We start from the raw sequence: 120,932 nt of genomic DNA on the forward strand, positions 1-120,932 counted from the left end.
TTCAGATGAGTCTTTCAGCCTTCTTGGGATTAGCAAGTCGTGATGTAATCCTTTCACACATGTGAGCACAGCATGATGAGTATTTGCTGGTGGCTAGTTGAATGAGTTTTGAGTCTAAGCTATCATTGGATGCTTTCTGTTGAAGAGCTGATGAATCTTTCCAGGAAGTTCCTGGAGTGAACCATAAAGTTATTTGCAGCATTTGTCTTGCAGGACAAGAATCTCCTGGGCATAGTGAAGTGATATTGATGAAGGCAGCTGTGTGTTTATCAAGTCATCTTACAGTAGACAAGCTGAGGGGATGGCTTTGATTCTCCAAGGAAACGAGAAGCAGGTGGGTCCCAACGACCAGGTTTGTGAACGACGAGGCTCTGGAAAGAGAGAGACTGAGTTCCAACTATGGCTCCATTGTTTATTATACTTGATCTTGGCCACAAGGCCGAGAAGTGGACTCCATCTTTTATTTATTTATTATTTTTTTTTTTTTTGGAGACGGAGTCTTGCTCTGTTGCCCAGGATGGAGTGCAACGGTGTGATCTTGGCCTACTGCAACCTTCACCTCCTGGGTTCAAGCAATTCTCCTGCCCCAGCCTTCCATGTAACTGAGACTACAGGCACATGCTACCATGCACAGCTAATTTTTGTATTTTTAGTAGAGATGGGGTTTTGCCATGTTGGCCAGGCTGGTCTTGAACTCCTGACCTCAGGTGATCCACCTGCCTCAGCCTCCCAAAGTGCTAGGATTACAGGCATGAGCTGCTGTACCTGGCCCATTATTTATCCTTGTATTACTCTGAGAAAATGTTGACCTCACTCAGCCACAGGTTCATCTAAAATGGGGTGATATTGAGGCTTAAATGAAATCTAGTGCTTCTAAAGCTGCCTTTGCAAAAATTATGACAGTGAGAGAAATCCAACATTGTTGATTCTGTCTTGCTTCTAAGCTCCAGGCTGTCCTTGGTCATTCCTGAGTATGGGCCAAGCTAACTTTGGGAGAAATTTAGTTTAGAGTTTAACCTTAAAGCAAGGATGATAATAGCCCTTCTCAAAACTAAACCACCTTTGTAAAACTAATGAAAGTCCACAAGGTTAGGATTATGAGAGGGGCCTGAATTCTGCTAAGATGTAGGCATAGGTAAATGACTACCAGCCATTGTTCCAGAGGTCACAAGACTTATAACCTCCCCAATTACTCCCGTAAGTAACATCACTATTGTAGAACCTAAGATTTGCTTTTTGAGATGTCTCAGACTTGTATTTCTGATGATGGCTAACTCTACCTGGACTCATGACTCAACCCATCCTGTGGCCCCACCCAGAGGAGGACTCAGCACTGTAAGACTTAAAGAAAGAAGAAAGAAACACAAAATGTGGCTTGACAGTTAAGGACAGGTTTATTTTAGAAAAAACAAACCTGAGAGGGGCTTCCGGCTGAGTTAGGTCAGAGAGCCCTTCTCTCTTACAGACTAAGGATATTTAAGGGTTTTTTGGAAGGTGGGTGAGCTTATTGTAGGTTCAGAATGTTTCTATGTGAGGGAAAATTTATTGCGGGGTTAGAATGTCTCTGGTCAGAGGGGAGGCTGTCTTGGGGTTGGCATGTTTCTGGTCAGAGAGGGGTTTATCTTAGCATTGGAATGTTTCCAGTTATGCTAATATTGGCCATTAGGCTGATGTTTTGGGGCTGGATTTAGGCGGTTTTTCATCCATCAACGGGAACGTAGGATGGCGGTGTTTGTTCAAGATGGCAATGTTCCTGCTCTGTCAACCAGTCCCTATAGTTATAAAAAGGATGAGGGGCGGCGTGTTCTTTCTGGCTACTTCCTGCTGAGGGCTGGGGGGCAGAGGGCGGAGAGTTCTTTGGTTTCGGATTAATTATAGGAGTAACTCCATTGTAGATGTTTTTGGGTAATTGGTTGTCAGATGGCCATGATCCTGTTGGTTAAAAAGCTTTGAAAATGGTTAATTAAGCAGGGTAAGAACATTAGTCCTAGGCATATTATTAGGAGAGGGCCCAGGAATGGGATGACCCATGTTAGGATTTTGTGTTTAAACCAAGAATTTACTTGGTTGTCTTGGTATTCTCTTAGCTTTTTAGTCCTTTCTTTAAGTTTTTTTAGCAGCATCTCTTACTAGGCCCTATTGGTTGAGACAGAAGCAACATTCTTCACCCAGTGAGAGGCAGAGGCTCCAGTTTTCAGCCGTTATAAGATTTAACCCTTGTCTATTTTGGAGGACTACTTCAGCCAAGGAGTCTAATTGGTCTTGGACTCATATAAGGCTTTGGGCCATATCTTCTAATGAATCCTGCAGTTCTGTTGACAGAGCTTTAAAGTATGTTAAGGAGGTGGGTAATCCTCCTGCTCCCAACCCAGTCCCAGAGGTTATACCTAAGGTGGCCATTAAAGGAATGACTTGGATGGCCCTCCTTTTTCTAACATACTGGACGCATGGGATGGGTAAAGGCTGATTAGGAGGAACTAAGCCAATGGTGGGAGACAGAAAAACTAGGGTACAGGTTCCGGTCCAGTTGGTGGGGAGAAAAAGATATGTGTTGGTGCCACACAAAAAGAATAAGCCTTTGTCGTAAATATAGGCAGAGATATGGAAAGAAAATAAGTGAATTAAAGATGGGATATTTTTCCTTTCCTGTGGTTCATTACTCCAGGTGGACAAGGAGGAGGCCAAGGAGACACACCTACTATAGTAGAGATATAGGAGGAGTATAGGAGGAGGGTTTTTTGTTTGTTTTTTGTTTTTTCAGACAGAGTTTCCCTCTTGTTGCCCAGACTGGAGGGCAATGGCGCGATCTCGGCTCACCACAACCTCTGCCTCCTGGGTTCAAGCGATTCTCCTGTCTCAGCCTCCAGAGTAGCTGGGATTACAGGCACACGCCATCACGCCCAGCTAATTTTGTATTTTAGTAGAGACGGGGTTTCTCCATGTTGGTCAGACTGGTCTTGAACTCCCAATCTCAGGTGATCCGCCCGCCTAAGCCTCCCAAAGTGCTGGGAATACAGGCGTGAGCCACCGTGCCCATCTGGAGGAGTTTTTTTTACACATCTAATGTGGTCAGATGTTGCGCCACTGATATTGAGCCACGGAAAAAGGTGGGCACTAGGGGAAGCAGAGGTTAGGCCAGGGGGAGGGGCAGTAAAAGGAGCCGTTGCAGGAATGCTCCGTTCGCTTCAGGCAATACTTGGTAGTCAACCGGGTGAGTGTGATGGTCAGAGGGGTGCTTAACAATGATAGTGTGGCTGCATTAGTTAGAAGTTTAGAACCCTACAGGGAAACTTCCCCCAGAGGCTGAAAAGCAAATTGAGGCTTGTTGTAAAAGGGGCGTGTGTTTAGTTATGGGCCCTTCAATGGGAGGGCCTTGGGGCTTAAGGTGTTCTAGGGAGTTGTAATCGGTTTGAAATAATTTGTTGGCCTGATCTGCCCTGGAAATGGGATAATTGCCGACCAGCATGTCAGCTTTTTCCAAAAACAAAGCTCCTTTTTGGAGTTGATAGATTAGGGTTATGTTTCCTGTTAAAAGGTCATGAAGGGGTGCAGGAAGGGCTGTGTAAGCTGAGGAAGACAGCGGTAAGCACATCCAGGACTCCGAAAAAAAGGAACAGTTAGCTTGCCACAAGAGAGATTGTGTAAGGTTTATAGAGCGTTCTAGTTTGAGCAGTAAGGAGTGGTTGTATTGGTGAGGTTGATGTGATTAGGGAATTTATATTGAAAGAAACAAGCAAAAAGAGAAAAAAGTTATTTGGGTAAGAGTAAAGTCCTGGAAAGCTCCTTGAAGCCATAGGTCCCATAGAATAGTGAGGAGCTGATCAGGATGTACAGTGGGAGTTTCATAAGCATACCACTGAAGGTCTGTAGTAAGGTTGGTTAGGAAGTGATGAAAGTTTGGGAGACAAAGAGACATAAGCGGCTTATGTGCACTCCTCCTCCTTTTCCTCCAGGATTTGGGTGAGGCGAAGGGAAGTTGGTCCTGTGGAGATGTAACAGAAGGCTGAAGGGGTTTTAGATTTGGTTGTTTGGGTATGTGGTGAAGGGAAGTCTGTTTTCTTGAGAGAAAAATGATGAAACCAGCTGGGGAGTCCCTGGAGTTTTGCTGCTGTGGGTATAGTAACGATGATCTGGTAAGGTCCCTTCCACTTAGGTGTGAGGTGGGGATTGGGGGTAGGGCTGAGGTCTTTTACTAGAACCCAGTCTCCTGGCTGTAGGAAGGGATTAAAGGAGTTGGCGATGGGTTGTGGCAAGTATTTGTCAGCGTATTCCCAAATGACATGGCGGATGGTATGCAGAAGAGGGGAAACGAGAGGGGTTTGTAGAGGTGGGGCTTGACCCTGAGGTGCAGCAAAAAGGGGCGAGTGGTCTCCTATACATGAGTACAAAGGGTCTGAGCATTAGAGGCTTACGTGGGAGCGCCCAAATTTTTGGAAGGGCTAAAGGCAAAAGGGTAACCCAGTCTTTATGTGTCTGGAGTGAGTACCTGGTGAGGGTGTTTTTTAAAATGCCATTCATTTTCTCAACCTTTCCTGAAGACTGAGGTTGATAGGGGGTGCATAGCTTCCAGGCGATTTGTAGGGCTCCTGCAAGTGTTTGAGTAATTTGAGAAATGGATTCAGGACCATTATCAGATTGAAAAGAAAGAGGCACCCTGAACCTGGGGATAATTTCTGTTATTAATTTGGAGGCGACAGTAGAAGCTCGTTTGTTTGTTGTGGGAAAGGCCTCAACCCCTCCCGAAAAGGTATCAACCAGAACTAAAAGAAATTGAACCCTTTTTACTGGGGGCATATGGGTAAAATCAATTTGCAAATCCTGTTTTGGAAGGTGTCCTCTGGCTTGGTGGGTTGGGAAAGAAGGGGGTATTGGAGTGGGGTGAAGCTTTTTGGCAAATAGAGCATTGATGGGAAATGGCTTTTAACTCTTCCTTTATATCTGGGGTTAAGTGTATATGGAAACTTCAGAAATGGTGTAGAGGGAAATGGCTAGTGTGGAAGAGGTTGTGAATGTCCCATAGAAGAGTTGTTTATTCAGGGTCAGGTAGGACTAATTTGTTTTGTATGAACCAGTATGTAGGGTTTGAATTGTGCCCCAACTGTGGTTAGTTGTTGTGTTTGGTGTTCTGGATAAAAAGAGGGGATATGTTGTATGAGGGGAAATAGATATTGGGGAATTGGGTGATTGGTTGAGGCATGTTTTACCCAAGTCAGCCTCATAGTTCCCTAAAGAAATGTGGCTTTTGTCCGATTGATGTACATTGCAATGGATAACTGCAACCTTTTCTGGAAGTAGAACTGCCGTTAATAGATGGTGGATGGGTTTTTCATTAATGATAGGGGTTCCCTGAGCCGTGAGATAGCCCCACTCACTCCAAATTTGAGCACTGGAATGAATAATGTTATAGGCATATTTAGAATTGGTGTATATATTAAAGTGTGTGTGTTTTTGCTAGAGCTAGTGCTCTTATCAGGGCAACTAGTTCTGCTTGTCAGGAGGGTGTGCCCAAAGGCAAGGGAGCAGCCTCTATGACTTTTCTAGGTGGGAGAAAGTGGATATTATCATGATACCCTTCATTGATGGCATATCCTGCTTTGAGGGGAGGGTTTTTTGATGCGCTCCCATCTATAAGCCAATCTGGGACTCCTTTTATGTGAGTGGAAGTAAGGTGGTAAAACATGGTGAGAGAACTTTCAATTAGATTAGGGCATGAGTGTTGGTCAGGGTTTAAAATTGGCGTTGAAGGTAAGAGTGGTAGGATTAACAGGGGGCATCATGAAGAGAGGTAGAGGGTTGAGAGAGTTGAATATAGGGCTTGCACATGAGAGGATGAGATGGAGATGAGCACCTTATGGCTGACCATATCTTGTAGACTGCGAGAAGGAAATACTTGAAGAGGTTCATAGAACGTGAGCTTTTGTGTGTAATTATTGAAGCTGTGGCCAAAAATTTTAAGCAAAGAGGCCAGCTTTTATAAACGGGGTCCAGTTGTTTGGAAAAATATGCCACTGGTTGGAGGGAGTTTCCCATGAGTTGGGCTAGAAGTCTAAGGGCCTGATTATGAGAACTACGTAAATATAGATGAAAAGGTCTTAGCGGGTTTGGAAGGCCTAAAGCGGAGTCCTGTAATAAGGCATGTTTTAGGTGCAAGAAAGCATGATAGAAGGTCTGGGATGGGAGTGAGTAGTTGGTCAAGATTCCCTTTAGTGTGTTAATAAAGGAGTTTAGCAATAATGGCAAAATTTGCTATCCATATTCAGAAATATCCCACTAATCCGAGGAAGGAAAGTAAGTCCCTTTTTATTTTAGGAAATGGGATTTGTTGGACACGTTGCTTTTGTGCTGACAGAATATCCTGGATATTCGGAGTTATGATTAATCCTAGGTATGAAACTTTTGGAGATGTTAATTGGGCCTTTCTTTTGGATGCCTAGTACCCATTCAGCCAAAAAATTTAAAAGCTTGGTGGTGTGTTGAATACAATATTTTAGGGAAGGGCTGCAAAGGAGTAAATTGTCCACATATTGAAGCAAAATGCTAGGTTGTAGAGGTAGTTGGGAGAGGTCTAATTGAAGTGCCTGACAGAAATAGTGAGGGCTGTCCCTAAACCCCTGGGGGAGGACAGTCAGGTGAGTTGTTGGGAGCAGCCTGTGTCAGGATCAGTCCAAGTGAGAGCAAAAAGATTTTGAGAGGAGGGATGTAGAGGGATAGTAAAAAAGGCATCTTTAAGGCTTAATACAGAGAAGTTGCTAGTGTTGGGAGGAATTCATGACAGGAGGGTATAGGGGTTTGGGACAACAGGATAAACAGGAACAAGAGCGGAGTTGATTTGTCGCAAATCCTGAACCAGTCTATAGGAGCCATCCCGTTTTTTAATTGGGAGAATAGGATTATTGTGGGAAGAATGGGTGGGGATTAAAATATTGGCAGCCAAAAGTTGGGAGATGATGGGCTTGAGTCCCGGTAATCCATTCAGGATTGAGGGGATATTGTAGGACCACTATATAGTGCTTAGGATTCTTCAGTGAAATTTGGATTGGAGAATGGTGGGTAGCTATTATGCAGAAGTCAGTGTTCCATACTATGGGGTTTACTTGGCTGAGGAATTTGGGATTTAAGTCTGTTTGATGTTGAATGTCTGAGGAGGGGTCTGTTCTTGACATAATAATACATAAGAGTGGCTTTGGTTTAGGGCCAATAAATGAATGGTTCCCCCTAGTTTGTGTAGAATGTCCCTTCTTAATAAAGGAGTGGGACAGTGAGGAATGACCAAAAAAGAGTGAGTGAGGGTGATTCCCTGAAATGAGCAGTATAGTGGCAGTGTTTGGTTTCTTATATGCCCTTCACGCCAACAGAAACGGATGAATGTTCTAATGGGCCTTCATATTCAGTTAATACTGATAGGCTCGCCCCAGTATCCAAAAGAAAGGAAGTAATATTAATGGATACTGTCCAAGTTACCCTGGGTTCCATGGACTCACTAGATGTGGGGGTGAAGAATCCCAGGGACCCTCATTCCTCCATGGGCAGCGCCAGCTGTGAAGAGATTTCCTCCTGTGATGGTCAGGGGGCTTCATTATGAGTGGCACCCAAACGGGGAAGGTGTTCCCATTGGGGGCAGTCCATTTTCCAGTGTTCCCAAAGACTGCAAGTTGGGCACAGTTTGGTGGGCAGCCAGGGGTTAGGCCAAGCCTTTGGCCAGCGTCCAGGGTTGCCACATCAGAAACAGACTCCCAGAGAGGTGGGGGAGTTTCCTTTTGGGTTGTTGGGAGACTTTTGTGTAATTGACTTTTGGACAGCAGAGGCAAGCATCTGGTATTTTAAACAGAGACGCTTGCCTTTTTGAATTTTTTGTTCCTTGTCTCTGTTGTTAAAGACACAGAAGGCTGTATTTAGGAGGTCCCACTGAGATGTCTGGGGACCCTCCTCTAATTTTTATAATTTTTTCTAGATATCTGGGGCAGATTAGGAAATAAATTGAAGGTGGAGAAAAGTTTGACCTTTTCTAGATTCTGGGTCCAAATTGGTATGATTTAGCATAGCTTCAATGAGGTGTGATAAGAAAAGGGTAGGATTTTCCTGGGGCTCTTGTGTAATTTCTCTAAGTTTTTCATAATTAGCTGCCTTATGGGCATTTTTGTCCATGCCCACAAGGAGACAGGTAATTGTGTGGTCTCTTTATCTGATGCCAGCGTCTCCCTGTTGGTAAGTTCAGTTTGGGTCTCTACGGGGAACTGCATCATTAGCCACTGGATTTTGTATAGGGGCTTGATTATGGAGTTTATCTGCGTGTATTTCAGCTGAACACCAGATGTACTCTTTTTCATCAGGAGTGAGGGTGGAGGTTAGAATTATATGAATGTCATGCCAAGTTAAATTAAAGGATTGAATTATGTGCAGGAATTTCTTGCGATAATGAGAGGAATTTTCAGAGAAAGATCCCAGATGCTGTTTGATTTGTGACAAATCAGAGATGGAGAAAAAGACATGAACGCAAGTGATGCCTTTAATCCCAACCACTTTCCAGAGAGGAAGACTGGCAGGAGTGGCTTGACTGGCTGAAGTAGTTTTTGTTGTTGTTGTTGTTGTTGTTGTTTTTGAGATGGAGTCTTGCTCTATCACCCAGGCTGGAGTGCAGTGGCGCGATCTCGACTTACTGCAACCTCCACCTCCTGAGTTGAAGCAATTCTCCTGCCTCAGCCTCCTGAGTAGCTGGGACTCAGGCACCCGCCACCACGCCTGGCTAATTTTTTTGTATTTTTAGTAGAGACGGGATTTCACCGTGTTAGCCAGGATGGTCTCAATCTCCTGACCTCGTGATCCACCCACCTTGACCTCCCAAAGTGCTGGGATTACAGGCGTGAGCCACTGCACCCAGCTGAAGTAGTTTTTGAGTGGGTAACGGGTGAAGAATGCGGGGGAGAGTGGCAGTTGGCCAGATGCCGAACCACCACCAGGGGTGGTTGGCAAACTGCAGCCACCCAAGGGGCTGGAGTAGTTTTCAAACAGGTAATAGGTGGAGAAGGAGGAGGGAGGTGGTTTGGTGGTAAAGGCTTGGGAGCAGGAGGGGCCAGCTGGGTGGAGGGTTCGGGTGGGTGAGGAGTGGATGCAGAGAGTTGAGAATATGGAGGGGTTTTATCTGCAGGGTCAAAAGGGGTTTCAGAGGAGGGGTTCCAGAGGAAAGAAAAACCCAGGGAGGATTTTCATTAAGAAGAGGGATTTCATGAAGGGTGCAAGCTTGGCATAGGGAGGGTCGGGATCTAAGACAGAAGAAAGCCTGAATACAGGGAATCTCTTGCCTTTTGCTATTCCTGGTTATAAAGTTGTTAAGGTCCCTGAGAATTTGAAAGTCAAAGGTGCCATTTTCAGGCCATCAACTGTCATCGTCTCATTTGCATTGGGGCCAGGCTGTGTTGTAATAAAAAACTAAATGCTTAGGCTTTAGGTTCCCCCATAAGCCAAATGTTGGATGTTCCAGTTGGAATTGGCAAAGGGCCTCCTGGACTGGAGGCACATGAGGAAGAGAGAGAGAGAGAAGAGGAAGGAAGAGGGAGCAAGTGCTAGAGAGCAAAATACCCGTTGTGGGCACTTGGAGGTGGATTCCTGAGACCTGAGGGTTTTGAGAACCCACTGGAGAGTATCCCTGGCCCGAGTCTCACAGTCCCCTTCAGATTAGTTGTCCTCCTCACACAAATCGCTTGAAAAGTGAGATAAGAGAAAAGACAGGGCGGCTGTCCAGAGGCTCTCAGGATCCAGGAGTTAACTCAGGATGAGGGCCACTGCTGCCCACTGCCTCTTGGGTTGCAAGAGAGCCTCTGCCGCCAACACCCATCCCGGGTTTTGGCACCAAATGTAAGACTTAAAGAAAGAAGAAAGAGGCCAGGCGTGGTGGCTCACGCCTGTAATTCCAGCACTTTGGGAGGCCGAGGCGGGAAGATCACAAGGTCGGGAGATTGAGACCATCCTGGCTAACACGGTGAAACCCCATCTCTACTAAAAATACAAAAAATTAGCCAGGCATGGTGGTGGGTGCCTGTAGTCCCAGCTACTTAGGAGGCTGAGGCAGGAGAATGGCGAGAACCCGGGAGGCGGAGCTTGCAGTGAGCCAAGATTGCACCACTGCACTCCAGCCTGGGCGACAGAGCAAGGCTTTGTCTCAAAAAAATAAAAGAAAGAAGCAAGAAACACAAAATGTGGCTTGACAGTTAAGGACAGGTTTATTTTAGAGAAAACAAACCTGAAAGTGGCTTCTGGCCGAGTTAGGTGAGACAGCTCTTCTCTCTTACAGACTAAGGATATTTAAGGGTTTTGAAAGAGGGGACTTATCATAGATTCGGAATGTTTCTATATGAAGGAAAGTTTATTGTGGGGTTGGAATGTCTCTGGTCACAGGGGAGGCTGTCTTGGGGTTGGCATGTATCTGGTCAGAGAGGGATTTATCTTTGGGTTGGAATGTTTCTGGTTATGCTGACATTAGCCATTAGGCCGATGTTTTGGGGGTGGATTTAGGGGTTTTTTAATCAAGTGGAACTTAGGATGGTGGTGTTTGCTCAAGATGGTGATGCTCCTGCTCTGTCAAGCACCAGTACCATTTTCCATACCCTTATGATGGCATTCCACAACCAATCAATAGCACCCATTCCCTAGTCCACTGCTCACCAAACTATCTTTGAAAATCCCTAGCCTCAGCCAGGCGCAGTGGCTCACGCCTGTAATCCCAGCACTTTGGGAGGCCAAGGTGGGTGGATTGCTTGAGATCAGGAGTTCAAGACCAACCTGACCAACTTGGTGAAACACTATCTGTACTAAAAAAATACAAAACTTAGCCAGGCATGGTGGTGCACGCCTGTAATCCTAGCTACTCAGGAGGCTGAGGTAGGAGAATCACTTGAACCTGGGAGGCGGAGGTTGTAGTGAGCTGAGATTGTGCCACTGCACTCCAGCCTGGGCAACAAAGTGAGACTTCATCTCAAAAAAAAAAAAAAAAAAAAAAAAAAAAGAGAGAGAGAGAGAAAGAAAATCCCAGCCTCTGAGCTTTCTGGGAGATTAATTTGAGTGGTAACTCCCTCTCCCTTAGGGCGTGGCTGGCCTCGCAGCAATTAAACTCTTTCTTTACTGCAATGCCATGGTTTCAGTCAATTGACTTTGTCTGTGTAGCGGGCAGAAAGAACCCATCGGGCAATTACACTTCAGGCAATGACTAAGCTGGAGAAAGAGCCCTAGAGAAAGTCCAGCTGTCATTATCCCTGCTAGTTAGCCTTTCTTACATTATCCAAGTGATCATGAAGATTGAACTCCCTGTCCCACTTCATATTAACTAGTTCCCTTCCATTATTCCCAGGGCCCCAGGCCCATCCTCAGCAGTCAACAGAGGACCTGGGAGGGAAGACTTATTCTTGTCGGGCAGTACCTGTTAATGAGGAAAGCATTTCCAGCAATTTCTTAGGACCATGATACCACAGATGGGATCAGACCCTTCCTCCCTTCAGCTTTTCTCCCTGGCAGACAGCAGAACCCAGGATTTGCCTGGGCCCATTGCATCAGGGAAAGCTTTTCAAATACCAGCAGATAAAACCTTTCTGCAGCCAGCACTTGTCTTGGCCTGGAGGGGAGCAAACCTGCCCCGTCCTGCACCACTGCCACCCCAGTGTAAACCAAAAATAAAATTCTAAGCCGCCTTCCCGACACAACCATCTGAATGAACTTCCTCCTCAGTCAGGGCTCTTAAAACTTAACCTGAGAGACTGTTTCAGGCCATAATGGAAGTGGGGTTCGAACATGCCTCATCAAACCTCTCCAGCACCAACAGTGACACAGACTTTAAGGCTGATAAAAAACATTTTGCAACTTATTCTCTCTGAAGCCTGCTAGCTAAAAGCTTCATCTGCATGATAAAACTTTGGTCTCCACAACCTCTTATCTTACAGACATTCCTTTCTGTTTAATCCCAGGTCTTTAGACAAATTCAACCAATTATCAACCAGAAAGTGTTTAAATTTACCTATAGCCTGGAAGAACCCTCCCCCACCTTCGAACTGTCCCGCCTTTCTGGACCAAAACAATGTATTTCTTAACTGTGTTTGATTGATGTCTCATGCCTCCTTAAAATGTAGAAAAGCAAGCTGTACCCTGGGGCACATGTTCTCAGAACCCCCTGAGGGCTGTGTGACAGGCCATAGTCACTCATACTTGGCTCAGAATAAATCTCTAAAAATATTTTACAGTTTGACTCTTTTCATCAACACCAGCACCACATTATCCCAGGAGGAAAAGCAGACGCGTGACAGAGTCGGAGAGCAGGCACAGAGTGCTGTGGCAGTCAGCCAGTGCCCACATCAACACCAAGGAGAGTCCTGCGGGTGCTGTGCAAGGCCGGGGTAAGTCAGTCCTGGTTGGGCACAGAGGCCTTGGGGCCGGGAGGAATCACTGATGCGCCGCATTCAGGAAAATCCTAGAGCAGAGCTTCTCGAACTTAAATGTGAGCTTGAACCACCAGGGATGTGGCCAAAATGCAGGTTCTGATTCAGCAGGTCTGGAGTGAAGTGGATTTTGCATTTTTCTAACCAGCTCCCAGGTGATGGGGCTGTTGCCGGTTTCCAGACCAACGGGGGCTGGAGGATGGTCTGGTTCCAGGGCCACCAAGGGTGTGGCCGATGCTCACATGGTGTGGCTGTCCCCATAGGGCTGCTGGCTTCCAAAGCGTGTTTCTCGAGATCCCGGGTGAGATGCAAGATGTGTTATCTGGATCTGGTGCCTGATGTAGTACCAGAGTCTGTGATGTGCTGGAACATGTTCAACAGGCTGGGATGGTGGGCCCGGGGCTGATTTATAGTGTGAGCTGATTTGTGTAATGTTTCTGATGCCAGTGGGCTAGGGGAGGTCCCCAAACGCCAGTGGGACCTTAACCGCAGGCAGTGTCCAGGCTTTTGACACCTTTGCCAGAAGGAATTCAAGGACAAGTCAGAAAATAGTGAAAGTACAGAGATTTATTGCAAAGCAAAAGGTACACACTCAAGAAAGGAGAGTTCGGGCCTACTCAAGAGAGAGTTGCACCCAGCAGGGTTGGGAGCTTCCACCTTTATGGGTTTCTTTAACCAAGGGGTGGGATATTTATGAAGATTCCTGGAAAAAGGTGAGGGTTTCTCAAAATTGTGGTGTTACCTGTTTTTATGCCAAATATGGATGTCCCAGGAACTGTCATGGCACTGGTGGATGTGGGTTTAGTATATATATATATATATATATATTTTTTTTTTTTTTTTTTTTTTTTTTTTTTTTTGAGACGGAGTCTCGCTGTTGCCCAGGCTGGAGTGCAGTGGCGCCATCTCGGCTCACTGCAAGCTCCGCCTCCCGGGTTCACGCCATTCTCCTGCCTCAGCCTCCCGCGTAGCTGGGACTACAGGCGCCCGCCACCTCGCCCGGCTAATTTTTTGTATTTTTAGTAGAGACGGGGTTTCACCGTGTTAGCCAGGATGGTCTCAATCTCCTGACCTCGTGATCTGCCGGCCTTGGCCTCCCAAAGTGCTGGGATTACAGGCGTGAGCCACCGCGCCCGGCTGGGTTTAGTATGTGTTGTTTGTTTGTTTCTTTGTTTTGAGATGGAGTTTCACTCTTGTTGCCCAGGCTGGAGTGCAATGGTGCAATCTCGGCTCACTGCAACCTCCACCTCCTGGGTTCAAGTGATTCTTCTGCCTCAGCCTCGCGAGTAGCTGGGATTACAGGCATGTGCCACCATGCCCTGCTAATTTTTTTGTATTATTAGCAGAGATGGGGTTTCACCATTTTGGCCAGGCCTGTCTTGAACTCCTGACCTCGGGTGATCTGCCCACCTCAACCTCCCAAAGTGCTGGGATTACAGGCAGGAGCCACCGAACCCCGCAGGGTTTAGTATGTTAATGAGCACATAATGAGGTCCTACTTGAAACCTAGGTCAAATCTAGCGCTATGTTGGTTCCAGTCGGCCTTAGCCAGCTTGGCCCACATCCTGTTTTTCAGGGCCCCTACTTCTGCAGCTATTTCAACAGTTTCCTTTTGCTAGTCATGCAAAACTGCTGCCTGGAATTTTCTATTCTCCTGCGACCACCCTGTATTATTCCTGTCTCATTTTCACCATGGCTGATTTCAAACCACTGTGGAGAAAAATGTGCGCTTTCGTGGAAAATTGCTTTGCTTCAAGCATACTCTTCCCGATTCAGCAGGGCCCTGCCCTTGCATTGCCTTTGAGCTTACAGTTCTGTAAGTTGTAGATAAATGATGTCCCAGCAAAGTAGTTGTCTTTAAAACAATTTTTTTGAGACAGAGTCTTGCGGTGTTACCCAGGCTAGTATTGATTTCTTTTTTTTATTGGGGTGAAATTTACATAACATGAAATTAACAATTTGAAAGTGAACAATTTGGCAGCATTCACAGGGTTGCACAATTAATGAATAACTTCATCTATTTCTTCACCCCAAAAGGAAAAGGTGCCTATTAGCTGTCACTTCTCATTCCTCCTGCCCCCAGCCCCTGGCAGCCACCAATCTGCATTTTTTTTTTTTTTTGTCCTGTTTGCAGTACCATACATGATCATCGAACTGCTGCTAGAATGCCCACAGCTGTTACTGCAAATTCAAAACCCAGGAAAGACTTCTGGGAATTTACTTTAGGTCAGGGTTGGGCTGCCTGGTACAAGATTGCACCCACAACTGGGCAGGTTCAAAAACATAGGAACCTTTCCCCAGACCATCAATCTGCATTCTCTATGGATTTATCTATTCTGTATCTTTCACATAAATGGAATTGTACAATATGCAACCTTTTTCTGTCTGGCTTCTTTCACTCAGCATGTTTTTGAAGCTCATGTAGCACGTATGAGTACTTCTGATTTTTGTTTGTTTGTTTGTTTGTTTAGAGACAGGGTCTCCCTATGCTGCCAAGGCTAGACTTGAACTCTGGGACTCAAGCAGTCCTCCCACCTCAGCCTCCTGGGGAGCTGGGACTACAGGCATGCACCCCTGTGCTTGACTCATTTCTTCTTATAGCTGTATAGTATTCCATCGTGTATGTGCCACAATTTGCCTATCTGTTCATCCACTGATGGACATTTTGGCTGTTTCCCCCTTTTGGCTATGTAAATACTGCTGCTACAAACATATGTGTACATGTATTCTCTTGAGTACATGTTTTTCATTCTTTTTGGGTGTATATCTAGGAGTAGAATTGCTAGGTCATATGGTAATTCTATGTTTAACTTTTTGAGGAACCACCAAACTGTTTTTTCCTCAGTAGCTGAACCATTTTACATTCCCATCAGCAAGGTACAAGTGTTCTAATTTCTCCACATTCTAAACAACATTCGTTTTATTTATTTATTTGTTTTGAGACAGAGTCTTGCTCTGTCTCCCAGGCTGGGGTGCAGTGGTGCAATCTCAGCTCACTGCAACCTCCACCTCCTGGGTTCAAGCAATTCTCGTGCCTTGGCCTCCCAAGTAGCTGGGATTACAGGTGTGCACCACCACACCTGACTAATTTTTGTATTTTTAGTAGAGGCGGGGTTTTGCCATGTTGTTCAGGCTGGTCTTGAACTCCGGGGCTAAAACGATCCACCCACCTCAGCTTCCCAAAGTGCTGGGATTATAGATGTGAGCCACCTCACCTGACCACCAACACTAGTTAATTTCCCTTTTTTTTAAAGTATGATAGCCATCCTCATGTGTGAAGTGATACCTCATTTTGTTTTTGATTTGCATTTCTCTAGTGAGTAATGATGCCAAGTATCTTTTCATGTGCTTCTTGGTCATTTGCATATCTTCTTTGGAGAAAATAATCTATTCAAGTGTTTTGCGCATTCTGAATTTGGTTGTTTGTCTTTTGTTGTTGAGTTGTAAGAGTTCTTTATATATTCTGGATACCAGACCCTTATAAGATATACGATTTGCAAAAATTTTTCTTCTAGTCTCTTGTCTTTTTACTTTTTTTGTTTTTTTTTAAGAGAAGGAGTCTACCTCCATTGCCCAGGCTGGACTTGAACTCTTGATCTCTCCTGCCTCAGCTTCCCAAGTCGCTGGGAATATAGGCACATGCCACTGTACCCAGCTCATCTTTTTACTTTCTTGATAATGTCTTTTGAGGCACAAAAGTGTGGGTTTTGTTTTGGTCGTGGTTTTTTTTTTTTTTTTTTTCTGAAACAAGTTCTCATGCTGTTTCCCGGCCTGGAGTGCAGTGGTATGGTCACAGCTCACTCCAGCCCTGACCAGTCAGGCTCAAGTGATCCTCCCACCTCAGCCTCTTGAGTAGCTGGGAACAAGGGCATGTGCCACCACCCTCAGCTAATTTTTTTTGTTTGTTTATTTGTTTTTAGTATTTTTTGTAGAGATGATGTTTCACCACATTGCCCAGGCCAGTCTTAACTCCTGAGCTCGAGTGATTTGCCTACCTCAGCTTCTGAGGTGCTGAGTTTGCAGGTGTGAGCAACCTCACCCACCACTTTTTCATTTTGATGAGGTTATTGGCAACCTGAAATAATTGAAAGGATCACAATCCAGTTTAAAGGAGTTTATTCAAGGCCAGGTGGAGTGACTCACACCTATCGCCCCAGGTGAGAGGGATTAAAGGTCCCATAAGCACATTCCTTTAAGACTCAAAATCATTCCAGTTTCCAACAGCTTTGATTTTGAATTATTTGTTTTCACATTATATATAAGCTGGCTCCTGCACATCACTGGATATTATTTATGGCCTGCCTGGTCTCATTTTCTGTGGTCAAAGAGAGTGGTCTCATTAGGAAAGAACTTGAATAGACATTTCTCCAAAGATGTACAGATGGCCAACACGAATGTGAAAAGATGCTCAACATCACTCATCATTAGGGAAATGCAAATCAAAACCACAATGAGAGCTTACCTCACACCTGTTAGGATGGCTACTGCCAAAAACAACAATAACAGCAACCACAGCCCAGAAAATAACAAGTGCTGGTGAGGATGTGGAGAAATTGAAACTCTTACATACTGTTGGTGAGAACGTAAAATGGCGTAGCTACTGTGGAAAACAGAATGGTAATTCCTTAAAAAAATTAAAAATAGAATTATCATGTGATCCAGTGATCCCACTTCTGGGTATATATCCAAAATAATTGAAAACGGTGGCTCAGCGAGATACTTGTACACCCATGCGCATAGCTGCATTTCTCACGATTGCCAAAGGTATTAATAGAAGCAACCCAAGTAACCTGACAGATAAATGGGTAAACCAGATGTGGTGTGTGCACAGTGGAGTATGATCCAGCCTTAGAAAGCAAGGCAATCTTGTTCCATGTTACAGCATGAAGGACTCATGAAGACATGCTCTAAGTCTTCGGAAATCAGTTACAAAAAAGCAAATACTGCATGATCCTACTTACATGAAGTATTGTGAGTGCCCAAATTCGTAGAAGCAGAAAAGTAGAATGGTGGTTGCCAGGGACTTTGGGGGGGGAAAATGGGGAGTAGTTGTTTAATGGGGACGGAGTTTCAGTTTTGCAAGATGAAAAGGTTCTGGAGCTCTGTTTCATAACAATGTGAATATACTTACCACAACTCAACTGGTACATTTATTTTAAAATGTACGGTTAAAATGATAAGTTTTATGTTATGATGTTTTTAAAAAGAGGGATATCGGCTGGGCGTGGTGGCTCATGCCTGTAATCCCAGCACTTTGGGAGGCCAAGGTGGGCAGATCACCTGAGGTCGGGAGTTTGAGATCAGCCTGGCCAACATGGTGAAACCCCGTCTCTACTAAAAATTCAAAAAATTAGCTAAGCATGGTGGCTCACGTCTGTAATCCCAGCTATTTGGGAGGCTGAGGCAGGAGAATCACTTGAGCCTAGGAGGCAAAGGTTGCAGGGAGCCAAGATCACGCCACCGTACTCCAGCCTGGGCGACAGAATGAGACTCTGTCTCAACAAAATAAACAAATAAATCAAAAATAAAAAGAGGAGTGTCTATCCAGGGTAATGTGTAACCGACAGAAGCCCCTTGGGTCCTGAAGAGCCTCTGCTGCTCCGGCTTTCACGTCTTCTGCCTGTGCTTCTCCAGGAGCACGCCCTTCCTGTGCACGTGCGCTCTCTGATAGGCGAGGTCAAATTCTGTTCTTGGTAAGAAAACACATAGGCACCTTGTCATGTCTCTGAAGTTTACACCCCAGGCATATCAGAGCGTGATTAACAATCTCTCTGCCTCGGGGACATCTAGTAGGAGCTTGGAAGGGAGCTCAAGTGAGGACAGAATACAGAACTGGCTCCTGAAGGAAGATAAACTTGGAAGGCGCACGTTTTCTGGACCCTCCCTGCAGACTTGGGTTCCGGCGGCCAGGTGGCATGCCCAAGGTGGGGTGTGGCTTTTCACAGAAGAGGAAGAGGGAGACACCGCGCGTGGGCACTGGGGTTGGGAGGTCCTGTGTCAACCGACTGGATGCACCCCTCTCCCTTCCCCAGACGAGATACACTGCCTGTGCCAAAAGCAAAGCAAGGGCACTGTGGGGTGGTCAGGTCCACTCTGAATCTGTTAATGATTCCTTCCTTATCTAAACCTGGAATGTGGGAAAAGAAAAACAGCTGAGCAGTGTGAGCCCTGCGAGGTTCGCAAAATTTATTAGGCCCAGAGAGACGTGAGTGGGAACTTGAGTCACTTCCCCACCCATGTCCGGGGCAGCTATTTGATGACACTTTGTTCCTGATAGCTGCCTCACCCATTTTCTTCAGGGTTTTGGAATTCATGGTACAAAGAACAATGTAGAGTGGATCTACAGTTTACATGGTTTTGATGTAAATTCTTGGTAAAGAACTGTCTCTTCTTTAAATGAAATGTTTTTCAATAGTTTTTGGGGATACAAGTGGTTCTTGGTTACATGGATAAATTCATTAGTGGTAATTTCTGGGATTTGGGTGCACCCATCACCCAAGCGCTGTACACTGTACCCAATACGAAGTCTTCTCTCCCTTTCCCGCCTCCTGTCAGAGGCATTGGAACCAGAGCGACTCCATCTTGAATAGGGACCAAGTAAAGTGAGGCCGAGACTTACTGGGCTGCATTCCCAGGAGGTTTAGGCATTCTTAGTCACAGGATGAAATAGGAAGTCAGCACAAGGTCACAAAAACCTTGCTGATGAAAGGATGTGGTAAAGAAGCCACAAAAACCCACCGAAACCAAGATGGTGATGGAAGTGACCTCTGGTTGTCCTCACTGCTCATTATATGCTAATTATAATACATTGGCATGCTAAGAGACATTCCCACCAGTGCCATGACAATTTACAAATGCCATGGCAACCTCAGGAAGTTACCCTATATGGCCTAAAAGTGGGAGGAGCCCTCAGCTCTGGGGAACTGTCCACCCCTTTCCCAGAAAACTAGTGGATAATCCTCCCCTTGTTTAGCAAAGAACAAGAACTAATTATAAATATAATCAGTTGAGCAGCCCAGGCCACTGCTCTGCCTGTGGAGTAGCCTTTTTTTTTATTTCTTTACTTTCTTAATAAACTTGCTTTCACCTTACTCTATGGACTCACCCCGAATTCTTTCTCACACGAAGTCCAAGAACCTTCTCTTGGGGTCTGGATCGGGACCAACACTCCCATTGCCCCTCCCTCCCTCCCGTCCTTCCTTCCTTCCTTCCTTCCTTCCTTCCTTCCTTCCTTCCTTCCTTCCTTCCTTCCTTCTTCCCCTTCTTTCCCTCCCTCCCTCCCTCTCTCCCTCCCTCCCTCTCTCCCTGTTTCACCCTTGTTGCCCAGGCTGGAGTGCAATGGAATGATCTTGGCTCACTGCAACCAGGTTCAAATGATTCTCCTGCCTCAGCCTCCCGAGTAGCTGGAATTACAGGTGCCTGCCACCAAGCCCAGCTAATTTTTTTCTCTTTTTTTTTGTATTTTTAGTGGAGATGGGGTTTCACTATGTTGGCCAGGCTGGTCTTGAACTCCTGACCTCAGGTGATCCACCTGCCTCAGCCTCCCAAAGTGCTGGGATTACAGGCGTGAGCCACTGCGTCCAGACTTTTCTGTTTTGTTTGTTTGTTTGTTTGTGTTTTTTTGCTTTTTTTTTTTTGAGACAGGTTTTGACTCTGTTGCCCAGGCAGGAGTGCAGTGGCGCTATCTCAGTTCACTGCAACCTCCACCTCCCAGGCTCAAGCAATCCTTCCACTCTAGCCTCCCAAGTGGCTGGGACTACAGACATGCAGCACCATGCCTGGCTAATTTTTGTATTTTTGTAGAGACAGTATCTTACCATTTTGGCCAGACTAGTCTTGAACTCCTGAGCTCAAGCGATCTGCCTGCCTCAGCCTCCCAAAGTGCTGGGATTATAGGCATGAGCTACCATGTCCAGCCTTCCTTTTTTCTTTTAAAAACCCACTTGTAAGGCTTGGCATGGTGGCTCATGCCTATAATCCCAGCACTTTGGGAGGCTGAGGCGAGCGGATCATGAGGTCAGGAGTTCGAGACCAGCCTGGCCAACATGGTGAAACCCTATCTCTACTAAAAATACAAAATTAGCCATGCGTGGTGGCAGGCGCCTGTAACCCCAGCTACTAGGGAGGCTGAGGCAGAAGAATCGCTTGAACCCGGGAGACGGAGGTTGCAGTGAGCCGAGATCACGCCACTGCATTCCAGTCTGGGCAACAAGAGTGAGACTGCCTCTCAAAAAAAAAAAAAAACAAAAAAAAAACACCACACTTGTAACTATTGCTGATAGGAACATAAATTCAGGGCAACTTGAATCTATGCTCCTGGGTTGCAGTCCTCAAACTTGGCCCAAATAAACTCTCTACTTGTATGGATTTCACCTCAGTTTTTTCCTTTAGATTAATAAATGGGTGTGGCCAAGAGCCATTTCCTCTCCCCATCAATCAAGCAAGCCAAATATAGACACCACCTTGATAGCAACCCCGTTTTGTGCATCAAAGGCACATATAGGCATTTCTGCTATCATGTGATATACATGTTCCTAAAGAACATGACATTCTGCCAAGTGGCACATCAAAATAACAGGGCTTAAGGGGAGAAAGGACTGGCAAGGACCACTTGAATCCTATGCAGTTTTACAATCTGAACACAAACAAGTATAAATGCAGTCTTGATAAGCACAGCAGCTAGGGCAGATCTCCACCGCCTGGGGGAACTTCTGCTTTCTCTTCTCAGATTAGGGTCTTTGGGCCTTTCACTCCTAGTAGAGCTGTTTCATCAAAATTGAAAATCCGGCCAGGTGCAGTGGCTCACGCCTGTAATCCCAGCACTTTGGGAGGCCGAGGCGGTCACATCATTTGAGGTCAGGAGTTCTAGACCAGCCTGACCAACATGGTGAAACCCCGCCTCTACTAAAAATACAAAAATTAGCCAGGCGTAGTGGCGCGCGTCTGTAATTCCAGTTACTCAGGAGGCTGAGGCAGGAGAATCGCTTGAATCTGGGAGGTGGAGGTTGCAGTGAGCTGAGATTGTGCCACTGCACCCCAGCCTGGGCAACACAGCGAGACTCCGTCTCAAAAAAAAAAAAAAATGCCAGGCGCGGTGGCTCACGCCTGTAATCCCAGCACTTTGGGAGGCCGAGGTGGGTGGATCACCTCAGGTCAGGAGTTCGAGACCAGCCTGACCAACATGGTGAAACCCCGTTTCTACTAAAAATACAAAAATTAGCCGGGCGTGGTGGCAGGTGCCTGTAATCCCACCTACTCGGGAGGTTGAGGCAGGAGAATCACTTGAACTTGGGAGGCCGAGGTTACAGTGAGTTGAGATCATGCCATTGCACTCCAGCCTGGGGGACAAGAGTGAGACTTCATCTCAAAAAAAAAAAATTGAAAATCCAATTCAGGCTATAATCAATTAAAACAAATTACATATGAAAATATCTTCAACTGTCCTGCTAACTCCACCATTTAGTTTAAGATTATTGAAAGGGTCACAGGGGAGTGACAACTGTCTGGGCCAGTGGCACGGGAGTAAAAGAATTTACCAAGACAGTTGTAGGTAGAGAAAGATAGATTTATTAGAGAAAGTAGGAAAATATGTTGCAAGGAGGCAACGGGCGGTATCAGCAGAAGAGGAGCGGACTGCAAGGAAACAGGCTTGCTGGAGATTTTATAGGATGGCTCTTGGGATGTTGGATTACGCCACGGCTGCAGGAGCTAACCTGCCTTCTTCTGTCAGCCGGGATGTTTGATAAATTGAGGTGTTTGATGTGAAACGGGAAGTTTGTGAGTTATGTGTGTTATTTGCTCAGGAGGGCTACACTTCCTGGGACATAAACACAGACAGACCTATAACTCATCTGCTTCCTTTTTGTTTATCTGTTCTGGACCATGAAGAAAGGCAGATTTATAGCTTATTTGCTTTCTCTTTTGCTTTCCCCTGGTGCTGCCAACCTGACTCCTTTTCCCTAATTAGGACTCCACAGAAAGCTTGGAAAGCACTTCTTTTTTTTTTGTTTTGTTTTTTGAGACGGGATCTCACTCTGTTGCTCAAGCCGAGTTCTGTGGCTCAGTCACAGCTCACTGCAGCCTGAAGTTCCTGGCTCAAGCAATTCTTCTGCCTCAGCCTCTCAAGTAGCTGGGACTACAGGTGCACACCACCACACCCGGATAATTTTTGATTATTTGTAGAGATAAGGTCTCACTATGTTGCCCAGGCTGGTCTCGAACTCCTGGGCTCAAGCGATCCTCCTGCCTCAGCCTCCCAAAATGCTAGGATTACAGGAGAAAGTGCTTCTTGAAATCACAAAACCAGCCCAGAGCCCTGCAGAATTTGCAGCATTTTCTCTTTAAGGTCTTCATACGTTGTGTGAAAGGAAAATAAAAAACTCAGGACCCCAATTCACTCTGCCAAAAAGGAAAAACAAAATTAAGCTGAAAGCTGAGTCATGCAAGGAGCTGTCTTTCCTTTTGTTCCTAAGCAGACAGCGACAGATAAAAGGTTAAGTATCCCCACAAGTAGCTACTCTGTGTTCACCTCACTTTATGTAAAGTGCTGATTTACTGAGCAAGAGACAGACATGTAATTGCTGATTCCTCTACTTGAACCTTTTCTCTTGTAACATGTAGGTTACCATACTCTCCCTCTTTCCCCTCCAGCCAGCTTTTCTTTAAATATTGGCGCCCTCAAAATCATCTTTGGAGAAAGGCACAGACCACAGACTGTTTCTGAGATTCTGCTTTTTTCTTCTGGGCATGTCCTTAACCTTGGCAAAATAGACTTCTAAATTGATTGAGACCTGTCTCAGATACTTTTTGGTTTACAGTTGCTAAGCCTTGCTCTTTCATTGAGAGAATGCTTGCCCCCCTCTGCTCCACCACCACCTCAAACTATTATATGAACATGCTGCTAAGAACACAAACACAATTTCTGCATTCTACTGACAGTATTTTTTTTTTGTTTAATTTTTGGAGATGGAGTTTTGCGCTGTCACCCAGGCTGGAGTGCAGTGGCTTGATCTCAGCCCACTGCAACCTCCACCACCTGGGTTGAAGCGATTCTCCCGCCTCAGCCTCCTGAGTACCTGGGGTTACGGGCTCCCGCCACCAAGCCTGGCTAATTCTTGTATTTTTAATAGAGACCAGGTTTCACCATGTTGGCCAGTCTGGTCTTGAATTCCTGTAATCCGCCTGCCTTGGCCTCCCAAAGTGCTGGGATTACAGGCGTGAGCCACCGCGCCCGGCCAGCATTCTCTTGTTTACCATCTGCAAATGAACTAACTAACTCACAGTACAGAAGCATGTACTGAGTGAGGCAGAAGAGACTCCACCATTTGCACCACCAGGGGCTTTGGTGGAATATCTTCCTGTTTTCTGTCCTAACAGATTTTCAGACATCCATTTAATAGTTTTACCAGTGAGAAACAGTTTCAGCTGCAAGTGACGGAAAACAAAATGAAGTATTTTTCTTCCCTACTAAGTCAGGTTGGTGGTGGGGAGCTGGGATGGTGCTTCACAGGGTAAGGGACCCCAGCTCCTCCTAGCTTGGTGCTCTGTCCTGTGGGGCTTCAATCTCAAGGCCCAGGCTGGTGGCATCTACATTCCAGGAAGCAGGATGGAGAAATAGGAAAAGCTAAGAGAGCAAAGTTTCTGGAAGCTGCCTGCCATATGGCATCTTGCATACATTGCATTAAGCGGAACTTTATGTCTGTACTGACTGCAAGAGCAATGGGGAAATGTCTTTATTTTGGGCAGCCGCAGGTCTTGTTCCCAATTCTATTACTACAGAAGAGGCACTGACCAAATGGATTTATGGATGGGGAGGAGAAGCCATTAGCAGCCTGTACAAAAGAGGCCCGTGGCAAAACTTTAAAATTCTAGAACATTCCTAGCAGAGGTGAGGCCAGTAGTGACTGAAGTCCTGGTATCATTGTCTGGTCACAGAACAGCCCGGCGATGTGCTACCTTGCTTTGTGGTATGGTGTTAACCCAATATTTTGCCCTGGTTAAATTTTTCTTATATAAAACATTTGCTTTTCATTCTGATTCAGAAAGGTAACTTTTATTTCTGTTTTACTTTTTTTTTTTTGGAGACAAGAGTCTCGCTCTGTCACCCAGGCTGAAGTGTAGTAGTGCGATCTCAGCTCACTGCAACTTCCGCCTCTTGGGTTCAAGCGATTCTCCTACTTCAGCCTCCCAAGTAGTTGGAATTACAGGTGCACACCACCACGACCGGCTAATTTTTTTTTTTCTGGTATTTTTAGTAGAAACGGGGTTTCACCATGTTGGCCAGGCTGGTCTCGAACTTCTGACCTCAAGTGATCCACTTGCCCCAGCCTCCCAAAGTGCTGGGTTTACAGGCTACCACGCCTGGCCTAGTTGTGTTTTATTATAACAGTAACAGAAACGCTCCTATTTCCTCTCCCCCATCCTATCACCAAGTGATTGTCAATTTTCCATCCTAAATATCCCTCAAGTGTATCTACTTCTGTCTTCTCCATCCCCATGCTGGTCCAAGTCACATTGTTCTTTCACCTGGGCTACGGCAAAGACCTTCCACTCCTCCTTCTCCCCACTCCCAAATCCAGCGGTCTCTTGTCCCCTCATCAGTTCACCTCTGGACATCCAGATGGAACTTTAATTTTTAATTTTTTTTTAATTTCTAGGGACAGGGTCTTGCTCTGTCACCTAGGCTGGAGTGCAGTGGCATGATCGAATTCCTGGGCTCAAGCCATCCTCTTGCCTCAGGTTTGCCAGGACCACTCCCCTCCCCCCAGTGCCACCTCACCGCTGCCATCCCCCTCCTCCATCTTTGAGCCACTAGGCTTCTCACAGTCTCCCACCCCGCCCTGCTCGCGGAGCCTGCAGGCCTCGGCCTCATGGTGGCCTGAGGCAGGGGCCTGGAGGCTGGTCCGCCCGCCACGAAGGTTGGGGGTCCCTGGCCAGAAGCAGGACCCGGGCGAGGCTGAGGGGGACTCTGGCAGAAGCTGAAGGGGACCCGGGTGAGGCTGAGGGGGACTCGGGCAAAGGCGGAGGGGAACCCGGGCTGAGGCTGGGGGGGATCTGGGCTGAGGCTGGGGGGGATCTGGGCTGAGGCAGAGGGGGACCGAGGCTGAGGGGGACCCGGGCTGAGGCAGAGGGTCCTGGGCAGGGACAGGACCCACCCGGAGCCCGCAGGCCCACCAGGCAGAGGGACTGGCTGAGCGGCCCGCAGCCTGGCGTCATGACGGCCTCCCGCCACGCCCCGCTCCCCGCGCTCGGCTCCCTCCAGGGCGGAAGCACGGGTCGAGCGTTGGTGACGCCATGGCTGTGCTTGCGACGCCCTGTCACTGGCAGGAACCGGGTACTGCGGCCCGCAGCTCCCGGGATGATCCCCTCTGGGCCTGAGGGCCTGGCTCACTGTCCCCGCTTCCCCGGGCTGGGCCGTCAAGGCGGGGACTGGGAGTGTCCGCGTCCCCCGCAGCGACCCCCGGTTTTAGTTACCCCCTCGCCCAAAGGCAGGGAGAAGTGGAAGATCTGGGCCTAGATAGAAGCAGGTGTCATGCACTTGACATGACTGATGACTACAAACTTTGGACGATTATTTTTGGGGGGAGGATGGGGGACGGAGATGAGTCTCGCTCTGTCGCCCAGGCTGGAGTGCAGTGGTGTGATCTAGGTGCACTGCAACCTCCGCCTCCCGGGTTCCAGCTATTCTCCTGCCTCAGCCTCCCAAGTAGCTGGGATTACAGGCGTCTGCCACCATGCCTGGCTAATTTTTGTATTTTCGGTAAAGACAGGGTTTCACCATGTTGGTCAGACTGGTCTCGAACTCCTGACCTCAGGTGATCCACCCGCCTTGGCTTCCCCAGGTGCCGGGATTACAGGCGTGAGCCACCGCGCCCGGCCGGATTCTTCTTTGTGTTGGATTGCATACCTGTACCCGTCTCCTCACTCCCCCATCGTTGATTTCCTCTCCCCACCCTACCCCTGCAATTAAAGTGCATTTTCTTTGGAAACTTTTTCTAGATCTTTGAAATAATTGGAAACCTCTGGTCTTGCTATGCGTTAGTCACAAGTCAGTGTGCTAGGACAGTGATATGCAGAAGAAAAAGACAGGCAGTGAAGCTGGTGAAAGGGAATGCTGAGTTCTCCCTTGTGAATAGGGACCCCCCCGACCCCCCAACACACACACACAGACGGCCACGCTGCTAGGCTTCTCACAGTCTCCCACCCTGAGCAACCTTGGGGATTTGCTGCTAATGCAAAGAACAGTGCCTAACACAGCCTCCCAGTCTCTGCTTGTTTAAAGATGCGTGAGATTCAGAATCAATCACTAAAGTAACTGGATTTACGCCACAGCAAATAGAACTGGGAGTATGTCCTGTAAGGATAAAAGCCTGTGGGACTTGTGAGACTTTGGATTTTGGCCACTTGCGCTGGCGTGCCCTGTGGCAGCTGAATGAGTGCCAAACATGGGGGGCTGACAGTGGCCTGGCCTTGAGATGGCCGGACCTGGACCGGCAGGTGTGACTCACTTTCCCTGCCCTGCCTGGAAAGGGGTTCGAGGTATTTACCACCTTCCCAGTAGTGATGAATACACAGAAAGTAACATCCCTAGGTCATTCTGAGCTCCTTAAAATGGAAAATAAGAGGCCGGACACGATGGCTCACGCCTGTAATCCCAGCACTTTGGGAGGCCAAGGAGGGTGGATCACTTGAGGTCAGGAGTTCGAGACCAGCCTGGCCAACATGGCAAAACCCCGTGTCTACTAAAAATACAAAAATTAGCCGAGCGTGGTAGTGCACGCCTGTAATCCCAGCTACTCAGGAGGTGGAAGCAGGAGAATCGCTTGAACTTGGGAGGCGGAGGTTGTAGTGAGCTGAGATCATGCCACTGCACTCCAGCCTGGGAGAAGAGCGAAACTCCGTCTCAAAAAAAAAAAAAAAACAGAAAACGAGAAACTTTCCCCAAACAGTATTACACGGTGACTTGGGCAAAACTGACTCTCCACCAAGAGACACTTGACTGTAGTTTTCCTGGCAGGGACAGCATCTATGAGGTCTCTAGTGGCCCAATCTGTTGCCCTCAGATTACCTGGTGTCATGTAGGGTGGAGGACAGCTGTTGTTTGCCACGCGTTCCTGACAGAAATAACCCTTCCAGTCATTCACCATGAGCCTGACTGGTAGAGACTTCAGCAATGGGGAAATACCGCAGACTGTTCCATCAGGACAATGCTGGGCCTGCAGTCCCCAGGGGGCACCCACTTAGCCAAACCCCAGACGTTTCATTTAAAAGCAGAAGTGAAAGGAAGACCAGGTTCCTGAAAGGGTTATTCTGACTTAATCTGGCTATAAAAATGCTATTGGCTGTTATTTGGCATGGCCAAAGTGCACCCAGAATGTCTTCTCTCTCCATTCAGTGCACGCGTTACTTTGGCTAAAAGGAGGTGAGCGGCACTCTGCCCTTCCAGAGCAAGCATGGAGCAACAGGATCAGAGCATGAAGGAAGGGGTGAGTGTGTTGCTCAGGGAAAGGGGCCAAGAGCAGGCTTGGCTGCCAGGGCCTGTTCAGCCTTCCTGGAGAGTCGCTGGGGGGCTCCTGGTGTTGCAGAGGGAACTCTGTGTTGGGAGGGATCATGGTGGGGAGAGGGGGAAAGTCTTGTCCAGCAGGTGGTCTTTTATAGGGAGGAGAGAGGTTTAGAGACAAGTGCTCTGTGGAAATCATTCTACTGGAACAGCCTTTAAAAGCAGGATCTGTAACTGAATGGAAGAGACCCAAAGGATTCATTTGTCCCAACTTGAACCAAACATGTTAGCTGCAAAATCCTTCTATGGTTGGTGAGATGTTTCGCTCTGCTTTCGTTTTGCTTTTGGCTTCAGGGCAGTTAATTTTTTCAGCAAGTAACATAGCTGAGCTGCATGAAAGCAAGATAAACTCAGAAAAGGCGTTGCTTGATTTGAATTTAGTTCAGATCTGTCACGTAGGTTTCCTGCCTTTTAGATCCTGAGGCTCCCTTGTTTTAGAGAGGAAAGATTTTCATGGACTCCTGCAACGTAATTGCAGTTTACTTTCTAGATTCCCTTGATTGAGGAAAATGCATAATGTCAGAAAAGTAACACTGACTTATTAACACTTTATAAGAATTTGCATTTATTCATCACAATAGCATCTGCTTATATTTGGAGTGGAGGAAGGATAGTGCACATTTTTGCAAAACAGCATTTGTTCAGGCATGGATGTGAGACCCTCACCATAGGCAGACTGGAAACATGCTCTGTAGCACATAGATTAAGAGTGGGTCTTGGGAGGCTGAGGTGGGTGGATCACCTGAGGTCAGCAGTTCGAGACCAGCCTGGCCAACATGGTGAAACCCCATCTCTACTAAAAATACAAAAATTAGCCAGGCGTGGTGGCAGGTGCCTGTAATCCCAGCTACTCAGGAGGCTGAGGCAGGAGAATCACTTGAACCTGGGAAGCAGAGGCTGCAATGAGCTGAGATCATGCCATTGCACTCCAGCCTGGTCAACAAGAGCGAAACTTCATCTCAAAAAAAAAAAAAAAAAGAGTGGGCCTGGAAAGTAGAAGCCCCCAGGATTCATTCCTGCTCCATCCTATTCTAGCTGTGGGACTTGGGTAAGTTCTTTAACTCTTCAGTGCCTCAGTTTTCTCATTTGTAAAATGGGAGTAATAACCATACCGCCTCATAGGGTGCTGGAGCAATTAAATGAGATAATGCATGTAAAGTACCTGGCACAGAGTGAGTTCCCCGTAAATGTTACTACTTTTCTTTCTCTCTCTCTCTTTTTTTTTTTTTTTTTTTTTTTTTTTTTTTTTTTTTTGGACACAGAGTCTTGCTCTGTCACCCAGGCTGGAGTACAGTGGTGCAATCAAGGTTCACTGCAACCTCCACCTTCTGGGCTCAAGCAATCCTCCCACCTCAGCCTCCCAAGTAGCTGGGATTACAGACATGCACCACCACACCCGGCTAATTTTTGTATTTTTAGTAGAGACGGGGTTTCACCATGTTGGCCAGGCTGGTCTAGAACTCCTGACCTCAAGTGATCTGCCCGCCTCGGCCTCCCAAAGTGCTGGGGTTACAGGTGTGAGCCACCGCGCCCGGCCATCGTAAATGTTACTACTTTTCAATCATTCTTTAGGCTGGTTTCTCCACCTCCGCGTGATTGCCATTTGGCACTGGCTAATGCTTTGTTGTAGGGGCTGTCTTGTGTGTTATAAGATGTTTAGCAGCATCCCTGGCTCTACCTTCTAGACGCAGTAGCTCCCTCCCCCAGGAGTGACAACCAATGTCCCCGAGAGGGCAGAATCAACTCCCAGCCCTCAACTGAGAGGCACTGCTTTGGAGTCTACTCAGCCCCTTCGCTTGGGTCATCTTGTTTGTCTTACAACTAAGAAAGTGTTAGACAAATCAAGTGTCATCACCTCCATTTTATAGAAAAGAAACGGAGGTGATGAGGACTTAGGTGTTTGGGGTTCAGGGAGGTCCTCTGCTGTCCAGAGAAAGGCACAACTGCCACGTTCCCCACGTCCACCAAGTGCAGCTGCAGAAAGGAATGGAAACACCCCCACGTGGCAGGCCCTGAAACTGAGTAACACATTGCGAAAGGAAATGATTCAGGTGGCCACATGCGAGAGGCGTGGGCTGACCCAGCTGCCTGCTGCCTCAGCCCTCCAGGGAAGGAAGCCTCCTCTGGGCCAGAGGGATGAAGGTGGAGATGGGCTTCCCGCTCCTGAGAGCAGCCTGCCCCTTGGGGAGAAAGCTGGGGCGTGCTGGGCTTCCCGAAACACTCTGAAGGAAGCGATCCCAATGGTCTGTAAGAATCCGGGAAATCATTAAGTGCAGCCGAGAGGGGATGTAGGAGCCAAGGAGAAATGCGGGGGCAGGCGAAGGCTACAGAGGCTGCGCGGTCCAGGGAGGAGGGCGTCTGGCAGTGTGGAGCCAGCTGCCTGCCCCTCAGTGGTTGTGTGGCAGTGGCCTCACTGGCCTCTTCTCTTCTTTTTCTTTCTTTTTCCTTTTTTTTTTTTTTTTTTTTAATTTTGAGACAGGGTCTTACTCTGTTGGCCAGGCCAGAGTGCAATGGTGGGATCATAGCTCACTGCGGCCTTGAAGTCCGGGGCTCCAGCAATCCTCCCACCTCAGCCTCCCGAGTAGCTGGGACTACAGGCATGTAGCACCACGCTTGGCTAATTTTTAAATATTTTGAAGAGACGGGGTCTCACTATACCCAGGCTGGTCTTGGGCTACTGGGCTCAAGTGTGCCTTCTGCCTCAGCCTCCCAAAGCCCTTGGATTGTAGGCCTGAGCCACTGCACTCAGCCCTGCTTTTCTCCTATGTAGAGGGCAAACACTGACATCTATCAGATGTGCACCAAGGACTTTCTGCCAGGAAGAAAAGACTGTTGGTCTGAAAGAAAAAAAAATAAAATGGATTAGGGAAAGAAAAAGGTACAACAAGGTATTTTACAACTACATAAGAATTGAGGGCCAGGTGCAGTGGCTCTGGCCTATAATCCCATCAGTTTGGGAGGCCGAGGCAAGCGGATTGCTTGAGCCCACAAGTTTGGGACCAGCCTGGGCAACATGGCGAAACTTGGTCTCTACAAAGTATACAAAAATTAGCTGGGCATGGGGACCGTGCCTATAGTCCCAGCTGCTCTAGAGGGGGGAGGATCGCCTGAGCCTGGGAGGTAGAGTTTGCAGTGAGCAGAGATAGTGCCACTGCGCTCCAGCCTGCGTGACTCCAGCCAGAGTGAGACTCTGTCTCAAAAAAAAAACAAAGGATTGTTGAATAAAGTTCCCCACCTCAATAAAAAGATGCCGAAGTGCTTTGGAAAATAAAGACACATTTTTGTGGAGTGGCTCCACCAGCAACTAGTTGAGTATCCTAGAGCAACTGACACCCCTCTGTCCTCTCCGGGTCCTCACTGATATTCATTTGTAATTAATGGATTAATTAATTAACCCATTTGTAACACCTACTACAGACCAGGCATGGTCCTAAGTGTTCTATACCAGTGAACTCATTTATTCCTGTGGTGGTAACATTATCCTCAAAAAAAATTTTTTTTTTTGAGGCAGGGTCTGGCTCTATCACCCAGGCAGGAGTACAGTGGCACAATCACAGCTCATTGCAGCCTCCTGGGCTCAAGCGATACTCCTGCCTTGTTTTTAAATTTTTTTTGTAGAGACGAGGTCTCACTATGTTGCCCAGGCTGGTCTCAAACTCCTGGGCTCAAGCCATCCTCCTGCCTCGGCCTCCCAAAGTGCTGGGATTATAGGCATGGACCACCAGGCCAGGCCCATTATCCCCATTCTAAAGGTGAAGGAACTGAGAAGCTCAGGGAGTTGCCCAAGGCCAGACAGCCCAACAGAGCCAGGCTTCGAGCCCACACTCCTGGGCTCCAGAAACTGTGCTCCAAACCACCGCAGCGGCTGAGGTGCTCATCTCTCCCTGCCCCTCCCACTACCTGTTTGTGAAACTGAGTTCAACAGTGTGATAAAGTGACATAGCTTGAAGTACTGATCCTCCATGAGCGCTAACTACTCCGGGGTGTTTGCATTCTGACTGGAGATTCCTAACAAGGAAAAGCTTTGAACTGAAAGAATGTCTCTCTGACAACAGAAACTTCAGGATGGATTTCTAAGGGAGATGGTTTGGGCTTCCTTCCCAGTGACCTTGAATCGCACCCTGTCAGAAGGTCAGCCTTGAGGATTGTCAACCTAAAAAAAGAAACTGTAGCAAAATGAATGTAGAGAGTGTACTGGGGCCAAGGTTGAGGACTGTAGCCCTGGAAAACACTGGGAAGTACTTTGGAGAGCATAGGAGAAGTTCAAGTTTTTAAAGAAAAAAGGACAAATCAGGAGAGGAGTGATTACAAATGGTGTTTGTTAGGAATTCTCACTGGTTTAGAGAAATGACATTGATTTAGTGATAGGCTATACATTTTTTTTTTTTTTTTGAGACAGAATCTTGCTCTTGTTGCCCAGCCTGGAGTGCAATGGTGTGATCTTGGCTCACTGCAACCTCCACCTCCCGGGTTCAAGCAATTCTCCTGCCTCAGCCTCCCGAGTAGCTGGGATTACAGACGTGTGCCACCATGCCCGGCTAACTTTTGTATTTTTAGTAGAGACGGGGTTTCACCATGTTGTCCAGGCTGGTCTTGAACTCCTGACCTCGTGATCCGCCCACCTCGGCCTCCCACCAAAGTGCTGGGATTACAGGTGTGAGCCACCGCACCTGGCCTACATTGTTGACTGTAGAGTATGCGCTGTGGTGTCTGGTGTATGGCATTGTTAGGCTAATTTACTGCTACTTGGTGGCAACACTCAGTGTAGAGTCCACATAGCAGGCAGATGACTTAGCTCACGTGGGAATAAGATGTGACTGCTGCTGTATTTCAGTGCTTTGCTGGCCCGGTCATTTAAAGGGGTACACATCCCCCAAAAAGTTTCTTTTCTTTCTTGGAGTGGTCGTTATTACTAAAGTCTCAAAATGTTCTCTGTATTATGAAAGGGAGGAAGCTGGTTTACTGACAGCATGAGGAATGTGGTTTCTGGTTTTCCCTGAAGCACAGCTCAGAGTCTTGGCAACCTCCTTAGCCTCTAAGGAGAGCCCCTCCCGGTCACGGCTGGGGGTCACTGGGGCTTCTCATTTTAACAAGCTGGCCAGAGACCCGCACATCCTCTTCAGCCCCTCCCTTTTCCTTATGCCCTAATCCTGCCCAGTACCAAATTCTTTTTGTTCTCCCTCCTGGAAAGCAAAAAAAGAAAGAAAGAGGGCTTAAGCCTTCTTTCTACTATGTGCCTTTTAAAATGTAGTACTGCATCTTTATTGAGAATATATCTCAATACCATACAATTTCACCCCTCTAAAGTACACAGGCCCAGGCTGGCACTGTGGCTCACACTTATAAAACCAACACTTTGGGAGGCTGAGGCGAGAGGATTGCTTGAGACCAGGAGTTCAAGACTAGCTTGGGCAACATAGCAAGACCCTGTCTCTATAAAAAATGTAAATAATAGCCTGATGTGTTGGCTCACACCTGTAATCCCAGCACTCTAGGAGGCCAAGGCAGGTGGATCACTTGAGGTCAGGAGTTTGAGACCAGCCTGGCCAACATGGTGAAACCCCGTCTCTACTAAAAATACAAAAATTAGCCAGGCGCGGTGGCATGCACCTGTAATCCCAGCTATCCGGGAGGCTGAGGCAGGAGAATTGCTTGAACCGAGGAGGTGGAGGCTACAGTGAGTTGAGATTGTGCCACTGCACTCCAGTCTGGGCGACAGAGCGAGACTCTGTCTCAAAACAACAACAACAAAAATTTAAATAAATAAAGTATACAGGCTGGGCATGGCAGCTCACACCTGTAATACCAGCACTTTGGGAGGCTGAGGCAGGAGGATTGAGACCAGCCTGGGCAACAAAGTGAGACTCTGTCTCTATACACACACACAAAGTACATATTAATATATAAAAGTATACAATTTATCACCAAAGTGAAGTAAGCCAGGCACGGGAAGACAAACACTGCATGATCTCACATGTGGAATCTGAAAAAGTTGAACTCTCTAAGTTGAACTCACAGGGTGAGAAGTGGTGTCTCATGCTGATTTTTATTTGCATTTGCCTCATGGGATAGCAAGTCTTTTTAATTTGCATCCTCAATAGTCCTCAAAGCTGGTACTTTTAACCCCTACCGTGGCCCGTTCCATTACCCAAGTGCCCATCTGCTGTCTGTTGGCCTCTGCACTAACCTGGTCTCCCTTCTGCTCTGCACGTAGCAGCTGGAGTAATTTCTTTATTTGTTATTTATTTATTTTTTGAGACAGAGTCTTGCTCTGTTTCCCAGACTGGAGTGCAATGGCGTGATCTCGGCTCACTGCAACCTCCATCTCCCGGGTTCAAGCGATTCTCCTGCCTTAGCCTCCCTAGTAGCTGGGACTACAGGCATATGCCACCACGCCTGGCTTATTTTTGTATTTTTAGTACAGATGGGGTTTCACCATGTTGCTCAAGCTGGTCTCAAACTCCCGATCTCAAGTGATCCTCCCACCTTGGCCTCCCAAACTGCTGGGATTACAGGCGTGAGCCACTGTGCCCAGCCTGGAGTAATTTTTTTAAAGTTCAAATCCTTCCATCCCACTCCTTGGCTACAGAGCACATGGAGGGAACAGACGGAGTGAATATGGAGTGAACGCCCAGTCTTTTCTGTGGCCCTCACCCCGGTTTGCCCTCCTTTCCCCACGCTCCAGCCACACTGGCCAAATTCCAGATGCTCAAAGGTTCTGAGCTCCGCCCGCCTCAGGCCTTCCCACATGCTGTTCCCTCTCTCTGAATCACTCTCTTCTCCCTCCTCTCCTCAGCTGAAATGCTGCTCCCCAGACCTCTCTTTTTAACCACTCCTGTGTTTTTCTTCTTAGCACTTACTACAGTTACAGTTTATTACATTCTCATGTAGTTTCTTAATGTGTGTCTTTACCATTGACAATAGTCTGCTGGGGGCAGCTGTCTTGCTTACCCGAGGGTACTGTGCTTCCTGGAGTCCAGTTAGCTGGCCATGCATATTTGTTTAATGAAGGTGGTTGGACCGGCAGGGTTAGCGAGAACCCACCTAGAATAACTTTGCTACTCCCAGGAGAGTGAGCCATGATTTCTACTGCGCCCATAGAATGTGCCTGTGGCTTGAATTCAGGGAGGCAGTGAAAGAATGGAGGGTGAATTGAATGCTCTATGCTCAGAGACTCTATAGCCTGATCATTTAGTCGCTCTGATCTCTCCTCCATAGTCTCTCTGATCATTTTTGCTGGGATCCCATCAAATCGGTCAGGGAGCTGGCTCTCCATGGTGCCTGGCAGAACCCCCAACTCTGGGGCATGAGCCCTGGGAACCAGCCAGCTCCACCAGCTGGGCTGTGCTTGTTGGCTGTGCTACTGGCCAGAACCCCACCCCTGACCCCAAAGGACTTCAAACCTTAGGGCACTCATCAGACTGAGGGAGTGGTCAAGAGCTGCACTTGGCTGTGTGAATGAAGCTGGTTGCAGTTTCGTCTTACTGAGAAGAGAATTAGAAAAGATTTTTTTTTTTTTTTTTTGAGACAGGGTCTCATTTTGTGGCCCAGGCTGGAGTGCAGTGGTGCAACCATAGCTCACTGCAACCTTGAATTCCTGGGCTCAAGCGATCCTCCCACCTCAGCCTCGTGAGTAGCTGGGACCACAGGCGTGTGCCACCACACCCAGCTAATTTTTAAATTTTTTTGGTAGAGACAGGATTTCCCTATGTTGCCCAATCTGGTCTCAAACTCCAGGGCTCAAGTGATCCTCCTACCTTACTTAGCTTCTCGAAGTGCTGGGATTCAAGCGTTTGCCATCACACTCAGATAGAAGGGATTTTTTCTTTTTCTTTTTTTTTTGAGACAGGGTCTTGCACTGTCACCCAGGCTGGAGTGCAGTGGTGCGATCTCAGCTTACTGCAACCTCTGCGTCCCGTGCTCAAGTAATCCTTCCACCTCAGCCTCCTGAGTAGTTGGGATTACAGGTGCACATCATGCCCAGCAAATTTTTGAATTTTTAGTAGAGACGAGGTTTCACCATGTTGCCCGGGCTGGCCGAGAACTCCTGGGCTCAAGTAGTCTACCCATCTCAACCTCCCAAAGTGCTGGGATTATATGTGTGTATGTGTGGTGTGTGTGGTGTATTTCTGCCTATGTGTGTGGGGGGTGGGTGTGTATGTGTGTGGTGTGTGTGTGGGGTATGTGTGTGGTGTGTGTATGATGTGTGTGTGGTGTATGTATGTGTGCATATGTGTGGGGGTGGGGTATGGGTGTGTATGTGTGGGGTGTGTGAGGGAGGTGTGTGTGTGTACTGGAGGCATGTGGGGGTGTGGGGTGTGTAGTGTGTGTACATGGGGGCGTGTGTGCATGTGTGTATATAGTGTGTGTACATTTGGGGGGCGTGTGTGCTTGTGTGTATGTAGTGTGTGTACATGTGGGGGGGCGTGTGTGTGTGTGTAGTGTTTGTGTACATGTGGGGAGTGTGTGTGTAGTGTGTGTACATGTGGGGGGGCGTGTGTGTGTATTGTTTGTTACATGAGGGGTGTGTGTGTAGTGTGTGTATTGTGTATGTAGTGTGTAGTGTGTGTAGTATGTAGTGTATGTGTAGTGTGTGTGTATAGTGTGTATAGTGTGTGTAGTGTGTATTGTGTGTGTTGTGTGTAGTGTGTGTGTATTGTGTGTTGTGTGTGTATGTGTGTGTAGTGTGTGTATTGTGTGTGTGTACTGTATGTGTGTAGTGTGTGTGTGTAGTGTGTGTGTGTGTAGTGTGTTTTTGCTCTTCACCAGGGCTCCTTGCAGGTGCTGCTCTTCAGAGGTTCACTCCACCCCATCTGGGGCCCCATGACAAGGCAGGAATGATCATTGTTTCTCTCCCTTTCTGGCTCCTCACTTACCTCTCTCAAGACATCCTCTTTAGGCCGGGCACAGTGGCTCATGCCTACAATCCCAGCACTTTGGGAGGCTGAGGCAGGAGGATCGCTTGAGCCCAGGAGTTTGAGACCAGCTTGGACAATATAATGAGACCCCTGTCTCTATAAAAATATATTTTTTAATTAGCCAGGCATGATGGCATGCACCTGTAGTCCCAGCTACTCGGGAAGCTGAGGTGGGAGGATCACTTGAGCCCAGGAGGTTGAGGTCGCAGTGAGCTATAATAGCACCACAGCACTCCAGCCAGGGCAAGAAAGCAAGACTCTGTCTCAGAAAAAAAAAAAAAAAAAAAAAGATTCTCTGTAGATTTAGATTCCGTGGGATAGTGCTTGTCTTGTCACTGGAGGGCCAAGCATGAACCTGTGTTACCTGTGAAAGGGGGCTCTCTGGCCAGGCGTGGTGGCTCACACCTGTAATCCCAGTACTTTGGGAGGCCAAGGCGGGCAGATCACGAGGTCAGGAGATTGAGACCATCCTGGCTAACACAGTGAAACCCCGTCTCTACTAAAAAATACAAAAAATTAGCCAGGCGTGGTGGCGGGTGCCTGTAGTCCCAGCTATTTGGGAGGCTGAGGCAGGAGAATGGCGTGAACCCAGGAGGCGGAGCTTGCAGTGAGCTGAGATTGCGCCACTGCACTCCAGCCTGGGCGACAGAGAGAGACTCCGTCTCAAAAAAAAAAAAAAAAAGAAAGGCGGCTGTCCATCAGAGTAGATGGAAGAAGGTCCTTTGATGGCAAGTCAGAGAGCAGCGTCCCAAGCTCTCTCCAACAGCAGATTCACCTCTGCAGCTAGACATGGTCGTAATTAATCCTGGCAAACACTCTGGTAGGGAGTGTGATTGTCCTCCTTTCAGAGATGAAGAAACTGAAGATCCTAGAAATTAAGCTGAAAAGTGGCAACAGGTAGATTCAAAACTGAGGCCTGTAGATTTTAAGCCCGCAGCTCTTTCCATGTCTGTCTCCTGCTCTTCATTACTAATGAATTTCCTCTTGTCATTAAAGATTGTCTGAAAGGAAATTTTCAGTGGCCAAAATAGCTAAAAATTTCTCTTTTTCTCTTTGATTTTCTGGGAGTTTATGTTTGAGATGGTGCAAGAGCACATTTGCTGCAGTTGGCAAATGCCCCACGTGGCAGGAATGTCACAGGAGCAATTCAAACAGCTGCAGTAGCTGCAGTGTTAGAGAAGTAGGTTTCAGCTTCTCTCTGATCCAGTGGTTCTCAAATGGAGCACTTCCCCACCAGGGGACACTTAACAATGTTGGAAGACACTTGGGTTGTCGCAGCTGGGGAGAGGGGTGCTACTGGCACCATGTTCACAGGATGCTGTAAACATCCTGCTGTGCTCAGGACAGCCCCCATAACAAAGAATTATCAGACCCCAAGTGTCAAAAGTGCCATGGTTGAGAAAGCCTGTAACCCAAGGTGGGTTGAGGGTAGGTTTCAAGGAATGGAGTAGTCTCAAGACTACGGATCTTCAGATTCTGTTACATCTTTCTACGAAACCGAAGTAAAGCGGGAGGGCCCTGGAACCCTGGGGCTGCTTCCTGACCTAAGCTGTGATCTCTGCAGAGGCTGACGCTTGTGCTTGCCCTGGCAACCCTGATAGCTGCCTTTGGGTCATCCTTCCAGTATGGGTACAACGTGGCTGCTGTCAACTCCCCAGCACTGGTAGGTCACTGTGGTGAGCAAGATGTGGGGAGGACGTTTGGAGCAGCCCATTGCCTGGGTGGGACTGGCCAGCGTGGGGCTGTTCATGCAGTGGGTCCTGAAGCAAAGGGAGAGGGAAACACCCTCCGGACACAGCACAGACCCGAGGGAACTCGCAGACCCAGGGCTCTTGGGATGGGCCAGGTCTGGATGGAGTGGCCCATCCAGTGGGCCGGGCTCCAGGAGGGGGCTCAGATCTTCTGTGGCCTTGCTGTTTAGAGGGAATCCGGAGGGGCCGGGGTCTCCCAGCTGATTGGAAAATTGGAGTCATCCCTTTCTGGCTGAGAAATACCCAGGGTGGTTTGCTGCTCAGAGGCTTCCCAGCCCTCCCGGTGGGTGCCCACCCTTCTCACTGCTCATGAAGCTCTGTCCTGCCTCCCATCACCCCCCGGTTAATAAGGTTGGTCTCTGTGTGCCCAGGTTATTTCACTGGGTGTCCTAACAGCTAATGTTCTTCTTGCAAAACCAGATCAAATTATTTTGGTGTTCTGTTTTGCTTTGTCTCCTAGCTCATGCAACAATTTTACAATGAGACTTACTATGGTAGGACCGGTGAATTCATGGAAGACTTCCCCTTGACGTTGCTGTGGTCTGTAACCGTGTCCATGTTTCCGTTTGGAGGGTTTATCGGATCCCTCCTGGTCGGCCCCTTGGTGAATAAATTTGGCAGGTAAGGGAAGGTGAATTTTTAATTCCCTGAAACTCATAGACCCCCATCAGAGCTAAAATATAGGCCTACAACTGAAATCCTTACCATGAGACTAAGATAATAACCACTGTGGTCATTTTTCTTTTTTCTTTTTCTTTTTTTTTTTTTTTAAATTTTTGAGATGGAGTCTTGCTCTGTCAGCCAGGCTGGAATGCAGTGGCGTGATCTTGGCTCACCGCAACCTCCGCCTCCCAGGTTCAAGCGATTCTCCTGCCTCAGCCTCCTAATCCTGGGATCACAGGTGTATACCACCATACCCGGCTAATGTATTTCTAGTAGAGACGGAGTTTCACCATGTTGGTCAAGCTGGTCTCAAACTCCTGACCTCAGGTGACCCACCCGCCTCAGCCCCCCAGAGTGCTGGGATTACAGGCGTGAGCCACTGCGCCTGGCCGGTCATTTTTATTTTCTAATGGGGTCAGAAAAGAAGACCAGACATTGACAGTGTTTGGGGACCTAGGCAGGGTCTCAGGGGTTAGAAGCAGGGGTGGCCGGGGATCTACAGGCTCTCGGGCAGACCCGGAAGGAGCCATGTGTGCTTGTGGAGACCCAGGACTTGCTTCGGCTCATACTGCCCTTTTGCCCCACAGTGTCATCTAGGACATCTCTCTTGTGACACCAGCCTCGTGAACAAAGGGGTCAGGGCTGTATCTTTGCCCCTATTTCTAGAAACATTAGAAATGCCATATTTTATTTCAAAAAAGTGTCCTTAAGATGTCACGCTCCCTCGTGTAAATTCCATGGACATTATGGAAGACCTAGTTAGAAAGAGAATTTTAGAGGTCCCCTTGTCCAACCCTGTCACCCAGGCTGGAGTGCAATGGTGTGATCTCAGCACACTGCAACCTCCGCCTCCCAGGTTCAAACGATTCTCCTGCCTCAGCCTCCCAAGTAGCTGGGATTACAGGCGCATGCCACCACACCCAGCTAATTTTTTGTATCTTTATTAGAGACAGAGTTTCACCATGTTGGCCAGGCTGGTCTCAAATTCCTGACCTTGTGATCCGCCCGCCTTGGCCTCCCAAAGTGCTGAGATTACAGGTGTGAGCCACTGCACCCGGCTAATCCCCACTCCATTTTAAAGATGGGGAAATGGTGCACAGAGAGACACTGTAACTTACCCGAGATCACACAGCTGGGAGGTGGCCAGGACTCCAACCCAGGATATTTCACTTCTGAGCATGAGCAAGTAATGTCTACACTCTACTTTTGTTACTTAGGGAAAATATCTTCTCAATCTGTTGCTTTTTTTTTAATCATACATATAGTACCTTTTTTATGCAAAATTTTAAAGTCTTCAAGTAGTCAAATTTATAGATTTTGCTTCTCAACTGGGGACACTTACAAAGCAAACACCATAAATATATATGTGTGAGACAGGGTCTCACTCTGTCACCTAGGTGGGAGTGCAGTGGCATGATCACAGCTCATTGCAGCCTTGAACTCCTGGGCTTAAGGGATTCTTCTGCCTCAGCCTGCTAAATAGCTGGAACTATAGGTGTGTGCCATGGTGCTCAGCTCATTTTTTAGTTTTTGTAGAGACAGGGTCTCACTATGTTTCTCTGGCTGGTCTCAAACTTCTGGGCTCAAGCAATCCTCCCACCTTGGCCTCCCAAAGTGCTGGGATTATAGGCACGAACCACTACGCCTAGCCTCTTCTATGTTTTTAAAATTTATTTCACAATTTTGTTCTTCCAGATAGATCTGGTGTTTTATTTTGTATATATTGAGTGATGAGAGAAAACTAATTTTATTTTATTTTTCCAAGTGGAAAGTCAGTTGCTTTCAAATTTATCTTAGTTATTCATGTTCCTTTACTCTTCCATTTAAAATTTTAAGTCAGCTTCTCAAAATTCCTGAAGAAAGATTCTGATTGGCATTGCTCTGAATTTATAAATTAACTTGAGGAAAACTGACATCTCTACAATGTTGACCTTGCCCACTCATGAGCAAACTAGAGCTTTCCATTGTCTTCAGGTCTTCTTACATGTCCTCCAATAAAGTTTCACCGTAAAGGACCAAGGATTTAGTTTTCTTTATCCTGGGAGTCACTGTGGTTCCTTGTCTGAAGTTTCATGTCTTTGTCATCAGTTCTGAGAATTTTTCAGCCAATATCTCTGCAAATATTGCCCCTCCCCGATTTTCTCCATGAAGTTCCTCCGTGTCTTTGAATCTCTTATATTTCCCATCTTCTTATCTCTCTCGGGTGCTTTCTAGGTAATTTCTGCAGGTCTACCTTCCTATTCATTAATTCTCTCTTCGGATGTAATAAACCTGCTACGTTTTTAATGATTATATTTTTCATTTCAATAAGTTCTATTTATTCGTTTTTAAAATCTACTTTCTATCATTGTTTTAGATAACTTTTATAGTGTTTTGTTCTTTCCTATAGTACTATTTTTATTTTTATTTTTTATTTTTTTGAGACAGAGTCTTGCTCTGTCACCCAGGCTGGAGTGCAATAGCGCAGTCTTGGCTCACTGCAACCTCTGCCTCCCAGGTTCAAGTGATTATATTGCCTCAGCCTCCCAAATAGCTGGGATTACAGGCACCTGCCACCATGTCCAGCCAATTTTAGTATTTTTAGTAGAGATGAGGTTTCACCATGTTGGCCAGGCTGGTCTTGAACTCCTGACCTCAAGTGTTCTGCCTGCCTTGGCCTCCCAAAGTGCTGGAATTACAGGCATAAGCCACTGTGCCCTGCCTATTTAAAAAAAAATATAAATATATATAATATATATAAAGATATAATATATAAAATATATTATATAATATATAAATATATATAATATATAATATATATATAAATATATATAATATATAATCTATATATAATATATAATATAATCTATATATTAATATATTATATATAATATATTTATATATAATATAAATATATAATATAATATATATATTATATATAATTTATTATATTATATATAATATATAATATAATATATATTTATATTATATATAATATATAATATAAATATATATAATATATAATATATAATATAAATATATAATATATAATATATATAATATATAATATAAATATATATTATATATTAATATCTATAATATAAATATATATTATATATTTATATCTATAATATAAATATATATTATATATTTATATCTATAATATAAATATATATTATATATTTATATCTATAATATAAATATATATTATATATTAATATCTATAACATAAATATATAATATATTAATATCTATAACATAAATATATATTATATATTATCTATTATATAATATATATTATATAATATATAATATAAATATATATTATATAATATATAATATAAATATATATTATATAATATATATAATATAAATATATATTATATAATATATATAATATAAATATATATTATAAAATATATATAATATAAATATATATTTATATAATATATATAATATAAATATATATATAATATATATAATATAAATATATATTTATATTATATATAATATATAAATATATAAAATATATAAATATATAAATATATGTAATATAAATATATAGTATATATTATATACTATATTATATAGTATATATTATATACTATATAATATAGTATATATTATATGCTATATTATATAGTATATATTATATGCTATATTATATAGTATATATTATATGCTATTATATAGTACATATTATATGCTATATTATATAGTACATATTATATGCTATATTATATAGTACATATTATATGCTATATTATATAGTACATATTATATAGTACATATTATATACTATATTATATAGTACATATTATATACTATATTATATAGTACATATTATATACTATATTATATAGTACATATTATATACTATATTATATAGTACATATTATATACTATATATTATATAGTACATATTATATACTATATATTATATAGTACATATTATATACTATATATTATATAGTATATATTGTATACTATATATTATATAGTATATATTGTATACTATATATTATATAGTATATATTGTATACTATATATTATATAGTATATATTGTATACTATATATTATATAGTATATATTGTATACTATATATTATATAGTATATATTGTATACTATATATTATATAGTATATATTGTATATAAATATATAATATATAATATATAAATATATAAATATATATAATATATACTATATATAAATATATAATATACAAATATATAATATATAATATATACTATATATAAATATATAATATATGATATATACTATATATAAATATATAATATATATAAATATATAATATATACTATATATAAATATATATTATATATTAATATATAATATATATTAATATATAATATATATTATATATTTATATATGATATATAAATATATAAATATATATCATGTATATCAATATATAAATATATATCATATATTAATATATAAATATATATCATATATAAATATATAAATATATATCATATATATTAATATATAAATATATATAATAGAGTAAGACCCTATCTCAAAAAATATATTTTTAAAAATATTTTTTGAACATATATATATATATTTTTTTTTTTGAAATATGGTCTTACTCTGTTGCCCAGGCTGGAGTGCAGTGGTGCGATTATGGCTCACTGCAGACTCCACCTCCTGTGCTCACGTGATCCTCCTCTGTAGTAGCTGAGACTACAGGGATGGGGTCTTGCTATGTTGCTCAGTCTGGTCTTGAACTCTTGGCCTCCAGCCATCCTCCCACCTTGGCCTCTGAAAGTGCTGAGATTACTGGCATGAGCCACCAAGTCCTGCCATTAAAAATAGACTTTATTAAAGAGCAGTTTTAGGCTCACATAATTGAGAAGAGGCTATAGAGACTTCCCATGTACCTCTCCTCCAATACATGCATAGTCTCCCCCTTTATCAACATCTCTCACCAGAGCGCTGTATTTGTTACAAATGATGAATGAGACCTGCATTGACATATATCATCACCCAAGGTTCATAGTGTACATTAGGGTTTACTCTTGATGTTGTGCATTCTATGGGTTTTGACAAATGCGTAATGACTTGTAGCCACCATTATAGTATCATATAGAGTAGTTTCACTGCCCTAAGAATCCTCTATGCTCTGCCTAGTCATCCGTCCCTCCTCTCTAACTCCTGGCAACCACCGATCCTTCTACTATCTCCATAGTTTGCCTTTCCCAGAATGTCATATAGTTGGAATCACATAGTATGTAGGATTTTCTTTCTTTTTTTTTTGAGACGGACCCTCACTCTGTCACCAGGCTGGAGTGCAGTGGCACAATCTCGGCTCACTGCAACCTCTGCCTCCCATGTTCAAGCAATTCTCCTGCCTCAGCCTCCCGAGTAGCTGGGACTACAGGTGCATGCCACCACACCCAGCTAATTTTTGCATTTTTAGTAGAGACGGGGTTTCACCATGTTGGCCAGGACGGTCTCAATCTCTTGACCTCGTGATCCGCCCACCTGGGCCTCCCAAGGTGCTGGGATTACAGGCGTGAGCCACTGCGGCTGGCCCAGATTGGCCTCTTTTACTAATATGTACTGAAGGCTTCTCCATGTCTTTTCATGGCTTGAATATTTCATTGTCTGGTCGTACCACACTTTATCCGTTCAGTACCAGAGGACATCTTGGTTGCTTCCAGCTTTTGGCAATTATGAATAAAGCTGCCGTAAACATCCATGCACATGTAAGTTTCTGTGTAGATATATGTTTTCAACTCCTTTGGGTAAATACCAAGGAGTATGTGATTGCTGGATCATATGAGTACAGATAAGCATATGTTTAATTTTATAGGAAACTGCCAAACTGTCTTTTAAAGTAGATATATCATTTTGCATTCCCACCAGCAACAAATGAGGGTTCCTGTTGCTCCAGCATTTGGTGTTGTCAGAGTTCTGGGTTTTTGTTCTTCTGACAGGTGGTACCTTATTGTTTAATTTGCATTTCCCCGATAACACATCATGTGGTGCACCTTTTCATATGCTTATTTCCCACCTGCGTATCTTGGTGAGGTGTCTGTTAAGATCTTTGGCCCATTTTTAAATTGGGTTGTTTGTTTTCTTTTAAAGTTTTAAGAGTTCTTTGTATATTTTGGACAACAGTGCTTTTAGATATGCCTTCTGCAAATATTTTCTCCTAGTTTGTGGCTTGTCTTTTCATCCTCTTAACAGTGTCTTTCGCGGAGCAGAAAGTTTTAATTTTAATGAAGACCAGCTTATTCTTTCTTTATTTCTTTCTTTGTCTCTCTCTCTCTTTTCCTTCATTCCTTCCTTCCTTCCTTTTCTTTTTTTCCCTCTTTCCTTCTTCTCTTTTTCTTTCTTTTTGCAATAAAGCTTTATTGTGATTTATTATTGTTATAAAATTACAGACAATTGCTCGGGAGGGGTGTACTACCTTAAAATGTCCACCTCCCTCCTTGATATGCCACTGGTTCCTATCTTTAGCTTGTTCTTTGTGAATTGACCTACTATTCTGAGAGGCCCTTTCACGTGAGCAGCTTCAGACCAGAATTGCTGGTTTACCTCTTCCTGCCTGGAATTTCATCAGTCCAGCTGACGCTGTATGTATTTTGAGGCTGTGTTGGAATCGTCTCTGTTTATGATAGTTATATCTTCTTTGCTATTATTTCTTTTACTTTTATGTAATGCATATAACACCTCTGTGTTTTATGACATTTTTATCTCAAATCATATTTTGTCAGGTATTAAGACTATTATCTAACTTCCCTTTTTGTCTTTATTGGCTAAAGATTTTATATTTTCTAACCTTCTGTCTTTCATTTTAAGGATCAATTCTTTCTTTCATGGATTATGCCTTTGGTGTTATATCTGAAAAGTCATCGCCAAACCCAAGACTGTCTAGATTTTTTTTTCCGATGCTATCTTCTAGGAGTTTTATAGTTTTGCATTTTATATTTAGGTCTGTGACCACTGTGAATTAATATTTGGGAAAATTCTAAGGTTTGTGTCTAGATTCATTTTCTTGCATATAGATGTCCAGTTGTTCCAGCACCATTTTCTTTCCTTTTTTTTGTTTTTTGTTTTTGAGACAGGGTGTCACTCTGTCACCCAGGCTGAGTGCAGTGACACAATCACATCTTGCTGCAGCCTCAAACTTCCTAGCTCAAGCAATACTCCCGCCTCAGCCTCTCCAGTAGCTGGGACTACAGGAGTGCACCACCAGTAGTGCCCAGCTAATTTTTGAATTTTTTCTTTTTTTTTTTTTTGAGACAGAGTCTTGCTATGTCACCCAGGCTGGAGTGCAAGTGGCATAATCTCAGCTCACTGCAAACTCTGCCTCCTGAGTTCAAGCAATTCTCTAGCCTCAGTCTTCTGAGTAACTGGAATTAGAAGTGTGTGCCACCATACCCGGCTAATTTTTTTTTGTATTTTTAGTAGAGGTGGGGTTTCGTTGTGTTGGCCAGGCTCGTCTCGAACTCCTGGCCTCAGGTGATCCACCCGCCTTGGCCTCCCAAAGTCCTAGGATTACAGGCATGAGCCACTGCGCCTGGCCAATTTATTATTTTTTTCTAGAGATGGCGTCTCACTATGTTGCCCAGGCTGGTCTGGAACTTCTGTACACAAGTGATCCTCCTACCTCAGTGTCCAAAAGTGCTGAGATTACAGGCATGAGCACTGCACCCAGCCCAGCACCATTTTTTTGAAAAGACTGCCTTTTCTCCATTGTGTTCTCTTTGCTCCTTTGTCAAGGATCAGTTGAATAGACTTAACGTGGGTCTATTTCTGGACTCTCTGTTCTGTTCCATTGATCTATTTGTCTATTCTTTTTTTTTTTTTCTTTAGACAGAGTCTCGCTGTGTCACCCAGGCTGGTGCAGTGGGGCCATCTCGGCTCACTGCAACCTCCGCCTTCCAGGTTCAAGCGATTCTCATGCCTCAGCCTCCCGAGTAGCTGGGATTAGAGGTGCGTGGCTGTAGTAGAGACGACGAGGTTTCACCATGCTGACCAGGCTGGCCTTGAGCTCCTGACTTCATGTGATGCCGCCCGCCTTGGCCTCTCAAAGTGCTGGGATTACAGGCGTGAGCCACCATGCCTGGCCTGTTTGTCTATTCATTTACTAGTACCACACTGTCTTGATTACTGTAGCTTTATGGTAAGCCTTGAAGTCAGGTAATGTTGATTCTCCGATACAGTACTATTTGGATTCCTTATCTTATGACACTAATCATTTTAAACATTTTATAGTCCAGTCTGATTCTGTTGTCTGAAGGTGTGCTGTTACCATAAGCGGCTCTCACGTGTGGCAAGTTTCTCAGTGTTTAGGAATGCTGGAGCTCCACTCGCTGACGGCTTCGTCCATCATGAGGGTCCTCATCATGAGGGCTCCATTGCGAGAGGCCCCTCCAGAGAAGTTTGCTTTGCTTCTGTCAGGATCTCCAGGGAAGGCTTTCCAAGTTTTATTAAGTGTGATGTTTGATATAGGTTTTAGGTAGATTTCCTTTATCAGCTTAAAGAAGTTCCTCTATTTATAGTTTGTTAAGGCTGGTTTAAAAAAAAATGGCTGGGCGCAGTGGCTCATGCCTATAATCTCAGCAGTTTGGGAGACTGAGGTGGGCAGATCACTTGAGGCCAGGAGTTCGAGACCAGCCTGGCCAACATGGGGAAACTCCATCTCTATTACAAATACAAACACTTAGCTGGGCGTGGGGGCACGTGCCTGTAATCCTAGCTACTTGGAAGGCTGAGGTACAAGAATCACTTTGACCTGGCAGACCGAGGTTACAGAGAGCTGCGATCACTGCACTCCAGCCTGGGTGACAGAGCGAGACTCTGTCTCAAAAAAAAGAAAGGAGGAAAGAAACTTAGGCCAACTTTTAAATAAACAAATAAAAATTTAAAAATCATAATGGTGTTAAATTTTATTGACTTCTTTTGCTGCTTCTATTGAGATAATCCGATGTTTTCCCCCAATATAATGTTTGTTTACTTATTTATTTGTTTATTTTTTGAGATGGAGTCTCACTCTGTCACCCAGGCTGGAGTGCAGTGGCACGATCTCAGCTCACGGCAACCTCCACTTCCTGGGTTCAAGCAATTCTCGTGCCTCAGCCTCCTGAGTAGCTGGGATTACAGGCACCTGCCACCACGCCCAGCTAGTTTTTGTATTTTTAGTAAAGACAGGGTTTTACCATGTTGGCCAGGCTGATCTTGAACTCTTGACCTCAAGTGATCTGCCCACCTCGGCCTCCCAAAGTGCTGGGATTACAGGCGTGAGCCACCATGCCTGGCCCCGATATAAACTTTAATATGGTGAAATACATTGAAATATTTTTGTATATGCTGTTGAATTTAATCTACTAAGATTTCATTTAGGATTGTGGCATCCACGTTGACATAAGTGAGATGGACCTATACTTTTCTTTTCCTCTAATGTCCTTACCCAGGACAATTTTGGGGTTGGCTTTCAAGATTACACCAAAATTATAAATTAGCTAATGATTTCAAAAACCCTTTACTATATCTTAATACAGAGCCCTTTCTCTCCATTTTCACCACTGACGCCCTCTGGACTGTGGTCATTTCCATTTGCTCCCCACACTGAGCGTATTCCCACACCAGGCCATGCACTTGACCTGTATCAGTCTCAGGTCCCAGAGAGCTAAACGCACAGCAGTAAAGCCACTGCTGTAACTGCTGGAGCCTATGCAGAGGAGACACTCCAGAAACATTTCTTGAATGAAAGAGTGAATTCTTCAGCAAAACTAACTGATATTTTGTCCTCTGCAGAAAAGGGGCCTTGCTGTTCAACAACATATTTTCTATCGTGCCTGCGATCTTAATGGGATGCAGCAGAGTCGCCACATCATTTGAGCTTATCATTATTTCCAGACTTTTGGTGGGAATATGTGCAGGTAAACAATGCTATGCTGTATTGCCATTCTGTGAGTGTCATCAAGGAGGAGGACAACAGGTTCCCAGGGACTAGAACCAATCTGTGATCTCTGAAGCGTGTAGAAAGCGTTCCTATACCTCTGCTGTGAAATAGATGGTTGAGCCCTACCTGGTTCTCAGGTGCAGAGCTTTACTGTGATGTTTCCTACAAAGAAACATCTTTGAAAGACTGAAATGCAGAATCTTAACCTGGGAAGTGTCCTTCCAATCCAATCCTTTATCTCAATATTTTCTCAACTGCAGGTCATGACCAGTTAGTGGGTGGTGACGTCTGTTTAGTGAGCAGCATTTTCTTTTTAAAAATAGAATAGCTGAGTGCAGTGGCTCACACCTGCAATCCAGCTACTCTGGAAGCCGAGGCGGGAGGATCACTTGAAACCAGCCTGGGCAACACAGTGAGACCCTGTGTATTAGTCTGTTTTCACACTGCTGTAAAGAATACTCCCCAAGACTGGGTAATTTATAAAGAAAAGAAGTCTAATTGACTTACAGTTCCCCATGGCTGGAGAGGCCTCAGGAAACTTACAATCATGATGGAAGGGGAAGCAGACCTGTCTTACATGGCAGCAGGCGAGAGAGAGAGAGAGAGAAGGGAAACTGCCTTATAAAACCATCCGATCTCATGAGAACTTGGTATCACAAGAAAAACATGGGAGAACTCGCCCTTATGATCCAATCACCTCCCATCAGGTCCTCCCTTGACACATGGGGATTACAATTTGAGATGAGATTTGGGTGAGGACACAGAGCCAAACCATATCCCCGTCTCAAAGATAAGTAAATATATATATAAATCAATAAATAAAATGGAAGAGGCAGTGTTATGTGTAGTAAAGATAAGTATTGCCCACTTTTGTTTCAGATACACACACACACACGAGAACCAGGTTGCAGTGGAAAATGTATTTCTGTATTTTTTACTGTGGGTGAGAGTCAAAAAAGCTTGAGAAACAATCTAATGTATGAATTCCACTACCAGAAAGGTGCTAACAGTGCCACATTTTAAGTTTTATAGGGCAATTTAAAGTTTGCCAAGGGCGTCCTGAGTTCTATTCCTGAAATGCTCACCTGCTGAGCGGGTGCTGACTCGCTGAGTCCTCTCATCTAACAAACTGGGAGGTGTTTTTTCCTAATCCCACTCTGTTGCTTCCAAGCCTAGGCTGCCAGGCTGTACAGTGGTGATTTTAGAAAACTCTCCCATAATTGCTTCACACTGAGGAGAGATGAGGGGTAGAGCCGTGCCAGTGGCTTTCCCTGAGTTGGCATCCTTAGTAGGCAGTATTTCTCACTGCCAGGTGGGGAGAGGCATCTAGGGTGGAAGCTCTCAGGGTCCTACAGGTGCAGAGTGGGCCCCTTGAGGGAGCCCCTCCCAGGTGCCTCACTGCCTCCCTCCAGTCACTTTCCCAACATTGCCAAGGAACTCTCATTTGTTCCTTCCAAACGCAGGGATAGGGACAAATGGATAATTTGGCTGGCTGTCCATAAACCCCTTCAGCTGGGATTAATTGGCAGTAACAGAGACATGAAAAAAAGATGAGAAGACATTTCCCAAACAGAGACTAAGTCATGCCAAAGGGAGGATGGTGAGCCCCATGGCAAACTTCACTTAGTGCTCGGCTTTCCCTGAGAGTACCTGGCTGGGTCTCTGCCATCTTTTTTTTTTTTTTTTTTTTTGAGATGGAGTTTCCCTCTTGTCACCCAGGCTGGAGTGCAGTGGCATGATCTTGGCTCACTGCAACCTCTGCCTCCCGGGTTCAACTGATTCTCCTACCTCAGCCTCCTGAGTAGCTGGGATTACAGCTGCCCGCCACCACACCCAGCTAATTTTTGTATTTTTGGTAGAGATGGGGTTTCACTATGTTGGCCAAGCTAGTCTCAAACTCCTGACCTCAGCCTCCCAAAATGCTGGGATTGCAGGCGTGAGCCACCATGCCCGGCCGGTCTCTGCCATCTTGCCCTGACCTGTGGGTTTTCTCTGCAGTGGGCTCAACATTTTGAAAAATACATTCCTAAAAGTTGCCACCAGTAAGCAGGTCCAATCACTTTTCTATTGACCATTAACAATACAGAATTGTTTCCAGCAGAGAAATATTAGGCTCCAATAGATAACAAATCAGTTAAAAATCCCAGCCTTTACTCTGAAGTCAGCAGTTCTGTTTTTGGTCTCAGACCCCTTTACACACTTAAAATTATTGAGGGCTCCAAAGAGCTTTTGCTCATGTGGGTTACATTGATCAATATTTACTGTATTAGAAATGGCAACCGAGAGACATATTAATTCATTTTTTAAAATAAGCCTATTACATGAAGAGTGGCCTTGTTTGACATTTTTGCAAATCTCTTTAATGTCTGGCTTAATAGAAGACAGCTGAATTCTCAGATGTACTTCTGGGTCAGGTCAGTTGTGATGTGGCCTGGCAGGAAGTCTCTGGAAAACTCCCATATGCTCATGAGAGAGAGAGAATGAAGAGCAGATATCATCTCTGGATTATTATGAAAATAGTTTTGATCTCACAGATACCCTTAAAAGGTCTCGGGATCCCCGGGTCCTCAAATCACGGTTTGAGAACACTGGCCATTAGGGGCATAATCCATTTGCCAACAGTTTTTCACATACCTCCAGCAAGTCAGCAAAGTGGATCATCAAGCTATGTGCTGCTTAGACACTCATTTTAAAACCACCCATGTGGCCGGGTGCGGTGGCTCATGCCTGTAATACCAGCACTTTAGGAGGCTGAGGCAGTTGGATCACTTGAGGTCAGGAGTGCGAGACCAGCCTGGCCAACATGGTGAAACTCGGTCTCTACTAAAAATACAAAGATTAGCCGGGCATGGTGGAGTAGGTCTGTAATCCCAGCTACTAGGGAGGCTGAGGCATGAAAATCGCTTGAACCCAGGATGGGGAGGTTGCAGTGAGCCGAGATCGTGCCACTGTGCTCCAGCCTGGGCAACAGAGTGAAACTCTGTCTCAAAAACAAAACAAACAAACCAACACAAAAATAAAACCACCCATATGAACAAGAACCACATTGCTCACTCTAAAATGAAGTAAACAACTACCTTGACAAGGGGGGTGCCAAGATGAGCATGACTTTTACTGGAACATGCTCACAGTTCACTGATTTGTTATTAATCAACTTCTTGGCAGGAAGACTGAAGGTATTCATTGGCTCAGAGGAATTTAAACTTTTTGTTTGTTTGTTTGTTTGAGATGGACTCTTGCTTAGTTGCCCAGGCTGGAGTGCAGTGGCGCAGTCTCGGCTCACTGCAAGCTCCACCTGCTAAGTTCAAGCAATTCTTGTGCCTCAGCCTCCTGAGTAGCTAGCACTGCAGGCATGTGCCACCGTGCCCAGCTAATTTTTTTTGTATTTTTCATAGAGATGGGGTTTCACCATGTTGGCTAGGCTGGTCTCGAACTCCTGGCCTCAAGTGATCCACCTGCCTCGGCCTCCCAAAATGCTGGGATTACAGGGGTGAGCTACAGTGTCCAGCAGGAGGAATTTAAACTTCAAAAGCCAGGCCAGGCACGGTGGTTCATGCCTGTAATCCCAGCACTTTGGGAGGCCGAGGCGGGTGGATCACCTGAGGTCGGGAGTTCAGGACCAGCCTTGCCAACATGGTGAAACCCCGTCTCTACTAAAAATACAAAAATTAGCCAGGCGTGGTGGCGGGCACCTGTAATCCCAGCTACTCAGGAGGCTGGGGCAGGAGAATCACTTGAACCCGGGAGGCAGAGGTTGCAGTGAGCTGAGATCGCACCACTGCACTCCAGCCTGGGCGACAAGAGCGAAACTCGCATCTCGAAAAAAAAAAAAAGCCACTTTGCTCTGATTCTCGTATCAGAACTGGCTGGCTGGGAGGTCCTAGTGGAGTCATTTTAAAGACAAAAATAGAGATTGCTTTCCACCAACGTACAGGTAACCCCATCTCTTCACAAACCTCCTGAGGTTTGACCCTTTATTAATATCCTTCACCAAGATGCTCTTGCCGCTAAGTGGCTCTTGTTAAGTGGTGAGGACACAGCCTCCCACTTCAGCTCCCAGGAGGCCTTCCTTTCCTCTGCAGCCCTTTGCCCTGGGCCTGTGAGGTGTTGCTCCCTCTTCCCACCTAGACATGCTAAGAGCTGCTTTAAAGACTGCCCCTCTTTGCTCTGAAAATGAGGAAGAATCGATATTAGTGAACTGTGATGTCTCTTTTGAAATACTGAGCAGAGACGTCTGTGGGTAGAATTGCCAAACAGGAAAACATGGCCTCAGGTACCCTCCTATCTCAGTGCTATCAAATACCCCGCCATCAACAGCAGCTCCAAGCTCTGCTCACTCCAAACTCTGTTCCTGAGAGCCTCCCTTCAGAGACCCACGTCCCTGAGCCTCCATTTGACTCAGGATTTGGTACCTGATACTTGGACTAGTGAAACTTCCTCTCCATCCCCAGCCTCTGGATGTGCTTTTAGGAGAATTAAATAGGGCAATATATGTGAAAATACTTTGGAAGCTGTAAAATTAAATTCTGCCTATGTTTTTTAATTGACATCAGGCAACACGTCATTCTATAAAATAGAGTAAGTTTTCCCTCCACCAGATTCCAGCATGATGGGAAAATTTACAAGTTTAAATACTGGGGATTCAGAAGTAGTCCAGGCATTACAGAAATCCCAGAAATGCAGATATTCCATAATATGTATTGACATTTTAAATGCTTATAGAGACATATAACTTGTTCTTAAAGGTGTATGAAACTATCTCTGCATTGGTTTATTTACTGTTCCTATAAGGTAAAGCTGGGGGCTAGGGGTCCTGGGCCATACACACATACACACATGCCATATATATACATACACATACACATGCCCTATACACACACACACACACACACACACATATATATATACACACACACACACAGAGGCCATATATATATATATATATATGTACACACACGCCATATATATATACACACACACACACACACACACCAGGTCATATCCATATATACACACACACACAGAGGCCATACACACATACACATACATGCCATATGTAAATACACACAGGCCATATATATCACGCACGCGCACACACACACACACACACACATACATATTTTTAGTGGAAACGGTTCCACTATGTTGCCCAGGCTGGTCTCAAACTCCTGACCCCAAGTAATTTATCCTCCCCACTTAGCCTCCCCAAGTGCTGAAATTACAGGCACGAGCCATCACACCCAGCTGCCTTGCCTTTTATGAAACAGACCCTCCTCAAAAAGCAGAAACGTGAGTGGGTCTAGACTCAGGCCAGGGAGCGGGAAGGCCGTAGTTCCAGCTGGCCAGTGTCCCCAGATGATACAGGCCAAAGCAAGGGCCCCTGTGCATGAGCTCCTTTGATCTGTTTCTCTTTCCTTAAAGTATAAAGGGCTAAGAATTAAAAGAGGTGTTTGCTTTCTCCTTTGCAGTTTTGAGAGAGTTCTGGCCCAAATAATGTTATGGCTAAGAATAGTATACTTGAAGACAGCTTGTCCCTGCCAGACTAATTTTTTCTGATGGTGTTTCTATTTCACCTCCTCCCAGGTGTATCTTCCAACGTGGTCCCCATGTACTTAGGGGAGCTGGCCCCTAAAAACCTGCGGGGGGCTCTCGGGGTGGTGCCCCAGCTCTTCATCACTGTTGGCATCCTTGTGGCCCAGATCTTTGGTCTTCGGAATCTCCTTGCAAACGTAGATGGTGAGTTCAGGACATCTCGGGAGCACCCCCACCCCTTCACCACTACCCTTAGCCCCCTCCTTGTGTTCCAAAGCCACCACCACAGGACAGGACTTTATGCAGACTGGTCTCTTCTAACAGGCTGGATGTCCTTGGGGGGCCCATCCTGTCCCGAGCCAACATAGCAGGCCCTGGACAAAGGCGCGATAAGGGACTGGCCAGCGTTTACTATCTAGTCCCTCTTAGGAGATGGATGAGGTGGCTTTGAGTGATGGGCTTCTCTGCCTGCTCAGCGGCTGTCCATATGGAGGCCCATGGCATAGCAATGACAGCCACCAGTGTGCCAGGCTCTGTGCTTGGGGCGGACCCAGCATCAGTTCATAGGACCCTCCCAGCAACGCTGCTGCCTGGGGCTCAGTGATTATCCCATTTTGCAGACCAGAAAGAGAAGTACCAGGAGTGAGGGTGGCCTGGCCCCATGGGGGAGGTGGTGAGGACATCCCAGACCCTGCCTCCACCTTCCCCAAGACAGCCTGGGGCCTGGCACGCGGCAGGTGCACAGACACCTGTAACCGGGGTTGTTTTTGCATGACTTTCCCTTTAAACCATCATCAGTCATCCCGTCAGCCAAAACATAAGCCAGTTCCCGCCAGGGTTCTACACACCGTCTACAAGTCAGTCAAGTGGATCATCAAGCTCTGTGCTGCTTAGACACTCTCTATAGAAAGTGCTTACCGTGGGCCAAGTGCCAAGTCTTTTTTAGTAACTCATGTATTCCTCAGAACAGCCCTATTAAGCCTGTACCAGTATCATACCCATTTTGCAGGTGCATCACAGGTACAGAGAGATTGGAAGACTGGTCCAAGGTCTCATGAGGATGCAGACCCAGCGGCACAGACCTAGGTCCCTGTTTAAGTACCACATGCTCCTGCCTCTCCTTCACTCCTGCATGTGTTGGGGACACTTATGCCAAGGTGCCACGTTCTCATTAGGAGCTGGGACCAGAAGTGAATAAGCCAGGTTCCTGTCTCAGGGAGCTCCATAGCAGGACTCAAAACCACACACAGCCCTCTAGGCATTTGTGAAGCTCTGTGCTTCATTTTTTTGCTTTGCCTCTAGTTTTGCCTTTGCAGTACCAATGCGGCCAGCCCATGTGTCCCCTCTATGTGGAATGTTAAGGATATTCCCACTGTTTCTGGTTTCCTTTCTGTAATCAGAGCTGCCGTGACCATTCCAATTCAGGCATCCTGGTGGCCTGGCTTCTCTGGGCATAGAGCTGGGAGCGGGCAGTTGGGTCAGGCCGGGTGTGCTCAGCTCCTCCAGCCCCTGCGAGCCTGTCCTCTGAAGGACACGGGGACGTTCTCACCAGCACATGGTATTACCGGCCTCGTCGGTGTGGTCTGTCTGATGGGCGCAGGGGTGCGTCGCTGCTGATCCCTGCTGCAGGTGTTTCCCGAGTGTCCACCGTCGGGAGTTGCTGTTCTTAGGGCTGGGAAAGCCGTGCCCTCCTGGAGCCTGCACCCCACTCAGGATGACGGGGCTGGGGCCGGCTCTGCAGAGGGCGCCTTCGGGGTGGTGGGGAGGCCGCTGGTGCCAGCTCGCTGCCTTCCTCCCAGGCTGGCCGATCCTGCTGGGGTTGACCGGGGTCCCCGCGGCGCTGCAGCTCGTTCTGCTGCCCTTCTTCCCCGAGAGCCCCAGGTACCTGCTGATTCAGAAGAAAGACGAAGCGGCCGCCAAGAAAGGTAACGAGGGCTCGGGCGGGGACGGCCTCCAGGTTCTGCCCCCCAGCCCTGGTCCGACGGTGCCGCTTCTCCCCAGCCCTACAGACGCTGCGCGGTTGGGACTCTGTGGACAGGGAGGTGGCCGAGATCCGGCAGGAGGATGAGGCAGAGAAGGCCGCGGGCTTCATCTCGGTGCTGAAGCTGTTCCGGATGCGCTCGCTGCGCTGGCAGCTGCTGTCCATCATCGTCCTCATGGGCGGCCAGCAGCTGTCGGGCGTCAACGCTGTATGGGCCGGGCTGCGGCTCGGGAGCTGGGGAGGGCTCGGGGGGCGCGGGGCGCAGGTCTTGGGGCGCCGGGCGTGGGTCCTGGCGCCGAGGCCGCCTCCTCCGGGCAGCCGCCCAGCCCCGCGCTTGCCTTGCAGATCTACTACTACGCGGACCAGATCTACCTGAGCGCCGGCGTGCCGGAGGAGCACGTGCAGTACGTGACGGCCGGCACCGGGGCCGTGAACGTGGTCATGACCTTCTGCGCCGTGAGTGTCCTGGGAGCTGCCCACAGCCTCCACCCAAGGCCCCTCGGGCCCCCACGCCCCAGCCTCGGCGTCGCCAAAAGGGCAGCCCGTGGCCCCAAAACGTGGAGGACCAGCCGCTACTACAGAAACTCCGTGTGGGAGGTGGCCCCGCACCAGCCCCTCACACTTGGGGCTGCCGAGCCGCACCGGGCCCGGGGCCACCACCTGACCGGGATGTAGGCGTGCCTGGACCAGGCAGCGCCCACTGCTGGGTGGCTCCGAGCCCGGGCTACCCGGAGTGAGGCTCGGCCACCTCGGGATGGGAGCAGGCTCCGTGGGGGCAGCGTCTCCGGTGCATGCAGACATCTGGTCTCCCGAGGGCAGGAATCCTGAGGCTCAGGGTTGTGGGATTAGGAGGCCCTAGAGCTGAGTCTCAAGGGTGGGCAGCTGGGGTCCCGCATCACAGCCACAGCCGACTTCCCGCTGGCTGCCCAAGGGCATGTCTTGCACATGTGAATGTGAGTGTGCGTGCACATGGGTGGGCACCCGGTCCGCCCAGCTCTCCTCACAGCTGCCCCATTGGAGGGGGCTGGAGGGAGGTGAAGCTGGGCCTCTCCCGCCTGAGCCCTGCCACCCTCCTGTAGGTGTTCGTGGTGGAGCTCCTGGGTCGGAGGCTGCTGCTGCTGCTGGGCTTCTCCATCTGCCTCATAGCCTGCTGCGTGCTCACTGCAGCTCTGGCACTGCAGGTGAGGACAGGCCAGGGTCCCAGGAGCCCGGAGTTGCACCAGGAAGACCAGGGCCCCTCCCATCCTGCGCTTCCACCTGCCTTAAAATAAAAGGGGTCACAATGAGCTGTTTTAGCAAATACAACTGGCCAGACATCTGGGGACCGTGTGTCCTGCCAGCTCATAGCCCACGTTCAGCTGATTTCCCAGTGGCTCATCGAGGTGGCACTGCTGGGGGAGGAGCCAGGTGCCATCCTCCACCCACCAGGGCAGGTTGGCCGCCCCCTGGGGTCCCGTCCTAGCTTGTCTGCTCCAGGTGAACCAACTGCTTTCTCTCCACAGGACACGGTGTCCTGGATGCCATACATCAGCATCGTCTGTGTCATCTCCTACGTCATAGGACATGCCCTCGGGCCCAGTACGTACCCAAAGCTGGCCTCAGGGTGTCACAACCCCCTCTGGTCCCAGAAGCTCCGGGCTGGAGCTCCTTAGAGATACCAGGGATGGCCAATGCAGGCTGGAAATGGCATCTCTTCCCCCGTCCACCGCAAGGGGGTGGGTGGCACATAATGAGAGCGAAATGGTAAAAGGGTGGTGTGGGTGGGAACACACAGACTGTGCAGGCAGCAGAGTGGGCCTAACGGGTGGTTGCTGGCCTGCCATCCCTGTACACTGCCGTTTGCCTCCTACGTGCTGCCCCACATGCCCAAGAGTCCTGGAGATGCCGCTGTCCTGGGGCCAGCTACCTGGTGGGTCTGCATGGCCAGGCCTGGGATGCTCGGGCCCGCTCTGCCTTCAGGGAGGCTGCTCTCCTCCCCCTACAGGTCCCATACCCGCGCTGCTCATCACTGAGATCTTCCTGCAGTCCTCTCGGCCATCTGCCTTCATGGTGGGGGGCAGCGTGCACTGGCTCTCCAACTTCACCGTGGGCTTGATCTTCCCGTTCATCCAGGTGAGTGGGGCCCGGGGCCCACGCTCACCAGATCCCCATGCAGTACAGTGCGAGCCCCTGGGCAAACCACATCCCACACGTGTCACCTGCCCCTCTTCCCGCAGGAGGGCCTCGGCCCGTACAGCTTCATTGTCTTCGCCGTGATCTGCCTCCTCACCACCATCTACATCTTCTTGATTGTCCCGGAGACCAAGGCCAAGACGTTCATAGAGATCAACCAGATTTTCACCAAGATGAATAAGGTGTCTGAAGTGTACCCGGAAAAGGAGGAACTGAAAGAGCTTCCACCTGTCACTTCGGAGCAGTGACTCTGGAGAGGAAGCCAGTGGAGCTGGTCTGCCAGGGTCTTCCCACTCTGGCTTATTTTTCTGACTTCTAGCTGTCTGTGAATATCCAGAAATAAAACAACTCTGATGTGGAATGCAGTCCTCATCTCCAGCCTCCCCACCCCAGTGGGAACTGTGCAAAGGGCTGCCTTGCTGTTCTTGAAGCTGGGCTGTCTCTCTCCATGTTGGCCTGTCACCGGACCCGAGTCAATTAAACAGCTGGTCCTCCACTTTCTGGTTCAGCCTTCGTGTGGCTCCTGGTAACATGGCTCCACCTTGCTGGGTCAACCTTTGTGTGGCTCCTGGTAACATAACAAAAACAGTTACTATAGTGGTGAGATGGAAGGAATCAAATTTTGCCAGAGAAACTAACTTGGTGGCCCTGACAGGTCTTCCAGGGCCATGGGCATTTGTTTAGAGCCCAATTCATCCTCTTACCAGATCCTTTTCCAGAAATACCTGTCTAGGAAGGTGTGATGTCAGAAGCAATGACATCCAGAAAGCTGAGGAACAGGTTCCTGTGGAGACACTGAGTCAGAATTCTTCATCCTAAATTATTTTGTTAGTGGAAAATGGAATTGCTTCTGTGTAGTCAATAAAATGAATCTGATCACTTTTCAACAAGACGTGCTGCTGTTCTTTGAGCAAGTAGAAGGCAGGAGGAAGTTCCCTGCTCATTCAGGCAGTGTTTTTTTTGTTTTTATTTTTGCTTTTTTTTTTTTTTTTAAGATGGAGTCTCGCTCTGTCGCCCAGGCTGGAGTGCAGTGGTGCGATCTCAGCTCACTGCAAACTCCACCTCCCGGGTTCACACCATTCTCCTGCCTCAGCCTCCTGAGTAGCTGGGACTACAGGCGCCTGCCACCACGCCCGGCTAATTTTTTTGTATTTTTGGTAGAGACTGGGTTTCACTGTGTTGGCCAGGATAGTCTCGATCTCCTGACCTCATGATCCGCCCACCTAGGCCCCCCAAAGTGCTGGGATTACAGGCGTGAGCCACTGTGCCCAGCCACTTCAGGCAGTTTGACTGCACGAGTGTCAGTTCCTTGAGGGCAGGGGCTTGGTCAGTTTTGTTTATGCCTGAATCCCCAGCATCTCGAAGAGGGCCTCTGGAGGCTGAGGTGGGAGGATTGCTTAAGCCTGGGAAGTAGAGGTTGCAGTGAGCTGAAATTGCACCCTATACTCCAGCCTGGGCAACACAGTGAGATCCCATCTCAAAAAAATTTTTTTTAATTGGGCATGGTGACACGCCTTTGGGGTCCCAGCTATTTGGGAGGCTGAAATGGGAGGATCGCTTGAGCCTGGGAGGTCAAGGCTGCCCTGAATCATGATTGCATCACTGCACACCAGCCTGCATGACAGAATGAGACCTTGTCTCAAATAAATAAATACATGTAAGATTGAGGAAGCTTCCAAATGTCCTCAGGTATGTAATGAAATCTTGAGGAGTCTTAAAATCTTGAGACTGTGGTGGGGGAGGAAGGGAAAAGGAACAGGGTCTTGATATGGTTTGGCTGTGTCCCCACCCAAATCTCATCTTGAATTGTAGCTCCCATAATTCCCATGTGTTCTGGGAGGGACCCTGTGGGAGATAATTGAATCATGGGGGCAATTTCCCCCATACTGTTCTCATGGTAGTGAATCAGCCTCATGAGATCTGATGGTTCTGTAAGGGGTAACACCTTTTGCTTGGTTCTCATTCTCTCTTGCCTGCCACCATGTAAGATGTGCCTTTTGCTTTCTGGCATGATTGCGAGGCCTCCCCAGCCATGTGGAACGGCGAGTCCATTAAATCTCTTTTTCTTTGCAATTTACCCAGTCTCTGATACATCTTTATCAGCAGCATGAAAATGGTCTAACACAGGTCTCTCCCCAAAAATATAGAGAGTTGGAAGTTTTTCTTAGAGATATGAATAAAGGGTGTGAGTGTGAGTGTATATGCAAAAATATAGATAAAACCTTGAAAGTGCTGAATGGCCTGTAGCAAGAAGTGATGTCTTCTCATAGATGGGTGGCAGAGGCTGGTGGCCGGGAGAGAGAGCAGTGGGACTTGGGAGCACTTTTTGTGGGTATGTAATGGAGATTCCACCAGCAACAAGCTAAACCACTCACAAGCGGGCCCAGAGGAAGTAAATAGAACACTGTGGTTGAACCATCCTTGGCCTTCTGCAGCAAGGATCTGCAGCCTGGAAGGGGCACAGAAACAACCAAAGATGAAGGCTCTCAGAGCTGAGGAGAGGCCAGGTCAGAATATCAGAAGTCAAGAAACTGCAGCACCTCTAACACAGGGGAGGCTATGAAGTTCATGGTTCTGGATGTCTGCTCCCTGGGTTCAAACCTTGGTTCTGCCACATTAATTGTGCAACTTGGAAAGTTACTTGGCTTTTCTGTATCTCAGTTTTCTCTTCTGTTAAATGGCACTAATAATAAATGTCTCACATGTCCATTGTGAGAATTAAATGACTTTATATGTTTTTGGTGTTTGGATCAGTGACATGTATTTAGTTTTCTTAGGTACTTTTAAGTGCTTGGGAATAAGCATTAATCTTGAGGACAAATAAACTCACAAATAAGATACAGTGAGAGGCCACTCTGCATGTATACTAGGATTGAGCAATTTAGTAAATGGATGGCAGACGGTGGGGGCCATTTCACAGTTGCAGTGGGAGGTTACAGATAAGCAGGGAGAGAGCGCGAATGATCCACGTGGTGGTAGATCACTCTCTACTCCAAGTAGACTTGGAGACCTTGGTATGAACTCACATGCAGTTTAATATAGATTCAGGCTACATATACAAATATAGATAAGTATCTACACATGGGTTAGTAAAATACAGCAGGAAGAGAGATGTGGGAGTATAGAAGGGAGGTAAGGAATTTGGAAAAACAAGTGTGATTTCTCCAGTTGGAGAAGATGTGATAGGAAAGTGAGGGATGGGCATTCCAGGCAACAGACAGCACAGAGAGGTGTGGAGGCGTTGAGGGATGCTACAAGTTATTTGGTCTGAAAGTGAAGCCAGAGAGGTGGCAGGGGCTGCGGGGTGGGGGCAGCTATAGTGGATCCTGTGGGTCCCAGGAGCCAAGTTGAACTTCATTGTCAAGACAACCGGGGGTTATGTGATGACCGAGTTTCCAGGAGCACCTGGCATGAATGTGAAGGGGTGGGGCTTGGATAGGGAGACCAGCTGGTAAATAATGAGGACCCAGCAAAGCCAGCAGTAGTCAGGGCCGAATGTGAGGGAGCATTCAGAGAGTCAGTAGGATTTGGGATCCACTCAGCAGTGAGCAGTTGGGCGTCCCTGCCAGGTTTCTAATATGGGCCAATGGGGAATGGCTGGAAGAGCTGGGTGGCAGGTTTTAGGAGAAGGTCATATATACTTTTTGGACACGTTGAGATGGAGGAGATCATGGGACACACAGAAGATATCCAGAAGGAAGGTGGCATGTGGCTCTGGAACTCAGGGGAGCAGGGACATAAGTTTGGGGAAACCATATATCTGTTAGCACCTACTGTGTGCCAGGCATGGCTCCAGGCCCTGGGGCCAGGGTTCTGAGTGAGAGGTGCAGTGAAGAAAAGTAGATTAGCCCAAGGGGTGACAGGTGGAGAAGCAGCTGAACAGAGAGGGGAGTGGGGCTGGCTGGGGGGCAGCAGATGCAAATGTCTTGTGGGAGAGGGTTGGCCATGGTTCAGGGAACGATGGGAGGCAAGTGATGCTGGGGCAGAAAGGGGGTTGGGGAGGAGGAAGGGGGCACTGTGCAGACACTCAGTTGGCCCCCAGGAGCATCAGAGATTCTATTCTGAATGTGTCAGGAGGCCACTGGCTCACTTGAGTCAGAGAGTATCCTGATCTGATTTGCAATTTAAGAAATCATTCCAGCTGCTCTGGAGAAGTCTGAAGGAGCCCACGAGACAGCAAGGAAATCAGATCCTTACAAAAGATTTGAGACTAGGTTAAAGCCTCGCATTTGCATAAGATTGCCCCAGGTTTGCCAACTGAGAGGATGAAAGGTGAGAGGTGGGCTGGGTGTGCTGGCTCATGCCTGGAATCTCGGCACTTAGGGAGGTTGAGGTGGGAGGATTACTTAAGGCCATGAGTTCGAGACCAGCCTGGGCAACACAGTGAGAAACCCCCGCCCCCCACCATGTCTACAAAAAGTAAAAATAAAAATAATTAACTGAATGTGGTGATACACACCTGTAGTCCCAGCAACACGGGTCTGAGGCAGGAGGATCGCTTGTGCCTAGAAGTCATGATCACACCAGTGCACTTCAGCCTGGGCAACAGAGCAAGACCTTGTCTCTAATAAATAAATAAATAAATAACTTTTTTTTTAAGGTGGGAGATGGAGCACCATCCAACAAGGGGCACAGGAAAGCCAGCAGAGAGGACTGAGCTGCCAAGCTCTGCCATTTGCTGAGACTAGAAAAAGAGTTCCCCTTGGATTCAATGACTCAGTGACCTCAGGGAGTGCTGTCAGGGGTAGTGTGGGGGCAGAAGGTAGACTGCTAGGGTGAAGACTGCAACTGAGGCAGAAAAGAAAGAATGGGAGCTCTAGTTATTGTTCACTCTTCCTTCCTCCCTTTGCTATTCCTGCTTGAGTGGGTGTTATGTCACTTACAGAACACGTACACATATATAACATAAAAAATAAGTAGACATAGGCCGGGCGTGGTGGCTCACGCCTGTAATCCCAGCACTTTGGGAGGCTGAGGTGGGTGGATCACAAGGTCAGGAGATCGAGACCATCCTGGCTAGCAAGGTGAAACCCCGTCTCTACTAAAAATACAAAAATTAGCCGGGCATGGTGGCGGCACCTGTAGTCCCAGCTACTCGGGAGGCTGAGGCAGGAGAATGGCATGAACCAGGGAGGTGGAGCTTGCAGTGAGCTGAGACTGTGCCACTGCACTCCAGCCTGGGCAACAGAGTGAGACTCTGTCTCAAAAAAAAAAAAAATTTTTTTTTAAATAAGTAGACATATATTGGAGGTTTGTAGGCAACATTTCCTTACTGATGGGGAGGCATGATTTTAAAAGTTTGGAGACCACTGGGAGCCAAGCTGCCTGCAAAGATCAGTGAAAGCTGAGGCGAAATGACGCTTTGGGAGAATTAGACAATGTCAGGGGATTGTGATGGCAGCAGCCACTCCAGACGGCTGCCACTGCCATCACACCAGCTGCAGCAGGGAGGTGCAGCCCAGGCTGCACATTCCATGGAGCAAACAGGAGCTCCCCGGGTGCCACTGCAGCCACCCAAACTGCAGCTGTAGACCCTAACCTTCTGCTCCATGGAGCAGGCAGGAGGCCCCCACCGACCCCACCTCCCAATGCAGCTGCAGCCGCCCAAACCGTGGCTACAGACTCAGGCATCCCCACACTCTTGGGGACCCAGGAAGGACCCGCTGCCCTCACAGGCTTGCAAGTGCCTGCTTCTGCTGCCTGGCTTCTCCCTGCTGTCGGCACCCACTTTGATCTCTGTGGCACTGCCAGGGCTGCATGCTCCAGAGCCAGCAGGAGCTAGGGACAAGCAGGAGCCCCGCCCCTTCTGAGTTCATGGGGGTGGGAGCTCCCCAGGTGCAGCTGCAGCCTCCACCTGCACCCCCCACCAGATGCAGGCCCTAGGCGTCTCTGCAGTCTGCACCTTCAGGGGCCCGGCAAGGCCTTCCCACCCCTCCCCTCTGTCCCCACAGACTTGAGGATGTCTCCTCCCACTGCCTGGCTTCTCTCCACTCCTGGCACCCACTCCAGTCTCGGAGAGGGGTTGGGGCTGAGCCTGGGCACTGTCACAGCTCAGCTGGGTGTGCATACACCCTGGGAAGTGCTGACATGCCAGCCCCCTGCTGCCTTGGCCCCCTCTGGAATTTGGGCACTGATGAGTGTAAGAGGGGAAGCTTAAGGGGGGCTGAGAGTGGCTCAGTGCTGGCCTACAGGTGCCCCTTACTGCAAGCAACATGGGTGCCACAGACAGCTGTGGGAGGCAGACAGGTTCCTGAGCGGAAGTGGACAGGTCCCTGTAAGACCCCACCTTCAGGCCAGGGAGGGGCTAAAGGCTGGGGGCTGGGCTGCCAGTCCTCCAGACTGGACTGGGGACTTGTGATGCCTTTTCTGGGCCCACCTATGGCCCCCCATGGACCAATAGGCATGTACTTCCTCCCCTTTGAGGTCCATAAAAGCCCCAGACTCAGCCAGAACAGGGCAGAGGATGGAAAGACGACAGGATGACCAGCTGCAGAGAGGAGCTACCCTCTCCAGGGCCTCCTCTCTACTGAGAGCTGAACACTCGATGGGACAATCTGCCTACAGAGAGGAGCTACCTACTGTGGGCCTCCTCTGAGCTGTTCTAACACTCAATAAAGCTCCTCTTCATCTTGTTCACCCTCCACTTGTCTGCATACCTCATTCTTCCTGGATGCAGGACAAGAACTCAGGCAAAGGCTGCCACCGGCCACAGAGGTTTCTGGCCAGAAAATCAACACTTCAAAGATTAGATAACAATGCTAAGTCCCTGTGATGGGATCAAGGTCAGGACACTTGGCAAGTGAGAGATGGAGCTGAAAAGGGTTCATCTGAAGAAGGTTCAGACCCGTTTGCTCACCACTGTGTCCACCATGCCTGGAACAGTGACTGGCACAGAGTAGGAATTCATTCAGTGCTTTTTGAATGAATGAGTCTTGGTAAAGAGGATTTTAAATGGTTGACAGCAGAGTAAGAAAGAGTGGATCTGGGGAGGAGTTGTCAGCCCCCAGGCAACATGTTCATAAGCCAAATTAGGCAGTTGGAAGGTAGGTTTGACCAGCGTTTTTCACACTTCCAGATGTCACATACCAAAATTTGGTAGACTAACATCGGGCTGCCTCTTTCCATTTTGCAAATAAAAACACTTTTTAAAAACTGGCCAGGTGCAGTGGCTCATGTCTGTAATCCCAGCAGGATTGCTTGAGCCCAGGAATTTGAGACCAGCCTGAGCAGCAAAGTGAGACTGTGTCTCTAATTTGCATATATATATATATATAATTTTTAAAAAATGAACTCCCATCACCAAATTGAGGAAACAATGTTTTAAATAAAGGGCATTTTACTATCTAGACAGGATGTAATCACAGAATAAATTTCAGTCTTTTAAATTGAATAGATTTTTCTTTGTGAAAATCTCACTCCATTGCCCTGTGTCCTGGTATTGCTTAGTGGCTTAACCACCAGGACAGAAACATCAGGAACAAGGGCAGGGCAGTGCATGGTGCACTGGCCATTTCCATTACAGAAGGGCGCTCAGAAAGGAGAGCTGAAGTTCCAATCTGGAATGTTAGTTAGACTGAGTCTTGCCCCCTTCAATCTGCTTTCTCCAGGATTATTTTTTAGTTCCTGCAGGAAGAATGAGAAAGCAGGTAGTTGGCATCCTGACACTCTCATCTGAACATTTCCTTTCCCCTCCTACTACTCTGCAGTGAATTGAGTGCTTTTTTTCTCCCTTTTTCATGTGTTTGCTTTTTTTTTTTTTTTTAGACAGGGTCTCACTCCGTCACCCAGACTAGAGTGCAACGGCACTATCTCAGCAATCTGCAAACTCCACCACTCAGGCTCAAGTGATCCTCCCCCTTCAGCTTCCCTAGTAGCTGGGACTACAGACACATGCCACCATACCCAGCTAATTTTTGTATTTTTTGTAGAGGCAGGGTTTCACCATGTTGCACAGGCTGGTCTTGAGCTCCTGAACTTAAGTGATCCACCAGTCTCGGCCTCCCAAAGTGTTAGGATTACCAGCATGAGCCACCACACCTGGCCCTAACAGTGCTGTTTGAGGGGCTGCTCTTGTCATCCTACATTCTGCACAGCACTGGGACATGCAAGTGATACATACATGGCATCTTCTGTCTTTAGGAATTTACAGTGTAGCCAGGAAGATAAACACCATGCATGCCTTTTCCCTCCTTGCACCCTTGAACTCCAAGTGGGTCACCAGAGCCATCTGTGAAAATTTGGCTAGGGTCCCTGCTCTTACCAGATGTCTTAGTTCATTTTGTGTTGCTATAACAGAATACCACAGAGTAGGCAATTTATAAGCAACAGAAGTGTGTTTGGCTCATGATTCTGGAGGCTGAAGTCCAAGATTGAGGAGCTGCATCTGGTGAGGACCTTCCTGCTGTGTCATAACATGGCAGATTCCTTTATTTTAGCCCAGTGAGACCCATGTCAGACTTATGACACGTAGACCCCTAAGATAATAAATATGTGTTGTTTTAAGCCACTACATTTTTGGTAATTTGTTACAAAAGCCATAGAAAACTAATATAGAGATTTTGGTATTGGGAAATGGAGTGCTGCTGTTAACACCTAAATAGCTAAAAGTATGTAAATGGCTTTAGCATTGCACAATGAGAAGAGGCTGGGAGAATTTTTAGAAGCATGCTATAAAAAGCCTAGATTACCTTGAACAGACTGTTAGTAAAAATATGAATGTTAATGACCCTGCGGGTGAGGACTCAGAAAGGAGGGAGGAGCAGAGTGGAGAAAATGCCTATCCCTTTAGAGAATACCTACAACAGGCAGGGTGCAGAGGCTCACACCTCTAACACCAGCACTTTGGGAGGCCGCAGTGGACAGATCATTTGAAGCCAGGAGTTCAACGCCAGCCTGGCCAACATGCTGAAACTCCATCTCTATTGAAAATACATGGTCAGGCAAGGTGGCTCACACCTGTAATCCCAGCATTTTGGGAAGCCAAGGAGGGTGGATCACCTGAGGTCAGGAATTTGAGACCAGCCTGGCCTATATTATAAAATCTCCTCTCTACCAAAAATATGAAAGTTAGCCAGGCATAGTGGCACACGCCTGTAGTCCCAGCTACTCAGGAGGCTGAGGCAGAACACTTGAACCCAGGAGGTGGAGGTTGCAGTGAACCAAGGCATATGAGACCACATGCCTCTCAGCCCTAAGAGCGCTTAGCCCTGTGCCACCTCCTCCTCCTGGCCACTGCACTCCAGCCTGGGCAATAGAGTGAGACTCTGTCTAAAAAACAAAAAAAAATGCAAAAATTAGCTGAGCATGGTGGCGCATGCCTGTAATCCCAGCTACTTGGGAGACCGAGGCATGAGGATTGCTTGAACACTGGAGGCCGGAGGCTACAGTCAGCCATGATCACGCCACTGCACTCCAGCCTGGGCAACACAGCAACACTTTGTCTCAAAAAAAGAGGGAGAGAGAGAGAATACCTACAACATAGTCAGGAGCAGGAGCAGGATAAAGATAAATAAGGACCTTTCATTCTCTCAGTCTTATCATTTACCCACCTGTTACCATCCATGGGCAAACACATTTTCCCCCAGGTATCCTTTTTTTTTTTTTTTTTTTTTTGAAACAGGTTCTCGCTCTATCACCCAGGCTGGAGTGCAGTGGTGTGATCATGGCTCACTGCAGCCTCAACCTCCTGTTTTCCAGTGATCCTCCTACCTCAGCCTCCCAAGTAGCTGGGACCACAGGGGCATGCCACCATGCCCAGCTGATTTTTGTATTTTTGGTAGAGATGAGGTTTCACCATGTTGCCCTGGCTGGTCTTGAACTCCTGAGCTCAAGCAATCCTCCACCCACTCAGCCTCTCATTGTGCTGTGCTTATAGGCATGAGCCACCGCACCCTGGCGTTCCCCAGGTATACTATGTGTATTCTGCTTTGATCACTTCTCTTAAAGATCATGTTAATTAAAAAACATGTTAATGTTTCCATGTTCCTACATTTCATAATTATCCTTTGAAACAGAAGTCTGGCATTCCAATCAATTAGTTACTCTTAATTTATTCAATCATTCTCTACTTTTAAAAAAATGCTAGTAGAGATGATTCTGAAATAAGCACCTTTGTCCAATATTTTATTGACTTATTTAACACTATTTAGTGTAATTAGAAATAATAACTGTGTTTTTCTGAAAGTGTTTAATTTGTTCATTCCCCCAAATGGACAATTAGTCCAAATGCACAAGAGGAGGCATATATGAAGAACCTAGGAACACAGAAAGGAACAGCAAACTCTGGGGTCTACTTCCGGCTGGAGGGTGGGAGGAGGGAGAGGAGCAGCAAACAACTATTGGGAAGTGGGCTTAATACCTGGGTGATGAAATAATCTGTACAACAAACCCCCGTGGCACGAGTTTACCTATGTAACAAACCTTCACATATACCCTGAACCTAAAATAAAAGTTAAAAAAAAAAAAAAAAAGCCAGGTGCGGTGGCTCATGCCTGTAAGCCCAGCACTTTGGGAGGCCAAGGCAGGCGGATCACTAGAGGTCAGGAGTTCTAGACCAGCCTGGCCAACATGGTGAAACCTCATCTCTACTAAAAATACAAAAAAAAAGGCTGGGTGCGGTGGCTCACGCCTGTAATCCCAGCACTTTGGGAGGCCGAGGCGGGCAGATCATGAAGTCAGGAGATCCAGGCCATCCTGGCTAACACGGTGAAACCCCGTCTCTACTAAAAATACAAAAAAAAAAATTAGCCGGGCATGGTGGCAGGCACCTGTGGTCCCAGCTACTCAGGAGGCTGAGACAGGAGAATGGCGTGAACCCGGGAGGCAGAGCTTGCAGTGAGCTGAGATTGCGCCACCGCACTCCAGCCTGGGCGACAAAGCGAGACTCCATCTCAAAAAAAAAAAAAAAAAAAAAGCTGGGTGTGGCGGCACATGCCTGTAATCCCGGCTACTTGGGAGGCTAAGGCAGGAGAATAGCTTGAGCCCAGGAAGCGGAGGTTGCAGTGAGCTGAGATTGCGCCACTGCACTCCAGCCTGGGCAACAAAGGAAGACCCTGTCTCAAAAAAAAAAAGAGGCATACATGGAAAAATGACACAGAAAAAGCATCCTAGATCCAGGTCACAGCCTCACTGGGTCTCTGAAAGTCCTCGTTTCTGCGGACCAATGTCAGGCAATGTTTTTTCTCTCTCCTTGGTGCAACTAGGGAGCTTTCGGCTTGGGGCTTGGTGGGTGCAAAGATGAAATTCGTGCTGTGTATGATTTGTGCACTGGCAATGTGTGTCTTATCAACATTTCCAAGGAGAATTTGCTCCTAGGGAAAGTCAGCAGGGTCCAGAGAGCAAAAGGATCATAAAGCCAGGTAGGCCCAGGGGAGAAACAGCCGGTCTTTAGGTGGCTGGCGCAGAGCAGGTGTCACTTGGGAGGTAGAGCACACCTGTTCTCCCACCTGAACAAGGATGGAGAACAAAGAGGCGGGAACCCCTCCACCCATTCCATCCAGGGAGGGGGTAAGTGCCAAGACTAGGAACCTGTCACTGTCCCTCTCCCACCAGCTGTGCAGACCTGTGGAGGGAGGTGAAGGCCGTGGAATGCTTTTAGCAAGGAGCGGGTAGCGTGCTTCCTTTTTCTTCAGGATAACCAGGCCTGGGAGAGCCATGTGGAGAAGCAGCTATGCTCAAACCTCATGGCTCAGACATGGGCCAGGGTGGCCGAGCGAATGCTGGGAGAGCGGATGGTGCTGGAGATGCCTCTCTCCCTTCCACCCCTGCTCCCCTCCGCTTCCCCTACCCTTAAAGATCGAGGGGAGATGGCCTCTGAAGAATGCCCGAATCCTGCCCTTCTGTCTGGTTGTTCCTGGATGTGCAGATCTACGGGCTGTGGGCAGCCAGGCAGCTAAGTGTGAGGGTTGGGGTGAGGACATGTGGAACAGGAGTGAGGGGTGGAGGGGGCAGTGGGGAGGGGGCATGCACCAGGGCCTTTGCTCTAGGACATGGTCAGAGACCCTGCCCACCTGCTCCTCAGACTTTGGCCCTCAGGCCAGTTCCCCTCCAAGCTGCCCTGGGTGTTGTAGCAACCATGGAAAGCCTGGCCCTGAGCACAGGCGACTGCCGGGATTTTCCTAAGGGCCTGTTCTAGAGGCAGAGGCAAGCAATGAGTCCCTCTGTCTGGGATGCTCTTCCCCCCGATGCTTACACAGCTGCTCCCTCTCATCCACTCTGGTCCCGGCTCAAAGGGCACCTGCTCAGAGAGGCCTTCCCTGCCCTGCCCACCCTACTGAACACAGTCTCTCATTCCTCACAGGCTGCTACCCCACCCATCACCCTATTTTATTGTCCTCACAGCATTCTAGCTATTTGGGATTATCATCTTTGTCTTTCTTGGACGGGGTGGGCTCCCCTCACTAGAAAGTGAGCTTCTTAAAGGCAGTGCTTTGCTGGGCCTTTTTCCTAAAGCATCCCCTACTTCACACTTGGCCTCCAGGGCCTAGTACAGGGCCAGGCACGTAGGAGATGCTCAGATACATCCTCAAGGAGGGAATGAATGCGTGCAGAGACCTCAGCCCCCAAAAGCCCCAGCCCTGCGCCACCTCCTCCTCTTTTCCGGGGGCACGGCCTGGGATCCCCCATCCCCTACTTCCAGCCCAGGCTGGACGGAGGAGGAGGCCCAGCCACTCCACTTCCCGAGGCCCAAGCCCACAGCGTCCCGACCTTGGACTTGTCTCCTACAGCGGCTCCAGCCGACGCTGTTGCTGGCGACACTAAGCGCGGCCTTTGGCTCAGCCTTCCAGTACGGCTACAACCTCTCTGTGGTCAACACGCCGCACAAGGTGGGCACAAGGTGGGCACCAGGTGGGCCGGGCAGCAGCTGACCGGGGTCGCGGGTGGAAGGTAGCCGCCATCTTCCTCCGTGGAGGCTGCCATCTTGCCTGTAGGAGGCGCCATCTTGCCTTTGGGAGCAGCCAGCTTGCCCTAGTACCCTGGATGCCCACCCCTGGAGAGCAGGGCGTGGCAGGAGGTGTTTCCCCCTGGAGTGTCGTCCTTTCCAGGCACATTGGGATGCTGGGGGACCTGTTCCATTTTCCGGCCCAGTCTTTTTGGGCCTCAGGTCCCACTGCTCTCACCTTGGGTAGGCCCCTTGTTGATTGGAAAGAGAATGGGATCAAAGATTGAACTCTGTGGCATTTAGGGATTGGGGCAAAGGGGAAAAAAGGAAAAAGAGAAGGGGCCCTTGCAGGTGTGGAAGAACCTGAGGGCAGAATGTCCCCAAAACCTAGTAAAGGATGAGAGTCAAGGAGGGAGGGACAGCCTGTGCTGATGAGCTCAGATGAGGACTGAGAACTGACCACAGGCTTGACCTTGGTATACGTATATGCTTATGCTTGTATACATATATTAGGATGTCTACATACACTGTATTACATTTGTGTGTGTATTACGTATATATACATATATTAGTGTACTTACAGTTATTACCATGGATGGAACCTCCGAGTCAAGCAATGTACCATCACTTAATCACATTTAATGCTAACACATTCTTTATAAGGTACATCTTGTTTCCATAACTGATGAGGAAATTAAGGTTTCTGGAGGTTCTGTAACTTGCCTGAAGTCACACAATTAGTAAAAATATTTCCTGGGCTGGGAGTGGTGGCTCACGCCTGCAATCCCAGCACTTTGGGAGGCTGAGGTGGGTGGATCACCTGATCACCTGAAATCAGGAGTTCAAGACCAGCCTGGCCAACATGGTGAAACCTCATCTCTACTAAAAATCCAAAAATTATCCGGGCATGGTGGCGGGTATCTGTAATTCCAGCTACTCGGGAGGCTGAGACAGGAGAATCACTTGAACCTGGGAGTCAGAGGTTGCAGTGAGCCAAGATCATGCCACTGCACTCCAGCCTGGGTGACAGAGTGAGACTTCATCTCAAAAAAAAAAAAAAAAAAAAAAAAAAGAAGACTATTTCCTATGGTGCCTCTGGCAGAGTAAGTCGTAAGTCTCTCAAAAGTAAAAAATTTTTTTCTTTTCTTTTCTCTTTTTTTTAATAGAGACAGGGTCTCCCTATGTTGGCCAGGTTGCTCTTGAACCCTTGGCCTCAAGCAATCCTCCCGCCTCGGCCTCCCAAAGTGCTAGGATTACAGGTGTGAGCCACCATTCCCAGCCAAAAGTAAATTTTTTTTTTTTTGAGACGGAGTCTCGCTCTGTTGCCCAGGCTGGAGTGCAGTGCCGCAATCTCGGCTCACTGCAAGCTCCACCTCCCAGGTTCACGCCATTCTCCTGCCTCAGCCTCCTGAGTAGCTGGGACTACAGGCGCCCGCCACCACGCCCAGCTAATTTTTTGTATTTTTGGTAGAAACAGGGTTTCACTGTGTTAGCCAGGGTGGTCTCGATCTCCTGACTTCATGATCTGCCTGCCTCAACCTCCCAAAGTGCCGGGATTACAGGCGTGAGCCACTGCGTCCGGCCAAAAGTAAATTTTTTCGCAACCGGCCAAAAGTAAATTTTTTAACAGTGAATTTGTAACAATCTTTTTGTTCAGCCTAGTTTCTCATTTCAACCCATCATATAGTAGATTTTTTGATTCTCAGGTAATAGTAGGGAATCAGTGGGTTTAACTGTGTCTTATAGGTGTTAGCAGAAAAACCTCTCTGTACAATGACAAGTGGCCACTGAGAACACTTTCTCATTTCTCATGAACCGCCCAATATTCTTAGCTGTGGATGGGGCAATGTTTTCCAGGTCTTCAAGTCATTTTACAACGAAACCTACTTTGAGCGACACGCAACATTCATGGATGGGAAGCTCATGCTGCTTCTATGGTCTTGCACCGTCTCCATGTTTCCTCTGGGCGGCCTGTTGGGGTCATTGCTCGTGGGCCTGCTGGTTGATAGCTGTGGCAGGCAAACAGAAGGTGCACTGCTCCCACTTAAAATTCATGCTAGTAAGCCACACTGTCTCTGGGCATTTGTGCACCTGGTGGGGAGACGTGTGACCCTGAAAATCAGGAGATCTGAAGTTTAGTCTCCACTTGGCCACAGTCATCATGACCTTAAACCAGTCCCTAAATGTCTCTGGGATTTCTTTCCTAGGCAGTTGCATGGGAAAAGCATTCCCTTCCGTCACCTGCCACAGAGGTGGTGCAGCCTTTGAGATCAAGGTTCTTGACGGTGCTTAGCTTAGTGCCTTGTAAGCACTTCCAGTGGGTGTTCAGTAAATGCTTGTTTATCGGGTTTCATTCCGGGGTCAGGTGACCATGGCTGCAAGTTCTAAGCGCTGCAGCCTCTCCCCGCGTGTCCTTCTCAGAGTTTGTTACTGAGGCTGGGGTCAGGCTGAGTCACGCTGCCGGCCACTGTCTCATAGATACGAGATTGTTTGGAAATGAAGACTGGGCAGGTCTTTGAACTTTGCTTGGCTTACACAGATTCACTAATCATTCTTCCTAAGCCCAGGTGCTCCAAAGACGTGACTCCACAGATAAGGAAAGATGCACAGGCCAAGGTTCCCAGGAGGGCAAAGCGTGAGCCTGGGCTCAGGGTGAGGCCTGGTGGCATTCCCTTAGGTCAGCCCACTCATTCGGACTCACGGTTACACTTGGGCATGGTGTGCCAGGTTAGACAGCTTGCAGGAGTGACTGGAAGGCCCTCTAGTGAAAAGTCACTCAAAAAACCAGAGCAATTCCATTTTCAGGCATAGAAAAAAATAGTGCTGATTGAAAATTCAGTATCTATTAATGCAGGAGTCATAGGACCTCTTCTTGCATATACTTGATCGACAATTAATTTGCCATACATTATGTGCTGGAAAGAAGAAACTATTCACTCTAATGTAACTGTACCATAATTCAAGCTTTTTTTTTTTGGTCATCCAGACTGTGATGTTCTCAGCTAGACTGAGAGTGTTTGGACTGTTCTGGAAGCCCAGTCTTGGCCTCCACTTCCTTGTCTGAACCCATTTTCCAGATGAAGAGCCTGAGTCCAGGAATGTGGTGGTGCCAGCCTTGCCCAGTGGGGTCCTGACAGCCCCAGCCGCCCCTCCTAGTCATCAGGAAGGGCTGGGAGTCCAGAGAAGGGTGGGAACGTGTCCGAGCTGCTTAGTCTTTTTGAGCCTCCTGGCTGGCTGACCCTCCCCCATCAGGGTCTGTGCTGTGGTGGCTGCTCCTGAAGGCTGTGGCAGCCCCAGGGAGAGAAAAGTAGCCTGAGAACATCAGCCTGCTTGTCTGTGGACTCCCTGGCCAGTCCTCAGTGTTGCCGACCTGGGATATTTTCATAGAGTCCTCACCACCCACTCCCTGCTCTTGGCACCAGAACCTCGCCTTCCTGGCTTCCTCACTCAGTGCACTCACTCAAGGTCCCAGCGGTCCTCAAAGATGTGTGCAAAGTGTAAGACAATCACAAAGGTAGTCCTGGGGCTGCTGACAGCTTCATCACCCCCAGACCTGTAGGGGTGTGAGGAGGGAGCACCTCCACCTGGAGGTGGAGAGAGAAGAAATAAAAAATGAATACCAGGCTGGGCACGGGGGCTCGCGCCAGTAATCCCAGCATTTTGGGAGGCTGAGGTGAGCCAATCACTTCAGGCTAAGAGTTCGAGACCAGCCAGGCCAACATGGTGAAACTCCGTCTCTACTAAAAATACAAAAATTAGCTGGACATGGTGGCGCATGCCTGTAATCCCAGCTACTTGGGAGGCTGAGGCAAGAGAATTGCTTGAACCCGGGAGGCGGAGTGTATTAGTCCATTTTCACGCTGCTGATAAAGACATACCCGAGACTAGGCAATTTACAAAAGAAAGAGGTTTAACGGACTCACAGTTCCACGTGGCTGGGGAGGCCTCACAATCATGGCGGAAGGCAAAGGAGGGGCAAGTTACATCTTCCATGAATGGCAGCAGGCAAAGAGAGAGCTTGTGCAGAAACACTCTTCCTTATAAAACCATCAGACCTGGTGAGACTTATTCACTATCACGAGAACAGCACTGGAAAGACCTGCCACCAGGTCCCTCCCACACATGTGGGAATTTAAGATGAGATTTGGGTGAGGACACAGCCAAACCATATCACGGAGGTTTCAGTGAGCCGAGATGCCACCATTGCACTCTAGCCTGGGCGACAGAGCAAGACTCCATCTCAAAAAAAAAAAAAAAAGGAATATCAGGATGCACCAGCCAGCAACCCCACAGCTCGGGAGCTCTCTGCCCTCTTTCTGGTCCACTGCCCATTCTTCTCCTGTGCAAAACCCAAGCCAAAGGTGGGGGGGTGGGGGGGGGGGGTGCACAGGAGCCATTGCTGCAAGTTGGCAGGGGACCTAGAGCACAGAGTCAAGCAGATGAGTGGATCATGAAGGCAGCAGGACGCACCTGGCATAGCGCTGTTTTTCAGGCACTCCCTCTCCTTCTCAGGCTTGTGGTTTTTCAGCCTTGGAAGGGATCTTAGAAATCATGTAGTCCCATTCTGCACCCCACTGATTGTAGGAATTCCCTGTTCAACGTTCCTGACAGTCATCGTGTCTAGTCTAGAAACCACCAGCGACAGCTTGAATACCACCAGTGATGGGAAGCTCTCTACCTCCTGGGACAGCCCATCCTTTGTTCCTGCCCTCCCCTTTGCAGGTAGCTCCGATCGTTAGAATGCTCCCCTCCCCAGCTTCTACCCCCACTGACCCCAAGTCTTCCTTCCTGGGACGTCTGCCCATTCGCCCCTTCTTCCCATCTGTCTTAATCAGCTCAGGCTGCTACAACCACAGACTTAAACAACAGACATTTATCTTCTCACAGTTCTGCAGGATAGAAATTCAAGATCAAGGTACCAGCAGATCTGTTTCCTGGTGAGGGCCTTCCTCCTGACTTGCAGACAGCTTTCTTCTGGCTGTGTCTTTTTTCTTTTTCTTTTTCTTTTTCTTTTTTTGAGTTGGAGTCTTGCTCTGTGGCTCTGGATGGAGTGCAGTGGCACGATCTCGGCTCACTGCAACCTCTGCCTCCCAGATTCAAGTGATTCTCCTGCCTCAGCCTCCCGAGTAGCTGAGATTACAGGCATGTGCCACCACGCCTGGCTGACTTTTGTTTCTTTAGTAGAGATGGAATTTCACCATGTTGGCCAGGCTGGTCTCGAACTCCAGACCTCAAGTGATCCGCCCACCTCAGCCTCCCAAAGTGCTGGGTTTATAGGCTTGATCCACCATGCCCAGCCTGGCTGTGTCTTCACAGGGCAGAAAAAGAGAGTGGTTTCTTGTATGTCTCTTCCTATCCCATTGTGAGGGCCCCACATGACCTATTCACCTCCCAGAGGTCCCTCCTCCTGATCCCATCACACTGGGGTTAAGGCCTTCAACATAGGAATTTGGGGGACACCATTCAGTCCACAGCCCCCTGCTTCAGCTCTTTCTCGGGCACATTCCCCACGCCTCTGTAATGACTGCCCGCAGAATAGGAGCTGGTGTTGGGAGGGCTTCCGCGGCCTCCACGCACCCCTGCCCTCTGGGCTCACTGTCTTTGCAGAAAGGGGACCCTGCTGATCAACAACATCTTTGCCATCATCCCCGCCATCCTGATGGGAGTCAGCAAAGTGGCCAAGGCTTTTGAGCTGATCATCTTTTCCCGAGTGGTGCTGGGAGTCTGTGCAGGTACCTGGGGCCCAGGTTCCGGCTCAGCCTTGGGGGAAGGGTCTCTTTGGCCAAGGCTGGAAGCAGGAGCAGATGAGGTGTCTGCCTGGCTCTGTCTGCCTCTTCTCATTTCAAGACATCCTCCCATCTGCATCCCCAGGCCCTTGCAAGCCTCATGCTTGTTTTTCTTAATTAATTAATTAATTAATTAATCTTTTTTTAGAGACAGAGCCTCACTCTGTTGCCCAGGCTGATCTCAAACTCCTGGGCTCAAGTGATCCTCCTGTCTCGGCCTCCCAAAGTCCTGGGATTACAGGTATGAGCCACTGTACCTGGCCAAGCCTCACGCTTACTAGCCCCTTCCCTTTATTTATGGATCTTTAGAAACACACTTTCACCTTGAAGTACAAATAACCAATAAGGTTTTACAAGGTATCGTCCAAGGAAGATGGACAATTTAAACTCAGTAGTTTCTTAACTACAGTAATTTCTTCTATTAATAAAAGTTAGACAAGCAATCTGTGCTTTAGAAAAATCAGAAAATAGACCAAAGCAAAAGTTTTATCGTTAAGTCCCAGGGACACACGGAGGCCTAGGCTCCTCCCCTGTAACAAGCGGCCCAGCCCGGCGGCTAGAAAGGAAAAGGTCTCCTCATCACATCCTGGTGACTCCCCCGTGGGGGCTGAGGATTCTGGAGGGATTTTGGTATAAGTCCAAACTAAACAGTCGAGGTTGGCTGAGCTCCATCTCCACGGACGGGCTGACAGCATGGAGAAGCCCCGGGATTAGGAAACGGAATTGAATTGCATCTCAGATTCTGCGTTTGCGGTTTGCCTGCCCTGATTTCTGCTGTGCCCAAACCAGGCATCTCCTACAGCGCCCTTCCCATGTACCTGGGAGAACTGGCCCCCAAGAACCTGAGAGGCATGGTGGGAACAATGACCGAGGTTTTCGTCATCGTTGGAGTCTTCCTAGCACAGATCTTCAGCCTCCAGGCCATCTTGGGCAACCCGGCAGGTAACCGGCAGCCACAGAGGTCACGCTAGGTCCAGTCTCTCGTTCGGCTGTGCCAGGTGTTACTGACGGATCGAGTCAGATGAGGCCCGAGAGATGATTTTAGGGTCAGGTGTTGGGCAGTGTGGTGGGCAAAGGGATGGGTGACGTGGTCGGGGCCATTTTGGTGAGTGATGGCGACAAATCGTGCTTAGGAATGGGAATCAGGGGCTCAGAGGCAGGTAGGGGTTTTGCTATAAAGGGAAGGAGAGAAGTCGGGGAAGCGAGGTCGGGAGAAGAGGTTTCTTTCAAGCCATGAAAAATGTCAGCATAATTTGGCTGCCATAGGAATGGTCCAGTACAGAGGGAAGTCGATGCAGGGCAAGCAGGTTCACAGCCACCGTCTCTGTCACTGGGTGGCTGTTTTCTTCTGGCGGCCTCTGTCTTCCCAGTGAATTAGGAGGCAAGGCCATTGCCTGAGAGCGAGTGGGGGTCGTGGTGGAGATTTAGGAGAGAGGAGTGTGGCCCTCTGAAGGTCCGCTGAAAAATCACTGACACGAAGCCGATTGATGAATAGAAAAGGCATGCAAACATATTTAACCAGATTCGCAGAGCCTTCGGAGTGAAGAGCCAGAGATAGAGGGGAAATTGTCCGTTTTAGTCCAGGCTCAACAGAGTACGGACAGCCGAGTAGAAATAGCATTGAACAAAAAGGGTCTGATCCGACGTAAATGGACTGAGTGGGGAGACCCCGTGAGGCCTGTCTGTGTAGGTCCTTCTTGGCCTCTGTGCAGCCTTCCTTCCTTCTGGGTGTGGGGCAGGACCCTCTGCAGAATGGGGGCCTTTTATGACCTACAGCCAACAGCATTGGTCAGAGATTTTCCTTCTGGCCAGTGTTGTTGTTGTTGTTGTTGTTTTGTTGTTGTTGTTTTGAGGCAGGGTCTCACCCTGTCACCCAGGCTGGAGTGCAATGGCGCGATCTCAGCTCACTGCAACTTCCGCTTCCTGGGTTCAAGCAGTTCTCCTGCCTCAGCCTCCTGAGTAGCTGGGATTACAAGTGAGCGCCACCACGCCCAGCTAATTTTGTATTTTTAGTAAAGATAGGATTTCTCCATGTTGGCCAGGATGGTCTCGAACTCCTGACCTCAGGTGATCCACCCGTATGGCCAGTTTTTACCTAGAATATTTTTAGGTTTTATGGAACTGGTTTTGGGGAAAGGGGATCCGGTTTGTATGACCTGCCCAGGAATCCTGACTGGGGATGCTAGTTTCTGGGGTTAGCCTCGGGGGGAGTGGGACTGAGACAGGGGGACAGGAGAAGGTCAGAGAAAAACTTTTGCTTCTGAGGGCGCTGCTGAGGCCTTCATTTTGGGGTATTGTTTTAAAGCCCCAACAGGAGAAAGTGAGAGACACTCATGGAGGGTGGAGGGAAAGAGGATAAGAGGATGGACCACCAGGTGGGCCTGAATGAATGCGGCCAGCAATAAAAGCCCAAGAACCCAGTGGGGTTTCTCCTTCTTTTTCTCTTTCCCTTCTTTCCTTTTTGTTTTCCTTCCTTCCTTCCTCTCTCCTTTCCTTCCTTCCTTCCTTCCTTCCTCTCTCTCTTCTTCCCTCCCTCCCTCCTTCCCTTCCTTCCTTCCTTCCTGGTCTCACTCTGTCACCCAGGCTGGAGTGCAGTGGTGTGATCATAGCTCACTGCAGCCTTGACTTCCCAGGCTCAAGCGATCCTCCCGCCTCAGCTTCCCAAGTTGCTGGGACTACAGGCACACACCACCATGCCCAGCTCTTTTTTTCTATTTTTGTTATAGAGACAAGGGTCTCACTATGTTGTCCAGGCTGATCTGTAACTCCTGGGCTCAAGTAATCCTCCTGCCTCCGCCTCCCAAAGTGAAGGGATTACAGGCATGAGCCACTATGCCCGGCCGGGGTTTTTTACAGACATTTCTGAATGACCCAAATTCTGCACATATTCCTTAATGGGTGGATTTATGTCTTTGTGGTCCCCACAGTACCCTGAAGAGGTTCAGAGACTCAGAACCTGGAGGGTGCTCCATGAAAGATCGTTAACAGTAATGATTCCTAAACTCCCAGAGCGGCTGAGTATTAAATCGTCAATTAGAGAGACATCAGCTGGGGAAGCCACCGTGCATGACGCTTAGCACCTGTGCCTCATTCAGCCCTCGCCACTTCTTGCCTGAGGCTCAGAGACATTAAAGAACTTGTCAGCTGGGTGCAGTGGCTCATGCCCAGCATTTTGGGAGGCCAAGGCAGGAGGATCATTTGAGCCCAAGCGTTCACGACCAGCCTGGGCAACATAGCAAGACTCTGTCTTTACTAAAAATTAAAAAAAAAAAAAAATGAGCCAGGTGCGGTAATGCACGCGTGTAGTTCCAGCCACTCAGGAAGCTGTGGTGGGAGGATCACATGAGCCTGGAAGATTGAGGTTGCAGTGGGCTATGATCGCACCATTGCACTTCAGCTTGGCTGATAGAGCTAGACTCTGTCTCAAAAAAAAAAAAAAAAAAAGAACTTGTCCACTTCCCACCATACCAGTAGGGGTGGGAGGCAGATGGAGACCCTGTTCTCTTAGTGGAATCTCAGTTCCCCTCCTTAGGCCAAGCCATCCAGAAGGAGCTCACTCAGACCCAGTGCAGGGTCCAGGCCCTGCCCTACCATGGCCCTAATGAAGCAGAGATTATCCCCTTTCCTGCTATAAAAGTAGGAACAAGACTGAGCTCATTTTCTCCAGGGTTCAAGTGTTTAAATCATTTCCTATTCTTTAGAGAAACGGTGTTCTTCCTGCAAAATAATTAATGACGTGTAAATTTGTATAACTCTAATGATTCCCTCCGTTCTGAACGTGGAAACCATTTGTAGGAGTACCCTGGTGAGAATGAAGTCCCCACAGTCCTTGGTTCACACATAGGAGCGTGACCTTCCGAGCACAGTGGTAGGTGGGCCAGGGGGTGCCCAGGCCCCGGGATCCTGAGTCCTTGGCTCCTTGCAGGCTGGCCGGTGCTTCTGGCACTCACAGGGGTGCCCGCCCTGCTGCAGCTGCTGACCCTGCCCTTCTTCCCCGAAAGCCCCCGCTACTCCCTGATTCAGAAAGGAGATGAAGCCACAGCGCGACAAGGTATGAAGTTGCCGGCTACTCTCCCAGGCCCTGCCCACCCCGGGGGCCAGGCAGAGACACGGTCAGGGCCGCAGTCAGGGTCGCCATGGGTCAGGGGTGAGAGCTGGGAGCTGAACGGGGTGGGGGGGTGGCAATTGGGGCACAACCAAGGTCAGGTCAGGGAATGGTGAGCTCAGGGCCAGCATGGGGGCTTGGGGCCCAGCCTGCAGGGAGACGGCCCTCTGAGCGGGTGGTTCTGCTTTCTGCAGCTCTGAGGAGGCTGAGAGGCCACACGGACATGGAGGCTGAGCTGGAGGACATGCGTGCGGAGGCCCGGGCCGAGCGCGCCGAGGGCCACCTGTCCGTGCTGCACCTCTGTGCCCTGCGGTCCCTGCGCTGGCAGCTCCTCTCCATCATCGTGCTCATGGCCGGCCAGCAGCTGTCGGGCATCAATGCGGTACGTAGGACGGTGGCCAGGCAGGGAGACCGATGAAGCAGACCCAGGCTTCACGGATAGCAACACACAGTTCCACCCACAGAGGCCTGGCCTGGCAGTGGGGCCAGGATCAGTCCAGGCAGAGCCAGATGTCAGGAAGAAACCTCACTCCTCTCTGCCTCCCTGCTCTGCCTCTCCCCACATGCCAGCTTCATTTTTCTCTGTTTCCCAGTCCCCAGAAGGAATGCCTCCTGCCAATAGTCCTTTCCCTTCTATACAAGAGACCAGCTAGACTGAGATGAGCTGAGGTCTCCTGGGTCCAAGCTCAGGTCACCAGGCCTGGGTTGGTAGGCCCAGCCTGCGTCAGGAGCCCATCTTGGGCCCACTTGTCTGTGATGTTTGTGGCATCGCTTTCTGCGACCGTGGCTCTTTGGCTGTAACTGTATCTAACCATGGTGTGAGGGAAGGGTGGAGATCTGACAGAAGCTAAAACACTGGAGATTGGGTGGGTGACCCAGTTGCTCCAGTGGCGTGTCGGGAAGAGGTGGCCTTGGCCTCAGGGATTCATGGATGTTTAACCAGTGATCGTGGGAGGGTGGATGGCCCAGGTGGGAGCCACCAGATGTGGAATAGCACACGTGGCCTTTCAAAGGGCTGTTTGTGCCAATGTCCTTGGCATGGGGCCAGAAGACAGACTCAACTTGCGGTTGGCTTGGCCCAGAGTGAGAGGTAAGAAGTCATTCTTTGGGATCTGAGCTCTTAGAGTAACTGAATGATGGAGGGAAAAGTGCTCTCGGAGGTCGTATGGTCTGACTCCCGTTTTATAGATGCCAAACCTGAGACCCAGAGAGGGAGGAGCTGCGACCCTGGATTCCAGGGCAGCGCCGGGCTCCACCCTGGTGTCCCGACTCCAGGTCAGGCCTCTTTTTCCCACCACCTGCTACCCTCTTCCTGTCCCAGGGTCCCCAACCCAGGCTTGCAGAACTGTGTGTGGCTTGAGTTGAGAAAGTTAAGCCAGCGTCCTGGGTCTTCCGGCCTCTCCTGACAGCCCTGTGTTTTTGTTTAGATCAACTACTATGCGGACACCATCTACACATCTGCGGGCGTGGAGGCCGCTCACTCCCAATATGTAACGGTGGGCTCTGGCGTCGTCAACATAGTGATGACCATCACCTCGGTGAGTGAGCAGGAGGCGTCCTTCCTGCTGGAAGGTCTCTGGCCAGGTGCCGCCAGGCAGACAGGAGCCCCACAGAGTGAACTGAGTGCTGGTGGCCCTGGTCCTGGGGTCATTTAAGGGACATGGACTTTAGGATGCACACATACTAACTACCTGCATGACTTTGACCAGAAAACTCAAAATTCCTGCAGAGCCGGCCGGGCGCGGCGGCTCACACTTGTAATCCCAGCACTTCGGAAGGCCAAGGCGAGCAGATCACTTGAGGTCAGGGAGTTTGAGACCAGCCTGGCCAACATGATGAAACCCAGTCTCTACTAAAAATACAAAAAAATTAGCCAGGTGTGGTGGCACACACTTGTAATCCCAGCACTTGGGGAGACTGAGGCGGGTGGATCACTTGAGGTCAGGAGTTTGAGACCAGCCTGGTCAACATGGTGAAACCCCATCTCTATTAAAAAATACAAAAATTAGCTGGGCATGGTGGTGGGCACCTGTAATGTCAGCTACTTGGGAGGCCGAGGCAGGAGAATCACTTGAACTTGGGAGGTGGAGATTGCAGTGAGCAGGGAGATGGCACCACTGCACTCCAGCCTGGGCGACAAGAGCGAGACTCTGTCTCAAAAACAACAACAACAACAACAACAACAAAGAAAAACCTTCAGATCCAAGTTTCTTCCTTTGTAAAAATCATTATGGTGACTGCAGTACATGGTATTCAAATGCAGGTGCCCCTTTTTGCTGGTGCAGATTCATGATTTCAGAGTTTAGTATTTAAAGTCTGAGCTACTTACGCTTTGATGTATATGTTGCATGAAAAAGGGTCAGATGATCACGGCATTCCTTTCCCTAGACCATTTTCAAGTTATCTTCTGATTATTTTGATTCCTATTTCTTGAGTTGCCAGTGATGGTAAACATTTTCAAGAAAGTTATCTATTATTTGTATTTTCCCCAGAGCTAGTTTAAGTTCCAATAAACTCTCAGAAGGTTTAGAAGGGCAGGGAGGGAGAAGTTAAGGAAAACAGCGGGAGAGGCTGACAGGAAAATTAAGGGAAGAGGACAGAGGTCCCCAGGCTGAAGTCTCAACCCCTTCCTCCTGCTGGATTTCTGTGGCCCCATCCCCAGTTTTCCCCTGGGGCAGGATCCATCCTTTATCCTCAGAGTCCTCCTTCTTGGGGATAAATGACCATAACTAGGACCTGCTTCCCCATCATCCTACCTGGAGCAACCCAAGCCAGAAAAATACCCTTTCCCTCTCCCTGGAGGAACAGCATCTGGGAACCAGGCATACAGCAGGAAATTGATAGTATTTCCCTGATTTTTGGGGTGCACTTCGCTCCCATCTGGCCCTCCTGAATGGCAGTGATAGTCTGTCTGTTGGGATGTTGGGAGGACATGAGTCAGCTAACGTGAGTCAAGGGGCTGTACAGGGCCGGCTCTGGTCAGCCATTAGGGATGGAGTAGAATGGAAATGGTATTAGAAGTAGAAAAGGAGCTGGGTGTGGTGGCTCATGCCTGTAATTCCTGCACTTTGGGAGGTTGAGGCAGGTGGATCACCTGACGTCAGGAGTTCAAGACCAGCCTGGCCAACATGGTGAAACCCCATCTGTACTGAAAATACAAAAATTAGCCGGGCGTGATAGCACATGCCTGTAATCCCAGCTACTCGGGAGACTGAGGCAGGAGAATTGCTTGTACCCGGGAGGCGGAGGTTGCAGTGAGCCAGGGTTGCACCACAGCACTCCAGCCTGGGTGACAGAGTGAGACTCCACCAAAAAAAAAAAAGAAGAAGAAGAAGAAAAGGAAGGAAGAAGTCGAAAGAATGCTGGTCACAGGGAGTGTGGCCTGGGCTTGGACGTTGGAGAAGGAGCTGGCTGAGTGGAGGGGTCAGTCCATCAGGTGGAAAAGTGGGGAGATGAGGGGCCCCCCATGATGTGAGCCCAGATTCCAGATGGCCTCAATGTCGAGTGGAGCCCCAGAGAATAGGAGGGGGCTATTTTTATTCTTATACTTTTTATTTATTTATTTTTTAAACATAGAGACAGGGTCTCACTATGTTGACCCGGCTGGTTTCGAACTCCTGAGCTCAATCAATCCTCCTGTCTCGGCCTCCCAAAGCGCTGAGATTACAGGTGTGAGCCACTGTGCCCAGCCCAGGGGCTATTTTTAAATGTAGGTTTTATTCTTATTCAGGTATGGTGAGGCCAACAGATCAGGAGGTGGCTACTGCTGGAAAGACAGTTTGTTCCTCACAGATCCCATGAGGAGGGTGCAGTCCACGCCATGCCGGGCCTGCGGGGAAGCCCCAGGGTTGGTCAGGAAGCAGAGGCATGAAGGGGAAGTGTGAGGATGAACCTTTACCGTGGTTCCCACAGAAAGGAATGGGTCAGGCAGAGTGAGCAGGTTTAGGAGTAGCTGGTATGAATAATTTCCTCAGGCTCGGGGCCACAGGGGCTGTACCAGCTCTCTGGCCCCTGGCCCCCAGGGTGTTAGGGCAGGTGATGCTGGCCTTGCGTGTGAAAGCTCAGCAAAGGAAGACCTGGGGTGTGGGCCTGCATTGTTGGTTTGCAGATGAAAGAGGCACTCATTCCCAGAGAGCGGTTTGTTTGCTATCAGTAGGGTGGGAAGGGCAGTCCCTCCAGGGCCATCAAGGTCCCAAGATGTCAAACCATCAAATACAGAAACTAGAAAATGTGGTTATTCCAGTGGGTAGCAGGGGTGCAGGGAGCCAAGATCCAGGAGGTCTGGAAATGACCAGAACAAGGAAGGATGGTGGTGAAGAGCATGAATGTCTGACCCATGTCAAATCAGCGGCCTGCATCCCACATGCAGGCAGCAGGGGTAAGAAAGGGGCACCTAAAAGGTGAGGCACGGTGGCTCACGCCTGTAATCCCAGCACTTTGGGAGGCCGAGGCAGGAGGATCACTTGAGGCCAGGAGTTCGAGACCAGCCTGGCCAACATGGTGAAACCTCGTCTCTACGAGAAATACAAAACTGAGCCGCGCATGGTGCCAGGTGCCTGTAATCCCAGCTACTTGGGAGCTGAGGTAGGAGAATCACTTGAACCTGGGAGGCAGAGGTTGCAGTGAGCTGTGATCGCACCACTGCACTCCAGCCTGGGCAGCAAGAGCAAAACTCTGTTTAAAAAAAAAAGAAAGAAAGACAAAAGAAAGAAAGGGGCACCTAAGAGGGGCCCACAAAAGGAAGTGGAGGCTCGGCCCAAGAATCGTGGGCGCCAGGCCCAGGCGGCTCCTCACCACCCCCCTTCCCCTCCAGGCTGTCCTTGTGGAGCGGCTGGGACGGCGGCACCTCCTGCTGGCCGGCTACGGCATCTGCGGCTCTGCCTGCCTGGTGCTGACGGTGGTGCTCCTATTCCAGGTCTGACTTCATTTCCTGCCCCCTGGGTGGGGAGTCATGGGGAGGATGGGAGGTCCCCTGACTGAACCGGGCCTGCTGCACCAAGTGGTTGGTTCTGAGTCCCACGGATGGCATGCATCCCGCCTGGAAAAGTACTTTGCAATGCCCCATCCTGAAGTGAATGTCACAGGTGGCTTCATTTACCTACACCTGCACATGCAAATAAGTAACCGGATAGATGGTCCAGCTGTCATGGGAAAGAGAAACGAGGAGGACAGTTTGCAATAAAATATGTGCTTCAATGCGTAAATGCAAGGATGCCACCGCATTAGAAAACATCTATGCACGGTGAACAGGTGTGGGTTAAGGAAAGACCAGAAGTCACCCCATTCAAGAGGTAGAAGGAGGCTGAGCACAGTGGCTCACTCCTGTAATCCTAGCACTTTGGGAGGCCAAGGCAGGAGGATCCATTGAGCCCAGGAGCTCAAGATCAGTCTGAGCAACATGATGAGACCCCATCTCTACAAAAAATACAAAACGTTTTCTGGGTGTGGTGGTGTGCACCTGTAGTCCCAGCTACTCAGGAAGCTGAGGTGGGAGGATCACCTGAGCCTGGGAGGTCAAGGCTGCAGTGAGCCATGATCGCACCATTGTACTCCAGCCTGGGAGACAGTGAGACCCTGTCTCAAAAAAGAAAAAACAAAACAAAACTACGAATCATATTTCAGTAAGACTAAAACACAGCAGACCACCCAAACAAGAAGTACATCATTTTAATTTGCAGTGTTCTCAGCCTGTATGTATTATCCACGTTCTATGGAAGTGATGAAAATACATGGTGTGTCATGATATAAAATCTCTAAAAAGCAACCAGCATTCTGTGTCTCCGAGGCAGCCTCTCTGCTGTTGCTTGCGCAGGAACGGCAGCACTGTCCTGAGCCCTTTCAAATGGAAAATATATCAGCAACGCAATTGCACATGAGTACAAGAATGTGTGAGGAGCTCATTCTGTCATGTAGAGCCAAGATCTTTGCTCTTTTCCTTCTTTTCCAAGCTGCCCTCTCTGCAATGACTTGTCCTTAACCACCAGAGAGTGCAGAGAGCTCCATGTGGGAAAGAGCTGGGGGATTCAGGGAATGACCAGGAGGCCAGGGCCTGCGGGGAAAGCAAGGCCTGGCGACGAACAGTGTTAGTGACGCTCATAAATCAATTAAAGTTTCCCTCGGAAAGAACTTTCTTCTTTAATTTTAAAACCAGTATAAGTTCTCAGCCAGACGCAGTGGCTCACACCTGTAATCCCAGCACTTTGGGAAGCCAAAGCGGGTGGATCACCTGAGGTCAGGAGTTCTAGAGCAGCCTGACCACGTGGTGAAACCCCGTCTCTATTAAAAATACAAAATTTAGTCGGGTGTGGTGGCGTGTGCCTGTAATCCCAGTTACTCAGGAGGCTGAAGCAGGAGAATCACTTGAACTCAGGAGGCAGAGGTTGCAGTGAGCCAAGATCACAGCACTGCTCCAGCCTGGGTGACAGAGCGAGATTCTGTCTAAAAAAAAAAAAAATCAATATAAGTTCTTAGTAGAACCTTTAGGGATTCTAGGAAGTGAAAAGAGGTGAGCACGACTGAGCACCACCTGCAGAGACCACCGCCAGTGACACTTCTGAAACCCAGGGGCATCCCCGGTGGCTCTTTCACTCCTTCTGTCCAACCAGGGGCTCTGCCTGAAAATGCAGCAGCAGCTGCTCGCTTCACACCGGGTCCAGGGCAGCCCCACCAACCCAGCCAGCCTCGCTTTTGCTTGAAGTGTTGAATGGCCCCAACCCTCCTGCCTTCTCTTTTTGTTGAAAATGAATCAGATCTTGTTGCTTCTCTGCTTGGAAGCTCCCAGTGCCTCCCCTCCCACCTCGCCATCCAGCTCTGCTGCCAACTTGTCCCTTGAGGCCGTCTCATAACTGTGACTACAGGGTTCCCTGGGAAGTTCATCTGGGGGCACCCGGTTAGTTTGGCTGAAGTCCGTTGACCCGGTTTTGCATTGGCTGTTCTCTCGGCAGTTGGGAGCAGAGATGGTGGTCTGCCAGCTCCACGGGTCCGGGGGTCCTAGGAGTCTCCAGAGAATGGTAGAGAAAGTCCGGACCTCAGCTCACTCATGTTGACTGGGTGACTTCAGCCATTGCTTGATCCCTGAGGGACTAAGGTTCCTCATAGTCTGTATTCAGGGCCCTCTGTGCTCTGCTTCCACAATTGTGGAACTGAAACAAACATATAGGCCGGGCGTGGTGGCGCACGCCTCTAGTCCCAGCTACAGGAGGCGGAGGCAGGGGAATCTTGAACCTGGGAGGCGGAGGCTGCAGTGAGTCAAGACTGTGCCACTGCACTTCAGCCTGGGCGACAGAGCAAGACTCTGTCTCAAAAAAAAAAAAAAAAAAAGAAAGAATCATAGAGTCACTCAGAGGGCAGAGGAGTATCACAAAGATCAGATGAGTTAATATTTGTGATTTGTAAAGTGCAGAGAATGGCACCTGGCAGGAAAATAACTCAAAGGTAGATGCCCCTCGTTCTCCACGAGGCTCATCAGGTGAGGCTGGAGGGAGCCCTGTGGGAGGCTACAAGGCCTGGTTCTCACTGGCCTTCCTCTCTTGCCCACAGAGCCCGCAAGGTCCCTGGAGGTGCCCAGTCATCTAGGTGCAGCTCCTCCCTGGGGCAGGAAGGTGGGACCCGCAGGTGGACCCCCCGCCGCACGTGGGGCTCCTGGCCTCAGCCAAGACAGCCCTGCCTCTCCCCACAGAACAGGGTCCCCGAGTTGTCCTACCTCGGCATCATCTGTGTCTTTGCCTACATCGCGGGACATTCCATTGGGCCCAGTGAGTACCTGCACGCCTCCCTCGCCCCGGCCATCCTGGTCCATTCCTGGGCCTGACACACAGTCGGTGCTCGACACATATTTGCTGAGTGAATGGACATCCTTGGTCCCCGTGCTCACGCAGATCCCACATGTTCTTAGTTCTCAGCCTTGATGGCACTCCAGGCCATGTGCATTCATTCAACCAGCGCCAGCCAGGCCAGCGCCCCACTGATCATCTGTGGCTCCCAGGGGGGCCCAGACTCAGGTCTGGCACGCAACAAGGACATGAGCTTTTGCAGAGAGGGAGCTTATGCCAGTCAGACACTCCTGGGGCACCTTGGTTTACATCCACACCCTCCAGACACTCACTTGAGCCTCCAAGCCCACAGCACACCCAAGGCTCAACTGCCTTCTATCCCTGCTGACTGCCAGCTACAGTCCCTTATTACACTGTCCCCAATGTCCTGTTGCCAGTGGCTTCGGGCCTCCACCTGGGCCCACCTGTTGGGCAGCCTCTGAGACTCCAGACTCCTTCCCCAGTGTGTCCTGAGAATTGAACCTCCTTCTCCCTGCCTGGGAAAAGACACCCCTGACTGTGAAGACTCTAATAACATTCCCTGAAGAATGTTCATTTTGAAAGCACTGTCCATAAACCAAAATGAAGGTATTAATTCATTCAACATCCATTGACGGAATACCTGTTTACACTGTGCTGTGTCAGGCACATGAATGAGACCACATACTTGTATTTAAGGGTATTTAAGAAGTGGGATTTAGGCCTGGCATGGTGGCTCATGCCTGTAATCCCAACATTTTGAGAGGTGGAGGCAGGCTGTTCACTTAAGGTCAGAAGTTCGAGACCAGCCTAGCCAACAAGGTGAAACTCCGTTTCTACTAAAAATGCAAAAATTAGCCAGGTGTGTTGGCGGTCGCCTGTAGTCCTAGCTACTCGGGAGGCTGAGGCAGGAGAATCACTTGAACCCAGAGGTTGCAGTAAGCCAAGATCCACCACTGCACTCCAGGCTGGACAAGAGAGCAAGACTCTGTCTAAAAAATAAAGGGGGGGGGGGCGGTGGGGATTTAGAGCAGGACGCTTTCCCAGTGTACCTCAAACGTGGAGGCAGCAGAACCTCGAAGGAAAAGTGCTAGTGTGTGTAGACCTGGCCGGGTTCCAAGCCGTTCTGCCCCCACTGCCTGTGTGTCACCTGGAGCAAGCCACGGTGCTTCTCCAAGAACGGGGTGATCAGGTGTGCCGGCAGACGCGAGGTCAGAGCATGGGCTGATCTGACATTCAACTTAGACCTAAGGACTATTGGCTGCTGTTGTTGTGGTGGACAGGAGGAAGGCAGGACAGATGACATCCCTGCCGGCGTCCACTTTGGGGGCAGGGCCCTGGAGAAGGGGCCCGGGCCCCAAGTCACTGGGCTGCAGGAGTTTGCACTTGACATCCCAGCTTCATTCAGGGGCTTTGAATTCTTCTCCATGTCCATCCAGAGAGGGAGATCGGGCCTTTTCTTTTTTTCCTTCTTTTTTTTTTTTTTTTTTTTTGAGTTGGAGTCTCACTCTGTTGCCCAGGCTGGAGCGCAACCTCCATCTCCTGAGTTCAACAGATTATCCTGCTTCAGCCTCCTGAGTAGCTGGGACTACAGGCACACGCCACCATGCCGGACTAATTTTTATATTTTTAGTAGAGATGGGGTTTCATCATGTTGGCCAGGCCGGTCTCGAACTCCTGACCTCCAGTGATCTGTGAGACCGGACCTTTTCAATGAGGCCATTTCACCACCTAAGCGGGGTTGGGAAGCTTGGAGGAGGAGGGACAGAATCTTCCTCTTTCTTTGTGTAAAGCTACAGATATCTATATATGCAGGACCTAAACAGACGCACAGTATTAAAATTTCATGGGAGTGGCGATTAGGGAACAAAAATGGCTTTAGACATTTTAGACAAGGCTTCTTAAGGAGGCGATAATGAAAAACAATTGTCCAAGAGAAGGTGTAGCCCTCAGGCGCTGCCATACCCAGATCCGCCATAGGAGGGCGGCACTTCCCAAGCGCGGGCGGTCTCAAGTCAGAGTGACGCCAGCGCAAAGGAAGCTCTTTCAGAAAGCTCTGCTGCCTGTGAGCTGGAGCCCACTCACTCCCGCTGCTCCCACGAAGCTTCCCATCCATTTACTTTCTGCAAACCTTCGTGGAGCGTCATTGGCCTTGAAGAAGCAGCAATGGAAATTCAATTCCAGGCTCTCCAACCAGGCTTTGCAAAGTGGATCTTTGCAGCTCCTGCTCTGATCACGCCCTGGTTTTGTGGGTAAAGGCAGGGTTCCTTTCCAGTCCCCAATCCCAGCTGGTACTCTTGAGCGTCCTAGGTCAGAGGCTAGAGTGGGCCGCGTCCCGCCAGCTCTGGGGGACACCTGGGTCCTTCTCTGCCCCACCCATCCTGCTCTGCCCTCCAGGTCCCGTCCCCTCGGTGGTGAGGACCGAGATCTTCCTGCAGTCCTCCCGGCGGGCAGCTTTCATGGTGGACGGGGCAGTGCACTGGCTCACCAACTTCATCATAGGCTTCCTGTTCCCATCCATCCAGGTGAGTGAGGGCCCCTTCCCCAACCCGCTCCACTGGGCCTCCAGGGAGTAAGATGTATTCCCCTTCCGCTAAGCACATCTGTGAATCCAGCAAGGTGGGGACAGGCTCTCAGACACATCCAAGGGTCCACAGACACACGTGGCCCCACTGCCTCCAAACCCTTGAAGACACCGGTTTCCCAGTTACTGAAGGGTGATCCCCTGCTGACATTGTAAAGGGCTATTGCTTAGGGGCTCTGGTCCGCGGAGCTCAAAGGCGCCAGCAAACAAAGCCAGAGCCAGGGTGCAGATCCCCCACCGCTTCCTTCCTCTGTTCCGAAGACAAGATAGGCCACAAACTCTGCGCTCTCAGCACCTTCAGGGCACAGAGGCCATAAACCCCTACTGTCAAAAGGTTAAGCAGTCTTTTTTTTTTTTTTTTTTTTTTTTAGACAGGGCCTTGCTCTGTCACCCAGGCTGGAATGCAGTGGTGCAACCACAGCTCATAGCAGCCTTGACCTCCCAGGCTTAAGTGATCCTCCCACCTCAGCCTCCCAAGTCGCTGGGACCACAGGCATGGGCCACCACACATGGCTATTTATTTATTTATTTATTTTAGGGATGGGGTCTTGCTATATTGCCCAGGCTGGTCTCAAACTTCGAAAGTGCTGGGATTATAGGTGTGAGCCACAGCACCCAACCAGATTCTTTTTGATAATAGGGTGAGGGGGAATCCAATTTCTAGCTTTTTTTTTTTTTTTCCTGCAAACAATCTTTAGTGATCACAGTTTTCTAGCTATATCATTCCTCCAGGAGTTAAACAAAACTGGCTGCCAAGCAACTCCTTTATGGACTCACAAAGGCCTCGACCAGCATTGGTTATTTGTTGTTTGTTTTGGGGTTTTTGTTTTTGTTTTTGTTTTTTTGAGACAGTCACGCTCTGTTGCCCAGGCTGGAGTGCAGTAGCGCGATCTTGGCTCACTGCAACCTCTACCTCCTGGGTTCAAGCGATTCTCCTGCCTCAGACTCCCAAGTAGCTGGGATTACAGGTGTACACCACCATGCTCAGCTAATTTTTGTATTTTTAATAGAGACAGGGTTTCATCATGTTGGCCAGGTTGGTCTCAAACTCCTGACCTCAGGTGATCCACCTGTCTTGGCCTCCCAAAGTGCTGGGATTACAGGCATGAGCCAACGTGCTCAGCTGAATCAGCACTGTTGCCTTTCTCTGCCCCCTCCTGTCTTTCTCGTCTCCTGGTCTAGGAGGCCATCGGTGCCTACAGTTTCATCATCTTTGCCGGAATCTGCCTCCTCACTGCGATTTACATCTACGTGGTTATTCCGGAGACCAAGGGCAAAACATTTGTGGAGATAAACCGCATTTTTGCCAAGAGAAACAGGGTGAAGCTTCCAGAGGAGAAGAAAGAAGAAACCATTGATGCTGGGCCTCCCACAGCCTCTCCTGCCAAGGAAACTTCCTTTTAGTGGCCCTGCATGAAGGACGGGAGCCCATATTGAAGGCTTCCTTCTATGACAATGGGCCTCCCGGCCCCAGGCTCTGGGGAGGATAATAGCACGGAGGCTTTTGTCGTTGCCCCCATTTAATTTAATTATGGATATTATTAAATACCCACAACAATGCATATTTAGCTGAGAAGTTCCAAGGCTAGCCATTGAGGAATGACCTGGAGGAAGGGGCAGGCACGTGAATTTTGATTGGTTAAGACTCGATTTTCCGATTCTACATTGGCACCAAAATTTAAATGATGTATAGATGCACTTTTTTAAAGTAAAACTTTTCAAGTTCCACAATTGCTATGGAGACCCGAGCTGCCGTCATTGCATCAATTAAGGAGTCCAAGGCTCTGAATGCCATTGCCTTCCTGGCGACGTGGCTTCCTTTGTCCACCCCGTGGCTGCAGGTTGCACCGTGAATCCCAGCCTGCGTGCCCAGCTCTGTCCTGTCGATCACAGGATGAAGGGGACCAGCCCCTCGACACCTGTGGGTATTTCTCGTCAGGTGGGATGAGAGACTGAAAAAAGAAATAAGACACAGAGACAAAGTATAGAGAAAGAACAGTGGGCCCAGGGGACTGGCGCTCAGCATACGGAGGACCCTCGCCAGTACTGGTCTCTGAGTTCCCTCAGTATTTATTGATCACTATCTCTACTGTCTTGGTGAGGGGGATGTGGCAGGACTATAGAGTAATGGTGGAGAGAGGGTCAGCAGGAAAACGTGAGCAAAGGCTCTGTGTCATAAATAAGTTTAAGGAAAGGTGCTGTGCCTTGATGTGCACATAGGCCAGAGTTATGTTTGACTTTACACAAACATCTCAGTGTAGTAAAGAGCAGTATTGCCGCCAGCATGTCTCACCTCCAGTCATAAGGCAGTTTTCTCCTATCTCAGTAAACAGAACGTACGCTCGGGTTTTATACCGAGACATTCCGTTCCCAGGGACGAGCAGGAGACAGATGCCTTCCTCTTATCTCAATTGCAAAGAGGCCTTGCTCTTTCGCTAATCCTCCTCGGCACAGACCCTTTACAGGTGTCGGGCTGGGGGACGGTCAAGTCTTTCCCCTCCCACGAGGCCATATCTCAGGCCATCTCAGTGGGGGGAAACCTTAGACAATACCCAGGCTTTCTTGGGCAGAGGTCCCTGTGGCCTTCCGCAGTGCATTGTGTCCCTGGGTACTCGACAATGGAGAATGGCCATGACTTTTACCAAGCACACTGCCTGCAAACACATTTTTAACAAGGCGCATCCTGCACAGCCCTAAGCCATTAAACCTTGAGTCAACACAGCACATGTTTCTGTGAGCACAGGGTTGGGGCTAGGGTTACAGATTAACAGCATCTCAAGGCAGAAGAATTTTTCTTAGTACAGAACAAAATGGAGTTTCTTCTGTCTACTTCTTTCTACATAGACACAGTAGCAGTCTGATCCCTCATTCTTCCCCCCACAACAGGGGCCACAAGCAAGGGAGTAAGACCATTCCCAGTCCACTCTCTCTCCTCCTCTCCCTCCAATGGGGAAGTTGATATCTTCCTTGAAAACAAGGTGCAGGGCCGGGCGTGGTGACTCACACCTGTAAACCCAGCACTTTGGGAGGCTGAAGCGAGTAGATCACCTGAGCTCAGGAGTTCGAGACCAGCCTGGGCAACACAATGAAACCCCGTCTCTACTGAAAATACAAAAATTGGCCAGTGCGGTCATGTGCACCTATAGTCCCAGCTGCTTGGGAGGCTGAGGCAGGAAAATCGCTTGAGCCCGAGAGGCAGAGGTTGCAATGAGCCATGATAACGCCACTGCATTCCAGCCTGGGTGACAGAGTGAGACCCTGTCGGAAAAAAAAAAAAAAAATAGCACCTGCATTCTGGCCTGACCATGTCACTCCCTGCTGGAATCCTAGGCTGACTCTATCACTCGAGATGATAAGGCTGGAACCGTATTGTCATAACGTGGGTTTCCTGCCACCACCCCAAGTACTTCCAATCCTCTGTGCCTTTCTCCCTGGCGTGCTTTCATGTGCCTTTCCTCCAAACGATCACAGCCCTACCCAGCCTTCAAAACCCAGCTCGAATGAGCCTGAAGAACCTCTCCTGTCCTGTCCAGCGGGAGGTCCTCTCACCTCTGGGCCCTGGAATCACCGTGCATCTTTTTCCATTGGCATGCTTGTCACTTTGCATATTAATTATAGGTTTACCTGTTGCCCTGTAGTGTCCAAACTTAGTGGCTTAAAACAATGACAGCTATTGTGTCTCCTGGTTCCTGTGGGTCAGGAATTCAGATAGGACTCGGTGGGAATGGCTTCTCTCTGCCCTTTGACATCTGGGGCTTCAGCTGGAAGACTCGGAGGCCCAGGAGCAGAGCTGTCTAGAGGCTTCTTCCGCTTCTGATCGCTGGTGCTGGAGGGCAGTGAAACTGACACTCAGCCTGGGCTCCTCACACCTGGGGCGCTGGATTCCTGGGGGTGATGGGGCAGGGGGAGACAGAGTCACACACACACACACACACACACACACACACACCAGGAAAGTCACATGCTGTTTGCTAGATGCTAGTCAGTCACTCCGGCCCACAATAGTGGCGGGGGGGATGGTTGTGTTGAGAATTAGACCACCCCTTTTATTTTATTTTTATTTATTTATTTATTTTGAGACAGAGTCTTGCTCTGTTGCCCAGGCTGGAGTGCAGTGGCACAATCTCGGCTCACTGCAACCTCTGCCTCCCAGATTCAAGCGATTCAGCTGCCTCAGCCTCCCAAGTAGCTGGGATTACAGGTGCGCACCACCACACCCAGCTAATTTTTGTATTTTTAGTAGAGATGGGCTTTTACCATGTTGGCCAGGCTGGTTTTGAACTCCCAACCTCAGGTGATCCATCTGTCTCGGCCTCCCAAAGTGCTGGGATTACAGGCATGAGCCACCGTGCCCAAGCCTAGACCACCCCTTTTAGAGACAGGGTCTCGCTCTGTTGTCCAGGCTGGAGTGCAGTGGCAATCATGGCTCACTGCAGCCTGGAACTTCTTGGCTCAAGCAATCCTCCCACCTCAGCCTCCCAAAGCACTGAAGATTACAGGAGTCAGCCCCCGCACCTGGCCCCTTTTGAATAGAGGAGTGTCAAAAAAATTTGCAGAGATAGTTTAAACCCACCTCAATATCTCTCTTTGGGTCTCACATTTTTCACCAATTCGGTCCTTAAGTTACTTAAGGTCTTTTAGTTTTACTTTGCATGTCTCTAAATTGAGGCTGATAATCTTTGCCTCACATAAATCGGGTGGAAATGCTTGGTAAGTACGAAGCATTTCACAAAGGTCAGGGTTCATCTTCATGGCTGCTATTAGAAATAGATCTGACAGCTGCGTCCCTTGCACGCTCATCCCAGAGTCTCCATCGGGCCCATTCTCTGTCTGGATCTGTACAGAGCCCTGCACCAATGACTGAGTCCCCAGCAGGTCCAAGGTGTGGCTCCAGCAGGTCCTGTGGCCGAGGCAGCCCAGGTGTCTTCATCCAGGAATTCCAGGAGTCCATGTGATTCCTCCCCCGAATGAGAATGCCTCCCTCCTGGGTCACACACCCTGCTGGAGGTCTGTTCCCACAGCCTTTCCTGTGATCCACAGAAGGGAGTGTCCAGGTCTCATAGTAACCCAGTTAGTGGTATGAGAGCAAATCAGTGAAGAAACCATCACCAGAGTGTGGGCTGAGTGAGCCCAGGGCCACCCAAATACAGTTGCTGCACTCTGGAGTAAAATAGAAAATGATCTGGTGGTCTTTGTAGTTGGTGTGAGTGGAGAAATAGGTTCTGAGCCTGGACAAAGCTAACTGGCTTCTGCCCAGTAGAATACAGCCAGGGGACAGGATAGTAAGGGGGTGTTACGAACACTGGAATGCCAATAAATTTGACAACCTAGATGAAATGGACGAACTCCTTGAAAAACACAGAGGACCAAAGCTTGCTCAGTAAGAAATAGATAACCTGGGCTGGGTGCAGTGGCTCATGCCTGTAATCACAGCACTTTGGGGATCACTTGAGGTCAGGAGTTCGAGACCAGCCTGGCTAACATGGTGAAACCCTGTCTCTATTAAAAATACAAAAATTAGCTGGGCAAAAAAACAAAAAAGAAATAGATAACCTGAATAGTCTTAAGTCAATTAAAGAAATTGAATGTGTAATTTAAAAAACCTTCCCAGAAGGGAAGAAAACTTCGGGCCCATATGGCTTCACTGGTAAATTCTACCAAACATTTAAAGGGACATAATACTCATTTAACACAAATTCTACCAGAAAATTAAAAAGGAAGGAACACTTCTCAATTCATTCTATGAAGCCATAATTACTCTGGTACCAAAACGGCACTGAAGACATGACAAGAAAACTACAACCCAGTATCACTCATGAGCATAGAAACAAAAATTAGTAACCATATTTTAGCAAGCAGACTCCAATAATATATTATAAGGATAATAATATATCTTAACCAAGTAGGGTTTATCTCAGGAATGCAAGATTGGCTTAATCCTCCCCAAATTGATCTATTCCAGTTAAAAACAATTTCCATCAAAATTCCAGCAGGCTGTTTTTGGCAGGGGGTGGGAGGTGGTGGAGGATGGGGTTAGAAATTGACAAACTGATTCTGTTATTTATATGGAAATGCAAAGAAACTAGAATAACCAAAACAACTTTGAGCACGTTGAATTTGGGGGAATAATATTAACTTGACCTCAAGGCTTATTGTAAAGCTGAAGTAATCAAAACCGTTTGTTGTATTAACGCAATAATAGTGAATAGTTAATGGAACGCCAGGAAGAAACCAGAAATAGACGCACACCTATACAGACAACTGATTTTATTATTTATTTATTTATTTTGAGATGGAGTCTTGCTCTGTCGCCCAGGCTAGAGTGCAGTGGTGTGATCTCGGCTCACTGCAACCTCCACCTCCTGGGTTCAAGCAATTCTCCTGCCTCAGCCTCCTGAGTAACTGGGATTGCAGGCGCCCGCCACCACCCCAGGCTAATTTTTTGTATTTTTAGTAGAGACAGGGTTTCACCATGTTAGCCAGGATGGTCTTGAACTCCTGACCTCAAGTGATCCACCTACCTCGGCCTCCCAAAGTGCTGGGATTACAGGTGTAAGCCACCACGGCTGGCCTCAGACAACTGATTTTCCAACAGAAGCAATTGAGTGGTGAAAGGACAGCATATCCAACAAATGTGCTGGAGCAGTTATGTCACATGCAAAAAAATCAACTCTGATTCCTACCTCACATCGTATATACAAATGAACACAAACTGGAGCAGAGACCCAAATTAAAACCTTAAATTATAAAACTTCTAAATAGGAGATAAATCTTTGTGAGCTTAGGTTACACAACACACTAAAAGCACAATCCATAAAAGAAAAAATTGATAAACTGGACTTCAACAAAATTAATAAAATTTTCTATTTGAAAGGTTGTTATAAGAATGAAAAGACAAGCCACAGACAAGCACAAAAAAATTGCAAATCACATATCTGAGAAAGCACTAGTGTCTAGATGTACAAATGTACAATGCATAAGAAAGTCTCAAAGCTGGCCGGGCGCCGTGGCTCACACCTGTAATCCCAGCACTTTGGGAGGCCGAGGCAGGCAGATCACCAGGTCAGGAGTTTGAGACTAGCCTGGTCAACATGGTGAAACCCCGTCTCTACTAAAAATACAAAAATTAGCCGGCTTGGTGGCGGGCATCTGTGATTCCAGCTACTCGGGAGGCTGAGGTAGGAGAATCGCTTGAACCCAGGAGGCGAAGGTTGCAGTGAACCGAGATTGTGCCATTGCACTCCAGCCTGGGCAACAAGAGCGAAAGTCCGTCTCAAAAAAATAAATAAATAAATTCTCAAAACCCAGTAATAAGAAAACAATTCAATTTTTTTGATGGGCGAAAGATTGTGTTTTGTTTGTTTGTTTGTTTGTTTGTTTAAGAAACAGGGTCTCGCTCTGTTATCCAGTCTGGAGTGCAGTGGCACAATCATGGCTCACTGCAGCCTCAAACTCCTGGCCTCAAGTGATCCTCCCGTCTCAGCCTCTCGAGTCACACTGGGATTGCAGGGGGTGAGCCTCTGCACTTGGCTACTGGGCAAAAGATTTGAATGGGCACTTCACCAAAGAAGATACGTGATGGTAAATAAGCACATGAAAAGATCCTCAACATTGGCCGGGTGCAGCAGCTCACACCTGTAATCCCAGCACTTTGGGAGTCCAAGGCGGGTGGATCACTTGAGATCAGGAGTTCAAGACCAGTCTGACCAACATGGTGAAACCCTGTCTCTACTAAAAAAATACAAAATTAGCCGGGCGTGGTGGCACACACCTGTAATCCCAGCTACTTGGGAGGCTGAGGCAGGAGAATTGCTCGAACCCAGAAGGCAGAGGTTGCAGTGAGCCAAGATCGTGCCATTGCCCTCCAGCAACAAGAGCGAAACTCCATCTCAAAAAAAAAAAAAATGCTCAACATTATTAGTAATTATGTAATTATGTAAATTAAAACCACAATGAGACACCACTGCACATCTTGTTAGGATGCCTAAAATTTAAAATACTGACTACAAGTTTTGATAAAGATGAGGGGCAACTGGAACGCGGGTCCACGGCTGGTAGATACGTAAAATGGTCCAACCACTTCCAAAAGCAGCTTGCCAGCCTGCTAAACAGTTAAATGTACATCTACCACATGACACAGCCATTCCAATCCTAGGTATTAACCCAAAGAAACCAAAGCAGATGTCTAAACAAAGACATGCACACAAATGTTCATAGCAGCTTCATTTAGAATAGCCAAAGAATTGGAAGCACCACCAAAGTACATCAAGGTGAATGGGTAAGCAAACAGTGGCCTAGCCACACAGTAGAATTGTATTCAGCAATAAAAAAAAACGAACTATTGACACGCTCTGCAATCTGCATGAATCTCAAAGGACTTCTGCCGAGGGAAAGGAGAAAGACCCTCCGAAAGTGCCTACTATATTATTTCAGTTGTATAAATTTCCAGAAAATGCAAACTAATCTTCAGTAACAGAAAAAAAATCAGTGTTTCGCTGGGGAAACTTTTGGGGGCAATGAAATGTTTATTATCATGCTGAGGTGATAATTTCACGAACGTGTATATATGTCAAAATATCACATGTACAGTTTAAATAAGAGAAAAAACTATAAAAATGTTTTCTAGGCTGGGCATGGTGGCTCATGCCTGTAACCCCAGCACTTTGGGAGGCCAAGGCGGGCAGATCACTTGAGCCTGGGACTTCAAAACCCGCCTGGCTGAGATATTGAGACCTTGTCTCTGCAAATAATCTAAAAATTGGGAGAGTGTCATAGCACGTGCCTGTAGTCCCAGCTACTTGGGAGGCTGAGGCTGAAGGATCCCTTGATCTCAGGAATTTGAGGCAGCAGTGAGCTATGATCACACCCCTGCACTCCAGCCTGGGCCACAAAGCAAGACTGTGTGTCTAAAAAATAAATTAATTAATTAAATTAAAAAAAATTTTTTTGAGACAGACTTTCACTCTTTTTGCCCATGCTGGAGTGCAGTGGCACAATCTCAGCTCACTGCAACCTCCGCCTTCCGGTTTCAAGCAATTCTCCTGCCTCAGCCTCCCGAGTAGCTGGGATTACAGGCACCTGCCACCGTGCCTGGCTAATTTTTGTATTTTTAGTAGAGACAAGGTTTCACCATGTTGGCCAGGCTGGTCTCGAACTCCTGACCTTGTGATCTGCCCACCTTGGCATCCCAAAGTGCTGGGATTACAGGAGTAGGCCACCGTGCCTGGCCATTTTTTTTTCTTTTTCGAGGCAGAGTCTCGCTCTGTCGCCCAGGCTGGAGTGCAGTGGCACAATCTCGGCTCACTGCAAGTTCCGCCTCCCGGGTTCACACCATTCTCCTTCCTCAGCCTCCCAAGTAGCTGGGACTACAGGCGCCCGCCACCATGCCTGGCTAATTTTTTGTGTTTTTAGTAGAGACGGGGTTTCACGGTGTTAGCCAGGATGGTCTCGATCTCCTGACCTCGTGATCCACCCGCGACGGCCTCCCAAAGTGCTGGGATTACAGGTGTGAGCCACCACACCTGGCCAATATTTTTAAAATATATGCTAGTAAGCAACACTGTCTTTTGGCGTTTGTGCACCTGGTGGGAAGACGTGTGACCTTGAAAATCAGGAGTTCTGGCCGGGCGTGGTGGCTCACACGTGTAATCCCAGCACTTTGGGAGGCTGAGGCAGGTCAATCACCTGAGGTCAGAAGTTCGAGACCAGCCTGGGCAACATGGTGAAACCCCATCTCTACTAAAAATGTAAAAAATAGCTGGGCGTGGTGTTGAGCCCCTGTACTCCCAGCTACTTGGGAGGCTGAGGTGGGAGAATCGCTTGAACCCAGGAGGCAGAGGCTGCAGTGAGCCGAGATCGTGCTACTGCACTCCAGCCTGGGTGATGGAGCAAGACTCCATCTCAAAACAAAACAAAACAAAACAAAACAAAGAAAAAGAAAAAGAAAAGAAAATCAGGAGATCTGAACTCTAGTCTCTGCTTGGCCACAGTCATCATGACCTTAAACCAGTCCCTAAATGTCTCTGGGATTTCTTTCCTAGGCAGTTGCATGGGAAAAGCATTCCCTTCCGTCACCTGCCACAGAGGTGGTGCAGCCTTTGAGATCAAGGTTCTTGACGGTGCTTAGCTTAGTGCCTTGTAAGCACTTCCAATGGGTGTTCAGTAAATGCTTGTTTATCGGGTTTCATTCCGGGGTCAGGTGACCATGGCTGCAAGTTCTAAGCGCTGCAGCCTCTCCCCGCGTGTCCTTCTCAGAGTTTGTTACTGAGGCTGGGGTCAGGCTGAGTCACGCTGCTGGCCACTGTCTCATAGATACGAGATTGTTTGGAAATGAAGACTGGGCAGGTCTTTGAACTTTGCTTGGCTTACACAGATTCACTAATCATTCTTCCTAAGCTCAGGTGCTCCAAAGACGTGACTCCACAGATAAGGAAAGATGCACAGGCCAAGGTTCCCAGGAGGGCAAAGCGTGAGCCTGGGCTCAGGGTGAGGCCTGGTGGCGTTCCCTTAGGTCAGCCCACTCATTCGGATTCACGGTTACACTTGGGCGTGGTGTGCCAGGTTAGACAGCTTGCAGGAGTGACTGGAAGGCCCTCTAGTGAAAAGTCACTCAAAATGCCAGAGCAATTCCATTTTCAGGCATAGAAAAAAATAGTGCTGATTGAAAATTCAGTATCTATTAATGCAGGAGTCATAGGACCTCTTCTTGCAGATAACTTGGTCAACAATTAATTTGCCATAAGTTGTACCCTTGAATAAAGAGAACATTCTCTGGGTGGCCGGGCGCTGTGGCTCATGCCTGTAATCCCAGTACTTTGGGAGGCCGAGGCAGGTGGATCACAAGGTCAGAAGATTGAGACCATCCTGGCCAACATGGTGAAACCCTGTCTCTAATAAAATTTAAAAAAAGTAGCCGGGCATGGTGATGCACACCTGTAGTCCCAGCTACTCAGGAGGCTGAAGCAGGGGAATCGCTTGAACCTGGGAGGCAGAGGTTAGAGTGAGCCAAGATCATGCCACTGCATTCCAGCCTGAGCGACAGAGCGAGACTCTGTATCTAAATAAATAAATAAAGTCATGTTTTTATAGAATACTTTTATTTCACATACCAAAATTTAAAATAATTCCTTAATATCATCTAATAGCCCCACCATATTCAAATATCTACAGTGGCCCGAAATGTTTCTGTGATTGCTTCTGTCAGACACCAGGAGGTGCCACTGAGGTTTTAGTTTAGGGTTTGTTTGTTTGTTTTTATGCCCTTTTTAAATTGCAGCCATGTGGATTCAAACCCTAAAGCCAGGGAAGGACAAGCTGGTGCTTACAAATGCTCAAAGGCTACCTTTCTCCCCTGATATGGTTAGGCTGTGTCCCCACCCAAATCTCATCTTGAATTCCCACACGTTGTGGGAGGGACCTGGTGGAGGTAATTGAATCATGGAGGCAGGTCTTTCCCAAGCTAGTCTCATAATAGTGAATACGTCTCATGAGACCTGATGGTTTTCAAAAGAGGAGTTCCCCTGCACAAGCTCTCTCTCTTTGCCTGCTGACATCCATGTAAGATGTGCCTTGCTCCTCCTTGCCTTCCACCATGATTGTGGGGCTTCCCCAGCCACATGGAACTGTGAGTCAAATTAAACCTCTTTCTTTTGTAAATTGCCCAGTCTCAGGTATGTCTTTATCAGGAGCATCCTTTACCCAGATCTGCAACCTGATGTCAGGTTTCCTTGCCATCTCCCTTTATTAGGTGGGCTTCTTTCCTAATCTTTTACCCACGGTACTCTCTTCAGGGTCCCACTTCAGGGAGGGCATCTCTATGCCAGTCCTCCTGGGTGGCTGGGCTGCAAGGCTGGAATCCTGGAGCTTCTGAGACCCACTCAGGGGATTGGTCACCTGAGGGCAAGGCCCACAGACAGGATGTGCAAAGCCGAGACAGGATGACCACACTTCTGATGCCACACTCTGGATCCTGGGCTCCGGCTATACTGGAAGCCAGGCCTCCCCTGGTAGGTGAAACAATGGGTTCCCTGTGTTGCTAAAACTTGTGTGTTCTGGATTTTCTGTCTCTGAAAACAAAGGTCTTGAATAAAATAGTTCATTAGAGAACAAAGCAGCAGGAAGGTGGGGATGGTTAATGAGCACAAAAAAGAAAGAAAGAAAGACAGAGAAAAGGAAGAAAGAAAGAAAGAAAGAAAGAGAAGAAAGAAAGAGCAGGCCAGGTGCTGTGACTCATGCCTGTAATCCCTGCACTTTCAGAGGCCAAGGCAGGAGGACTGCTTGAGCCCAGGAGTTTGAGACTAGCCTGGGCAACATAGCAAGACCCCCATCTCTACAAAAAAAATATTAAAATTAGTTGGGTGTGGTGGCATGTGCCTGTAGTCCCAGCCACCCAGGAGGCTAAGGTGGGAGGATCGCCTGAGTCCAGGAGGTTGAGTGCAGTTCACGCCACTGCACATTAGCCTGGGCAACAGGGCAAGACCTGCCTCAAAAAAAAAAAAAAAAAAAAAAAATGGCTGTGACCCCAGCTTGGATAATGGGCTGGAATAGACAAATGTAGAGAGAAGCAAGTGTGGAAGTAAGGAGATGAGTTAGCAGGCCACTTCCATAGACCAGGGAAGAGATACTGGTGGCTTGACTACAGAGGGATAGTGGAAAAATGGAGGTCACTAGAGATTGTTGAGACTACAATTGAGAGACGTTTAGGAAGTGAGATCAATGGGGCTTAATAATGGACTGGAGAGTGGGTGATGGGGAGGGAGAGGTTACAAATGTTTGCTGGTTTTTACATCCTTCATCGGATGGATGGTGGTAACACTTACTGAATCTGGGGTCACAAGGAAAGGACCAGGCTTTTTGGGGAAACCAGGCATTTAGTTTTGTGCATGTTGTGGTTGAGTTCCCCCACATTCTGGGGTGGGACCTGATTGGGCTCCTTGATCACATCTATCCCGGAAAACAATCCTTGTAGCCAACAGGTTGTAGCACGCTGACACATCCCACTCAAAACACATGGACTGAGAACTGGAGGAGATGAAGAGCAGCCGCTGTGTCTCACAGAGATCCGGGAGAAAAGGGTGTCCCAGGTTAGGATTTGGGTGTTCTTGGCATCCTCAGCGCCCTTGAAATGCCATCTTGATCAAATCTCCACATCCCAAAGGTGCTACTTCTGCTCTTTCAACCTGTCTTTAATGCTCTTAGCCTCGGGTTCTGCATTAATATTTATGTTGGCTGGACACAGGGGCTCACGCCTGTAATCCCAGCACCTTGGGAGGCCGAAGCGAGTGGATCACTTGAGGTCAGGAGTTCGAGGCCAGCACGGCCAACATGGTGAAACCCCTTCTCTACTAAAAATACAAAAATTAGCCAGACATGGTAGCGTGCACCTGTAGTTCCAGCTACTCGGGAGGCTGAGCAGGAGAATTGGTTGAACCCAGGAGGTGGAGGTTGCCGTGAGCTGAGATCGTGCCACTGCACTCTAGCCTGGGCGACAGTTGCATTTGCATTAACCTCTCTGTTGTCTTATCTTTTTTATTTTTGCTTTGTATTGTTGTAGTAGTTGTTTTGGAGACTGGGTCTCACTCTGCCACCCAGGCTGGAGTGGAGTGGTGCAGTCATGACTCACTGCAGCCTCCAACTCCTATGCTCAAGCCATCCTCCTGCCTCAGCCTCCTGAGTAGCTGGGATTACAGGCACACACTACCATTTTTTGTAGAGACAGGGTCTCACTATGTTGCCCAGGCTGGTCTTAAACTACTGGCCTCAACAGATCCTCCTGCCTCAGCTTCCTAAAGTGCTGGGATTACAGGCATGAGCCACCACACCCAGCTTGTCTTATGTTTTAGCTATGTCTTAGTTTTTTATTCTTTGATCCCATCTGAGAATATTTGCCCTTGAATAGCAGAGTTTAATCCATTCTTATGTCTTACAATTGATGTTTGTTCTTCTGCATCTTATTGTATGCTTTGTTTCTTATATGTTCTTGCTATTTTTGAATTTTTCTTTTCTTTTGCTATATTGATTAACTTTGCTTAATTTTTATATCCATGATTTGAGGTTCTACATTCTATTTTTATTTTATTAATAGTGCCTACAGGCTGGGCATCGTGGCTTACACCTGTCATCCCAACACTTTGGGAGGCCGAGGCAGGAGGATCAACTTGAGGTCAGGAGTTCGAGACCAGCCTGGGTAACATGGTGAAACCCTGTCTCTACAAAAAATACAAAAATTAGCTGGGCATGGTGCCTGGGCTGTGCCTGTAGTCCCAGCTACTCTGGAGCCTGAAGTGATTGAGCCTGGGAGGCGGAGGTTGCAATGAGCCGAGATCGTGCCATTTTACCCCAGCCTGGGTGACAGAGCCAGACTCCGTCTCAAAAAAAAAGAAAAAAAAATTGCTTACGGAGCCCTGGAGACCCTTGCTGGTACTTAGAAATCCCCAGTATGGCTCCCTCTTCCTGTGATGGGGGGCCCACACGTTGACCATTGCACTCAGGCTCCCAGAGGTCGCAGAGCCAGTCCTGCCTCTCCCCAGGGAGCCCAGAGGTCCCAGAGCCAGCCCTTCCTCTCCCCAGGGAGCACAGTCCCTGAGCTGGCTGACCTTGACATCCCATGTCATTGCCTACATGGAGGGACACTCCTCTGTGTCCCTCCTCCGCCCCCACCATCCTCCCGGGGACAGCTGGGCTGATTCCCCAGCAAATCCACAGCTCCCAGCAGTTCTCAGATGCAGCCACACGGCCCACTGGGCTCTGCAGACACTTAGTTTCACATGGAAGTCCCGGCCTACCCCAGATGAAACAGTGACTCAACCAACAGCCTCAGGCCTCCCTCAGTCAGCTGCCTCTAATACTCCTTTCCTCCTTATCAAATCCACCATCTGAAACCCAAAAGAAAGGCATCACAATGAAACTACTTGCTATCTGTTGTTTAATTCACACTGATTTAATTAAGTGATAATGCTTCATCAATTAACTTTCCCTGTAGTGTTTTTATTTTCAAAGAGAAGCTTATAAGCCAAAAAGGATTTTTCCTGTTTTTTGGAGACAGAGTCTTGTTCTGTCACCCAGGCTGGAGTGTAGTGGTGTGATAGCTCACTGCAACCTCAGCCTCCAAGGTGAAAGTGATTCTCCTGCCTCGGCCTCCTGAGTAGCTGGGATTATAGGCACCTGCCACCACGCCCAGCTAATTTTTGTATTTTAGTAGAAACGGGGTTTCACCATGTTGGCCAGGCTGGTCTCAAACTCCTGAGCTCAGGCGATCCACCTGCCTTGGCCTCCCAAGGATTACAGGTGTGAGCCACCGTGCCCGACCATCTGGATCTTTGCCTCTAAGACGTACACAAGCAGGCGTCTCTCAGGGCCCCTCTCAAAGAGAGGTCAATGCATGAGCAGCACCCCCGAGCCCGGTGCGTCCGGGGCCTCTGTCAGCCTCCACCCACAGGAGCTCATTATGCTGTCAGGGGAGGGTGGGAAGCTCTGACACAGAGACTGTGGGGGCATTCGCCCCATGTTTGGAAGATGCTGGGGTCCTGACACCCTCAAACTCAGCCCTGGGTCCTGCCTTGGTGGAGCTGAGACTGCTTGGAGCCACCTGGAAAATGCACCCCGCCCTCCACCTCTTGCTGACGTGTCCCATAGGCCAGCTCCAGGGGTCCGAGGGCTCGATGAGAGCACAGGAATTGGAGCTGGGTCCCAGCATCCCACTGAGAGGCTGTGTCAGGGTATACTGTCTCGTCCCAGCGTCATTGTCAGGACGTGGAGATAGCAAAGCCTGTCCCTGAGGCTCCAACAAAATCAAAGGCGTGCTGTCTTAGTTGGAGACTGTGTATTTGTGAAGAGCAGAAATGCAACCAAGGCCTGCAGGGACTTTCTGTGTAAGTCAAGGGCAGGAAGAACAGCCCGGTCCGGCGGTTGTCAGCAGGTCATCGTCCACCACCCCCTCCACGCTGACCCCCCTCGGAAGCCCAGAGGTCCTCCTCTGCTTCTCTCCAGCCCTGCATCCTTCTCCCTGGACAGCGGCTTTCCTGCGAAGGGCTTAGCACCTGCTCCCCAGCATACACTTGTGTGAGTTTTAGGGTGACCAGGTGCCAATCGTGGTCCCCTCTGCACGGCCTTGGCATTCAGATATCACTTACTGAGGCCTGAGAGGGGGCACCTGAGTGACTGCTGGCCCACCATCCCTTCAGCTGTGGGTGGGGTGGGGGACCCCCATTATTCAGGTGTGAGGGTGCTTGGAAATTCCTTAAGCAGTGCATAGAGGAAACAGGGACCAACATCCCCATGTCCAGAGCCCCCCACATCCCACTGGAACAGTGCAGGGACACGCAATCTGCCCTTTGTCCTTGATATGCTATTAACTTACCTGGAGACCTCTATAGATCATCTGTACCTCAGTTTACCAATATTAAAAATGGGAGGGGGTGGACTGGATGATTTCTGAGGTCTCCTGGGCACAGCCCCTGCTGTCCTCACAGACGCCACTGGAGGGCAGCACCTCCTCTGTCGGGGCTGCTAGTTCTGCTTGGCCCCTCCAATCTGTTCAAGAACCTTCCTTGCTTTAGGTTTTGGGGTTTTTTTTGTTTTTGTTTACAAAATGGCACCAACACAGAAGGTCTTTCAGAGAATTTCTGGCACTGGTGAGAGGAACACCCACGGCCAGCACCATGTAACAGCTAACAGGCTGTGTCTAAGGAAGGATGTTTTGTTTCTCAAAACTTGTACTGAGCAACATGAATTTACAGGAACCAATATTGGAACATCAAGATCCCAGGCCCCACTAGGGTCTTCCCAGCTTCTGCCCCTCGGGAGCAGTTGCTCAGTGACTTCCTTCCCACTGACAACGTGGTTTTGTGGCTGTTTAAAGAACACGATTCTTTCTGCTGTCCCTGGGAGAGGATGCCCCGTTGTGGCTGGGGGGCCCACGCGTGCTCTCCAGCTTCTAGGAGGTTTGTAGAAAACAAAATTGGCCTCAACAATGTAGTTTATAAAGTGAATGTTAGCCCAAAAGTAATAGCACTGGAAGGCCTTTTATTTCTTCTTGGATTTGTTTTTAGTTTTAGTTTTGTTGTTGTTGTTGTTTGTTTGTTTGTTTTTTGAGTCAGAGTCTCGCTCTGTCGCCCAGGCTGGAGTACAGTGGGACGATCTCAGCTCACTGCAGCCTCCACCTCCCGGGTTCAAGCAATTCTCCTGCCTCAGCCTCCCGAGTAGCTGGGATTAGAGGCACGCGCTACCACGCCCAGCTGATTCTTGTATTTTTAGTGGAGATGGGGCTTCACCGTGTTGGCCAGTCTGGTCTCAAACTCCTGACCTAACGTTATCCGCCCACCTCAGCCTCCCAAAGTGCTGTGGTTACAGGGGTCAGCCACCATGCCCAGCTCCTTAGTTTTAGTTTTTAAACAAAATTCAGGTCCAGGCATGGTGGCTCATGCCTATAATCCCAGCACTTTGGGAGGCCGAGGTGGGAGGAATCCTTGAGCCCAGGAGTTCCAGACCAGCTTGGGCAACATAGCAAGATCCTGTCTTTACGAAAAATACAAAAATTAGCCAGGCGTGGTGGTGTGCACCTGTGGTCCCAGCTGCTCGGGAGGCTGAGGCAGGGGGATTGCTTGAGCACAGGAGGTCGGGGCAGCAGTGAGCTGTGATCACACCACTGCACCCCAGCGAGGGAGGTAGAGTGAGATCCTACCTCAAAAAAAAAAAAAAAAAAAAAAACAGCCCTTCGCTCACTTCCTGTTGCTCCACCTGCCCTGGCCTCCCCACCTCTCTCCGATCCTGTTCGAACCTCCACATCTGGGAGATACCTGCTCGTCCCCCTTGACTCACCCTTTTTGCTGCCCCAGGTGGGACCCACCCCCAGCAGGCACACCTGGAGGGACTCACATGGCAGCAACAGGGATCACCTGCCTCCCGCCCAACCCTGACCTACAGGAGGGGTGTCTGCCACAGTAGGGCCTCAGGAAACTCTTTGTTTGTTTGTTTGTGGCAGGGTCTTGCTCTGTCGCCCAGGCTGGAGTGCAGTGGTGCAATCTCAGCTCACTGCAACCTCTGCCTCCAGGGCTCAAGCAATCCTCCCACCCCAGCCTCCGGAGTAGCTGGGACCACAGGTGTGCAGCACCATGCCCAGCTAATTGTTTATTTTTTGTAGAGACAGGGTCTTGCTATGTTGCCCAGGCTGGTCTCAAACTCCTGGGCTCAAGCAGTCCTACTGCCTCGGCCTCCCAAAGTGCTGGGATTACGAGCATGAGCCACCATGCCCAGCCCTAGGAAATTCTCATTGCATGATTCAGTCCAACCAGCAGCTTCCTGGCTTATATTTGCCTTTCCAGAAAGCAGACTCTCCCAGGCTGAGCGCCAAGCCCTTCATTCCTCCGTGAGAACCACAGTGAGTGCCAATGAACACCCTGTAAACTGTCACTGTTGGAACAATTGTGCTTCCAGGTCTGCGAGAAGCGCAGGGAAGATGACAGCTTGCTCACTGCTCCTAAAGTGCTGGGATTGCTCAGGGCTGAAGGTGCTTCAGAAACCCACGCTTTTTGTCCTCAAAGTTTTTTTGTAGGTTCTGAAAGTAATGATTTTTCTGGATCCATTAGTCATATGGGAGTATTGCCTGGGTCCCCCTCCTTCAACGCAAAGGGAAGAGTCATAGAATGATGGAAAGATGACCGGCTTAGAGTCTGAGACCTGAGTTCAAATCCTGGCTCTGTTGCTAATGAAAGCTGGGCCCCAGTTTCTCTACCTGTACCTTGGCAATCAGAGTTCCCCACTCATGGTGTTGCTGAGAGACTCAAGATAGGCTTAGATCCATGGGAATTTTCGGGAATGTTTATTTAAATTTATTTTTATGTTCATTATTGTAAAGACAAGGTCTCGTTATGTTGCCCAAGGTGGTCTTGAACTCCTGGGCTCAAGCAGTCCTCCTGTCATGGCCTCCTAAAGTGCTAGGATTACAGGCATGAGCCACCATGCCCAAGAACTTTCAGGATCTTTTGAAGGACAACATAAATGTGAATGACCCTGGTAAATAAAACATCCCAAGAGCTAGCTCGGTGCTGAGCCCAGTTCCGGCCTGCCTCATCCCAGACACCCCAGCCTTGCTTTCTGCATTTGCAACTGCACTCCTGCCTCAGACCAGAATCTCCCGGTGGCCCTAGGTGGCTGCAGGGAGCACGTGGCTCCTCCAGCCCAGGAATCCAGTGGAGGAGATTTCTGGAGACCACCATGATTCCACCCAGAGGGCAGCCCTTCCCTCCTGCAGGACATATTCTTTCTAGAGCCACTGTGCAGCTGCTTCCATAGGCGAGCCCTCCCTGAATAGGAGCACAGTGGGAGCAGTTGGCTGAGCTCTGGGCTCACATATCAGGGCACAAGGGTAAAGAAGCCATCCTCTCAAGCTCATTGTCATCCCTGGGGTAAAACAGAAGATGGCCTGGGGGCCTTTGTGAGGTGAGTGAAGAAGCACAGCAAGGAGGAGGAGAGATCCGTGCCCCATGTTCAGTGCAGAGAACGGCATGTGCAAAGGCCCTGTGGCCGGAACACATTTGGTGTCTCTGAGGAACGCTGCAACCAGAGCTCGGTGAGAAAAGGGAGGGCAGAGACAGATGATGCCCAGAAAGTGGCCAGGGCCAGGGAGGCAGACCACAGCTAGGGCTTCGGAATTCCTTCAAGGTGTAATGGGGGCCAAGCGTGGTGGCTCACGCCTCTAATCCCAGCACTTTGGGAAGCCGAGGCAGGTGGATCACCTGAGGTCAGGAGTTCGAGACCAGCCTGGCCAACATGATGAAACCCCGTCTCTACTAAAAATACAAAAATTAGCCAGGCGTGGTGGTGCATGCCTGGAATCCCAGCTACTCGGGAGGCTGACACACAAGAATGGCTTGAACCTGGGAGGTGGAAGTTGCAGTGAGCCAAGATCACACCACTGCACTCCAGCCTGGGCAACAGAGTGAGACTCAGTCTCAGAAAAAAAAAAAAAAAGAGAGATTATAGCACACTTTTTAATACTACCTATATTACAACATTGAATAAAAGATTAATTTTTTAAAAAAAAATTGTAATGGGAAACACCGGAAGTTTTGAAGTAGGAAAATGATATAATCAGATTTTTATTTTAAAGGGATAAATAGTAATAAAGGTAATAAAGAGTAATGAATACCCATGTATCACCACCCACCTTCCGCAGTAAGTCACTACAGACAGAGTTAAAGACTGAGTTCTCTTCCAACCCTCATCATAATGGATGTCACCACTACACTTAATTTCATGTCTTTCTTTCTTTGCTTGCTTGCTTGCTTGCTTTCTCTCTTTGTTTCTCCTTCCTTCCTTTTCTTTCTTTTTTCTTTCTTTTCTTCCTTCCTTTCTTCTTTCTTCCTTTCTACTTTCCTTCCTTCTCTCTCTCCCCCCCCCCTTTCTTTCTTTCCTTTCTTTTCTTTCTTTCTTTCTTTTTTGGAGACTGGGTCTCACTAAGTAGCCCAGGCAGAAGTGTGATCTCGGCTCACTGCAGCCTCAACCTTCCAGGCTCAAGTGATTCTCCTACCTCAGTCTCCCAAGTAGCTGGGACTACAGGTGCCTGCCACCACAGCCAGCTAATTTTTGTATTTTTGGTACAGAGTCTCACCAAGTTGCCCAGGCTGGTCTTGAACTCCTGGGCTGAAGTGATCCTCCCACCTTGGCCTCCCAAAGTGCTGGGATTACAGGCGTGAGCCACTTCCCCCTGCTCGGTGTTTTTCTTATTAATTACCTTTACTATGTGTTGTGTCTCCTTGACATTATACAGTCATGTGTCAGTAAACAATAGGGATATGTGCTAAGAAACGTGTCATGAGTCATTGTGTGAACACCGTAGGGTGTACTTGCACAGACCCACATGGCATAGCCTACCCACACTAGGCTCTGTGGTGTGGCCACACTGTGGAGCAGTGTAACTGCTCCTGGGTTACAAAGCTTCACAGCATGTTACTCTACTGAAAGCTGTAAGCAGCTGTAACACAATGCTAAGTATTACTGTATCTAAACGTATCTGAACATGGAAAAGGCACAGTGAAAATACAGTGTCACCATCTTCTGGGCCCACCGTCGACTACACTACCCATCACTGACTAAAACATTGTGATTTGGCACCTAACTGTGTATGTACATCATTATTTTGTTATTCAACTTTTTATAAATACTGCGCTATTTTTCCTGGACTTGCTTTTGTTGCTCAACATGTTTGTAACTTTCTTTTTTTGTTTTTTGTTTTTTCGTTTTGTTTTCTGAGGCAAGGTCTGGCTTTATTGCCCAGGTTGGAGTGCAGTGTGGTGCGATTTTGGCTCACAGCAACCTCTGCCTCCCAGCTCAAGCTGTCCTCCCACCTCAGCCTCCTGAGTAGCTGGGACTACAGGCGTACTCCACCATGCCTAGCTAATTTTTGTATTTTTTGTAGAGGTAGGGTTTCTCCATGTTGCCCAGGCTGATCTCAAACTCATGAGCTCAAGAGATCGGCCCAGCTTGGCCTCCCAAAGTACTGGGATTACAGGCATGAGCTACCATGCCTGGCCATGTTTGTACATTTCTATCATGCTCATATTTCTTTCTTTTTTTTTTTTTTTTTTTGAGACGGAGTCTTGCACTGTCACCAGGCTGGAGTGCAGTGGCACGATCTCGGCTCACTGCAACCTCCGCCTCCCGGGTTCAGGTGATTCTCCTGCCTCAGGCTCCTGAGTGGCTGGGACTACAGGCACGTGGCGCCACGCCCAGCTAATTTTTGTATTTTTAGTAGAGACGGGGTATCACCATGTTGGCCAGGATGGTCTCGATCTCTTGACCTCATGATCCACCCGCCTCGGCCTCCCACTTTGGTGCTGGGATTACAGGCGTGAACCACCGTGCCCAGCCTCATGCTCATATTTCTAATTTTCATTTTCTAGTTCATTTGTCTTTACCACTGCATGATATGATCTCTAAAACATCATTATTTTACATTCACCTATTGACAAACTTTTAGGTTGTTTCCTATATTTTTCCATTATAAGTAATGCTGCGATGAGCATGTTTGTTCCTTATGCATTCATGCAAGTCTCTGTAAAGTAAATACCTAGAAGTGGAATTTCTGGGTCCTAGGAGATGCCCCTGTTCGACTTTATGAGGTCTTACCAAACTGCTTTTAGAGCGGTTGCACCTGTTCACGCTCCCAGCCCTGGATGAAGATTGCTTCACATCCTCAGTTGCACTTTGTAGCATCAGACCTTAAAGTTTTTGCCAATCCGAGGCTGTGAAATGATATCTCATTGTGGTTTTCATTTTCATTGCCTTAATTACTATTGATCATTCCTATTTCTCCTCCTGTAAATTGTCAGTTCCCCCCTCCTTATAATTTTTCTCTTGGGTTGTTAGTTGTTTTCTTATAGATTTTTAGCATTTCTTTATATGAATGCTAATTCATTCATTCAGCACATTTTCACTGAGCATCTTACGTACCAGATAGTCTTTTCAGGTGGTTGGAGTTTATCGTGAAAAAGAAAACAAAAATCCCATCTTCCTCATGGGGCTTACTTCTTCATGGCGAATTACACATTCTTCTGTGGCCTGAGTTTCCAGAAGCACAGTGTACTCTTATTTCGTGTTCAGTGATGTTAACACTGCTCAGTGTTTCCAAAGGTTGTCGGCCTGATCCACAGAATAGGATAGGATAGAATAGAATAGAATGCAATATAGTGTAAAGATCCCATCAATCTCCCATCTAATGGTGTTGGAAACCAATCATGATCATTACCGGGGTCCATCATTTCATTGACGTTGTAAAATGACTCCTTCTGAATATACTAACTGGAATTCCTCCAAGAAGAACTCATTCTCACCAACTCTATAGGGTAGAACAGTGGCCACCCCAAAAGAGTGTCACCCCAGAACCTGTGAATGTGACCTTATTTGGAAAAAGGGGGCTGGGTGGGGTGGCTCATGCCTGTACTCCCAGCTCTTGGGAGGCCAAGGAGGGCAAATCGCTTGAGCTCAGGAGTTCCAGACCAGCCTGGGCAATAAGGTGAAACTCTGTCACTATAAAAAAAAATTGTTTTAATTAGCTGGGTGTGGTTGAGCGTGCCTGTAGTCCCAGCCACTTGGGAGGCTGATTCGGGAGGATCACTTGAGCCTGGGAGGTTGAGAGGTTGAGGATGCAGTGAGCTACGCTTGTGTCACTGTACTCCAGCCTGGGCAACAGAGGGAGACCCCATCTTGAAAGAAAGAAAAAAGAACTGAGAAAGCAGGAGGAAGGAGGGAGGGAAGGAAGGAAGGAAGGAGAAGGGGAAGGGGAAGGGGAAGGGGAAAGGGAAGGGAAGGGAAGAGAAGGAAGAAAGAAGGAGAAAGAAAGGGAAAGGAGAGGAAAGGAAAGGAAGAAAGAAGGGAGGGAGGGAGGGACAGAAAGGGAAGGGCAAAGGAGGAAGGAAGGAAGGAAAAAAGAAAAGGATCTTTGCAGATATAATCAAGTAAAGAATTTTGAGATGAAGTTCTGGATTATTCAAATGGACCTTAAGTCCAATGACAAATGACCTTATAAGAGAAAAGCAGACGGACAAAGACACAGAGAAAAAGGGAAGACCATGTGAGGATGGAAGCAGAGACGGAGTGATGCAGCCACAAGCCAAGGAATGCCCGTGACCGCTGGAAGCTGGAAGAGGCAAGGAAGAAGCCCCCCAGCATCTTTGAGGGCAGCTTGGTCCTGCCAACACCCTGATCTCAAATTTCTGGTGTCCAGAACTGTGAGAAAATAAATTTCTGATATTTTAAACCATGTCGTTTGTGGTTATTTATTACAGCAGCCTCAGGAAACTGATGCAACCAACCATAGGATCTCTCAGCTACAGTGTGCACAGGGAAGGCGGGACATATATTTGACCCTTTCTTTCTATTTGCCAATTTACAGAAAAATAAATGGTTTCCCTAGCAACCTCCAAAGAAGACCAGTGCGTTTTCTTTCACTTATTTTTAGGACCATAATGAACTCATATATTTCTATATATTCAGTGTTTCAATTTTCAATCCATTGCAGTTATGATTCTTTTTATGATATTGTTCTTTTGAATGCTTAAGTTGACCCAGGAGCCCCTTCAAGATGGCCCCAGTGTCTTTTTGACATAAATCCAGTACTTAGTTAAATTTCTTGTTTTCTGGCCTAAAAAGATATCCCAGGTTCTTCTTAAATATTCTTTTTTTTTTTTTTTAATAGACAGGAGTCTTGCTCTGTTGCACAGGCTGATCTCAAACTCCTGGCCTTAAATGATCCTCCCAACCCTGCCTCCCAAAGTGCTGGGATTACAGGAGTGAGCCACTGTGCCCAGCCCATCTTCTATATTCTTGTTCCGCATCTGGAATCAGTCATTTCTCCAAGGTTCCCTGATTCCTCATAGTGAAAAATGATATTTAGAAGCCACTATCTGGGCCGGGCACAGTGGCTTACGCCTGCAATCCCAGCACTTTGGGAGGCCGAGGCAGGTGGATGATTTGAGGTCAGGAGTTCAAGACCAGCCTTACCAACATGGCGAAACCCCGTCTCTACTAAAAATACAAAAATTAGCCGGGTGTGGTGGCACGCGCCTGTGACCCCAGCTACTTGGAAGGGTGAGGCAGGAGAAATCACTTGAACCCGAGAGGTGGAGATTGCAGTGAGCTGAGATCGTGCCACTGCATTCCAGCCTGGGCAACAGAGCAAGAGTCCGTCTCAAAAAAAAAAAAAAAAAAAGGGAGCCATTATCTGGTTATAAGGTGTTCATTGCTTGTAGGTTGTTTTTGTTGGTAAGACGTTTCAGTGAGCAGACCTAGGAAATACATGTTTTTAGAAAGAGGAAAAGAATTTATTGCCAAGTGCAGTGGTGCGTGCCTGTAGTCCCAGGTAGCTGGAAGGCTGAGGCAGGAGGATAGCTTAAGCCCAGGAGTTCTGGGCTGCAGTGCACTGTGCCAATCAGGTGTCCACACTAAGTCTGACATCAGTATGGTGACCTCCCTGGAGCAGGGGACAACCAGGTTGCCTAAGGAGGGGTGAACCAGCCCAGGTCAGAAATGGATCAGGTCAAAACTCCTGTGCTGATCAGTAATGGGATCATGCCTGTGAATAGCCACTGACTGCACTCCAGCCTGGGCAACATAACGAGATCCTGTCCCTAAAAAAAAAAAAAAAGAATTTATAAATTTATACTGATATTTCTAAATTTATGATTACAGAGTTTTTATCTAGCTTTGTTAATTTTTTTTTTTTTTTTTGAGACAGGGTCTTGCTTTGTCACCCAGGCTGGAGTGCAGTGATACAACCATGGCTCACGGCAGCCTTCACCTCCCTGGCTCAAGCAATCCTCCCACCTCAGCCTCCTGAGTAGCTGGGACCACAGGCATGGACCACCATGCCTGGCTAAATTTTATTTTTTGTAGAGACGAGGTCTTGCGGTGTTACCCAGGCTGGTCTTGAACTCCTGGGCTCCAGTGATCCTCCCACCTCAGCCTCCCAAAGTGCTGTGATTAAAGGTGTCAGCCAGGAAGCCCAGCCTAATTTTTAAATTTGGATCTCTGTTTTTTATGCTGAAAATCTTGTTAGTGAGGACATTAACATAATTATTTGTGCACATATAGTAGTAGGGATAGTAATTGCACACACACACAATTTCAAAATAACAATACCAATATAATTTTTAAGAGGATTCCTAAGTACTGTTTAAGATTCCTTGGTACTTCTTCTTGTCCTTAGGATATACTGCAGCAGGTATGTAGATGAAAAATACTGTGTCTAAAATAACATGAAAAAATCCTTCATTGTTCATGCCACTGGCCCTATGTATAATTGTTCAATTGTTCTGCTATATTTTTATGTTGAAACATAACTCGCGTTTTATGTTTCAGGAATGCTTTTTTCCTTACTTACTTAATTTTGCTTTGCAATTACATAAAGCCTAATGTTCCAAAGTCAAAACTACCAAACAGGGCACATCCAGAAAACTCCACCTTCCCACGCCACCCTCAGCACCCTTCCCCTGCCTTCTCTTTTTAGGAAACCTTTTTGTTGTTGTTGTTGTTGTTGTTTTTTGAGACAGAGTCTTGCTCTGTCGCCCAGGCTGGAGTGCAGTGGCGCGATCTTGGCTCACTGCAAGCTCTGCCTCCCGGGTTCACGCCATTCTCCTGCCTCAGCCTCCCTAGTAGCTGGGACTACAGACGCCCGCCACTATGCCCGCCTAATTTTTTGTATTTTTAGTAGAGACAGGGTTTCACCGTGTTAGCCAAGATGGTCTCGATCTCCTGACCTCGTGATCCGCCCCCCTCGGCCTCCCAAAGTGCTGGGATTACAGGCGTGAGCCACCACGCCTGGCCTAGGAAACCATTTTAATTTATTTTTGGTTTCTTTTTCCCTGTTTGTGCTTCAAAACATAAACAAATACTTAACTATATTCATATTTCTAACTCTTCTTGTGCCATCTGTAAAATTGCTTTTTTCAGGCTTAAAAACGTAGCCTACAGGCCAAGCGCAGTGGCTCATGCCTGTAATCCCAGCACTTTGGGAGGCCAAAGCGGGCAGATGATCTGAGGTCAGGAGTTCGAGATCAGCCTGGCCAACATGGCAAAACCCATCTCTACTAAAATTACAAAAATTAACCAGGGCGTTAGTGGCATGCACCTGTAATCCCAGCTACTCAGGAGGCTGAGACAGAAGAATCACTTGAGCCTGGGAGGCAGAGGTTGCAGTGAGCTGAGATCGCACCACTGCACTCCAGCCTGGGTGACAGAGACTCCATCTCAAAAAAAAGAAAGAAATGTAGCCTAGAGATTATTCCCTATGCAGTTCTCTGTTGTGTGAATAGCCCTGGTTTAGTCAACCAATCCCCAACTGATGGACGTTTGTGTTTTTTCCTATATTTTGCTGTTAAAACGGTCAGCATGAATGGCTTTTTTGCAAGTTTCTTTCTTTCTTTCTTTCTTACTTTCTTTCTTTTTTGAGATGGAGTCTTGCTCTGTCGCCAGGCTGGAGTGCAGTGGCACGATCTCGGCTCACTGCAACCTCCGCCTCCCGGGTTCAAGTGATTCTCCTGCCTCAGTCTCCCGAGTAGCTGGGATTACAGGTGCACGCCACCACACCCAGCTAATTTTTTTGTATTTTTAGTAGAGACGGGGTTTCACCATGTTGGCCAGGATGGCCTCGATCTTCTGACCTCATGATCCACCCACCTCGGCCTCCCAAAGTGCTGGGATTACAGGCGTGAGCCACCGGGCCCGGCCACAAGCCTCTCTTAAGGATAGACTTTCAGGGGTGGGAGGGCTGATCCCTGGGCACAGGCAAGTGTAATCCCATCTCCATCTTCATTTCCTTGTCTGCCTTCCCACAGGAATGTAAGTAAGCTCTTTGGCCGTACCGCCCACTGTTGCGTCTCTCACTCATTATAGACACACATATCTGGTGGAAAGAATGAATCGCACCGTGTCATTCCCCTGTGGAAACCCTGCAGTCGCTGCCGTCACCTACAGGGTAAAATCCGAAACCCTTTAGTGGCACAGAAGATACCAGTGACGGCCTGACCTACCCTGGCCACACCCCCGCTTTCCATGCCAGCATCCTTGAACTTGGTCCTCTGACCACACCAAATTGCTTCCACTTCCCCGGGAGTCTTCCCATCAGCACATGCCACACTCTCGGGTTACAATACCCCCACCCCTCTCTGACTTGGTTTCCCAGGTGAACTCTTTCTCAGCCTTCAAAACCCAGGCCAAGCACTTGGATTTTAAACACAGGCGCTCCCTCCACCATAGGGTGATATGGCGATTACTTATTTTAGTGTCCGCTCTGCTCACCAGACCCGAGCTGTAGGAGTGTGGGAGCTGTTCTCACCCATCCCTGAACCCCCAGCACCTAGTGTTATGTCAGGCTCAGAGCAGGTGCATAAGAAAGCTTGTTGAGAAAATGAAAGGGAGGCTTCCTATGGTTAAAAGAATGTGGATACAAAAGACTTGGGTTCAAATCCTGGCTTCTCATCTGCCACCTAGGAGATCTTGGGCAAGTCGACGTCTTGGTTTGCTTTCTGTAAACTGGGGATAATGCAAGTTCACTGAAGGTGGCCTTCAGGGCTAAGGGCAGTCACGTGTGGTGGAAGTGCTTAGGATATGACAAATAATGACATGGAAAAACAACGGTGATAACAAGAGCAGAAGGAATTCAGAAGAGCCAGACTGAGCTCAATCAGAGGTGAGGAGGAAGCTAAGGCATGGGAAGGAAGGGGCATCGATGAAGGGAATGCATAAGTGACCAAGAAAATTGGTAGCAGCCAGGTGTGGTGGCTCATGCCTATAATTCCAGCACCTTGGGAGACCAAGGTAGGAAGATCACTTGAGCCCAGGAGGTTGAGGCTGCCATGAAGCTAGGATCACCACTGCACTCCAGCCTAGGCCACAGAGCAAGACCCTGTCTCAAAAAACATAAAAATAAAAATAAAAATAAAAAATATGGGTCACTCTTCTGGGTACTTCTCATTGTTATTTAATGATAAAAAAAATATGGGTCACTCTTCTGGGTACTTCTCAGTGTTATTTAATGAAGCCACAGCCCTATGAGCCCTGTGAGGTCATGTTATCATCCCACATAACTAATGGGATGCCTGAATCTGGGTCTGGTAACAAGGCCCAGGCACCATTTGACCAACAAGGGGGTTTGCAGTGAGGTCCCCTCTCTTCTTTCCTTCTGTCCTGGGAGCCCTTCTTCTTTCTCGTCTCCTGTTTTTTCTTTGATTCACAGCCACTGCTCCAAACTTCCCCACTGACAAATTCTCAGTGTAAGAATCTCTTCCTAGGCCAGGGGTGGTGGCTCACGCCCGTAATCCCAACACTTTGGGAGGCCGAGGCAGGAGAATCACCTGAGATCAGGAGTTTGAGACCA

At 48.1% G+C, this 120,932-nt stretch overlaps 2 protein-coding genes and 1 non-coding gene across 13 annotated transcripts; 2 read left to right on the forward strand and 1 right to left on the reverse strand.

The window, feature by feature from the left end:
* Nucleotides 1–8,892: 8,892 nt before the first annotated feature.
* On the forward strand, nucleotides 8,893–59,807 carry SLC2A5 (solute carrier family 2 member 5). 11 transcript variants are annotated; one of them, XM_054661958.2, is made up of 15 exons: nucleotides 8,897–9,009; nucleotides 12,225–12,377; nucleotides 25,076–25,157; nucleotides 27,814–27,904; nucleotides 38,461–38,559; nucleotides 39,108–39,268; nucleotides 49,085–49,209; nucleotides 54,816–54,968; nucleotides 56,564–56,689; nucleotides 56,766–56,953; nucleotides 57,091–57,201; nucleotides 57,825–57,926; nucleotides 58,248–58,323; nucleotides 58,730–58,857; nucleotides 58,962–59,807. In XM_054661958.2, the coding sequence occupies exons 4-15, from the start codon at nucleotides 27,872–27,874 to the stop codon at nucleotides 59,163–59,165; spliced, it is 1,506 nt and encodes a 501-aa protein (XP_054517933.1). In that variant the 5' UTR covers nucleotides 8,897–9,009; nucleotides 12,225–12,377; nucleotides 25,076–25,157; nucleotides 27,814–27,871; the 3' UTR covers nucleotides 59,166–59,807.
* Nucleotides 14,542–14,725, reverse strand: LOC112207354 (small Cajal body-specific RNA 16). Its single transcript, XR_002941786.1, has one exon. It is a non-coding gene; the product is annotated as a small Cajal body-specific RNA 16 (non-coding RNA).
* A 10,564-nt stretch (nucleotides 59,808–70,371) lies between the features above and the next one.
* SLC2A7 (solute carrier family 2 member 7) lies at nucleotides 70,372–93,783 on the forward strand. The gene is made up of 12 exons (XM_001159740.5): nucleotides 70,372–70,422; nucleotides 71,643–71,741; nucleotides 73,655–73,815; nucleotides 77,405–77,529; nucleotides 78,373–78,525; nucleotides 81,509–81,634; nucleotides 81,883–82,070; nucleotides 83,116–83,226; nucleotides 86,502–86,603; nucleotides 89,367–89,442; nucleotides 91,876–92,003; nucleotides 93,245–93,783. The coding sequence occupies exons 1-12, from the start codon at nucleotides 70,372–70,374 to the stop codon at nucleotides 93,464–93,466; spliced, it is 1,542 nt and encodes a 513-aa protein (XP_001159740.2). The 3' UTR covers nucleotides 93,467–93,783.
* Nucleotides 93,784–120,932: the final 27,149 nt, after the last annotated feature.

Source organism: Pan troglodytes, chromosome 1 (assembly GCF_028858775.2).
Source record: "Pan troglodytes isolate AG18354 chromosome 1, NHGRI_mPanTro3-v2.0_pri, whole genome shotgun sequence".
Taxonomy (NCBI): domain Eukaryota; kingdom Metazoa; phylum Chordata; class Mammalia; order Primates; family Hominidae; genus Pan; species Pan troglodytes.

Bases quoted from the DNA above. Each gene is read 5' to 3' on its own strand.
- SLC2A7 (XM_001159740.5), top strand. From the start codon at position 70,372: ATGGAGAACAAAGAGGCGGGAACCCCTCCACCCATTCCATCCAGGGAG. The intron at 71,742-73,654 runs GTGGGCACAAGG...AATGTTTTCCAG, and splicing joins TGGTCAACACGCCGCACAAG to GTCTTCAAGTCATTTTACAA. The intron at 78,526-81,508 runs GTAACCGGCAGC...GGCTCCTTGCAG, and splicing joins CATCTTGGGCAACCCGGCAG to GCTGGCCGGTGCTTCTGGCA.
- SLC2A5 (XM_063792654.1), top strand. From the start codon at position 27,872: ATGGAGCAACAGGATCAGAGCATGAAGGAAGGG. The intron at 39,269-49,084 runs GTAAGGGAAGGT...TGTCCTCTGCAG, and splicing joins TTGGTGAATAAATTTGGCAG to AAAAGGGGCCTTGCTGTTCA. The intron at 56,954-57,090 runs GTATGGGCCGGG...CTTGCCTTGCAG, and splicing joins AGCTGTCGGGCGTCAACGCT to ATCTACTACTACGCGGACCA.